Source organism: Coregonus lavaretus (assembly GCF_964263955.1).
Source record: "Coregonus lavaretus genome assembly, chromosome: 19".
NCBI lineage: Eukaryota > Metazoa > Chordata > Actinopteri > Salmoniformes > Salmonidae > Coregonus > Coregonus lavaretus.
This window is the reverse complement of record NC_140006.1, coordinates 7,276,914-7,380,141: the sequence shown is the minus strand read 5'-3', so window position 1 is coordinate 7,380,141 and position 103,228 is coordinate 7,276,914. Positions and strand designations below refer to the sequence as shown.

Here is a 103,228-nt window from a genome sequence, read left to right as displayed (position 1 = left end):
GTTACTAATAAGCTGCACCCATTAAGAAAATGACTGTAAAAACGGTTAAATCCCTGTGGATTGATGAGGAATTTAAAAATTGTATGGTTGAGAGGGATGAGGCAAAAGGAATGGCAAATAAGTCTGGCTGCACAACCGATTGGCAAACGTATTGCAAATTGAGAAAGCATGTGACTAAACTGAATAAAAAGAAGAAGAAACTACACTATGAAACAAAGATAAATGACATAAAGAATGATAGTAAAACGCTTTGGAGCACCTTAAATGAAATTTTGGGGGAAAAGGCAAACTCAGCTCCATCATTCATTGAATCAGATGGCTCATTCATCACAAAACCAACTGATATTGCCAACTACTTTAATGATTTTTTCATTGGCAAGTTAAGCAAACTTAGGCATGACATGCTTGCAACAATTGCTGACACTACACCTCCAAGTATATCTGACCAAATTATGAAAGACAAGCATTGCAATTTTGAATTCCATAAAGTGAGTGTGGAAGAGGTGAAAAAAGTATTGTTGTCTATCAACAATGACAAGCCACCGGGGTCTGACAACTTGGATGGAAAATTACTGAGGATAATAGCGGACGGTATTGGCACTCCTATTTGAAAATATTTTCAATTTAAGTCTACTAGAATGTGTGTGCCCCCAGGCATGGAGGGAAGCAAAAATCAAATCCTGCTACCAAAGAATAGTAAAGCTTCCTTTACTGGCTCAAATAGCCGACCAATTAGCCTGTTAGCAACCCTTAGTAAACTATTGGAAAAAATGGTGTTTGACCAGATACAATGCTATTTTACAGTAAACAAATTGACAACAAATGTTCAGCATTTGGGGCTCCCGAGTGGCGCAGTGGTCTAAGGCACTGCATCTCAGTGCTTGAGGCGTCACTACAGACCACCTGGTTCGATTCCAGGCTGTATCACAACCGGCCGTGATTGGGAGTCCCATAGGGCGGATCCAACCACAAAGACCAGGTAGGTTTTCAAATGCCTCGCAAAGAAAGGTACCTATTGGTTATTAATTACACTTTGGATGGTGTATCAATACACACAGTCACTACAAAGATACAGGCGTCTTTCCTAACTCAGTTGTCGGAGAGGAAGGAAACCACTCAGGGATTTCACCATGAGGCCAAACAGTTATAGAGTTTAATGGCTGTGATAGGAGAAAACTGAGGATGGATCAACAACATTGTAGTTAATCCACAATACTAACCTAATTGACAGAGTGAAAAGAAGGAAACCTATACAGAATAAAAATAATCCAAAACATGCATCCTGTTTGCAACAAGGCACTAAAGTAATACTGCAAAATAATTGGCAAAGAAATGAACTTTTTGTCCTCAATATAAAGTGTTATGTTTCGGGCAAATCCAATACAAAACATTACTGAGTACCACACTCCATATTTTCAAGCATTGTGGTGGCTGCATCATGTTATGGGTATATTTGTAATTGTTAAGGACTGGGGAGTTTTTCAGGATAAAAAATAAACGGAATGGAGCTAAGCACAGCCAAAATCTGAGCGGAAAACCTGGTTCAGTCTGCTTTCCACCAGACACTGGGAGATGAATTCACCTTTCAGCAGGACAATCACCAAATATACACTGGAGTTGCTTACCAATAAGATAGTGAATGAGTGGCCGAGTTACAGTTTTGACTTAAATCTGCTTGAAAATCTATGGCAAGACCTGAAAATGGTTGTCTAGAAATGATCAACAACCAATATGACAGAGCTTGAAGAATTTTGAAAAGACTAATGGGCAAATGTTGCACAATCCGTGTGTGGAAAGCTCTTAGAGACGTACCGAGAAAGACTCACAGCTGTAATCGCTGCCAAAAGGTTATTCTACAAAGTAATGACTCAGGGGTGTGAATACTTATGTAAATAAGATATTCCATTATTTCATTTTCAATAAATTAGCAAACATTTCTAAAAACTTATTTTCACTTTATCATTATGGGGTATTGTGTGTAGATGGGTGAATAATCATTATTTTTAATCCATTTTGAATTCAGGCTGTAACACAACAAAATGTGAAATACGTCAAGGGGTATGAGTACTTTCTGAAGGCACTGTAAATATAGCATCAAAAATGTTGAAAATCTCACTTCTACCTAGCTGATCATTGTCTGCAGCCGGCCCTGATCGTAGTGTAGGTCTAAAGAAACAGGCAGGGAGAGCTGTTAGCTCATCCGTGGTGGTCGGCGAACCCTCAACCTTCTGGCCCGTAGCCCTGCGCGTCATCGACTGTGCCACAAAAACATGCTGAAGTGGCAAAGTTGATATCCACGTTTATAAACACAGCGTCACGACAGTTATTGTTATTTGTGGTTGTAAAGATTATTTTGAGTGAATTATATGAAGGGGGAGGGTGTACAATTTTCTTTACAGTACAAGGGGAGGGACTTGTGAAAATATTTTTTTACGTTAGGGGGGGTGCTTTTTTTTAATGACACCTCCAGTTGAGTGCATCTCAAATGGAACCCTATGTCCTATATGGTACACTACCTTTGACCGGAGCCGAATGGGTTTCCCTATGGGACCTGGTCAAAATTAGTGCACTATATAGGAAAAAGGGTGCCATTTAAGACACACATTGAAGACTCTTTAGCCTATACACTACCACCTCAGCCAACAGCTCTGTGTTGTTCAACTCCTAATGAACAATCAGCGCAGGTCATGTTATTGCATGTATGAGATTAATTTGCTCCAAGCAGCAGCACACAGTGATGTTATTACAGGGAAATCAATGTCTTCCTGCTTGTGCTTTGCGGATGGACTGGAAGAGAGAGTGTGTCCCCCAAATGACACCATTCCCATATAGTGACCTACTTTTGACCAGGGCCCATAGGGACACAGGGTGGATGCTACGCAACTTCGGCTAAACGCTGCTGCTCTGCTCTTCTCTCACAATATAACTGCTGACTTTGCTGTCGTAAGAGAGCCAGCCAGGAAGCCACATGCAGCCAAATGGTGGTGGCTGGGGTTGTTTATCAAACCTTTATCATGCTGCTCACACACACACACGCACGCAGACACACAAACACACGCGCACACACACACACACACTAACGTAGATACATGCACACACACACAAACATAGACAGATGCACACACACAAAAAAACATACTTGCACACACACACTCACACGCATCAGACAGTGACACCAGTGTGGGTCAGACAGACAGACATTTCGTAACCTCTCTCTCCCAGCCACCGCCTGATGACCTATACATGACAAGTCTCTGGCTGAGTCCCAAATAGCACCCTATTCCCTATACATTTTACATTTTAGCATAGTGATAACACATTGGAAATTCAACTAACTTTTGGCTGTCCTTTTGAGTAGGTGAATATAGCTTGTAATCTCATTGATCAACGTCTCAACCAAATATTACCCAATTATATATGTTGAAATGACGTAGTATGCCCAGTGGGAAGACTTTGTGGAATTCAGCTCTGACTACATCGATTCGCCCCAAGGTCAATACTTCCAAAAATGTAAATTAGGAAACGCTTACCTTGTGCCTATGTTTGTCCTTCATAGTTGCGTGCCTTTTTTGTTTGGTGAAATCCAAACTTTTTAAATAAATGTTAATCAAATACAACCACCGACTGTTTCCTTGTTGAGATTCAGTTGGCACATGTGCATTTCCACTGAGTTGCCATTTTAGAGCAACAGCAATGAGCGAACAGTAGGTGGTTGTATTTGATTGAAGTTTATTGAAAAAGTATGGAAGTAACGACCTTGGGCGAATTGATGTAGTCAGAGCTGAATTCCACAAAGCATGGTCTCTACTCCACTCCGTTTGTGGAATTCATTAGTAATACCTTTACCATGGAGTGGAGTTTAGTCAGCTAAAGTAGCCATTAACCTCAAATTGTTTTATGGTCAGTTATGACTAAATATACATTTTCATCATGTATTTTTGTCCAAGCAATTGAAGATCTTCCGGACATGTCCAAACACCTTTTCTCCAAAATGGAACCTAACCCATTTCTCCTCCTGCTGCCCCAGGCGAGAGAGAGAGTGTGTCCCAAATGGCACCCTATTCCCTACATGGTGCACTACTTTTGGGGCCCTGGTCAAAGGTAGTGCACTGTATAGGGAATAGGGTGCTATTTGGGACTCAGCCAGAGACTTGTCATGTATAGGTCATCAGGCGGTGGCTGGGAGAGAGAGGATACGATACATGCTCCCTCGCTGTCTGTCTGTCTGACCCACACTGGTGTCACTGTCTGATGCGTGTGTGTGTGAGTGTGTGTGTGCAAGTATGTTTCTTTGTGTGTGTGCATGTGTCTATGTTTGTGTGTGTGTGTGTGCATGTATCTATGTTTGTGTGTGCGTGTGTGTGTGTGTGTGCGTGTGTTTGTGTGTGTGTGTGTGCGTGCGTGTGTGTGTGTGAGCAGCATGATAAAGGTTTGATAAACAACCCCAGCCACCACCATTTGGCTGCATGTGGCTTCCTGGCTGGCTCTCTTACGACAGCAAAGTCAGCAGTTATATTGTGAGAGAAGAGCAGAGCAGCAGCGTTTAGCCGAAGTTGCGTAGCATCCACCCTGTGTCCCTATGGGCCCTGGTCAAAAGTAGGTCACTATATGGGGATGGTGTCATTTGGGGGACACACTCTCTCTTCCAGTCCATCCGCAAAGCACAAGCAGGAAGACATTGATTTCCCTGTAATAACATCACTGTGTGCTGCTGCTTGGAGTAAATTAATCTCATACATGCAATAACATGACCTGCGCTGATTGTTCATTAGGAGTTGAACAACACAGAGCTGTTGGCTGAGGTGGTAGTGTATAGGCTAAAGAGTCTTCAATGTGTGTCTTAAATGGCACCCTTTTTCCTATATAGTGCACTAATTTTGACCAGGTCCCATAGGGAAACCCATTCGGCTCCGGTCAAAGGTAGTGTACCATATAGGACATAGGGTTCCATTTGAGATGCACTCAACTGGAGGTGTCATTAAAAAAAAGCACCCCCCCTAACGTAAAAAAATATTTTCACAAGTCCCTCCCCTTGTACTGTAAAGAAAATTGCACACCCTCCCCCTTCATATAATTCACTCAAAATAATCTTTACAACCACAAATAACAATAACTGTCGTGACCCTGTGTTTATAAACGTGGATATCAACTTTGCCACTTCAGCATGTTTTTGTGGCACAGTCGATGACGCGCAGGGCTACGGGCCAGAAGGTTGAGGGTTCGCCGACCACCACGGATGAGCTAACAGCTCTCCCTGCCTGTTTCTTTAGACCTACACTACGATCAGGGCCGGCTGCAGACAATGATCAGCTAGGTGGAAGTGAGATTTTCAACATTTTTGATGCTATATTTACAGTGCCTTCAGAAAGTACTCATACCCCTTGACGTATTTCACATTTTGTTGTGTTACAGCCTGAATTCAAAATGGATTAAAAATAATGATTTCTCACCCATCTACACACAATACCCCATAATGACAAAGTGAAAATATGTTTTTAGAAATGTTTGCTAATTTATTGAAAATGAAATAAAGGAATATCTTATTTACATAAGTATTCACACCCCTGAGTCATTACTTTGTAGAATAACCTTTTGGCAGCGATTACAGCTGTGAGTCTTTCTGGGTACGTCTCTAAGAGCTTTCCACACCTGGATTGTTCAACATCTGCCCATTAGTCTTTTCAAAATTCTTCAAGCTCTGTCATATTGGTTGTTGATCATTTCTAGACAACCATTTTCAGGTCTTGCCATAGATTTTCAAGCAGATTTAAGTCAAAACTGTAACTCGGCCACTCATTCACTGTCTTCTTGGTAAGCAACTCCAGTGTATATTTGGTGATTGTCCTGCTGAAAGGTGAATTCATCTCCCAGTGTCTGGTGGAAAGCAGACTGAACCAGGTTTTCCGCTCAGATTTTGACTGTGCTTAGCTCCATTCCGTTTATTTTTTATCCTGAAAAACTCCCCAGTCCTTAACAATTACAAGTATACCCATAACATGATGCAGCCACCACTATGCTTGAAAATATGGAGTGTGGTACTCAGTAATGTGTTGTATTGGATTTGCCCGAAACATAACACTTTATATTCAGGACAAAAAGTTCTTCTTTGCCAATTATTTTGCAGTATTACTATAGTACCTTGTTGCAAACAGGATGCATGTTTTGGATTATTTTTATTCTGTATAGGTTTCCTTCTTTTCACTCTGTCAATTAGGTTAGTATTGTGGATTAACTACAATGTTGTTGATCCATCCTCAGTTTTCTCCTATCACAGCCATTAAACTCTGTAACTGTTTTAAAGTCACCGTTGGCTCATGGTGAAATCCCTGAGTGGTTTCCTTCCTCTCCGACAACTGAGTTAGGAAAGACGCCTGTATCTTTGTAGTGACTGGGTGTATTGATACACCATCCAAAGTGTAATTAATAACCAATAGGTACCTTTCTTTGCGAGGCATTTGAAAACCTACCTGGTCTTTGTGGTTGGATCTGTGTTTGCAATTCACTGCTCAACTGAAAGACCTTACAGATAATTGTATGTATGTGGTACAGAGATAAGGCAGTCATTCAAAAATCATGTTAAACACTATTATTGCACACAGAGTGAAATATTTACTCCTGAACTTATTTAGGCTTGCCATAACAAAGGGGTTGAATACTGACTCAAGACATTTCAGCTTTTCATTTTTAATCAATTTGTAAAAATAATAATTAAAAACATAATTCCACATTGACATTATGGGGTATTTTGTGTAGGCCAGTGACAAAAAGTGAAAATGTAATACAATTTTTATTCAGGCTGTAAGACAACAAAATGTGGAAAAAGTCAAGGGGTGTGAATACTTTCTTAAGCCACTGTATAATTATATAAAATATATGCAACAATTTTTCCACCAACAGGTTTCTGTGCCAATGCACCACCAATAAGCAAAGCATACCGACTTCGGGCTCTTCAGCATCATGGTTTGCATTTTCAACAGCACAATCTACACAGTTTGGATGCTAGAATTATATTTTGGACGAACGTGCGCAGGTAGCCTAATCAGATTAAAACATTGTGACTGGTTGTGTTTATGCTACACATAAAAGTTAAAACATTTTAAAAGTTAAATGAGAAATATTTAGGCAATAGGCTATTGAAGTATTATGAGTTCTAGGTGCGCGAGGAATCGTCACTCTGATCAGAGAGGAGGCAGAGCCGCTTTGAGCTTTCCTGAATCAGTGGTGTATATTCATGGATGCCAAGGGAAGCCGGGCTTCCCCAAAAAATTTACCAAGAAAAAAAGATAAAGCATGTAAAATAATGTATATTTCGTTTCTCTGTGTTTTCATAATTGTCCTTCTATTGGCAAGAGGCTGAATGTATCTCACCGGAGAAAGCATCCGAGCGAGCGAAACAGCGCCCCTCTGTCTCTGTATGTGTACGCCATCTATCTAATGCTGTCTGGTCATAAAGAGTATGACATTGTTGCCGCCCGTAGCATTGAATGCAAGGGAAGCCATCGAGTATAATAATAATAGACAATCAGCGTTGAGCTAAACTGAGTGAGCTCAACTGTGAATGGTCCTGAAACACCAAAAAAAAGTGTGAAGGGAAGCCAGTTTGGATTTGGCTTCACTCCTATCACATCGCATCAAGAGAAGTACGTCATTGACAGAAACAACTTGAATTGTTGCATCTTGTTGTGTTGTTGTCCTCCAATGACTAGCTAGCTCAAATTGTCCCTTTCCTAAATTAGCCATTTTGGACTTGTGGCTTTACTTAATTCTCCGTACTGGCCAATGATTATAACAGTGATTCTGATCCAACCATACATTTATACATTGTGCCCCTGGACTGAGAGGATGGAAGTTCAATATGTTGCTAGATGTAGAAGGCTAATGTTAACTAGCTAACATTGCCCATGAAAGGAAGTTAAGCTAACGAGGAAGCATTTTAGCCAGGTAGCGTAGGACAACAAAAAAAGTGTGTACTGTATGACAGTCATATACTGTTTCGTCAACATGAAAGAGAGAAGGATGGCATTGGCTTTTCTCTGCAAGTAGGGTGAGTCAACATGTTTTTTCTACTTGCTTGCACGCACGCACGCACGCACGCACGCATACGCATACGCATACACACACACACACACACACACACACACACACACACACACACACAATCAGAACCACGGACAGCCACATCATATTTAGCTTACGTTGATTGGACTAAATTGTTTTTGGTATATTTTAGCTGTTATTGTATTAGACTAAGCATAGATGATTTGATGATATTGAAATGTTGAAGTTGAAATGATGCTGGAATAGTGGAGGCAGCTCCTGTTTTCTTTGCGACTTGCGGTAACTCTGTGGTTCTAAATCAATAGTTGTTTAGTAGTCCGAAAATGTCAGAAACATTAACTTGCTTGACCATGCTGTAGGTCATGTAACTGTTTGTTACATACAAAAGCTTTGTGGACTTCACCGGACAGAGGTTGCTCTCCGGTTTTGTGATGAAACAAAGGTGTTGTTGAATTTATTCTGCCACTGTGTCTTCTTATTGTCTCAGCCTTAGGCCTATATACTGTATCATGGTGGCAAGGCATATGAACTAACAGGTATAGAGCAAACAACACAATTATCACAACACATCGTTTATAATATGACTTTTTTTTCTGGCTTCCCCAGTGATTTTACCCACGCACCGCTACTGCTAAATAGTGCACTTATTTTGACTAGAATCCTATAGTCAAAAGTAGGGATTATATATAGGGAATAGGGTGCCATCAGGGTAGGGGAGGGAATGGCCGGCAGGGGATGTAGCTCAGTTGGTAGAGCATGGCGTTTGCAACGCCAGGGTTGTGGGTTCGATAAAATAATGTATGTGATAACTGTAAGTCGCTCTGGATAAGAGCGTCTGCTAAATGACTAAAATGTAAAATGTAAAATGTAATTTGAGATGTAAACACTGATTATGATAATAATAATCTAGTGCATACTAGATTATTCTAATTGGTAGGTGTATTGGATTTGGCCTTTACTACTATAGTCCATAGAAACACTGAATAACATATTGATAAATGGCAAAAAAGACAGTCCAAAAATTTATCATAAGAAATAAGGTTTTGAATTGTTTGTCCTATATCTAGGAGATATAAGAAAGCTCAGGAAATATTTTATTTTATTTGACACATATTTAACATCTTATTTTAGTTGGCACAAAACACCTCCATACTTCCATTTGTTTGTATGGGATGGAGAACACTATCTTGTTCCTGAGAGTCTCTCTTTTCCATAGTGGGGTTGGAAGCTACAGACAGAAGTTGCCACATCAGCGTTACCGACTTCAGACGAGTCAGTGACACTTTGTATTTATTATGGATCACCATTAGCTTCTGCCAAGGCAGCAGCTACTCTTTCTGGGGTACAGCAACATTAAGGCAGTTCATACAATTTTTAAAACATTGCAATACATTCACAGATTTCACAACACACTGTGTGCCTTCAGGCCCCTATTCCACCACTACCACATATCTACAGTACAAAATCAATGTGTACATGTGTGTATAGTGTGTATGTTATCATGTGTCTGTGCCTATGTTTGTGTTGCTTCACAGTCCCCGCTGTTCCATAAGGTGTTTTTTAATCTGTTTTTTAAACCTCATTTTACTACTTGCATCAGTTATTTGATATGGAATAGAGTTCTGTGTAGTCATGGCTATATGTAGTACTGTGCGCCTCCCATACTCTGTTCTGGACTTGGGGACTGTGAAGAGACCTCTGGTGGCATGTCTTGTGGGGTATGTATGGGTGTCTGAGCTGTGCGCCTGTAGTTCAAACAGACAGCTCAGTGCATTCAACATGTCAATACCTCTCATAAATACAAGTAGTGACAAAGTCAATCTCTCCTCCACTTTGAGCCAGGATAGATTGACATGCATATTGTTAATATTAGCTCTAAGTGTACATCCAAGGGCCAGCCATGCTGCCCTATTCTGAGACAATTGCAATTTTCCTAAGTCCATTTTTGTGGCACCTGACCACACGACTGAACAGTAGTCCAGGTGTGACAAAACTAGGGCCTGTAGGACCTGCCTTGTTGATAGTGCTGTTAAAAAGGTAGAGCAGTGCTTTATTATGGACATACTTCTCCCCATCTTAGCTACTGTTGTATCAATATGTTTTGACCATGACAGTTTACAATCCAGGGTTAATCCAAGCAGTTTAGTCACCTCAACTTGCTCAATTTCCACTTTATTTATTACAGGATTTAGTTGAGGTTTAGGGTTTAGTGAATGATTTGTCCCAAATACAATGCTTTTAGTTTTAGAAATATTTAGGACTAACTTATTCCTTGCCACCCACTCTGAAACTAACTACAACTCTTTGTTAAGTGTTGCAGTCATTTCAGTTGCTGTAGTAGCTGACATGTATAGTGTTGAGTCATCCGCATACATAGACACTCTGGCTTTACTCAAAGCCAGTGGCATGTCATTAGTAAAGATTGAAAAAAGTAATGGGCCTAGACAGCTGCCCTGGGGAATTTCTGATTCTACCTGGATTATGTTGGAGAGGCTTCCATTAAAGAACACCCCCTTTTCAGTATGAAAAAATAAAAATTAAAAAAATTAAAATAATGAATGAATGCACTCACTAACTGTAAGTCGCTCTGGATAAGAGTGTCTGCTAAATGACTAAAATGTAAATGTAAATGTAAATAGAAGGTGGAGTAAAGCCATAACACATACGTTTTTCCAGCAGCAGACTACTATCGATAATGTCAAAAGCCGCACTGAAGTCTAACAAAACAGCCCTCACAATCTTTTTATCATCAATTTCTCTCAGCCAATCATCAGTCATTTGTGTAAGTGCTGTGCTTGTTGAATGTCCTTCTCTATAAGCATGCTGAACATTTGTTGTCAATTTGTTTAGTGTAAAATAGCATTGTATCTGGTCAAACACCATTTTTTCCAATAGTTTACTAAGGGTTGGTAACAGGCTAATTGGTTGGCTATTTGAGCCAGTAAATGGGGCATTACTATTTTTAGGTAGCAGGATTTGATTTTTGCTTCCCTCCATGCCTGGTGGCACACACATTCTAGTAGGCTTAAATTGAAAATATTTTCAAATAGGAGTGCCAATACCGTCCGCTATTATCCTCAGTAATTTTCCATCCAAGTTGTCAGACCCCGGTGGCTTGTCATTGTTGATGGACAACAATACTTTTTTCACCTCTTCCACACTCACTTTATGGAATTCAAAATTGCAATGCTTGTCTTTCATAGTTTGGTCAGATATACTTGGAGGTGTAGTGTCAGCAATTGTTGCAAGCATGTCATGCCTAAGTTCGCTTATCTTGCCAATGAAAAAATCATTAAAGTAGTTGGCAATATCAGTTGGTTTTGTGATGAATGAGCCATCTCATTCAATGAATGATGGAACTGAGTTTGCCTTTTTCCCCAAAATGTCATTTAAGGTGCTCCAAAGCGTTTTACTATCATTCTTTATGTCATTTATCTTTGTTTCATAGTGTAGTTTCTTCTTCTTTTTATTCAGTTTAGTCACATGCTTTCTCAATTTGCAAAACGTTTGCCAATCGGTTGTGCAGCCAGACTTATTTGCTATTCCTTTTGCCTCATCCCTCTCAACCATACAATTTTTAAATTCCTCATCAATCCACAGGGATTTAACCGTTTTTACAGTCATTTTCTTAATGGGTGCAGTTTATTAGTAACGGGAATAAGCAATTTCACAAATGTGTCAAGTGCAGTGTCTGTTTGCTCCTCATTACACACCACGGACCAACATACACTACCGTTCAAAAGTTTGGGGTCACTTAGAAATGTCCTTGTCTTCAAAAGAAAAGCCCTTTTTTTGTCCATTAAAATAACATCAAATTGATCAGAAATCCAGTGTAGACATTGTTAATGTTGTAAATGGCTATTGTAGCTGGAAACGGCTGATTTGTTATGGAATATCTACAAAGGTGTACAGAGGCCCATTATCAGCAACCATCAGTCCTGTGTTCCAATGGCACGTTGTGTTTGCTAATCCAAGTTTATCATTTTAAAAGGCTAATTGATCATTAGAAACCCCTTTTGCAATTATGTTAGCACAGCTGAAAACTGTTGTGCTGATTAAATAAAAAATAAAACTGGCCTTCTTGAGACTAGTTGAGTATCTGGAGCATCAGCATTTGTGGGTTCAATTACAGGCTCAAAATGGCCAGAAACAAAGAACTTTCTTCTGAAACTCGTCAGTCTATTCTTGTTCTGAGAAATGAAGGCTATTCCATGCGAGAAATTGCCAAGAAACTGAAGATCTCGTACAACGCTGTGTACTACTCCCTTCACAGAACAGCGCAAACTGTCTCTAACCAGAATAGAAAGAGGAGTGGGAGGCGCCGGTGCACAACTGAGCAAGAGGACAAATACATTAGAGTGTCTAGTTTGAGAAACAGACGCCTCACAGGTCCTCAACTGGCAGCTTCATTAAATAATACCTGCAAAACACCAGTCTCAACGTCAACAGTGAAGAGGCGACTCCGGGATGCTGACCTTCTAGGCAGAGTTGCAAAGAAAAGGCCATATCTCAGACTGGCCAATAAGAATAAAATATTAAGATAGGCAAAAGAACACAGACACTGGACAGAGAAAGATTGGAAAAAAATTTTATGGACAGATGAATCAAAGTTTGAGGTGTTCGGATCACAAAGAAGAACATTTGTGAGACGCAGACCAAATGAAAAGATGCTGGAGGAGTGCTTGATGCCATCTGTCAAGCATGGTGGAGGCAATGTGATGGTCTGGGGGTGCCTTGGTGGTGCTAAAGTGGCAGATTTGTACATGGTAAAAGGGATCTTGAAGAAGGAAGGCTATCACTCCATTTTGCAACGCCATGCCATACCCTGTGGACGGCGCTTGATTGGAGCCAATTTCCTCCTACAACAGGACAATGACCCAAAGCACAGCTCCAAACTATGCAAAAACTATTTTTGCAAATGGAGGATTCTTTGACGAAAGCAAAGTTTGAAGGACACAATTATTATTTCAATTAAAAATCATTATTTCTAACCTTGTCATTGACTACATTCCCTATTCATTTTGCAATATTTCCTATTCAAACTCATTTCATGTATGTTTTCATGGAAAACAAGGACATTTCTAAGTGACCCCAAACTTTTGAATGGTAGTGTATATTCTTTACATCAACAACATAGGAATCACTACAAAACGTATTGTATGACCTCTCATACACAATATTAGGCCCAGCCTTTGGAACTTTGGTTTTCCTAGATATGGCTACTATATTGTGATCTCTTCATCCAATGGATTTGGATACTTCATTCAAACAAATCTCTGCAGCATTAATAAAGATATGATCAATACATGTTGATTATTTTAATTCCTGTACTGTTTGTAACTACCCTGGTATGTTGACTGATAACCTGAACCAGGTTGCAGGCACTGGTTACAATTTGAAGCTTTCTCTTGAGTGGGCAGCCTGATGAAAGCCAGTCAATATTTAAATCACCCAGAAAGTATACCTCTCTATTGATATCACATACATTATCAAGCATTTCACACGTTATCCAGATACTGACTGTTAGCACTTGGTGGTCTATAGCAGCTTCCCACCAGAATGGGCTTTAGATGAGGCAGATGAACCTGTAGCCATATTACTTCAACAGTATTTAACATGAGATCCTCTCTAATCTTCACAGGAATGTGGTTCTGAATATAAACAGCAACACCTCCACCATTGGCATTTCTGTATTTTCTGTAAATGTTACTTGTGGGGGTTGTAGAGCAAAACGGAGAACATCATTGGAAATGGTCATAATAGTTTGCAGTGAAAATTACAGTAGTTTTAGCAGGAGCGGACTGGGACAAGAATTCGGCTATGGCATTATATCCACACCAGCCCACATCACTATGCACCGCCAACTCACCCCCAGCCATACACACACACCCTATCACCACACATACAACCATGACCCTACACACCATACTTAGACACAGGCAGTAGTGCTGACACATAACATTAGCAGTACAGTAGTGTTTCTCAACCATTTCTGTACCACTGACTTGACTGGCCAGACATGTTCCTCCTCCTCTTTTTTAACCAGCTCATGTTTAAAAAAATACAATATGTAAAAACACCACTTAGATACAACTCACCACTATAACTGTACCTCTGCTCTAGCCATTTTTTTTGCCTCCCTGTTGTGCTGTCTATCTGTCTCAGCATCTTCTCTGCTGTCACTGTGCTTCTTCTTGTTCTCTGTCTGTCTGCCTGCCTGTCTCCCTAAGTGTGAATTACTATTGCAGGGCTCCAGACTAACATTTTCCCCAGGTGTCACCGGTGCCACTAACTTTTACAGTTATAAAGTCACTTTTACATCTCATAAAGTCATTCATAGTGCTTTATTAAGAAGTATAATAAATAGACTACTAAGGAATTCAATAAATAAGTTGTTTCATCTAACACGTCCAAGCAGGAATGCATGATTAAATATATTTTGATGTGCAACCTAATCCAGTTATTGTCATGAATTGGGTTGACAATTAGACTATAGTTTAATGTCAAAATAGGACATTAATTAAAATTCCAGAATTTCACTTTTTCCCTCAGAACAGCCTCAATTTGTTGGGGCACGGACTCTACAAGGTGTCGATCGCGTTCCAAAGGGATGCTGGCCCATGTTGACTCCAATGCTTCCCACAGTTGTGTGAAGTTGGTTGAATGTCCTTTGGGTGGTGGACCATTCTTGATACACACAGGAAACTGTAGAGTGTGAAAAACCCAGCAGCGTTGCAGTTCTTGACACAAACCGGTGCACCTGGCACCTACTACCTATGCTACCCTCCAGTCCCTCGACTTCTTGGCGCTGTCGGAAACATGGATTACCACTGAAAACACTGCTACTCCTACTGCTCTCTCCTCGTCGGACCATGTGTTCTCGCATACCCCGAGAGCATCTGGTCAGCGGGGTGGTGGCACAGGAATCCTCATCTCTCCCAAGTGGACAGTCTCAATTTTTCCCCTGACCCATCTGTCTATCTCCTCATTTGAATTCCATGCTGTCACAGTCACTAGCCCATTTAAGCTTAACATCCTTGTCATTTATCGCCCTCCAGGTTCCCTTGGAGAGTTCATCAATGAGCTTGATGCCTTGATAAGTTCCTTTCCTGAGGATGGCTCACCCCTCACAGTTCTGGGGGACTTCAACCTCCCTACATCTACCTTTGACTCATTTCTCTCTGCCTCCTTCTTTCCACTCCTCTCCTCTTTTGACCTCACCCTCTCACCGTCCCCCCCTACTCACAAGGCAGGCAATACGCTTGACTTCATCTTTACTAGATGTTGCTCTTCTACTAATCTCACTGCAACTCCCCTCCATGTCTCCGACCACTACTTTGTATCCTTTTCTCTCTCGCTCTCCTCCAACACTACTCACTCTGCCCCTACACAGATGGTAATGCGCCGCCGCAACCTTCGCTCTCTCTCTCCCACTACTCTCTCCTCTTCCATCCTATCATCTCTTCCCTCTGCTCAATCCTTCTCCCTCCAATCTCCTGATTCTGCCTCCTCAACCCTCCTCTCCTCCCTTTCTGCATCCTTTGACTCTCTGTGTCCCCTATCCTCCCGGCCGGCTCGGTCCTCCCCTCCAGCTCCGGGGCTTGATGACTCATTGCGAGCTCACAGAACAGGGCTCCGGGCAGCCGACCGGAAATGGAGGAAAACTAGACTCCCTGCGGACCTGGCATCTTTTCACTCCCTCCTCTCTACATTTTCTTCATCTGTTTCTGCTGCTAAGGCCACTTTCTACCACTCTAAATTCCAAGCATCTGCCTCTAACTCTAGGAAGCTCTTTGCCACCTTCTCCTCCCTGCTGAATCCTCCTCCCCCTCCCCCCTCCTCCCTCTCTGTGGATGACTTCGTCAACCATTTTGAAAAGAAGGTTGACGACATCCGATCCTCATTTGTTAAGTCAAATGACACTGCTGGTCCTGCTCACACTGCCCTACCCTATGCTTTGACTTCTTTCTCCCCTCTCTCTCCAGATAAAATCTTGCGACTTGTGACGGCCGGCCGCCCAACAACCTGCCCGCTTGACCCTATCCCCTCCTCTCTTCTCCAGACCATCTCCGGTGACCTTCTCCCTTACCTCACCTCGCTGATCAACTCATCCTTGACCGCTGGCTATGTCCCTTCCGTCTTCAAGAGAGCGAGAGTTGCACCCCTTCTCAAAAAACCAACACTCGATCCCTCTGATGTCAACAAGTACAGACCAGTATCCCTTCTTTCTTTTCTCTCCAAAACTCTTGAGCGTGCCGTCTTTAGCCAACTCTCTTGCTATCTCTCTCAGAATTACCTTCTTGATCCAAACCAGTCAGGTTTCAAGACTGGTCATTCAACTGAGACTGCTCTTCTCTGTGTCACGGAGGCTCTCCGCACTGCTAAAGCTAACTCTCTCTCCTCTGCTCTTGTCCTTCTAGACCTGTCTGCTGCCTTTGATACTGTGAACCATCAGATCCTCCTCTCCACCCTCTCCGAGCTGGGCATCTCCGGCACGGCTCACTCTTGGATTGCGTCCTACCTGACCGGTCGCTCCTACCAAGTGGCGTGGCGAGAATCTGTCTCCGCACCACGTGCTCTCACCACTGGTGTCCCCCAGGGCTCAGTTCTAGGCCCTCTCCTATTCTCGCTATACACCAAGTCACTTGGCTCTGTCATATCCTCACATGGCCTCTCCTATCATTGCTACGCAGACGACACACAACTAATCTTCTCCTTTCCCCCTTCTGATAACCAGGTGGCGAATCGCATCTCTGCATGTCTGGCAGACATATCAGTGTGGATGACGGATCACCACCTCAAGCTGAACCTTGGCAAGACGGAGCTGCTCTTCCTCCCGGGGAAGGACTGCCCGTTCCATGATCTCGCCATCATGGTTGACAACTCCGTTGTGTCCTCCTCCCAGAGTGCGAAGAGCCTTGGCGTGACCCTGGACAACACCCTGTCGTTCTCCGCTAACATCAAGGCGGTGACCCGATCCTGTAGGTTCATGCTCTACAACATTCGAAGAGTACGACCCTGCCTTACACAGGAAGCGGCACAGGTCCTAATCCAGGCACTTGTCATCTCCCGTCTGGATTACTGCAACTCGCTGTTGGCTGGGCTCCCTGCCTGTGCCATGAAACCCCTACAACTCATCCAGAATGCCGCAGCCCGTCTGGTGTTCAACCTTCCCAAGTTCTCTCACGTCACCCCGCTCCTCCGCACACTCCACTGGCTTCCAGTTGAAGCTCGCATCTGCTACAAGACCATAGTGCTTGCCTACGGAGCTGTGAGGGGAACGGAACCTCCGTACCTTCAGGCTCTGATCAGTCCCTACACCCAAACGAGGGCATTGCGTTCATCCACCTCTGGCCTGCTGGCTCCCCTACCTCTGCGGAAGCACAGTTCCCGCTCAGCCCAGTCAAAACTGTTCGCTGCTCTGGCACCCCAATGGTGGAACAAGCTCCCTCACGACGCCAGGACAGTGGAGTCACTCACCACCTTCCGGAGACATTTGAAACCCCACCTCTTTAAGGAATACCTGGGATAGGATAAAGTAATCCTTCTACCCCCCCCCCCCCCCCCCCCAAAAAAAAAAAAAACATTGTAAAGTGGTTATCCCACTGGCTATAAGGTGAATGCACCAATTTGTAAGTCGCTCTGGATAAGAGCGTCTGCTAAATGGCGTAAATGTAAATGTACTACCAAATCCTGTTCAAAGGCACTTAAATATTTTGTCTTGCCCGTTCACCCTCTGAATGGCATACATACACAATCCATGTCTCAATTGGCTCAAGGCTTAAAAATCCTTCTTTAATATGTCTCCCCCCTTCATCTACACTGATTGAAGTGGATTTAACAAGTGACATCAATAAGGTATCATGAAAAGAGCCGGTGTTCTTAATGTTTTGTACACTCAGTGTATATCTTAATGTTCACTAACTAATATCAGAGGCTAATTAATTTTTGTTTTAACACCTGAGGAAGTGGAAACTCTAAACACATTAACTAGATAGATAACTTTAAATATAATACCCACTGCATGTAGCCATGTATTCATCCAACAGTAAATGTAATGTCCCCAAAAAAACATTGCAGTTGTAGGCTACTACCCATGAGACACAGGCCTATGCCCTCGCAATGGCCGGCGTGCATTTAGGGCGCACACCGCTCCATATCAAATATCTTGGTTGAAAAAGAGTTGCTATTGAGCTGTATACCTACAGAAAGCTGAGACCCTCCTCTCTTTGACAAGGACAAGGGGACGAAACTTTCAAAGCTGTGTTTTTCCCGTAGTTGCGTTTTTAAATGTTGTATGATCAGAACACATTTTTATCTCGGACGCATGGGGGGAGAGGAGAGTGGCTCGCTCATCACAGCAGCAGGCTGCAGCGAGGGCACAGGTACAGAGGTAGGGCAGACACTTTCATTACAGGAATCATGAGGATAATGCACTTTACTGTATGACCAAAATATTTGAAGTTTTGAGTGAGGTAACAATGTAGAATGTGTTCTTTCTATGTTTATAGGCACCCTTTCCGTTTTTTACAATCCATGATCTTGGCTGTCTAACTGAGCAGGTCTCTTTGCTGATGCCCCATTTGACTTTGAAAGTGAGTTTGTGTAACCTCAGCTCAGCCTATCAGAAAACCGTTGCCCACTGATCAGCCAAAGGCTAATTAGAGATGAGTATAACAGAGAAATATTTAAATGCTTTATTCTAACAGGCCCATGGACCTCACCTTTTTCATTGTTTTATTTTTACCTCAATTTTTTGGGCAAGTGTGTGTCCATTTCGACCAGCCCACCCAACTAAAAAATGGTCCAGCCTTTTTGGCATTTGCCAGAATTTCCAGATAGCCAATCTGCGGTTGCGTTTTAGCTTACCTTTGACTGAAATATGTCAACCAGCTTGTTGGCCTTTTTCTCTCCCCTTGCATCTGGCTATCAGGGGAATTTCGGAAGGTTGTGGCTGTTTTTACTTTATGACAAGCCGATTATTGTGGTCACAGGGAACATCTCCGCTAAACAAACAGACAAGCAAATAGGTCTAGTAGTGGAGATTCAGCACCATGGATAGCGGCGTGATCAAATCCCGGCGTATCTGACTAGTCAAGCCTGTGCACTCGCTTTTGTTATAGTAACATCATGGAACAATGTTGCAGATGTCTATTTCCTCGATCCTGTTTGTGGACAGAATGTACCAGACATGTTGTTTACAGTGAGCCTCTGCCAGTACCACAAAGCTAGTTTGGAGATGTGTTAATGTGAGATGGAGATTGCCTTCAATAACTGAGTGGAGAGGTCACTTGTAGCCTAGCCTACACATGAGTCAGAAATGCAATTTATAGAAGTCATGCAAGTAGTTGATGTTTTCTATTGGGGACTTTACGTTGAGTAGGCTAAATATGGTAGGCGTTGTGATAACTGGTCTAATGTATGAATGAAGCCAGAGAGTTGATATGTCAGTTTCATGCAGATATTCGCAAGTGCATATTTTGTATTTTTGCATTAGTGCAGCATAAAAATGTTAGGCTATATTATTGGTCCACGGGACCATCATTATTTTTCTCAGGAAAGGGGGAAGAGCTTGGTTGGGAAGTCCTGGGATACCAGTCACCGGTATTAAACCCTAAATAGCATATGTGAAATGTATTTATTAGACTGTTAGAATGCATTGGCTCAGAACTGGATCGCTAGATGACCAGCCTTTCTAGTGTTAATACACGATGTTGTATGACTCAGGGTCAAAATTCTACAAAGATCCTGCAAAAAAAGGATCATATGCATTTCCGATAAAATATCAACCGAATGTTCATCTTATCTCCCAGGACAAATTAGCTAGCAATGTGCTTTATCAATTTACCAGATTTTGCTAACCGTTACTATGGACAAAATCAAGACGTCAATATTCTTGTAATGCTTCTTATATAATTAAATAACAACCGAATGTGTGGTTAATCACAGCAAATCCTACAATTAGCACGATAACATTTTTCTATCATTCCATACAATTGTATAGGATATATTCTATATAGGATATTGATAAACCTCTGTGTCTATGGGGAAGACGTCTATGGATAACAATACAGTCGTGGTCAAAAGTTTTGAGAATGACACAAATACTCATTTTCACGAAGTCTGCTGCCTCAGTTTTGATGATGGCAATTTGCATATACTCCAGAATGTCATGAAGAGTGATCAGATGAATTGCAATTAATTGCAATGTCCCTCTTTGCCATGAAAATGAACATAATCCCCCAAAAACATTTCCACTGCATTTCAGCCCTGCCACAAAAGGACCAGCTGCCATCATGTCAGTGATTCTCTCGTTAACACAGGTGAGAGTGTTGAAGAGGACAAGACTGGAGATCACTCTCTCATGCTGATTAGAATAACAGACTGGAAGCTTTAAAAGGAGGGTGGTGCTTGAAATCATTGTTCTTCCTCTGTTAACCATGGTTGTGCAAGGAAACACGTGCCATCATCATTGCTTTGCACAAAAAGGGCTTCACAGGCAAGGATATTGCTGCTAGTAAGATTGCACCTAAGTCAACCATTTATCGGATCATCAAGAACTTCAAGGAGAGAGGTTCAATTGTTGTGAAGAAGGCGTCAGGGCGCCCAATAATGTCCAGCAAGCGCCAGGACCGTCTCCTAAAGTTGATTCAGCTGCGGGATCGGGGCACCACCAGTGCAGAACTTGCTCAGGAATGGCAGCAGGCAGGTGTGAGTGCATCTGCACGGACAGTGAGGCGAAGACTTTTGGAGGATGGCCTGGTGTCAAGAAAGGCAGCAAAGAAGCCACTTCTCTCCAGGAAAAACATCAGGGACAGACTGATATTCTGCAAAAGGTACAGGGATTGGACTGCTGAGGACTGGGGTAGAGTCATTTTCTCTGATGAATCCCCTTTCCGATTGTTTGGGGCATCCGGAAAACACCTTGTCCGGAGAAGACAAGGTGAGCCCTACCATCAGTCCTGTGTCATGCCAACAGTAAAGCATCCTGAGATCATTCATGTGTGGGGTTGCTTCTCAGCCAAGGGAGTGGGCTCACTCACAATTTTGCCTAAGAACACAGCCATGAATAAAGAATGGTACCAACACATCCTCCGAGAGCAACTTCTCCCAACCATCCAAGAACAGTTTGGTGACGACCAATGCCTTTTCCAGCATGATGGAGCACCTTGCCATAAGGCAAAAGTGATAACTAAGTGGCTCGGGGAACAAAACATCGACATTTTGGGTCCATAGCCAGGAAACTCCCCAGACCTTAATCCCATTGAGAACTTGTGGTCGATCCTCAAGAGGCGGGTGGACAAACAAAAACCCACAAATTCTGACAAACTCCAAGCAGTGATTATGCAAGAATGGGCTGCCATCAGTCAGGATGTGGCCCAGAAGTGAATTGACAGCATGCCAGGGCGGATTGCAGAGGTCTTGAAAAAGAAGGGGCAACACTGCAAATATTGACTCTTTGCATAAACGTAATGTAATTGTCAATAAAAGCCTTTGACACTTATGGAATGCTTGTAATTATACTTCAGTATACCATAGTAACATCGGACAACAATATCTCATAACACTGAAGCAGCGAACTTTGTGAAGACCAATACTTGTGTCATTCTCAAAACTTTTGACCACGACTGTACACTCTATGACACCTATGCTTATTCTATTGCAATTTGCTGCCCAGCTATCATACCCATGTGCTTTATGAACTAAGGAAATTAAACCAATAGACTACAGACTAAATGAATTCACCCCATGTCTTCTCTTTTAACCCCCACTCCCAGTGGACCTCACCTTGTCTTGATACTGTTTTATATCAACTGATTGGTTATTCATCTGTGTGTGTTTTGAGAGGAAGAGAAAGATGGATCTGGAAAAGAGCTGTACTGTGTTTGCTTGGCTGTATGATTCAACTTGAGTATGAAGGTAAGAATAGTGTATCCCAGGTAGGTGTGTTTAAACTAAAATGGCAATATTAATAACCATTTCAGATGCAGTGTCGGTAAATTGAATGACACTCACAATATTCTACTGGAGATGAGATGCTGTTACTATATCATTACAATTACTGCAGCAGCACACTATTACTGAATCCAAGCTGTGCATCTCACAGCTCTATGTGGTGTGGGGGATGTGACGAGAATTACTCATTGTTGATCCATTTACAAAGGTTAATCACATACACTGATTTAACTGAGTTATATAATTAAGAGTGCTATTGGTTATAACAGTGTTGCCTAGACTGTGTTTAGCATGTAGTATGCAGCTGCCACGGCGTCAGTGTAATGCGGTAGACGAAGTCATGCGCAGGACACAGAACTCAATGAAAACGTAACTTTACTGAACACGTAAAGAAACAAGAAAACCTCCACGCAGGGAGGAACAAACCCGCTAACAAACGACACCCGAAACAACAAACAAACACGCACAGAGCACAATGGGAGCCACAGGGTTAAATGGGGACGGAGTAATTACAAGATGGGAAACAGGTGTGAAACAATCAGACAACAACAGGTAAAACATAGAAACATAGATCGGCAGCAGCTAGTACTCCGGTGATGACGAACGCTGAAGCCTGCCCGAGCAAGGAGGGGCAGCCTCGGCAGAATCCGTGACAGCAGCACCTTGAAGTACATACACAGCGCATCCCAAATGGCATCCTATTCCCTATATAGTGCAATACGTTTGACCAGAGCCCTATGGTGCACTATATAGGGAATAGAATGTGAGTTTTACTAAAGGGGTTCTAGTAGAACACTATGAGATGGATTTAATTCAGCAATAAAGGAATCTCTCTAGGAACAGGGGAGAATAGTAGACGAGCAATTAAAGCAGGATGTTTTTCAGATCCTCCAAAGCAATGCGGCCAGTTCGTCAAATTTCTGCCCTGCTAGAGCTGCCCCGGTCAATTGTAAGTGCTGTTATTGTGAAGTGGAAACGTCTAGGAGCAACAATAGCTCAGCCACGAAGTGGTAGGCCACACAAGATCACAGAACGGGACCGCAGAGTGCTGAAGCGCGTAACGCATAAGAATCGTCTGTCCTCGGTTGCAACACACACTATCGAGTTCCAAACTGCCTCTGGAAGCAAAGTCAGCACAAGAACTGTTCGTCAGGAGCTTCATGAAATGGGTGTCCATGGCAGAGCAGCCGACACACAAGCCTAAGATCATCACGTGCAATGCAAAGCGTTGGCTAGAGTGGTGTAAAGCTCAGCGCCATTGGACTCGGGAGCAGTGGAAACGCGTTCTCTGGAGTGATGAATCACTATTCACCACCAGGCAGTCCGATGGACGAATCTGGGTTTGGCAGATGCCAGGAGAACGCTACCTGGCCAAATAATAGTGCCAACTGTAAAGTTTGGCGGAGGAGTTATAATGGTTCGGGCTAGGCCCCTAGTTCCAGTGAAGGGAAATCTTAATGCTACAGCATTCAATGACATTCTAGATTATTCTGTGCTTCCAACATTGTGGCAACAGTTTGGGGAAGGCCCTTTCCTGTTTCAGCATGACAATGACCCTTTGCACAAAGCGAGGTCCATACAAAAATGGTTTGTCGAGATCGGTGTGGAAGAACTTGACTGGCCTGCACAGAGCCCTGACCTCAACCCCATCGAACACCTTTGGGATGAATTGGCACACCGACTGTGAGCCAGGCCTATCGCCCAACATCAGTGCCCGACCTCACTAATGCTTGTGGCTGAATGGAAGCAAGTCGCCGCAGCAATGTTCCAACATCTAATGGAAAGCCTTCCCAGAAGAGTGGAGGCTGCTATAGCAGCAAAGGGGGGACCAACTCCATATTAATGCCCATGATTTTGGAATGAGATGTTAGACAAGCAGCTGTCCACATACTTTTGGTCATGTAGTGGATTTTCCAACCAGGCTTTTTAGATTGGTAGACAAGGGGTGTTGATGAAACCGTTGATACTGTATAATAACAAACCGTTAAAAGAGAGGGACAGAGGATGGAGAGAGAGGAGGGCAAAGGAGGAGAGGAGAGAGGGTAGATGAGAGTTGAGAGAGGACAGTAGAGGTGAGTGAAGAGGGAAAAAGAGATGGGGCAGAGGAGAGAGAGGGTAGAGAAAATAAGAGTTTTTTTTAATTTATTTTTTATGTCATTTAGCAGACGCTCTTATCCAGAGCGACTTACAGGAGCAATTAGGGTTAAGTGCCTTGCTCAAGGGCACATCGACAGATTGTTCACCTAGTCGGCTCGGGGATTAGAACCAGCGACCTTTCGGTTACTGGCACAACGCTCTTAACCACTAAGCTACCTGCCGCCATGGCAGTGAGTATTTCAATTGGTTATATTCGACTCCTCTCAAATCAAAGTTTGAGTTAAGTCTCCTTTTTCCGGGGGAGGCTGTAGGAGCCAAACAGGTGCCTACATCACATGACCACAGAAGACAAGCTGCAGCAAGTACTCAACAAAACAGAATCCTGAACTGCGATAACCCCCTCAGGTTCATTGCAAGATAAAATAGGTTTAGAAACAGACAGACGAACAGAGACAGAGACGGACTAACACAGGCAGACGGAAGAACAGACAGATGGGAAGATAGCGAGACGAAGGGAAATAAAATGTTTATTTTGCGAAATCTGGGTTTTTACATCCTGTTACAGTTCAGTAGGCTTCTCTGGATGAAATCACACATACTCATCATCATCCAAGTGTTTTCATACAGTTTTCACCCAATAACAATATTACCAATCAATGTAGAGATCAATCATTAGTTACAGCAAATTCAATTAAAAAAAAGTAACAAAACAAAAGAATATAAAGTAGCATGGTAAACATTCTGAAGTGTGTTTGTTCCTCCAAATCAGTCACAACATGGCCCCGCTAAAAACACTCTGGATGCAACTCCAATGGCACCCTATTCCCCATGTAGATGTAGTGCTACTTTTCAGGGCCCATAGAGCTCTAGTCAAAAGTAGTGCTCAATATAGGGAATAGGATGCCATTTGGGCCACATTCTCTATACTCTTAATGTTAGTTAAATTCTTCAGCTACATCTCAACAGGAGAAATGGTATATGTCCTAAATGGCACCATATTCCCTACATAGTGCACTACTTTTGACTGCACTATGTAGGGAATAGGGTGCCATTTAGGACATTTCCTTTAAATAAACTATTCGGGAATATAATTTTTTTGCTGTTAAATGCTTTGTATTGATAGTGTTTGTAATTACTCAGATTTTAAGAAAATCTCATTCAAGAAATGTATCTTTAGTGTTGTCAGAAATGGCCCAAGAATCAGTGATGGTCCATTGTTTGTATACTGTAGCAATCAGATTTAGACTGACACACAGACATGGAATAGAGAAAACAGTAGAAAAAAAAATACAGTGAAAACAGAAATAAGACTTTCAGAAAGGCATTGTATAGTTAAAAAAAATATATATATTCATACGTAATTTCTATGACTAATATTAGAAAAGCACATCTTCCTACTGTATATACAGTGAGGGGAAAAAAGTATTTGATCCCCTGCTGATTTGGTACGTTTGCCCACTGACAAAGAAATTATCAGTCTAATTTTAATGGTAGGTTTATTTGAACAGTGAGAGACAGAATAACAACAAAAAGATCAAGAAAAACACGTCAAAAACGTTATAAATTTATTTGCATTTTAATGAGGGAAATAAGTATTTGACCCCCTCTCAATCAGAAAGATTTCTGGCTCCCAGGTGTCTTTTATACAGGTAACGAGCTGAGATTAGGAGCACACTCTTAAAGGGAGTGCTCCTAATCTCAGTTTGTTACCTGTATAAAAGACACCTGTCCACAGAAGCAATCAATCAATCAGATTCCAAACTCTCCACCATGGCCAAGACCAAAGAGCTCTCCAAGGATGTCAGGGACAAGATTGTAGACTTACACAAGGCTGGAATGGGCTACAAAACCATCGCCAAGCAGCTTGGTGAGAAGGTGACAACAGTTGGTGCGATTATTCGCAAATGGAAGAAATACAAAATAACTGTCAATCTCCCTCGACCTGGGGCTCCATGAAAGATCTCACCTCGTGGAGTTGCAATGATCATGAGAACGGTGAGGAATCAGCCCAGAACTACACAGGAGGACCTTGTCAATGATCTCAAGGCAGCTGGGACCATAGTCACCAAGAAAACAATTGGTAACACACTACACCGTGAAGGACTGAAATCCTGCAGCGCCCGCAAGGTCCCCCTGCTCAAGAAAGCACATATACATGCCCTTCTGAAGTCTGCCAATGAACATCTAAATGATTCAGAGGAGAACTGGGTGAAAGTGTTGTGGTCAGATGAGACCAAAATTGAGTTCTTTGGCATCAACTCAACTCGCCGTGTTTGGAGGAGGAGGAATGCTGCCTATGACCCCAAGAACACCATCCCCACTGTCAAGGGGGGGAACATGTGCTTTGGGGGTGTTTTTCTGCTAAGGGGACAGGACAACTTCACCGCATCAAAGGGACGATGGACGGGGCCATGTACCGTCAAATCTTGGCTGAGAACCTCCTTCCCTCAGCCAGGGCATTGAAAATGGGTCGTGGATGGGTATTCCAGCATGACAATGACCCAAAACACACGGCCAAGGCAACAAAGGAGTGGCTCAAGAAGAAGCACATTACGTTCCTGGAGTGGCCTAGGCAGTCTCCAGACCTTAATCCCATAGAAAATCTGTGGAGGGAGCTGAAGGTTCGAGTTGCCAAACGTCAGCCTCGAAACCTTAATGACTTGGAGAAGATCTGCAAAGAGGAGTGGAACAAAATCCCTCCTGAGATGTGTGCAAACCTGGTGGCCAACTACAAGAAACCTCTGTGATTGCCAACAAGGGTTTTGCCACCAAGTACTAAGTCACGTTTTGCAGAGGGGTCAAATACTTATTTCCCTCATTAAAATGCAAATCAATTTATAACATTTTTGACATTAGTTTTTCTGGATTTTGTTGTTGTTATTCTGTCTCTCACAGTTCAAATAAACCTACCATTAAAATTACAGACTGATCATGTCTTTGTCAGTGGGCAAACATACAAAATCAGCAGGGGATCAAATACTTTTTTCCCTCACTGTATACTGTACCTTTTTCAACGTACCACCAAGACATCATTAACATCTTCTCTTAAAACTTCTAGAAAATATTTGTTGGTCCTGTGTGAACGATAGATTGCATGGATGGTCTAATGTCTGCATAGACTAATAGGTCCTGTCCCAAATGGCACCCTATTCCTTATATAGTGCGCTACTTTTGACCAGGGCCCATAGGCATCCTTAGACTTAGCTAGTGCTCCAGCCCTACCCTTGTCCTACTTGCCACACAGTCAATTATTCTATTCACAGTTTGGTTGCATCCAAAATGGAACCATATTCCCTTAATAGTGCACTTTTCGTAGTGTAGTATACTTTTGTAGTGCACTTGATAAGACATAGGGTGCCATTTCAGATGTACACTTTGTCAGTATCTACGTTAGTGTTGGTTGGCTGCTGAGGTTCCAGTCAGTCACTACATCCTGTAGCTGTCTCTGTACCAGAGGTTGCCATGACAACTACTGTAAACGTAAACAATAGTGGGCCAACCTATGTGGTTCTGACAGGACACCAGGCTTGAAGATGACGTAACACTTTAGGACATTGGCCATCATACATAGAGAACAGCTATTTCATTAAATAAAATGAGAAAAATATATAGATTAGTGTTTTGTTTTTAAAAGGCTAGTGTTGTCTTTTTCTTCCTTCCTCTACAAACATGGTGCTGCAACAAAGCTAATAATACAGTGGACATAAATCATTAAATTGTTTTCAACCATGTCCCCCTGGTAATCTGGCTTGGAGCTAAAAGGTCTTGTTGGGAACCACTGGTCTAAACATATATCCATCCTTAATGATTTTTTATATGTACAAATAAAATATCCATCATACACCACCAAGTAGAGAAGAAGAGGAGGGTTAGTTAGTTCTCTGTAGACTGTGTGTCCCTCTTTCCCCTGCCCCTTTGTGTCAAGTAACCTAGGTACCCAACCACCTCCAAGCCTCATTGGTTACTGAGAGCAGGCTCCCTGATGACCAACGAGGAAATCAGTGTGGATTTGATACATGATCCAAAAATAATTAAAGAGAGAAGGTAGATTTTAAGGACTAGTGGTTATACATGGCAGTGTGGCTTCCGTCCAAAATGGCCTCCTATTCCCAAATGCACTACGTAGGGTATAGGGTGCCAATTGGAACGCGGCCACACTATGGGAGATTGGTTTGGCAAGTTAGCATCTAATGTCTGAGAGTCCCGGCGGCTCTCTCTCTCTCCAACAGCAGGGTGCCCGATGGTGATGTCATCGCTGGGTTGTCTGGTAACCATGCAGAGTTAACTAGCAACGTCGTCGTCAAGGAGACACGGCGTGCATCGTCCACTCACGCACTCCTCAGACACACTCCTCAGCTGACATCAGGAGAGGGTTGATGTACTCAAACCCTTCGAACTCCGACTGATCGATCTTCTTCACTGCATCACTGCAACACAGACAGGAAACAGTTATAGGGGGGGCCATATGACTATATTGATCAGTAAGTAAATCTATTTTCATACCACCACTAACTAATCTAGTAACCTGAACAGGCATCATAAAGCATTGATTTAAAATGATCCATGAAGAATGATGGACAGACGGACAGACAGAACGACAGACTGTATGGGCCCAGGTAAAACTTACACTGAACAAAAATATAAACGCAACATGCAACAATTTCAAAGATGAGTTACAGTTCATATAAGGAAAGCACTTATTAGGCCCTAATCTATGGATTTGACATGACTGGGAATACAGATATGCATCTGTTGGTCACAGATACCTTAAAGAAAAAAGTTAGGGGCGTGAATCAGAAAACCAGTCAGTATGTGGTGTGACCACCATTTGCCCTCATGCAACGCGACACATCTCCTTCGCATAGAGTTGATCAGGCGATTGATTGTGGCCTGTGGAAAGTTGTCCCACTCCTCTTCAATGGCTGAGATTAGTTGCTAGATATTGGCAGGAACTGGAACACGCTGTCGTACAGGTCGATCCAGAGCATCCCAAACATGCTCAATTGGTGACATGTCTGGTGAGTATGCAGGCCATGGAAGAACTGGGACATTTTCAGCTTCCAGGAATTGTGTACAGATCCTTGCGACATGGGGCCGTGCATTATCATGCTGAAACACGTGGTCCTCTGTAGCTCAATTGGTAGAGCATGGCGCTTGTAACGCTAGGGTATTAGGTTCGATCCCCGGGACCACCCATACGTAAAAATGTATGCACACATGACTGTAAGTCGCTTTGGATAAAAGCGTCTGCTAAATGGCATATTATATTATATTAAATATTATTATATTATATTATGTGATAGTGGCGGATAAATGGCACGTTAATGGGCCTCAGGATCTCGTCACAGTATCTCTGTGCATTCAAATTGCCATCACTAAAATGCAATTGTGTTCACTGTCCGTAGCTTATGCCTGCCCATACCAAACCCCACGGCCACCATGGGGCACTCCATTCACAATGTTGACATCAGCAAACCGCTTGCCCACACAACTCCATACACACAGTCTGCCATCTGCCCGGTACAGTTGAAACCGGGATTCATCCGTGAAGAGCACACTTCTCCAAGTGCCAGTGGCCATCAAAGTTGAGCATTTGCCCACTGAAGTCGATTACGACGCCAACCTGCAGTCAGGTCAAGACCCTGGTGAGGACGATGAGCTTCCCTGAGACGGTTTCTGACAGTTTGTGCAGAAATTCTTCCGTTGTGCAAACCCACAGTTTCATCAGCTGTCCAGGTGGCTGGTCTCAGACGACCCTGCAGGAGAAGAAGCTGGATGAGGAGGTCCTGGGCTGGATGTGGAGGTCTGCGGTTGTGAGGCCGGTTGGATGTACTGCCAAATTCTCTAAAACGACATTGGAGGCGGCTTATGGTAGAGAAATTAACATTACATTCTTTATCAACAGCTCTGGTGGACATTCTTGCAGTCAGTATGCCAATTGCAAGCTCCCTCAAAACTTGAGACATCTGTGGCATTGTGTTGTGTGACAAAACTGCACATTTTAGAGAGGCCTTTTATTGTCCCCAGCACAAGGTGCACCTGTGTAATGATCATGCTGTTTAATCAGCTTCTTGATATGCCACACCTGTCAGGTAGATGGATTATCATGGCAAAGGAGAAATGCTCACATACAGTGAAGTAAACAAATTTGGGCACAACATTTAAAAAAAATTCTGGGATCTTTTATTTCAGCTCATGAAACATGGGCCCAACACTATACATGTTTTGTTTCTATTTTTTGTTCAGTATAGTTCGCTATATATGGTGCATTTTGGGACGCATCCTGAGACAGACAGATACTCACTCATCATCAGGCGTGAGCTGGATAGGCTCGTTGGTGAATTGGGCATCAAAGTTGTCTAGTCCAAACTCTCCTGAGATGTTGGGTTTGAACGGAGGAACCACCTGCTTCTGCTCCATCTGAAACAACACAATGCAACAAGGTCAGACACACACACACAGGATTGAGGTCAAAGAGACATCCACACATTCAGAAAGTAATCAGACTCCTTGACTTTTTCCACATTTTGTTACATTAGAGCCTTATTCTAAAATTGATTAAATATTTTTTTCCCCCTCATCAATCTACACACAATACCCCATAATGACAAAGCGAAAACAGGTTTTTAGAGATTTTTGCTAATTTATTCAAAATAAATATTCAGACCCTGCTATGAGACTCGAAATTGAGATCAGGTGCATCCTGTTTCCATTTATCATTCTTGAGATGTATCTACAAATTGATTGGAGTCCACCTGTGGTAATTTATTGGACATTATTTGGAAAGGCACACACCTGTCTATTTAAGGTCCCACAGTTGACAATGCATGTCAGAGCAAAAACCAAGCCATGAGGTCGAAGGAATTGTCCGTAGAGCTCCGAGACAGGCACAGATCTGGAGAAGGGTACCAAAAAATACTACAGCCTTGAAGGTCCCCAAGAACACTGTGGCCTCCATCATTCTTGAAATGGAATAAGATTGGAACCACCAAGACTCTTCCTAGAGCTGGCCGCCCAGCCAAACTGAGCAATCGGGGGAGAAGGGCCTTGGTAAGGGAGGTGACCAAGAACCCGATGGTCACTCTGACAGAGCTCCTCTGTGGAGATGGGAGAACCTTCCAGAAGGACAACCATCTCTGCAGCACTCCACAAATCAGGCCTTTATGGTAGAGTGGCCAGACGGAAGCCACTCCTCAGTAAAAGGCACATGACAGCCAGCTTGGAGTTTGCCAAAAGGCACCTAAAGGACTCAGACCATGAGAAACAAGATTCTCTGGACTGATGAAACCAAGATTGAACTCTTTGGCCTTAATGCCAAGCGTCACGTCTGGAGGAAACCTGGCACCATCCCTACGGTGAAGCATGGTGGTGGCAGCATCATGCTGTGGGGATGTTTTTCAGCGGCAGGGACTGGGAGACTAGTCAGGATCGAGGGAAAGATGAACGGAGCAAAGTATAGTGAGATCCTTGATGAAAACCTGCTCCAGAGCGCTCAGGACCTCAGACTGGGGCGAAGTTTCACCTTCCAACAGGACAACGGCCCTAAGCACACAGCCAAGACAACGCAGGAGTGGCTTCGGGACAAGTCTATGAATGTTCTTGAGTGGCCCAGCCAGAGCCCGGACTTGAACTCGATCGAACATCTCTGGAGAGACCTGAAAATAGCTGTGCAGCGACGCTCCCCATCCAATCTGACAGAGCTTGAGAGGATCTGCAGAGAAGAATGGGAGAAACTCCCCAAATACGACTTACAGTCAACCTAGTCCAGCAAGAACCATGTTTCAATGAAATGATCCTTATTTACAAACAAGAATTAACGTACAAATTCCCCTGAAAATAGTTTACAACCATTTTAAACCACAGAAAAAAATATTCCATGTGGTCTCTCTCTCTCTCTCTCTCTCTCTCTACTATCACCATGGCGATATTGACCATCATTCTGCTTGTCAGCATGGCTTTTGCTTTGGGAGGTAAGAGAGACATACTTCACACTCAGACTTACAAACATTTATAAAGAAATTAAACATTGCTGGGAGCTTATCTGTCTTGTTTCGCACATGTGTATTAGTCCCTCTCTCCCTCTCTCCCTCCCTCCCTGTGACTCAGTGGAAACTCCATTGTTAACTCAGACCCCAAACAGACAGGCAGCCTGCAGGGTATTGACCCAGCACTGCCACCCCTGGAGGTAGGGTAGTGCAGGGCAAGGCTGCCTGTTACGTGTGAGGTGAGACTGATGGGAGCGGGAGCCAGCTCAGCAGGGTAACATGATCCCTCCAGACAGCCAGTCAGCAGACAGGGCACACCAAACTGGGAAAAGAGGTCAGGCTGGTCTGGGACTAGATGCCTGTCTGGAGGCCAGCCTGTCTGTGTCAGGTTGGAGTCAATTCCTTTTCAATTTGCCCAGCAATAGGACAATAACACGTTTCTGAATTTGAACATTGAGGTTAGCCAAATGCTGCTTATTCTCTGGTTGTGACCCTCTGACTACAACAGAACCACTGTGACCCTGGCCACTTAGTGCTGGCTTGTATAGTCCAGGAATAGGCTTAATCTGGGTCTGGAAAACCTGCCCTTAGAGAACCGATACATCCATGGTTAAATCAAATTGGCCCGTCTGGCTGCCTGGTGGGAAAGGACACTTTCTGGGCTTGTCTAAGGTGATGACCCGCAACTCTGACAGACTGTCTGGAGGAGAGATTCACTGTGATCCGCTCTGATTGACCTTCCCTTGTTTACTAGCTTTTTGCTGTTTTCTATTAAACTATGTGGAAAGACAGTATGTGAGTAGATTTGTCTCAAGGTCCGTCGTTCACAGTGTTTAAGTTCATTTTCATTGGTGAGAATTCTGCTTCTGCTGCTATGTTTGAATGAAAACAATGATCCCCCTGTCTCTGTATATATTGGTCATGATGCTCACCTAAAGACTAGATACAGTAGGAGAGAGATCGACAGAGAGAGTTGCATTAAAGAGAGAGATAGAAGAGAGAGAGAGAGGGCAGCAAGAGATAATAGACAATGACTCACAAGGTCCCAGTCTACGTTTCGGAAGAAGGGATGACCCATGATGTCAGCAAAGCCCGTCTGGGGATGACAGCCTAGCCGCTCCTTAGGTTCCTGGGAAGAGAGAGAGAGGGAGGGAGGAGAGAGAGAGGGGAGAGGGAGGGAGGAGAGAGAGAGGGAGAGAGGGAGGGATGGAGGGAGGGGGAGAGAGAGGGAGGGAGGGAGGGGGAGAGAGAGGGAGGGGGAGAGAGGGAGAGAGAGGGAGGGGGAGAGAGGGAGGGAGGGAGGGAGGGAGGGAGGGGGAGAGAGAGGGACGGGGAGAGGGGGAGGGAGGGGGAGAGGGAGGGAGGGAGGGAGGGAGGGGGAGAGGGAGGGAGGGAGGGAGGGAGGGGGAGAGGGAGGGAGGGAGGGAGGGGGAGAGGGAGGGAGGGAGGGGGAGAGGGAGGGAGGGAGGGAGGGGGAGAGGGAGGGAGGGGGAGAGGGAGGGAGGGAGGGAGGGAGGGAGGGAGGGAGGGAGGGAGGGAGGGAGGGATAGACAATGAGTTCAAGAGCATAGATATGAGACAGACGAGGAGAGAATGAGGGAGAGAGCATTGATAAGGGAGAGGGAGAGAAGGAGGGAAAATAAAGGTTCATTACATCATGGTCACAGGGCAGTGTGACATGACCTTGTTAGGATTGATCTTCCTGTGTGTGTGTGTGTTTGTGTCTGGTAGTTACCTTGTTGAGGAAGCCCTTGAGAACGCTGGCAGCTTTGACTGACAACGACCGAGGAATCCTGATCTGTTTTTCCAATATTACTACAGAGAGGAGACAGAGGAGATTAGACTTTTTACTTTTCTGAAACGTTGCTCTTTATTGAAACAGCTACTTAGTTAGGACCTAACTAACAAGGAAACAAAGTCATATTTACACACACACACATTATCATCCCAGAGCACTCCCAGGAGGTGAACGAGTGCAAACTTGTTAGAGAGTAGGGTCCTAGAGAATAGGACCCAGCCATCCAGTGTGTCAGCTGATATACAGAGATATGTGTGACTTACTTTGGAAGAGGTAGTTTTAAGTATTGTGTGTGTGTTACCTTGGAAGAGGTAGTCTTCAGTGTTCTGGTCTGGGTTGTCGGAGCTCCCTACGATGTCGAAGGGCGACCGTCCAGCCATCATCTCAAACATCAGCACCCCCAGCGCCCACCAGTCCACACTGAAACCTGAACCCACACAATTGACAGAAAGTCATCTAAATGACTTTACATTTCAATATAAATACACATAAGAGAACATGCTTGTGCAAACAATGATGTGCATGGATATCTATAATGATGTGCATGTAATATGATTGTCTTCTGCTTCTGAATCTGAGGCAAATGTGCATTATTTGTAGCAGACAGTCTTACCGTAGTCCTCTCCTCTTAGTATCTCAGGGGCGATGTAGTTGGGGGTTCCACAGAATGTACTGGTGGTGTCTCCCGGCCTCAAGCCCTCCTAGAGAGCACAGCAGTCAGCACACACGTCTCACAACGTAGAGGCATTAACACACACAAACACCTCAGAGCTTACATGTATGCGCATGCAGAACTGCATAAACACACACACACACACACGTCAGCACACAAACACAAAAAGATACACACACACAGTACACAGACAGACAGAAACACACAGGCATAAGCACACCCAGGGTCAGACCCCGACACCCACCTTGCACATGCCATAGTCAGTGAGTTTGATGTGTCCTTCAGACTCCAGCAGCACGTTGTCCAGTTTGAGGTCTCTGTAGATGATGCCTCTCTCATGGAGGTAGTTCAATGCCAAGCTGATTTCTGCTGAGTAAAACCTGACAGAGAAAGAGATGGAAAATTATCGGTCAAGACTCAAGTCACACACCCAGATACATCACCGTCTAAGAGCTACACAACTAATCACCAAGCTCTTCATTAGTTGAATCAGGGTCGTGTTCATTAGACACCAAACGGAAGAAAATGTGCCGAAAGGAAGGGACTACCAGGACTTGTCCAATAAGAAACGCTCATTTTCAATAGCAAAAGGTTCTGTTGCGTACCCTAGTGAACATAACCCAAGTGTAGCTATGACATCATTGTTCAAACCTGGCGTGTTCCTCGGGTAGCTTCCTCTGTCTCTGCATGTGGAACATCAGGTCTCCTCCGTTAACATACTCTATGACAAAGAACAGTCTGCTCTCAGTCTGGAAACAGGAGTGTAGCCCCACTAGGAAGGGGTGGTTGGACGCCTGCTCAAACACGTGCTTCTCTGTCTGGACCCAGTCAATGTCCTACAACACAGGGAATAACACACACAGGATGCATTTGGAAATCCAGCACACTTGAAATCATATCAAACACTTGCTAAATAAGCAGACATAACCAGTCAGCCATCTGATGAGGACAGACAGACGGACAGAGTGAAAGAGTGGATGTGACAGATCTCTATTGACGGACAGATAGAAATAGGTCTGGACAGAGCAGCCTTAGACAGACAGACAAAAATGGACGTGAGGAGAGTGAAAATGTCTGAAAACACAGTGAGTGGTTCTGTTGACAGGCTTCTATTGACGAACAGGTAACAATAGGTCAAGACAGAGCAGCCTCTCAGACAGACAGAGGAGAGATGGCACAGATGATTGATCAGGTAGTGTCTGTCAACGTGTCAGACCAAGTGTGTGTGTTTCTTGAGTGTGTGTGTGTGTGTGTGTGTGTGTGTGAGTGCATCTGTGTACGTTTACCTCATCGTCGTTGACCAGCTCCTTCTTGACGACCTTCATGGCGTAGATCCTCTCAGTCTTCTTGAGTCGGACAAGCAGGACCTTAGCATAACTGCCCCGCCCGATCACCCTCAGCAGGTCAAAGTCCACCAGACCCAGACTGGACGCTGACTTCCCTGTGTCTCTGCTGCTGCGCGCCTAGAGGACAGAGAGGTGGACAGAAATAGGAATGAGACAAAAAGACAGGTTGCCATCACTCTCCCTCGCCACAACTTTGGCAACAAACACACTTCTCTCACTCATACACAATCTCAGTCCATCTTCCTCACCTCTTTCTCTTCTCCATTGTAGTTTAGACTCTCACTGGAATCTTTGTTCTGAGGACCTGAGAGAGAGAGTGACAGAGAGAGAGATAGATAGGGAGAGAAAGAAAGCAAGAGCAGTCACATATCCTCCTAGACACTAGAGGGCAGACCTGCCAACATTGAATAACTTTTATGAGTACCACTTCAGCGGTAGCCCCGGCCCCGACGACTGTGCGCGACATCCACACCGCACCTTTTATAGCCTAATGATGTTGGCAGAAAACTGCCTCAGTAGGAATGGTAGGCTATAGACTTATGGGTATTTGGTAATTGGCTGCTCTTCAATTTAAATGTAGAAATCAGGGCTCTCCCTAGGATTTTCTGACAAGGTGGTGCTGATGTAGGCCTAAGGTTGGGTAGGGGAAGATCTGGAGGGGGTCAGTCAACTTTCCCCTAAGGAAGTTGGAGCATTTTTCATTTTAGAAAAACCTGTAACTGCCATTTCCTGAAACCAAGAGTCTTAAATTATATCAAACAATGTAGCCAACACAGAAGTCTTGTTTGATCCAAAATGAAATTGAGGTGGTCTCAATGACACTTTCAAAATGTTCTAGGTTCAATTTGGAGTAATGATTATTCTAATTATTAAGTGTCTTTATGTGGATAGTCTAGTGTTTGTTTCTGAATATTTCAATTACTGGATGCCATGTCGTAGTAGTCTAGCTTACTGTAGGCTATTTGGATTATGAAACTGAACTAGGCCTATATGAGCTGACTACTAGACAACCTTAGCAGAAAGCGGATGTTGCCGGTTTTCAGGGATACAGTATTTTCATCCCCACTTCCGTTTCCCCCTGAAAAACGGAAGTGGAGACTCCGCTCTGGCGTCCATCTACGCCTGCTACGTTAGGTTAACTACTAGGCTACCATTCATTCAACATGCCTTGTCATTGGTGAACTGACGATTATCAAATCATTAGCAGCCTACTGTTGACACAGCTATATGAATAACTGATTAATTAACATACGCCTACTAATCTTTAACAGTCTAACATAACTTTCTGTGAACGACTGTATTAGCGGAACAGCTCTCTCTGCCATGTCTGTTTCCATCCACGCAGTAACACGCACTGAACTACTGCAACACCGTACATGTTTCCTTGTTCGTCAATGTGCTCGTGCTTACTACCGTTGCGGAGATCAAAGCACGTGTGGGCAAGAAAGTGTTATTTCTTAGTTGACTAAACGCTGTAGCTACAGTGGCTTCAGAAAGTATTTGCATCCCTTGACTTTTTACACATTTTGTTGTGTTACAGCCTGACATTTTAATGGATTCAATTGATATTTGTAATCACTGGCCTACACACAATACCCCATAATGTCAGTGGAATTATGTTTTTAGATCAATTTTTTTATGAATAAAAAATTAATGTAAAACTGAAATGTCTTTAGTCAATTAGCCCTTTGTTATGGCGAGCCTAAATACAGTGGGGAGAACAAGTATTTGATACACTGCCGATTTTGCAGGTTTTCCTACTTACAAAGCATGTAGAGGTCTGTAATTTTTATCATAGGTACACTTCAACTGTGAGAGACGGAATCTAAAGAAAATCACATTGTATGATTTTTAAGTAATTTAAGTAAACTGCACGTTCTGCCCTTATTCACAGATTCATTTTTTTTTCAGCTGAGACAGCTTTATATATTAATGATACAAAGTAAACAACCTACAAATATGTCTGACGACTAAATACTTGCGAGTGATTTGAGGCAAATTGAGCTTCAGATAGCCACCGCCACTCTAGCCATCCCCAGGATCAACACAGACTGGTGGTGCAGTTGTGGCAATTGCGCTCCAATGCCGCAAAAGAGAACGAGGAGCAGTTCGTTTGATTTTGCGACCACAGGGATTTTGCTGCCCACATAAACTCAGGTGTCCCAAAAATATATATATATCCTAAACAAAATTGGAGACGCACCCGTTCCAGCTGGGCCAAATGGACAGTTATCTAACTAGAAAGTAGCTACTTTACTTTATTGAATGATCGCTTGTCATAAACCTCTATGAGTGGGACAGTTAGTGGGTTTACATACACATTAACCCAAAACACTACATAGCATACAGTGGGGGAAAAAAGTATTTAGTCAGCCACCAATTGTGCAAGTTCTCCCACTTAAAAAGATGAGAGAGGCCTGTAATTTTCATCATAGGTACACGTCAACTATGACAGACACAATGAGGGAAAGAAAATCCAGAAAATCACATTGTAGGATTTTTTATGAATTTATTTGCAAATTATGGTGGAAAATAAGTATTTGGTCAATAACAAAAGTTTCTCAATACTTTGTTATATACCCTTTGTTGGCAATGACACAGGTCAAACGTTTTCTGTAAGTCTTCACAAGGTTTTCACACACTGTTGCTGGTATTTTGGCCCATTTCTCCATGCAGATCTCCTCTAGAGCAGTGATGTTTTGGGGCTGTCGCTGGGCAACACAGACTTTCAACTCCCTCCAAAGATTTTCTATGGGGTTGAGATCTGGAGACTGGCTAGGCCACTCCAGGACCTTGAAATGCTTAGTACGAAGCCACTCCTTCGTTGCCCGGGCGGTGTGTTTGGGATCATTGTCATGCTGAAAGACCCAGCCACGTTTCATCTTCAATGCCCTTGCTGATGGAAGGAGGTTTTCACTCAAAATCTCACGATACATGGCCCCATTCATTCTTTCCTTTACACAGATCAGTCGTCCTGGTCCCTTTGCAGAAAAACAGCCCCAACACTGCAGGATTTGAGTCCCTGGCGGCGTAGTGTGTTACTGATGGTAGGCTTTGTTACTTTGGTCCCAGCTCTCCGCAGGTCATTCACTAGGTCCCCCCGTGTGGTTCTGGGATTTTTGTGATCATTTTGACCCCACGGGGTGAGATCTTGCGTGGAGCCCCAGATCGAGGGAGATTATCAGTGGTCTTGTATGTCTTCCATTTCCTAATAATTGCTCCCACAGTTGATTTCTTCAAACCAAGCTGCTTACCTATTACAGATTCAGTCTTCCCAGCCTGGTGCAGGTCTACAATTTTGTTTCTGGTGTCCTTTGACAGCTCTTTGGTCTTGGCCATCGTGGAGTTTGGAGTGTGACTGTTTGAGGTTGTGGACAGGTGTCTTTTATACTGATAGCAAGTTCAAACAGGTGCCATTAATACAGGTAACGAGTGGAGGACAGAGGAGCCTCTTAAAGAAGAAGTTACAGGTCTGTGAGAGCCAGAAATCTTGCTTGTTTGTAGGTGAACAAATACTTATTTTCCACCATAATTTGCAAATAAATTCATTAAAAATCCTACAATGTGATTTTCTGGAGAAAAAAAATCTCAATTTGTCTGTCATAGTTGACGTGTACCTATGATGAAAATTACAGGCCTCTCTCATCTTTTTAAGTGGGAGAACTTGCACAATTGGTGGCTGACTAAATACTTTTTTCCCCCACTGTATGTTTACTTATCACAATGTTTTGGGGATATTCTATTTTGCAATGTAAGGTGAGAAAGTCTACTGTCTCTCAACCTCCCCATCATAAATACATATGGCACATATGCTAACCCAGGGGTTCCCACGACCCCATTTGATATATGAAAAATTTCGTGACCCCACCCATGTGAAAACAGCCAATGTTTACTTTTTTATTTGGGGCTATGGGATTCAATTGAAAGACATTTTAACAGTATTTCTGATTGTCTTCAACTCACCATCACATACTTTGAATGTGGGGCAGTCAATTGCAAATTAGTTTCACAATGTCTTATCTCACCACCACTAATGAATGGGGGTGCTTGATGCATGTCGTGTAGTAGCTTCTCAAAGTCAATATATTTTCAACACTCCCCCCTCGATAACCACCAAGCCTCTGTATGAAATAGAACATTGTGATGCTCTGATACCACATCTCCACATAGTTTTGCGAACAGGCGTGCACGCAGTGGATGTGGTTTGATGTAGTTCACAATCGAAGTTACCTGCTGCAGTATATCTCAGAGTTCTGTACTCAGCTCTTTTGCCACCAGTTGCTCTCGGTGTATCATACAATGCGTCCATATGGCAGAGGGAGACACATTCATAACTAGAGCGCAGAGGCCTGCCCTCCGTCCCGTGATAGATAGAGCCCCATCTGTGCAAAAGCCCACCATTCGATCCCATATGGAATCTGTTTTTTGTCAATATAGCCACGCAGCACACTGAACATCCCATATGTTGTTTCATGCTCGGGAATCGTGAGACAGAACAATATGTCCTCGTGAATAGCATCCCCCGACATGTATAGCTTAACAAAAGTCAATGCATGGGCATCTCTGCCCTCACAGCTAAAGTCCATTTGGAGAGCATAAGCTGAGGAATTTAAGTCAGTTTCCGCTTGTTTGCTAGCAATAGCATTAATTATTTGTTTGACAGTGTTGTCTGACAAAGGTATTGATGTGAGTTTGTACCCCTGCTTTCCTACACATTGTTTTCACCGGTTGGCCGGTAATATCAAAGTCTCTGCAATAGTGTATGGTTTCATAGCGTAGCAGGTCTAGCCATTCACCGTGGGAGTTCAGCGGTCAAATGAGGCCTTTTCCCATGATCTAAGGGCACTCTCTGGTTGAATTTAATATTTTAGATTTGAATCACTTTCAGTTAGATTTTTAAGTTTAACCACATTATACAAAGACGATATTATAATATACATTATTTTTTTGTATATACAGACCCGTGTCAAAAGTTTGGACACACCTACTCATTCCAGGGTTCTTCTTTATTTTTACTATTTTCTACATTGTAGAGCAATAGTGAAGACATCAAAACTATGAAATAACACATCTGGAATCATGTAGTAAACAAAAAAGTGTTCAACAAATCAAAATATATTTTATATATTTGAGATTCTTCAAATAGCCACCCTTTGCCTTGATGACAGCTTTGCACACTCTTGGCATTCTCTCAACCAGCTCCATGAGGTAGTCACCTGGAATGCATTTCAATTAACAGGTGTGCATTGTTAAAAGTTAATTTGTGGAATTTCTTTCCTTCTTAATGCGTTTGAGCCAATCAGTTGTGTTGTGACGAGGTAGGGGGGTATACAGAAGATAGCCCTATTTGGTAAAAGACCAAGTCCATATTATGGCAAGAACAGCTCAAATAAGCAAAGAGAAACGACAGTCCATCATTACTTTAAGACATGAAGGTCAGTCAATACAGAACATTTCAAGAACTTTTAAAGTTTCTTCAAGTGCAGTCACAAAAACCATCAAGTGCTATGATGAAACGTAACTCTGCTGCAGAGGATAAGTTCATTAGAGTTACCAGCCTCAGAAATTGCAGCCCAAATAACTGCTTTACAGAGTTCAAGTAACAGACACATCTCAACATCAACTGTTCAGAGGGGACAGTGTGAATCAGGCCTTCATGGTTGAATTGCTGCAAAGAAACCACTACTAAAGGACACCAATAAGAAGAAGAGACCTGCTTGGGCCAAGAAACACAAGAAATTGACATTAGACCGGTGGAAATTTGTCCTTTGGTCTGGAGTCCAAATTGGAGATTTTTGGTTCCAACTGCCGTGTCTTTGTGAGACATGGTGTGGGTGAACGGATGATCTCTGCATGTGTATTTCCCACCGTAAAGCATGGAGGAGGAGGTGTTATGGTGTGGGGGTGCTTTGCTGGTGACACTGTCTGTGATTTATTTAGAATTCAAGGCACACTTAACCAGCATAGTTACCACAGCATTCTACAGCGATACGCCATCCCATCTGGTTTGGGCTTAATGGGACTATCATTTGTCTTTCAACAGGACAATGACCCAACACACCTCCAGGCTGTGTAAGGGCTATTTTAACAAGAAGGAGAGTGATGGAGTGGTGCATCAGATGACCTGGCCTCCACAATCCCCCGACCTCAACCCAATTGAGATGGTTTGGGATGAGTCGGACCGCAGAGTGAAGGAAAAGCAGCCAACAAGTGCTCAGCATATGTGGGAACTCCTTCAAGACTGTTGGAAAAGCATTCCAGGTGAAGCTGGTTGAGAGAATGCCAAGCGTGCGCAAAGCTGTCATCAAGACAAAGGGTGGCTATTTGAAGATACTCAAATATAAAATATACTTTGATTTGTTTAACACTTTTTTGTTTGCTACATGTGTGCTATTTCATAGTTTTGATGTCTTCACTATTATTCTACAATGTAAAAATAAAGAAAAACCCTAGAATGAGTAGGTGTGTCCAACCTTTTGACTGGAAGTGTATATTTTGTCTTTCTCTCAGGATTTTAGAAATTCTCCCGCGACCCAATTTCATATCAGGCAACCCCACATGGGGTCTCGACCCCTAGTTTGGGAACCGCTGTGCTAACCTGTAGAGCACCTAGGCCTATATGGTGTAATGGTAACACAATAAGAACACCTCGAACGTCAAGAATCAGGCTAGGCTACATACCTCCACGCGCTTGCTTTGTCGCGTTCTCTTCTTAAACGCGCCTTTGCATTTTGGCACTGCGCCAGATCCAGCCAACAGCTGTATCTTTAAGTATCCTTTCTGTCCCCAAAATGTCCTTGTTCATACGTATCGTCGCATGCTACACACACGCAGCTATGAAAAGTTGGCTGTTGTAGTATTTACAGTGAAAACAATGAAATTCCTAGCAACTTAACGAGTCACATGATCTGTTTTTGCAGCCGTTTCAGTACAGCACTATAGGGAGAGAGGGGGGGAGATGGCAAACTCCACTGAACTAGTTTCAATGTATGGAATCAATTGAGAATTTCTGGATTTTGGGTAAACTTCTCCTTTAAACCTTCTTATTCAGTCAGCCACCAGTAGAGCACCTGACAGGACTTAAGGCTGTCTTAGTCCTACTGGATCCAGCTTAGTGACGGAGGTCTGGGGACACGGTCTAAAGAAATAATTAATTTCGTCAAAATGACTGATTGTTTATGAGGATCCATCTTAGCCCACCAGGGCTAGTTTTCCTTAAAAAGGCAGTGTGTGTGTGTGTGTGAGAGAGAGTGTGAGCGTATGTGTTACCTGGCTGTTCAGATTGGTCTAATGGAGTGATGGAGGCCCCCCTATCAGGCCCCATGATAGGCTCCTAGAAAGAGAGCGAGATGGAGAGCGAGAGAGAGAAAGAGGACATGTTGAGAAATATTGTGTGTCAGTCCTTTCTTAATGAAAATACAATGTGTAGGGCCAGGAGTTTTTCCGGGTCAGGTCATGTGAAAAGAGCAGGGTAAAACTCTGGGCACTAAGTATAAGAGGCGGCACTGACCGCTCCCTGTTCCTCACCTGTATCATCTGTCGGCCACACTCCACGGTGACCAGTTTGTGACACTTCTTGTGGACCAGCAGTTTGCAGTTGATGCATTTGTAACCCTGTCGCCCCAGACCCCAGATACGGTCTGTGCAGATGGCGCAGTGAGCTCTCTGGAAGACAAAGAAAACACACCTTTAGAGAGAAAGAGAGAGGTGACGAAAGAGAGAGGAATAGAGAGAGGGATAGAGGGAAACAGAGGTAAAAAGTGAGGAAGAGAAAGAGCGAAGGATAGAGAAGAAGAGAGAGAAAGAGGTGAAGGAAGAGAGGAAATGTAAAATAGATGGATACAGTGCACTCTAAAAATGAGGGGTTCAACAAGGGTCCTTCTAAGATCCTCAAAGTTCTTTGACGAACCTTATGGTTCTTGGAACTGAAAATGGCCCCCAAAAGGTTCTTCCAAGAACCCCATAGGAGGTGGGATTCATCGAGGAACCTCCTTAGTTGGTGGGAGTTCTTGCAGGAACCTAACTGCCCAACTGAAACATTTGAATTTGAAAGAACAGCAGGTGCAGGCACTTAACTGAAAAATGTTAAGAGCTCCTTAATTTAAGGTAAGGTTTGTCCCATGTATGATCTAAATTCATTTTGTTTTATGATACCATCTATCTTTTCATATTTGCGCAAATCTTTCTAAAACAGAAAATGGACACAATTCAATGGATATCAATCAACAAAGAGGTAAGAATATGTAGGCTATAAAAATATGTTGAAGGCTAGCTGTATTGGATGCAGATGACTGAACTGCTCACTTTTGTGTCTGTAGGTATACAGACGAGGAGGCATACAAAGGGTATGTCAATTGGTATTGGTATGTTATGCAGATCACATTTACCATCCTCCTCCCTTACCTCTTCAATGAATTCCCATAGCCCTCTACATTATGGACAAGGTATGTGTATAAAAACCATTATCAAAACAGTTTATTTTTTCATTCACATTCACCACAAAAACCAAGATATGAATTCTGTCGTGTGCATGTGTTGTTAATTATCTGTATAATGACATTTTTTTGGATTCACAGACTTTACCCTCCCTACACCTCTGATGAATATAACAAAAAAAGAAACAACGCCAAGAATTAAGATGTAAAAAAAACAAATAAATGTACTAAAACAATAACTTCAAAAACAGTCCCATTCATCACTGGATTTCTTTGCTGTGCGGGAAAAGGATGTCATCCACCGTGCCTGGTCGCAAGCTCGCAGCTGGCTTCTCTCTGAAACCACATATCCATCTGAAGGTGATGCTTTATCCTTTGGAACCACACAATTACCAGGTGGACAGTAGGCCTCTTGAAGCGATAGAGGAAATCAACTAGATCCACAAGTATTCTTTCACAATAGCTGGCCTTATGTTATCTGCAGTGTTGAGCTGCACTGTCCCACTCCGTGGTGGATAACATCCACTCTTTGTTTATGCAATGGGCTGTAAGGCACAAGTATCATATTTTTCAAAAATCATCAGTCCACGTCAAGTGTAATTGAGCCATTGTATTTACCCAAGTTCTCTCTCAAATTGTTTTTTGCCTGATGCAGGACTCTAGTGCGATAGGAGAGACTGACAAACATTCACACCTCCCTTAATTTACAAAAGGATAGTCTAATAGCCTGGCTAGGTGTGAAAAATCCCCCAATTTGTACCACAGTTTAGACTACAGATAGATGCTGCGGTCAGTCAGAGTTGAGTCCTATTGTAAAGTGTAGCCTAATGGCCAAAAAAGGGCAAACTTGCAATGTATTCGAGGCTTAAGTACTCTAAAGTTTTACATTTCTAACTCAATATCACAGACCAGATTTGCCCTAACGAAAAATGCATCAACCTCTACATACATATTAATTTACTATAATCCACCTAATTCAAATGAAATTAGCTGTAGTACGAGGAGAGACTGCATGCTAAAGACAATCAGAAAGAATGTGTCTTTAACCCTGCATTATAATATAACTTATTTTGAACGAAAGCCAGGAATGAGTGACTCACTCAGCACTATGCTGTTCCTGCTTCTGTTGTCTCTGAGTGTTTGCTTAATATCCTACTCATTCTGTGATCACCATGCCTCATGCAACTGCAAAATGTTGGATAAAGCAATTTCACAAATCTGGCTGTTTTTAAAAACTTTGCTATGCTGTATTAAAGGCTTTACTTTTTTTCTTCTTCATTAGAACAGACTCTCTGGTATTACTTTATTCAGTATTGTTAACACTGTTAGAAACTGGCAGATAAAATATATTGTAATCTAACAGCACCTGTTTGTCATGCAACAGTATCTCCTCTTGCACTTTTGACAATTATTTTACATGAGGCCTAATTCACATGTTATCCCTAAAACACTAGGCTAATAAATAATATCATTTTTCCATTCGATTGTTTAATTAACCTATATCATGTTATTTCAAGTTATCCATTTGGAGCAAAAGCGATTTGGAGTTATTGAACGGGAGTGGCAAAATGTATTACAATTGAATTTGAATGAACTGAATGATGAGGATGAAGAAGAGAGTGATTGAATTTAGATCAATAGTGTACGAATTGCTCTTCCTCTGTCCCACGTGCACAATCAAAAAGAGAGACTTTTTTTTGTTTCTACTTTGTCAGAAGCTGTAACTGAACTGTTGTTACTGTAAGAGTTTTATTCTAAGAAACGAAAATGGTCTGTTATATTCCATTATATTCTTAAAACATATGTGTTGACTGCTAAATTAACAAGTTGATGGCGAAGGTTTAGACATTTTTGCAAATGTATTAAAAATAAAAAACTGAAATATCTTATTTAGATAAGTATTCAGACCCTTTGCTAAGAGACTATAAATTGAGCTCAGGTGCATCCTGTTTCCATTGATCATCCTTGAGATGTGTATACATCTTGATTAGAGTCCACCTGTGGTAAATTCAACTGATTGGACATGATTTGGAAAGGCACACACCTGTCTATATAAGGTCCCACAGTTGACAGTGCATGTCAGAGCAAAAACCAAGCCACGAGGTTGAAGGAATTGTCCATAGAGCTCAGAGACAGGATTGTGTCAAGAAACAGATCTAGGGAAGGGTACCAAAAAATGTCTGAAGCATTGAAGGTCCCCAAGAACACAGTGGCCTCCATCATTCTTAAATGGAAGAAGTTTGGAACCACCAAGACTCTTCCTAGAGCTGGCCGCCCGGCCAAACTGAGCAATCGGGGGAGAAGAGCCTTGGTCAGGGAGGTGATCAAGAACCCGATGGTCACTCTGACAGCGCTCCAGCGTTCCTCTGTGGAGATAGGAGAACCTTCCAGAAGGACAACCATCTCAGCAGCACTCCACCAATCAGGCCTTTATGGTAGAGTGTCCAGACGGAAGCCACTCCTCAGTAAAAAGGCACATGACAGCCTGCTTAGAGTTTGCCAAAAGGCACCTAAAGACTCTCAGACCATGAAAAACAAGATTCTCTGGTCTGATGAAACCAAGACTGAACTCTTTGGCCTGAATGCCAAGCGTCACGTCTGGAGGAAATCTGGCACCATCCCTACGGTGAAGCATGGTGGTGGCAGCATCATGCTGTGTGGATGTTTTTCAGTGGCAGGGACTGGGAGACTAGTCAGGATCAAGGGAAAGATGAACGGAGCAAAGTATAGAGAGATCCTTGATGAAAACCTGCTCCAGAGTGCTCAGGACCTCAGACTGGGGCGAAGGTTCACCTTCCAACAGGACAACGACCCTAAACACACAGCCAAGACAATGCAGAAGTGGCTTCGGGACAAGTCTTAGAATGTCCTTGATTGGCCCAGCCAGAGCCCGGACTTAAACCCAATCGAACATCTCTGGAGAGACCTGAAAATAGCTGTGCAGCGACGCACCCCATCCAACCTGACAGAGCTTGAGAGGATCTGCAGAGAAGAATGAGAGAAACTCCACAAATACATGTGTGCCAAGCTTGTAGCGTCATACCCAAGAAGAATTGAGGTTGTAATCGCTGCCAAAGGTACTTCAACAAAGTACTGGATGAAGGGTCTGAATACTTATGTAAATGTCATATTTCCATTTTTAATAAATTTGCAAAAATGTCTAAACCTGTTTTGGCTTTGTTATTATGGGGTGTTGTGTGTAGATTGAGGGGGAAAAAAACAATATAATCAATTTTAGAATAAGGCTGTAACGTAACAAAATGTGAAAAAAGTTGTTCTAACAAAAAAAGGTTTTAAAGTCTCTAATACAGCCAATATTAAAAACAGTCAAATGCATATGTGAATTCAATCGCTTTAGCCAACATTGTTATTTCGTTTTGTAACTAAAATGCTTGACTGTATTTAAAGACATGGATGGCTTGTATGCTGTGTGATGACATGAACAAATGAATGAATGATTGATTTATATACTGTATATTGAAGTAGGCCTTAATGTCAATAAGTAAGTTACGCTAAAACAGCTACAGTAAACAGGACTCTTAGGCCTACAGCTCCATGTCATTTCAATAACTTAGCTTCTCAAACATGCCCTCTGGTGGTCGAACTAGCATTAATGGCAACAATGGCTGACAGTAAAATACTATGACGTCATGCACTCCAACATGCCATTCCATTCCGCAAGCTGTGCTGTGGTATGACACAACTTTTAAAGGAAGAACCACTGTATATATAGAGAGAGGGGGAGATAGAGAGAAAGAAAGAGGAAGGAAGAGCAGAATATAGAGAAAGAGAGATGGATAGAAAGAAAGAGATGGATAGAGAGGTAGCTCACCCTGTTGAAGCGTTTTGCCTGGAAGGCATGGCCACTTGCGTAGTAGAGCTTCCTCCAACGTCTCGCCCCACGACGATATATAGACTCTGAATAGGAGCAAGAAACGGGGGTTACAGGATCAAGTGTGTGTGTGTGTCAGAGAGAAACTCCCCAGCTTCAGAAAACAATGATATGGATATAAGAGAAAAAGGGACAAGTAGTTGTAGACTTACTGTCCTCTCCTGGACAGGGCATGCCAGGCTTCTCTGGGACACAAGGAAACACTGAGAGGAGAGGGAAATAACACCATTATGCCTACAACATTGCAGTCCCTACATCACACAAGTGCGTGCGTGTGCCAGAGGTGAGTGGTGGATGCTCTCTCATTAACTAGCATACTTGGCGCCCCACTGTGCCCTTCCCCCTATCCTCCACCTCGTTTCATCTCCCCCCTCATCCCCCTCTAGTCTCCTCCACTTCCACTACTGTGACCTTCACCTTGCCCTTAACCTGTGACCCTCCCTTCTATCCAGTGTTGATCCAGTGCACACGTGCACAGACACACAGACTACTCAGTAAACCCATTCCATCTCCTAGCGAGGCGAGGATCAGTGTAGCAGACAGAGTGAGTCATGTTTGTTATGTATCCATTATGTTGTCTGCCGTTTTATCCTTGTCTGCAATGTCAGCCCAGCAGCCAACATTCATATTTATTCAATTAATAAGTTGAATTGAATGTAATGGAACGTGAATGTTCTTAAGTTGTCTGATGTTGAATGTGTGTCTACACTGAGGATAAATTAAGTTTATTGAATTGAACGCAAGGCCAATGTATGCATTATGTTGTCTGCATTGTCACTGCACTGTCAGTCAAGGAATGATTTCCCCTTGGGTATAAATAAAGTTTATTGAATATAATTGAAGGTCGTGTTACCATGGATGATGAGTTCAGAGTCTTTATTGAGTTCATAGAGCCTCAGGGCTTCCTCCAGCTCCAGCTGAGATGATACTGTACACGGGTCACCTGGGAGGACAGTGGACACAGCAACACAACCGGTCAGTACAGCAACTGCATCTCACATGACACCCTATTCCCCATATAGCGGAGTTCTGTAATCATTCACCACCACCTTCTGTCGGTCACAAAAGCTGCTGTGTTCCTCAAGATCTCTCTTAGCTGATACATTTAGCTGTTCCCAGTTTAGAACAGGTGTCTATGAGGGAGTGTATGTGTGTGTTGGTGAGTTATGTGAAGGCAGCGGCTCAGTCTTGGCTGAGTTCATTATGAACAGTTGCAGTGTGTTTTGCAGAGCCTGTGACGAGGCTATTGAAGTATGGCTGGCTGGTGAGTGGTGATACATTAATTACTTAGGGCAGCCTGACCTTTCACTGAGTCCAACAACCTGACATCTTCATCTATACTGTGACACACACAAGCATTACTGTGGTACGACCAGCCCGATACTGAGGCAGGGCCAGCTAGCTGGATACCGCATGACTAGCTGGACAGATACTGAGGAAGTACAAAGTCTAGCACAGCTAGCTTTCTCGCATATCATAATTTTTTATTTATTTAACCTTTCTTTAACTAGGCAAGTCAGTTAAGAACAAATTCTAATTTACAATGACGGCCTACACCGGCCAAACCCGGACGACGCTGGACCAATTGTGCGCTGCCCTATGGGACTCCCAATCACGACCGGTTGTGATACAGCCTGGAATCGAACCAGGGGGTTAGTAGTGACGCCTCAAGCACTGAGACAGTGCCTTAGACCGCTGCGCCACTCGGGAGCTGCACAGCTATTTTCAGGTCTCTACAGAGATGTTCGATCGGGTTCAAGTCCGGGCCATTCAAGGACATTCAGAGACTTGTCCCGAAGCTACACGTGCAACACAGCATTCCTAACCTAGCCCACAATGTCTGCTGTGTGGATCTATTTTGAAGTTTCAAAGGAAGGTAACAAAAAGGCCATATGCAATGTTTGCGCAGCTATTATTTCCCAAGGAGGGGAGAAAGTGAAATCTTTCAATACCACAAACCTAATTACTCATTTGAAAGTGCATCACCCCCAGACGTTCAGTGACTACTTCCAACAACTAAACAAGTTCAAGTCCAGCAGTCATTTGAAAGAGTAAGAACATTTTGGTGAAACTCAAAGGCGAAATCCATTAACGCCAAGATAATGGAATTCATTGCCCTTGACATTCTACCGTTCTCTGTCGTGGATGATGTTGGCTTTTTCGCCGACTGGTCGAGCACCGGTACACTCTACCAAGCAGGCGCTATTTTTCAGATGTTGCCCTACCGGAGTTACGCAGTATTGTTTTACATTTTTCAGTCATTTAGCAGACGCTCTTATCCAGAGCGACTTACAGTTAGTGAGTGCATACATTTTCATACTGGCCTCCAGTGGGAAACGAACCCACAACCCTGGCGTTGCAAGCGACATGCTCTACCAACTGAGCTACAGGGGATTGTTGAAACGTACATCCGTGAGCTACTTGCTATGGGGGTCACTGCTATTAGCTTCACGACTGACATTTGGACCAGCGATGTCAGCCCCATGAGCATGCTGAGTCTGACAGCACAGTGGTTCGAAGAGGATTTCGTACTGAGGAAAGCCGTATTGCATGCTCAAGAATGTGTTGGTTCTCATACCGCTGCTGCCATTTCAATGGCATTTGAGAACATGTTTGAAACTTGGAAAATCCCCAAGAACAAAGTACACGCTGTGCTATGTGATAAAGCACATAACATGACAAAGGCTTTGGAAGAATGCGGAGTTGCCAGTTTGCCATGCATGCCACACACGCCATTGGCAACAGGTAGGAAGATAGTGGGTCATTTTAAACACTCACAGCTAGCATACAGCCGCCTGCAAGCAATACATAAGCAGTACTGTTTACATGAAAGAGAGCCTGCTGGAACAAAAACGAGTGCTTGGCGTGTACGCAGCCGACTGAGTTACCTGCAATAATCAGTACTTTTTATTTTGTTTTATTTCACCTTTATTTAACCAGGTAAGCCAGTTGAGAACAAGTTCTCATTTACAACTACGATCTGGCCAAGATAAAGCAAAGCAGTGCGATAAAAACAACAACACAGAGTTACATATGGAATAAACAAAAATGTACAGTCAATAACACAATAGAAAATAGAAAATCTATATACAGTGTGTGCAAATGTAGTAGGTTATGGAGGTAAGGCAATAAATAGGCCATAGTGCAAAATAATTACAATTTAGTATTAACACTGGAGTGATAGATGTGCAGAAGATGATGTGCAAATAGAGATACTGGGGTGCAAATTAGCAAAATAAATAATGTAAATAACAATATGGGGATGAGGTAGTTGGGTGGGCTAATTACAGATGGGCTGTGTACAGGTACAGTGATCGGTAAGCTGCTCTAACAACTGATGCTTAAAGTTAATGAGGGAGATAAGTGTCTCCAGCTTCAGAGATTTTTGTAGTTCGTTCCAGTCATTTGCAGCAGAGAACTGGAAGGAATGGCAGCCAAAGGAGGTATTGGCTTTGGGGTTGACCAGTGAGATATACCTGCTGGAGCACATACTACGGGTGGGTGTTGCTATGGTGACCAATGAGCTAAGATAAGGCGGGGATTTGCCTAGCAGTGATTTATAGATGGCCTGGAGCCAGTGGGTTTGGCGACGAATATGTACTGAGGGCCAGCCAACGAGAGCGTACAGGTCACAATGGTGGGTAGTATATGGGGCTTCGGTGACAAAACGGATGGCACTGTGATAGACTACATCCAATTTGCTGAGTAGAGTGTAGGAGGCAATTTTGTAAATGACATTGCCGAAGTCAAGGATCGGTAGGATAGTCAGTTTTACGAGGGCATGTTTAGCAGCATGAGTGAAGGAGGCTTTGTTGCGAAACAGGAAGCCGATTCTAGATTTAACTTTGGATTGGAGATGCTTAATGTGAGTCTGGAAGGATTTAAGCTCGTTTGGAGGTTTGTTAACACAGTGTCCAATGAAGGGCCAGATGTATACAAAATGGTGTCGTCTGCGAAGAGGTGGATCTGAGAGTCACCAGCAGCAAGAGCGACATCATTGATATACACAGAGAATAGAGTCGGCCCGAGAATTGAACCCTGTGGCACCCCCATAGAGACTGCCAGAGGTCCAGACAACAGGCCCTCTGATTTGACACATTTAACTCTATCTGAGAAGTAGTTGGTGAACCAGGTGAGGCAGTCAGTTGAGAAACCAAGGCTATTTAGTCTGCCAATAAGAATGCGGTGATTGACAGAGTCAAAAGCCTTGGCCAGGTCGATGAAGACGGCTGCACAGTACTGTCTTTTATCAATCGCGGTTATTATATCGTTTAGGACCTTGAGCGTGGCTGAGGTGCACCCATGACCAGCTCGCAAACCAGATTGCATAGCGGAGAAGGTACGGTGGGATTCGAAGTGGTCGGTGATCTGTTTGTTAACTTGGCTTTCAAATACTTTCGAAAGGCAGGGTAGGATGGATATAGGTCTGTAACAGTTTGGATCTAGAGTGTCACCCCCTTTGAATAGGGGGATGACCGCAGCAGCTTTCCAATCTCTGGCGATCTCAGATGATACGAAAGAGGTTGAACAGGCTAGTAATAGGGGTTGAGACAATTTCGGCGGCTAATCTTAGAAAGAAAGTGTCCAGATTGTCTAGCCCAGCTGATTTGTAGGGTCCAGATTTTGCAGCTCTTTCAGGACATCAGCTAACTGAATTTGGGTGAAGGAGAAGCGGGGGGGGGCATGGGCAAGTTGAGGCGGAGGGTGCAGAGCTGGTGGCCGGGGTAGGGGTAGCCAGGTGGAAAGCATGGCAAGCTGTAGCAAAATGAAATTCTCGATTATTGTAGACTTATCGGTGGTGACAGTGTTTCCTAGCCTCAGTGTAGTGGGTAGCTGGGACGAGGTGCTCTTATTCTCCATGGACTTTACAGTGTCCCAAAACGTTTTGATGTTTTCTGTTTGAAAAAGCTAGCCTTTGCTTTCCTAACTGCTTGTGTATATTGGTTCCTGACTTCCCTGAAAATTTGCATATCGCGGGGTCTGTTCGATGCTAATGCAGTACACCACAGGATGTTTTTGTGCTGGTCAAGGGCAGCCAAGTCTGGGGTGAACCAGGGGCTATATCTGTTCTTAGATCAACTTTTTTTGAATGGGGCATGCTTATTTAAGATGGAGAGGAAAGCACTTTTGAAGAACATCCAGGCATCCTCTACTGACTGAATGAGGTCAATATCCATCCAGGATACCCGGGCCAGGTCAATTAGAAAGGCCTGCTCGCTGAAGTGTTTTAGGGAACGTTTGACAGTGATGAGGGATGGTCGTTTGACCGCGGACCCATTATGGACTCAGGCAATGAGGCAGTGATCGCTGAGATCCTGGTTGAAGACAGCGGAGATGTATTTAGAGGGTAAATTAGTCAGGATGATATCTATGAGGGTGCCCATGTTTACGGATTTAGGGTTGTACCTGGTAGGTTCCTTGATAATTTGTGTGAGATTGAGGGCATCTAGTTTAGATTGTAGGACGGCCGGGGTGTTAAGCATATCCCAGTTTAGGTCACCAAGCAGTACGAACTCTGGAGATAGATGGGGGGCAAGCAATTCACATATGGTGTCCAGGGCACAACTGGGGGCTGAGGGGGGTCTGTAGCAAGCGGCAACAGTGAGATACTTATTTCTGGAAAGGTGGATTTTTAGAAGTAGAAGCTCAAACTGTTTGGGCACAGACCTGAATATCATGATAGAGCTCTGCAGGCTCTCTCTACAGTAGATTGCAACTCCGCCCCCTTTGGCAGTTCTATCTAGACGGAAAATGTTGTAGATGGGGAAAGGAATTTCTGAATTTATGGTGGCCTTCCTAAGCCAGGATTCAGACACTGCTAGAACATCAGGCAGAGTGTGCTAACGCAGTGAATATCTCAAACTTGGGGAGGAGGCTTCTGATGTTAACATGCAAGAAACCAAGGCTTTTACGGTTACAGAAGTCAACAAATGATAGCGCCTGGTGAGTAGGAGTGATACTGGGGGCTACAGGGCCTGGGTTAACCTCTACATCACCAGAGGAACAGAGGAGGAATATAATAAGTATACGGCTAAAGGCTTTAAGAACTGGTCTTCTAGTGCGTTGGTACAGAGAATAAACGGGGCAGATTTCCGGGCGTTGTGGAATAGATTCAGGGCATTATGTACAGACAAGGATATGGAAGGATATGAGTACAGTGGAGGTACACCTAGGCATTGGGTAACGATGAAAGAGATAGCATCACTGGAGGTACCGATTGAGCCGGTCTCCGCGTGTATGGGGGGTGGGACAAAGAAGCTATCTGAGGCAGGTTGAGCGGGACTGTGGGGCTTTACAGTGAAATAGTACAATAACAACTAACCCAAACAGCAATAGGCTAGGCATATTGACATGGGAGAGAGGCATAACGCAATCACAGGTGTTATTCAAGAGGGCTAAGACAACAACTGGTAATGGTGACGAAAGTTTGGGCTGAGGCTAAACAGACAAACAGGATGGGGTACCGTGTAAGGGAACAGTCCAGCGGGCATCAGATGTGTAGCTGAGTGATCATAAGGTCCAGTGAACAGCAATAGGTAAGTCCGGGAGCAGTTCGTGTCAACACTAGGAGGTCCCATCCGGTTGACAGAGAGGTGGATAGCCGGGAGATGGGCCTGGCTCGAGGCTAGCTCAAGTATAACTGGTGCTAGCTTTGGGACAAGTAGTGATTAGTGGTGATTAGCCAACAACAACATAAATTCGGTTGCAGCTAGCTAGTTGTGATGATCTGGTGTTAAGGTCCAGTGATTCAGTGATTCCGGCAGAAAATCCGAAATGCTCTGGGTCGATAATTGTCCAGGCTAGAGCTGGCTGGTAGGTAGTGCAGGCCACGGACAGTGGTGAAGACCGCTAACAGTGGCTAATAGCAATAGCTAATAGCAAGTAGCTGGCTAGTTTCAGCCGTGTGTTCTTGATAAAAGGTATGAAGAAATAATAGAATCCGTTCCACATTGGGTGAGGCGGGTTGCAGGAAAGTATATTTAGTTAAGGATGGAAAGTGAGAGAGAAATATATACGAAAAAAAAGTATATTTACACAAGGACGCACTGCTATGCCATCTTGGACTCTCATTGAAAACATGAACACACTTCTAGCTCCATTCGAACAACTGACTTGAGAAATAATCTCATCAACTGCGTCTGCAGCAGACGTGATACCCTCTGTCATGGCATTGAAACGCCTGCTCAACAAAACTGCCGACACAGACCGTGGGGTTAAAACTTGCGAAAGTACTCTACTAGAGGCTGTGAACAAGCGATTCGGTGGCATTCTCTCTGAGCCTCTTTACTGTGTCGCCACCATGCTCGATGCTAGGTACAAGGACCACTACTTTGATGCAGACAAGAAACAGTGTTTACGTGAAATGTTACAGTCACAGCTGGACAAGATGGAAACGGACACAGTGACAGTGCACACCAAGGAAGAGGACCCACGACAGAAGAGGCCACGGACAGACAGAGCTGAAACTTCACTGCTTGACATGTATGATGAAATTCTGGTTGAGAATGGAACGACTGAACAAATGAACAATGAAACAGCACAGCAAGTAAGTGAAATAAATAAGTTTTGATTATGTTTTACTGGTAATGGGGACATACGTAAATGCCAACAAAATAATTTTTGGGTCAGTGTGTGTGTACAGTGGGGGAAAAAAGTATTTAGTCAGCCACCAATTGTGCAAGTTCTCCCACTTAATAAGATGAGAGAGGCCTGTAATTTTCATCATAGGTACACGTCAATTATGACAGACAAATTGAGAAGAAAAAAATCCAGAAAATCACATTGTAGGATTTTTAATGAATTTATTTGCAAATTATGGTGGAAAATAAGTATTTGGTCACCTACAAACAAGCAAGATTTCTGGCTCTCACAGACCTGTAACAACTTCTTTAAGAGACTCCTCTGTCCTCCACTCGTTACCTGTATTAATGGCACCTGTTTGAACTTGTTATCAGTATAAAAGACACCTGTCCACAACCTCAAACAGTCACACTCCAAACTCCACTATGGCCAAGACCAAAGAGCTGTCAAAGGACACCAGAAACAAAATTGTAGACCTGCACCAGGCTGGGAAGACTGAATCTGCAATAGGTAAGCAGCTTGGTTTGAAGAAATCAACTGTGGGAGCAATTATTAGGAAATGGAAGACATACAAGACCACTGATAATCTCCCTCGATCTGGGGCTCCACGCAAGATCTCACCCCGTGGGGTCAAAATGATCACAAGCAAAAATCCCAGAACCACACGGGGGGACCTAGTGAATGACCTGCAGAGAGCTGGGACCAAAGTAACAAAGCCTACCATCAGTAACACACTACGCCGCCAGGGACTCAAATCCTGCAGTGCAAGACGTGTCCCCCTGCTTAAGCCAGTACATGTCCAGGCCCGTCTGACGTTTGCTAGAGTGCATTTGGATGATCCAGAAGAGGATTGGGAGAATGTCATATGGTCAGATGAAACCAAAATAAAACTTTTTGGTAAAAACTCAACTCGTCGTGTTTGGAGGACAAAGAATGCCGAGTTGCATCCAAAGAACACCATACCTACTGTGAAGCATGGGGGTGGAAGCATCATGCTTTGGGGCTGTTTTTCTGCAAAGGGACCAGGACGACTGATCCGTGTAAAGGAAAGAATGAATAGGGCCATGTATCGTGAGATTTTGAGTGAAAACCTCCTTCCATCAGCAAGGGCATTGAAGATGAAACGTGGCTGGGTCTTTCAGCATGACAATGATCCCAAACACACCGCCCGGGCAACGAAGGAGTGGCTTCGTAAGAAGCATTTCAAGGTCCTGGTGTGGCCTAGCCAGTCTCCAGATCTCAACCCCATAGAAAATCTTTGGAGGGAGTTGAAAGTCTGTGTTGCCCAGCGACAGCCCCAAAACATCACTGCTCTAGAGGAGATCTGCATGGAGGAATGGGCCAATATACCAGCAACAGTGTGTGAAAACCTTGTGAAGACTTACAGAAAACGTTTGACCTGTGTCATTGCCAACAAAGCGTATATAACAAAGTATTGCAATATGTTATAATGCAATATGTTGTATTACATTTTAATTTCCTAAATGAAAGATGAGATGTGTTGTGTTGTAAATTTGCTCGCATTTTACTAGTCAAGTCAGTTGAGCACATTTGAAAAGTTTAAGTTGTGCCATTCTTAGCAGTTTATGACATAGCCACGAGCCAGTAATTTTTTCAAGCAGTTAAAGCTAAAATGATTAACTGCATTTTAGTTTAAACCAATATTTATTTCTAAGCATTTTTAAGTTTCTCCATACAGTCAATATTGGATAGTAAGAAGAGCCAACCAACAACCATCTTTGTAATGTGGGGCAGCTAAAATATTTGTGTCATGAATATATGTTGTGCGATAAAATACATTCATGGATTTGTCATTTTTCTCATTTCTCATTCTCAAGTTATTAAACAATCTGTTCCTAACTGAACAAATGAACATATGACACTTTATTTCAACAATTTAACTGTACTAGAATGCTTAAAAAGGCCGCTAAAATGTTAAGTGGTCCTCTGTAGCTCAACTGGTAGAGCACGGCGCTTGTAACGCCAAGGTAGTGGGTTCGATCCCCGGGACCACCCATACACAAAAATGTATGCACGCATGACTGTAAGTCGCTTTGGATAAAAGTGTCTGCTAAATGGCATATTATATTATTATTTATTAAATATCGGTTATCAGCATTTTTTTTTTTTGGCAAAGAAAATATTGGATATCGGTATCGGACAAAAATGCTAGCTAAGTGAAAAATATACTACGAATGATAGCTTTCTCACTTCTCCTTAATTTTGGAATAAATTAATTTGTTGAAATATAAATAGGGCTATGAACAATGAGTCCTAGGTTTTGTATTGAAGTCAATGTACCCAGAGGAGGACAGAAGCTAGCTGTCCTCCGGCTACACCATGATGCTACCCCACACAGTGCTAGAGGCTACTGTAGACCTTTTATTGCAAAACAGTGTTATTTGGTGACGTGAATATATTAGTATAGTTTTATATAAAAAGGATAACTTTTATGAATGTTCCACTATTTTTATTTGTATGAAATTCACCAAGGAGGACGGTCCTCCCCCTCCTCCTCTGAGGAACCTCCACTGTTTGGGATGCTCTGGATCAAAGTGTACGACAGCGTGTTCCAGTTCCCGCCAATATCCAGCAACTTCGCACAGTCATTGAAGAGGAGTGGGACAACATTCCACAATCAACAGCCTGATCAACTCTATGCGAAGGAGATGTGTCACTCAACGTATTTTTGTTCAGTGTACGTTTTTTCCTCATTGGACCTGTGTTTACAATGCATCCAATTTCAGTTTGTGTAGTTGTTGGTTTAGCTTTCTGTAACTGTATTGCAGTTCTGTAAACGGACATGCAGTACGGTCTGCATGTGTAGCAACATATTGCGTCATGATTGCAAGGTGTTCCAATATCTTTTCCAACTGTCCCGTTATCTGGTTTTAATATCCATTCTAGAATTCCCATTCTAGAATGCCCTTCTAGAAAATCAGAACCAAGTATTCAACAATGCTGTGGTATAATTTTTTATAGTATAATCTTTGAGAACTAACAATCACCAAAATAAAAGCTAGACAGTCAGGGAGAATTGAAAATTCCAAAAACAATGAATTTAGCAGTATTTGTTATTATGTTTGAACAAAAGAATAGCATTAGCCATGGCAAAATGCATATAATTGCAGGAAATTAGCTTAGATGGAGAGATGGATGAGAGATTGCTACATGGATGGAGGATAATAAAAACTTTAAAAAACCTTCTTCGTCGATCCACTTCATGGTGAAGAGCTGGTCATTGTCCATGGAGCACATGTCTTTGACCTCCCCGTACAGACCCTCGTAGGAGATGGATGGCTCAAAGTGTGTGATCATGATGTCCCTGGGAGAAGACCGGAGAGAGGGGGGGCGACAGTCAGGGACAATACACTAAGTACACACACTTATTTACAGAATTGTTATTCTGTCAGACTTGGGCCCTGACAGTGAATCTCAGTAAGACAAAAATAAAGGTGTTCCAACAAATGTCCAGTTGCCAGGACAACAAATACTAATTATATCTAGACACTGTTGTCCTAGAGAACACTAATAATTATACCTACCTCAGCCTAAACATCAACACCACAGGTAACTTCCACAAGGCTGTGAACGATCTAATAGACAAGGCAAGAAGGGCGTTCTATGCCATCAAAAAGACCATAAAACTCCACATCCGAATTAGGATCCGGCTAAAAACTCATTGCCCTCTATGGTTGTGAGGTCTGGGGTCCACTCACCAATCAAGAATTCACAAAAAAATTGGACAAACACACAATGGAGGCAGCGCGCAGAATTCTGCAAAAATATACTGTGTGTACAACACAAAATCCCAAACAGAGCAGAAATAGGACTATACCCGCTAGTTACCAAAATCCAGAAAAGAGCTGTTAAATTCTACAACAACTTAAAGAGGGCGATGCCCACATATTCCACCACAAAGCCCAAACCTACAGAGAGATTAACCTAGAGAACAGGACCCTCAGCCAGCTGGTTCTGGGGCTCTGTTCACATACCCAAACAGACCCCACCGAGCCCCAGGACAGCAACACAACTAGACCCAACCAAACTATGACACGGCAAAAAGATAACTATTTGACACACTGGAAAGAATCAACCAAAGAAACTGAGCAAATTTGGAATGCTATCTGGCCCTAAACAGAGAGTAGACATTTGACATTTTAGTCATTTAGCAGAAGCTCTTATCCACAGCGACTTACAGTTAGTGCATTCATCTTAAGATAGCTTGGTGGGACAACCACATATCACAGTAAGTACATTTTTGCTCAAAGTAGCTAATAGCAAGGTCAGAGCTAGTAAGAAGAAGAGAAAGTTGAAAATTAAGGTGCAAGTCTTAATTCACAAAAGGCATTATTTTTTAAATGTTAGTCTTTTTTTGTTTTGTTTTTTTGACCACTGACTGACCCAAAATTAGGGAAGTCCTTATGTACAGACTCCGTGAGCATAGCCTTGCTATACTGCTGCACCACAGAGCATCTTTACTGGTTGCATCACCGCTTGGTATGGCAACTACTTGGCATCAGACCGCAAGGCCCTACAGAGGGTAGAGCGTACAGCCCAGTATATCACTGGGGCCGAGCTCCTTACCATCCAGGACGTCTATACCGGGCGGTGTAAGAGGAAGGCCCTAACAATTGTCAAAGACTCCAGCCACCCAAGTCAGACTGTTCTCTCTGCTACCGCACGGCAAGCAGTACCGATGCACCAAGTCTGGAACCAACAGGACCCTGAACAGCGTCTACCCACAAGCCATAAGACATCTAAATAGTTAGTGTTAGATTAATTTGTATTTTAAGAATAATGACTAAAGGATTTCACCCCAAATACAGTATAAATGTGTGAACTGTGTTAGAATTATAATGTATTGTCAACCTACTAACAGAGGGGGGCGGGACTAAACATTCCAGGGTGAAGGGGACTGAGAAAATGGGTTACAGGGGGCCTCCTAGAGGTGGGCGGAGCAGGGTGCCTTTGTGTGGAAGGAGTATAAAACAGTATGTATGTGTTTTGGGCGGGAGAGCTCTCCATGAATAAAGATACAGATAATCCTTGTGGGTTGTGGACCTTGAATCATTTATGATTAAAACCAGAGCCTTACAACCTCTGGTAATGATTCAAGCTTAGGTTGAATTAGAGATAGAAATTCTCGTAACAGTTAGTTACATAGCAAAATAGCTACCCGGACTATATGCATTCACCCTTTTTGCAACAACTCCTGACTTATCACATACGCTGCTGCTACTGTTTATTGTCCATCCTGTTGCCAAGTCACTTTCTCCCTACCTACAGTGCATTCGGAAAGTATTCAGACGCCTTGACTATTTCCACATTTTGTTACGTTACAGCCTTATTCTAAAATTGATTAAAATGACAAAGTGAAGAGGTTTAGACATTTTTGCTGATTTATTAAAAATAAAACAGAAATACCTTATTTACATAAGTATTCAGACCCTTTGATATGAGACTCGAAATTGAGCTCAGGTGCATCCCGTTTCCATTGATCATCCTTGAGATGTTTCTACAACTTGATTGGAATCCACCTGTTGTAAATTCAATTGATTGGACATGATTTGGAAAGGCACACACGTGTGTGTGTGTGTGTGTGTGTGTGTGTGTGTGTGTGTGTGTGTGTGTGTGTACAAATACAAATTTATATATACACATACATACATATATACACACACACCACACACTACCGTTCAAAAGTTTGGGGTCACTTAGAAATGTCCTTGTTTTCGAAAGAAAAGCAATCTTTTTGTCCATTAAAATAACATCAAATTGATCAGAAATACATTGTAGACATTGTTAATGTTGTAAATGGCTATTGTAGCTGGAAACGGCTGATTTTTAATGGAATATCTACATAGGCGTACAGAGGCCCATTATCAGCAACCATCAGTCCTGTGTTCCAATGGCACGTTGTGTTTGCTAATCCAAGTTTATCATTTTAAAAGGCTAATTGATCATTAGAAACCCCTTTTGCAATTATGTTAGCACAGCTGAAAACTGTTGTGCTGATTAAAGAAGCGATAAAACTGGCCTTCTTGAGACTAGTTGAGTATCTGGAGCATCAGAAATTGTGAGTTCAATTACAGGCTCAAAATGGCCAGAAACAAATAACTTTCTTCTGAAACTCGTCAGTCTATTCTTGTTCTGTGAAATGAAGGCTTTTCCATGCGAGAAAATGCCAAGAAACTGAAGATCTCGTACAACGCTGTGTACTACTCCCTTCACAGAACAGCGCAAACTGGCTCTAACCAGAATAGAAAGAGGAGTGGGAGGCCCCGGTGCACAACTGAGCAAGAGGACAAATACATTAGTGTCTAGTTTGAGAAACAGACGCCTCACAGGTCCTCAACTGGCAGCTTCATTAAAATAGTACCCGCAAAACACCAGTATCAACGTCAACAGTGAAGAGGCGACTTCGGGATGCTGACCTTCTAGGCAGAGTAGCAAAGAAAAAGCCATATCTCAGACTGGCCAATAAAAATAAAAGATTAAGATGGGCAAAAGAGCACAGATACTGGACAGAGGAAGATTGGAAAAAAGTGTTATGGACAGACAAATCAAAGTTTGAGGTGTTCGGATCACAAAGAAGAACATTTGTGAGACGCAGACCAAATGAAAAGATGCTGGAGGAGTACTTGATGCCATCTGTCAAGCATGGTGGAGGCAATGTGATGGTCTGGGGGTGCTTTGGTGGTGGTAAAGTGGGATATTTGTACAGGGTAAAAGGGATCTTGAAGAAGGAAGGCTATCACTCCATTTTGCAAGGCCATGCCATATCCTGTGGACGGCGCTTGATTGGAGCCAATTTCCTCCTACAACAGGACAATGAACCAAACCACAGCTCCGAACTATGCAATAACTATTTAGGGAAGAAGCAGTCAGCTGGTATTCTGTCTATAATGGAGTGGCCAGCACAGTCACCGGATCTCAACCCTATTGAGCTGTTGTGGGAGCAGCTTGACCGTAAGAAGTGCCCATCAAGCCAATCCAACTTGTGGGAGGTGCTTCAGGAAGCATGGGGTGAAATCTCTTCAGATTACCTCAACAAATTGACAACTAGAATGCCAAAGGTCTGCAAGGCTGTAATTGCTGCAAATGGAGGATTCTTTGACGATAGCAAAGTTTTAAGGACACAATTATTATTTCAATTAAAAAAATGTATTTCTAACCTTGTCAATGACTACATTTCCTATTCATTTTGCTATATTTCCTATTCAAACTCATTTCATGTATGTTGTCATGGAAATCAAGGAAATGTCTAAGTGACCCCAAACTTTTGAACGATAGTGTATATATACATACAGTGCGTTCGGAAAGTATTCAGACTCCTTGACTTTTTCCACATTTTGTTACATTACAGCCTTGTTCTAAAATTGATTAAAATTGTCGTCCCCCCCTCATCAATCTACACAATACTCCATAATGACAAAGTAAAAACAGGTTGACATTTTTGCAAATTTATTTAAAATAAAAAACGGAAATATCACATTTACGTAAGTATTCAGACCCTTTATTCAGTACTTTGTTGAAGCACCTTTGGCAGCGATTACAGCCTCGAATCTTCTAGGGTGTGACGCTACAGGTTGGTACGTGTGATTAGGGTCATTGTCCTGTTGGAAGGTGAACCTAAGCCTCAGTCTGAGGTCCTGAGCACTCTGGAGCAGGTTTTCATTAAGGATCTCTCTGTACTTTGCTCCATTCATCTTTCCCTCGATCCTGACTCTCAGACCCTGGCGCTGAAAAACAGCATGATGCTGCCACCCCATGCTTCACCGTAGGGATGGTGCCAAGTTTCCTCCAGACGTGACGCTTGGCATTCAGGCCAAAGAGTTCAATCTTGGTTTCATCAGACCAGAGAATCTTGTTTCTCGTGGTCTGAGAGTCTTTAGGTGCCTTTTGGCAAACTCCAAGCGGGCTGTCATGTGCCTTTTACTGAGGAGTGTGTTCCGTCTGGCCACTCTACCATAAAGGCCTGATTGGTGGAGTGCTGCAGAGATGGTTGTCCTTCTGGAAGATTCTCCCATCTCCACAGAGGAACTCTGGAGCTCGGTCAGAGTGACAATCGGGTTCTTGGTCACCTCCCTGACCAAGGCCCTTCTCCCCCGATTGCTCAGTTTGGCCGGGCGGCCAGCTCTAGGAAGAGTCTAGGTGGTTCCAAACATCTTCCATTTAAGAATGATGGGGACCTTCAATGCTGCAGACATTTTTTGGTACCCTTCCCCAGATCTGTGCCTCGACACAATCCTGTCTCGGAGCTCTACGGACAATTCCTTCAACCTCATGATTGGTTTTTGCTCTGACATGCACTGTCAACTGTGCCTTTCCAAATCATGCCCAATCAATTGAATTCACCACAGGTGGACTCCAATCAAGATGTAGAAACATCAAGGATGATCAATGGAAACAGGATGCACCTGAGCTCAATTTCAAGTCGCATAGCAAAGGGTCTGAATACTTATGTAAATAAGGTATTTGTTTCTTATTTTTAATACCTTTGCAAAAATGTCTAAAAACCTGTTTTCCCTTTGTCATTATGGGGTATTGTGTGTAGATGTGGAAAAATCATCAAATGTGAATACTTTTCCCGAATGCACTGTAGGTGCGAAGATGCATTCAAAATCCAAGTCCAGGCACTCGTGTGGGTTTGAAAGTTAAAAAGCCTTTAATGTGTGGCCAATAACCAATTGGCTTACACCTTCATCCTTATGCTTTCAATATATTACTGTGTGTTCTATTACATTCTGATGGAGTGTGAGCCCATAGTACTTTCAAATAGAGCTGGGACGATAAACTGAAAATTACCCACACTGCCCTCTTCCCCAAGCAATTTTGCTAACGTTGGTCATTTCGGAGATTAGGCAACAATGTTTTTTGGCTCTAAAACCAATTTTTGGTCAACAGTACTGTGCATGAACATGCCATGAAATAATCCCATAGAAAATCTGTGGAGGGAGCTGAAGGTTCGAGTTGCCAAACGTCAGCTTCGAAACCTTAATGACTTGGAGAAGATCTGCAAAGAGGAGTGGGACAAAATCCCTCCTGAGATGTGTGCAAACCTGGTGGCCAACTACAAGAAACGTCTGACCTATGTGATTGCCAACAAGGGTTTTGCCACCAAGTACTAAGTCATGTTTTGCAGAGGGGTCAAATACTTATTTCCCTCATTAAAATGCAAATTAATTTATAACATTTTTGACATGCGTTTTTTCTGGATCTTTTTGTTGTTATTCTGTCTCTCACTGTTCAAATAAACCTACCATTAAAATTAGACTGATCATGTCTTTGTCAGTGGGCAAACGTAGAAAATCAGCAGGGGATCAAATACTTTTTTCCCCTCACTGTATCTGGGCCTACAAATGGAACGTTTTTGAATGACATTACATTTACTGTAAGTCCAATAGCATGGCCATCTAGCAACAATATCACATTTACAGTTCGCAATCTAGCTAATGTGTTTTGAGTTCCCACTTCCTTAGATGGTAAATCTAGCATATAGCCTAGGCCAGGGTTGCCCAACTGGTGAGCTCATCATGTTTTTTGTTTGTTATCGTTTTTATAAAATGGAAATACCAGTCGATGTAAATACATTTGACTGGTAATGTTTATCGGTCTAATTTGCATAATTTCGTGGAATTAGCGTGTATACAGTATATACGTTATGTATCTTATTTACCACACTTTTTTTATGTAGCCTACTGGTTGTATGAATTTGGGATCTATCGTCCCACAACTGTCCCAGAATCTGTTTGGAATAGGCTATTTCTTTCACGATAAACTGACCAATAGAATAGGTCAACTTTTCTACTAAGGGGGATAGTAGATTGACATAGGATAGTGATTTTGCTGTTCGTTACTCATCTTGTTGGCTGACGAAAAGTAAACGTGGACAGTTATTCTAAAATCACATTTACATAAAATCTTCAAAGTGCACATCTGAATTCATTGTTACATCCTCAACCTGCATGTTCTGTTAACATGAATTACCATAATCTATGATTTCTGTCATTCTGAGCACCGTGAGTGGACACCATAATCAGGTTAAGTACCAAATGCATATGGGTCCGGTAAATTAAAACGCTGCCGGTGAAATTTCCGGCGCCACATTTTCCTAATGGAAACCCTATTCTTGCAGTCAATTTGCAGTCAAAAATTATTTGTAATTATGCACGCAGCTGAATATAGTTGATGATCCCTGGCCTAGGCCAATATGCACAAAAACATGCAGGCAATTTAATTTCTAAAGAGACAAATTAAGATATGATTATTCTGGATCCTATTTTGACATGTTGCACATAAAAATATCCATCATGCATTCCCTGGACATGTTAGATGAACTAGCTAACTTCTTTCACGTCTTATTTGGCACTGGAAAAAGTCAGTCTAGAGCCCTCCGGCTAATGGAAAGGAACTGTGCTTAATTGCATTTTTTTATTTTTTTATTGTTGCATTTATCGTTAGAGCAAAATTCGTCCATTTATTTTACGATATGACTTTTTGTCCATATTGTCCAGCTCTACTTTCACATCACATGTCAGTCAGGTAAGCAGGAGCTGAAGGTAGTAGAAGTAGGTCTATCTGAACACTGCATGCTACTGCCATATGTGTGGCAATAAAGAATATGGCAGTGTACAACAGCGTGTGCAGATATTTCTACTCTTTAAATTGTTGTATAGGCCTACATTACTTTGAAGTTCATAGGCTACTGTAAGTGAGCATCATTCTAGCCTTGGAATGACAGAGGTTCTGAGCTGGCAGAAAATTGGCTGGTATAGGCCGTCTCATAATCCCTCCCCCGCCTCCCTCTCTCGCTTCCTCCTTCATATTCTCTCCTTCTGCCTCCCTCTCTTGATTCCCTCTCTTTTTCTCTTCCTTAGTCACATTTTCGCTCCTCTCGCTTCCTCCCTCGCACTCTCTTCTACCTCTTCCTCCCCCTCCATACAGTTTGTGTTAATTAGTGACAGCACAGGAGGAGTGTTGACCCTCATTCTGGTAGCTACACTCCCACCTCTACAGGCCCCCACGTCCTTCTTAGCACCATGGCTGGTAGGAGCAGGAACAGACACAGACAAAGACACGTGTTTTCTCTCAAATGACACCCCATTCATTCAGCCACACAGTACTGTTACTACACTAGCAGAGCCAGTATCAATGCCAGTGCACTGCTCCATCTACGTGACGTCCAGCCAGGTAACTGGGCCTGGGCAGTAGCTGTTCATTAAAGTCGAACTGACCGTGTTTTAGCAACATGAAATCTTATTATAATCTGTTCATATACACCCCCAGAATGACACTTTTTAAAACATTTTCTGACAAGCAAGCACTTAGATATGGTCATTTTCACGTTTTCATAAATTAATAGAACGTTTGGGAATAACGTATAGTATGGCATTTGTGATAATTCTATAGCGGGCGTGCATTTGGACAACTAATAGAGACACTGAAGTAAATAAAACCTAATAAAAACATGTCATTACCACGACCGGAGTCTACGCAGACCGGTGCGCCATAGCCAATCAGAGCTACAGTAGGCCTATATGCAAATAAGCCATTTGCCACACGGGTCTGCCATCATTCACTTTGAACTGGGCACTTTGAACTGGACATCTTTAGAACGCATTCACCAAAAGCCACAAAATACACCTGAATGGATTTTTGCAAATATGTAAATACCACGGGAGGCCTCTTACATTTGGGAACTTCACAGTCCTATTGATCAAACAACCATGAAAAGGTAGGCTCTCTCTCCCTCAGTTGCGTATGCACACCTACAAGATCAACAACTAATGCTAGCCAGAGAGAGATAAGCTAAAACCTAACGAGGGAACATTAGATAAACCCTCAAGAAAGTTGGCTGTCAAAATTGCACTGAAACGATGGGAAATAGTAGCCTGCTTGTCCCTCTATAGCTTGCCTGCCTATGCATGCTTGTCCCAACCCACGTTTTGACAACTGAATGGGAACTTGCCTGCCCGCCCTTTTGATCGATGCCAAATACATTAGATTGACAATGAAGCGATATGCTAACTGTGGCTAACAGTTGTTCAAGTTCAGCATAGCTAGCTAGCAAAGTGATTCACATTTCTTGCTAGCTAACCAAATGACACCTGCATCACTAGCTGTAGCTACGAAAAACGGATATCAGGGGGAAAGGTTTGTCCCCCACTGCGCTAACGACATGACATCCTCCCAGTAGCTAGCTAACGTTAGGCTCCGTGTTTTTAGCTTGCTAAATAAATAACTACATAAATAGATACGATAGCCCAGGGGTGTCAAACTCCAAAATCAGCCCCCAGGCCATATAAAAAATAACAATATAATAAATGAGGGCCAGACATAGCCTATTTGTTTTTACAAAAAAACGTGTAACTGCGATCCAAACTGGCCATTCTTGTATTACAAAAAATATGGTCCTTTATAACTTTTGTACACTTATGTACAAAGGATGCTGTATAGTATTTTAAGATATTAAAACCAAATATAAATAATATATTTGTCCAGCCTTTGCTGCTATGCTTGCAGATGTGCATAATATGCTGTGAACCTAATCAAAAAGTGTTTAATAACTCCAAATAACAAAAACTTAGCTATAGGTTTGTTGTAACATTTAACATTTTTTTTGCACTGCATGGATCACCGGTGCAGTTGAATGCAGCATTGCTGTATGGCACACTCAAAATGTATTGGAGTAGCCAGCTTTGTCTACTGCTCAAATGTTGCTGTAATAGGCCTACATGTTTCTCATTTGCATGGTGTTTTGTTGCAGGTTTTGCTTTGGTTATTCATTGTCAAGCTTTAAAAACCGAAGCCAGACTGCAAAATTTTAGTAGCCTAGCTAGGACTGTAAACATTACACACGAAAGCAGCGCAATTGAAGTTGAATTCGCCAATGAGAGCGCATCAGGCTGTAATTTCATAAAGTATTTGACTCAACTGTTTATACTCGCTTGTGGGTCCTATTCAGCCCGCGGGCCTTGTGTTTGACACATGCGCTAGCCTATTAGCCACGTTATGATTGACTTGTGATCATTGCCCTTGCTAGTTTGATTGTATTGGCATTCCCAGCCTCAGCTCCAGTCGTCCATTTTTGTTCAAAATATTAAGTCATTGAAACTGAAACAGTGCATACCGAATGGGTGGAGGCAGAAAACAATGTACCAGGCCAGCTATAATTTACAATCTAATAGCAATATTTTTGGGACTATCAAGAAATGAATTGGTAAATTATATTAATCATGCGTTAAACTGCATCCATCTAGTCTGCCAACAATGCCTGGAATTTTTTGTCAAATAGAACCCATTTTTAAATCCTCTTATAAAGGCGGTTTTGAAGTATAAACTGGACATTTTATATTTTTGACTGTTCCATATCGGCAAAGTAGTTCAAACGATGTCAGTTCCACTTTAAACACCTAGCTACTACACTGTGGTTAAAGTTTACCCAGCTAGCAGAAGCACTCTAACAAAGAAACTGCTGTTACTCCCCTACACAGAGCAGGTCTGTAGGCGCTAAAGTCTCACAAAACTAATGGATATTGACATGGATGGACAGTAAAGAAACTAAAACAACCTCTAAGCCTAAATGAAACTGTTGACCTGCCTTGGGGCTGTGCCTGTGCTGTGGGGATAGCTACATTACAGTGACAATCACAGATTGTGTAATAGTTGCTCATCACTGGTGAGTAACAGAAGAAATGCCATTCTACAGTGAGGGAAAAAAGTATTTTATCCCCTGCTGATTTTGTACGTTTGCTATAATTTTAATGGTAGGTTTATTTGAACAGTGACAGACAGAATAACAACAACAAAAATCCAGAAAAACGCATGTCAAAAATGTTATAAATTGATTAGCATTTTAATTAGGGAAATAAGTATTTGACCCCCTCTCAATCAGAAAGATTTCTGGCTCCCAGGTGTCTTTTATACAGGTAACGAGCTGAGATTAGGAGCACACTCTTAAAGGGAGTGCTCCTAATCTCAGTTTGTTAACTGTATAAAAGACACGTGTCAACAGAAGGAATAAATAAATTAGATTCCAAACTCTCCACCATGGCCAAGACCAAAGAGCTCTCCAAGGATGTCAGGGACAAGATTGTAGACCTACACAAGGCTGGAATGGGCTACAAGACCATCGCCAAGCAGCTTGGTGAGAAGGTGACAACAGAACTGTCAATCTCCCTCGGCCTGGGGCTCCATGCAAGATCTCACCTCGTGGAGTTGCAATGATCATGAGAACGGTGAGGAATCAGCCCAGAACTACACGGGAGGATCTTGTCAATGATCTCAAGGCAGCTGGGACCATAGTCACCAAGAAAACAATTGGTAACACACTACGCCGTGAAGGACTGACATCCTGCAGCGCCCGCAAGGTCCCCCTGCTCAAGAAAGCACATATACAGGGCTGTCTGAAGTTTGCCAATGAACATCTGAATGATTCAGAGGAGAACTGGGTGAAAGTGTTGTGGTCAGATGAGACCAAAATCGAGCTCTTTGGCATCAACTCAACTCGCCGTGTTTGGAGGAGGAGGAATGCTGCCTATGACCCCAAGAACACCATCCCCACCGTCAAACATGGAGGTGGAAACATTATGCTTTGGGGGTGTTTTTCTGCTAAGGGGACAGGACAACTTCACCGCATCAAAGGGACGATGGACGGGGCCATGTACCGTCAAATCTTGGGTGAGAACCTCCTTCCCTCAGCCAGGGCATTGAAAATGGGTCGTGGATGGGTATTCCAGCATGACAATGACCCAAAACACACGGCCAAGGCAACAAAGGAGTAGCTCAAGAAGAAGCACATTAAGGTCCTGGAGTGGCCTAGCCAGTCTCCAGACCTTAATCCCATAGAAAATCTGTGGAGGGAGCTGAAAGTTCGAGTTGCCAAACGTCAGCCTCGAAACCTTAATGACTTGGAGAAGATCTGCAAAGTGGATTGGAACAAAATCCCTCCTGAGATGTGTGCAAACCTGCTGGCCAACTACAAGAAACGTCTGACCTCTGATTGCCAACAAGGGTTTTGCCACCAAGTACTAAGTCATGTTTTGCAGAGGGGTCAAATACTTATTTCCCTCATTAAAATGCAAATCAATTTATACAATTTTTGACATGCGTTTTTCTGGATTTTTTTGTTGTTATTCTGTCTCTCACCTACCATTAAAATGATAGGCTGATCATGTCTTTGTCAGTGGGCAAATGTACAAAATCAGCAGGGGATCAAATACTTTTTTCCCCTCACTGTATGATTCCACTCCACTCTTCTTGTGCAAAGGAAGTTGGTATAGGCCTACTACTACTACTGTCGCCTTGTAACAGTCAGTCCAACCAAGCTGTATGAACAAAATAAGACTATACACAGTGTACAAAACATTAGGAACACTTTCCTAATATTGAGTTTCCCCCCCTCCTTTTGCCCTCAATTCATCGGTGCATGGACTCTACAAGGTGTCGAAAGCATTCCACAGGGATGCTGGCACATGTTGACTCCAATGCTTCTCTCGTGTCAAATTGGCTGAATGTTCTTTGGGTTGTGGACCATTCTTGATACACACGTGAAATGGTTGAGCGTGAAAAACCCCAGCAGCGTTGCAGTTCTTCACACAAACCGGTGCACCTTGTACCTACTACCATAACCCGTTCAAAGGCACTTAAATATTTTCTCTTGCCCATTCAACCTCTGAATGAATACACAATCCATGTCTCAATTGTCTCAAGGCTTAAATCCTTCTTTAATATGTCTCCCCCCTTCATCTACACGGATTGAAGTGGATTTAACAGGTGACATCAATAAGGGATCATAGCTTTCACCTGGTCAGTCTATGTCATGGAAAGAGCGAGTGTTTCTAATGTTTTGTACACTCAGTGTACATGTGAGAGGTATAATATTCAGACACTCTTGGAGAAGGACATTGAGAGAATGTATTTTCTTTGTAGTTTCTGAGCAGTGTTTCTGCATTAGCCTTCATAGGGGTACTTCATTAGTTACCTATGACAAAAGTCATTACTAGGAAGAGTGGGATTCAGCCCCTTGCCCCTGTCGCCACCACCCTCTAAAACCCCAGCGGCAGCCCCATCTGCTGCTGAGCAGGTAGGTCATCGGTCACTGGTGAGCACCCAAGCAGGGAGACTGTTGATCAGTGTGCCCCTCTCCCCAGGCATCCATCTCTCTGTCACCACTGGGGGCATGTACCCTCAATCTCCATTGCAGCTATAACCACCCTGCTCTTCTGCACCTCTACAGTCCCTGTAGAGGTACTCCACCCACACCCACCAGTTTCACCTATATGTATTTAGCAGTGATGCACCGCAAAAAAACAAAATATTTTAAAATAACAATTTTAAACATAAGAATGTAGAACATATCATATATTCTTTAATAAGAGCATCTTTGAGAACTAACAATCACCACAATAAAAACTAGGCAGTCAGGGAAAATCAAAAATTCATTATGAGATTATTATGGATAAGAGCGAGAAGATTTATTGGAAAGGAGCATCAAGCTCATAACCCTGCACTTTTACCACCCTGTGAAGTTCATCATAACTTCTCATCTGTAGCCTAATTAACTGCATGCTTTCCCGACGAGTCGTAGTAGGAGGACCACAACACATGTCTTCGCGTGACTCCACGTTTACTTCCATATGATAGTTATTATATCAACATTTGCACATAAGTGTTTCCACCGACGTTTCTCACAATTAATTTAACATACAAAAAGATCTAGCGTATTTTGTTTTGTCGACATTTGGAAATGTTACTGATAAATGTTCTGTTTCCATCAGACCTGTCATGACATTTTTTTTATCCAACATGTACTTTATGCACATAGAAAGGTCAGATGGAAACCTGGTTAATGTTAGAAAAAGGTTCGGTCCAAATCCGATGTTAGGTACTATATTTATTGAATATTAAAAATTGACAATTTGGGTGCAATCAATTAACTTAATTTCTCAGAGATCAAATTATATTTCAAAAATAATGTTGCAGGAATGCTAATGTTATGTTTCTAACAGAAACAATTTCAGAACAAATCAGATGGTTGGTGTCAAAAACCTCTTTCTTGTGCTTTTTGAGGTGGAACGACCCAGCTGCTGTAAATCTCAATTTGCCTACTCAGGAGCCTAGTGTTTCATTAACTATCTCTGTCAGTGATTTCAATTTTACAATCATGTTTTGGCATGATTATATGTCTCATTTCAAGTAACTAGCTGCAGGATTAAAGAAACATTCAATCATATAGCCTACTTCACATAGAAACCCAAATAGTATATAGATAGAAAGATGTGTGAGTGTCATGTATGCTAGAATGGAGGTTTAAAAATTACAGCTGCATATGCATATTAGCCGAGACAGCATATCCTACACATGACATACATTGCAATACAATTTTCTCTAAAAACAGCTGGGCAAAATGTATACGATGTGCTCTGCAATAAGATGACCAGAGTTTGATTTCTAAACAAGATGAGTTCTCAAAATGTCAGCAGCTGCCTAATACCCTGGTGGTCATGCATAATGAATATAAGGTATGGAGAACGATAGAGTCAGCAGGATTATAGAACAAGTTCAGAAATGAATGTTTGAGTTTCAAATACTAAATGTTCAGTGAACGTGAATACATTTAGGTGGTTTAAATGATTAGCCTCACCTAAAAGTTGACGGTGCCAAATTCTTGGCAATCCATTATTCTACTACTAACCATGACTGAGTGAGGCTTTCCATAATGTACATTTCATTCATTCGAACAAAGAACACCCATCACATTTAGTGTTTCACCATTTATTGAGTACGGAGACAAATAGCAAAAGGTGTCTCAGGCAGTATTTTAAGTATCTAAATATAGCGTAAACTACCAATCAATGCATATAGAAAGAGAAGTGCTGTGGAGGGCATAATCTTACAATGTTGTAGTCCAGAAATGAGAGCTTTACCATCTATGCCAAAAGCCTGAGCCTCTGACGGAGACAGTAGAACTGACAAAACTTGGAAAGATAGTAAATTCATGTTGAGCTTCCTTGACATCTTAGCTGCCGCACATTTAGAATTTGCCGGAACGAGTCGTTTCTATGCGACACGGCAACGTGTAGAAGCAGATAACAGCGCGTCATACAGTGCTACCAAAACAAAGATCTCCACACATGCAAGAGGCATATCTCACTCGATACAAAACACTGAGTTTTCAGATTTCTCTCTGGGGTTTGTAGAACCACCTGCAACTGGACACCGACATTTATAAAGATAGCTGTTTTCCAGAATCGAAAACGAAGAGATTCTCGCCAATACCAGGTTAGTTGAAGAATCTATCGTGCCGTTTTGTATAGGTGAACCTGTAACATCCAGTAATGGATACCAAAAAACGTTGGTTACATCACATTATCTGTTGTATAATCTGTAGCTAAGTCCAACTAGGCCTATTGACAGGGATAATTTGGCATTTCTTGTTTGTCAGTATGAATGAAATTAGTGAGTCCTGCCTTAATGACTGTGTTAGCTTCATAATACTTGTCCTATAGATTTTTGTAGTTTTAAAGTATTACTTGGAGTTGAAATAATGATAGCTAGAGCTCCCTGTCCCGGAATGACATGCTAGTGATAAAGCCATCTGCTCCTGCTAGCTAGTAACAGGTCTGTTCCTTGTAGCTGGCTATTTAAATTGCTACGGTTGCTGCGTTCTAAGTAAAGTTGGGAGTTATTTTACAGCTTGCATTGATAGTATTATGTTTCTATAGCTAAATAGCTAGATTACAAATATAAAAAAAGACTTTACCCATGGCAGTGGTCGAACGGAGGTCTCTCTCCAGCTGTCACACGCTGTGTTTAGTACCTTAGCTACGGAGAACGTGATTGGTAGACGTGATCAGCAGAGTTGGTACCTGGATAGTTTTGATTGGTTTGCTGTTTTGACACTGCCAACAAACGGAAATGTGTTCAGAATAAATATACACCTTAAACATTAAGAACACCTGCTCTTTCCATGACGGACTGACCAGGTGAATACAAGTGAAAGCTATATGATCCCTTATTTACATTTTAGTCATTTAGCAGACGCTCTTATCCAGAGCGACTTACAGTTATAATAATAATAATAATAATAAGCCATTTAGCAGACGCTTTTATCCAAAGCGACTTACAGTCATGCGTACATAAATGTTTTGTGTATGGGTGGTCCCGGGGATCGAACCCACTACCCTGGCGTTACAAGCGCCGTGCTCTACCAGCTGAGCTACAGAGGACCACAGTTAGTGAATACATTCTTTTTTATACTGGCCCCCCGTGGGAATCGAACCCACAACCCTGGCATTGCAAACGCCATGCTCTATCAACTGAGCTACATCCCTGCCGGCCATTCCCTCCCCTACCCTGGACGACGCTGGGCCAATTGTGCGCTGCCCATGAGTCTCCCGGTCGCGGCCGGCTGCGACAGAGCCTGGATTCGAACCAGGATCTCTAGTGGCACAGTTAGCACTGCGATGCAGTGCCTTAGACCACTGCGCCACTCAGGAGACAAACCCACTTCAAATCAGTGTAGATGAAGGGGAGGAGACAGGTTAAAGAATGATTTTAAGCCTTGAGACATGGATTGGGTATGTGTGCCAACTCAATACTAGGAAGGTGTTCCTAATGTTTGGTATACTCCGTGTATATGAATGTCATTCTCTTTATGGTGATGTATCCTAAATAGGTACACAAAGGCAGAAATATGCAATATCCTCCTTTGCATATTTGGATATTGTTTTAATGAGCAAACAAGACCAAATTTGGTTGGTCCGGACCAAAACTGAACCAATCACAGACATCTATGTTTAACAACATTAGACATCAACGCACAGCAAACTCAGTAGAATTACAGTGTACTAAACTGTAGTGTGCTCTACTGTGGACTGTACTATACTTTTCTTTACCGTACTCTACAGAAGAACCGGACAGGGGAAGGAAAGAAAGAAAAAAGATACCAAGAAAAAAAAGACAGCAATAGAGTCCAGACTTCACACACTCTTGCTTTGACCACCAGACGACAGAAAGAAAACAGTTATCAGCTGAAAATAACAGTATGCCAGTGGAAGGGAGGACAGTAGCAGGTGACCAAACTGTGATTTCTGACTACTATGATTAAGGCTTTTGCTGGTAGATGTTTTCTAAGACCTTTCAGGTTATGTCATTATAGGACTCGTTTTACTGTGGCTATAGATACGTTTGTACCGGATTCCTCCAGCATCTTCACAAGGTCCTTTGCTGTTGTTCTGGGATTGATTTGCACTTTTCGCACCAAAGTACATTTATCTCTAGGAGACAGAACGTGTCTCCTTCCTGAGCGGTATGACGGCTGCGTGGTCCCATAGTGTTTATACTTGCGTACTATTGTATGTACAGATGAACGTGGTACATTCAGGCGTTTGGAAATTGCTCTCAAGGATGAACCAGACTTGTGGAGGTCTACAATTTTTTTTCTGAGGTCTTGGCTGATTTCTTTTGATTTTCCCATGATGTCAAGCAAAGAGGCACTGAGTTTGAAGGTAGGCCTTGAAATACATCCACATTTCCAATTTACTCAAATTATGTCAATTAGCCTATCAGAAGCTTCTAAAGCCGTGACATCATTTTCTGGTATTTTCCAAGCTGTTTAAAAGGCACAGTCAACTTAGTGTATGTAAACTTGTGACCCACTGGAATTGTGATACAGTGAATTATAAGTGAAATAATCTGTCTGTAAACAATTGTTGGAAAAATTACTTGTGTCATGCACAAAATAGGTGTCCTAACCGACTTGCCAAAACTATAGTTTGTTAACAAGACATTTGTGGAGTGGTTTAAAAACAAGTTTTAATAACTCCAACCTAAGTGTATGTAAACTTCCGACTTCAACTGTATATGTATGTATGTATGTATGTATGTATGTATATATATATATATATATATGACTTAGCTCCTATGAACTTCACGTTGGTGCTCATGGGTCCTTTTACATGGAAATTACCTTAGGATTCTACGGTACATTTGTATACTTTTCAGCCAGTAGTTCTGAAAGTAGCACTCACGAGCCAAAAGTGGTTCCTCAAAATTGCGTACTACATCACATACGTATATATAGTGTATGTGGACACCCCTTCAAATTAGTGGATTCGGCCATTTCAGCCACACCCGTTGCTGACAATCTCCATAGAGAAACATTTGCAGTAGAATGGCACAGTCATAGGATGCCACCTTTCCAATAAGTCAGTTCGTCAAATGTCTGCCCTGCTAGAGCTGCCACGGTCAACTGTAAATGCTGTTATTATGAAGTGGAAACGTCTAGGAGCAACAACGGCTCACACAAGCTCACAGAACGGGAACGCCGAGTGCTGTAGAGCGTAGCACTCACAACCGAGTTCCAAACTGCCTCTGGAAGCAACGTCAGCACAAGAACTGTTAGTCGGGAGCTTCATGAAATGGGTTTCCATCGTCGAGCATCCACACAAGCCTATGATCACCATGCGCAATGCCAAGCGACGGCTGGAGTGGTGTAAAGCCTGCTGCCATTTGACTCTGGAGCAGTGGAAACGCATTCTCTGGAGTGATGAATCACGCTTCACCATCTAGCAGTCCGACGGACGAATCTGGGTTTGGCGGATGCCAGGAGAACGCTACCTGCCCCAGTGCCAACTGTAAAGTTTGGTGGAGGAGAAATAATGGTCTGGGGCTGTTTTTCATGGTTTGGCAAGGCCCCTTAGTTCCAGTGAAGGGAAATCTTAACGCAATAGCATACAATGACATTCTAGACGATTATGTGCTTCCAACTTTGGGGAAGGCCCTTTCCTGTTACTCCCCCATGCAACAAGTGAGGTCCATACAGAAATGGTTTGTCAATATCGGTGTGGAAAAACTTGACTGGCCTGCACAGAGCCCTTACCTCAACCTCCTTCGGGATGAATTGGACTGCGAGCCAGGCCGAATCGCCCAACATCAGTGCCCAACCTCACTAATGCGCTTGTGGCTGAATGAAGCAAGTCCCCGCAGCAATGTTCCAACATCTAGTGGAAAGCCTTCCCAGAAGAGTGGAGGCTGTTATAGCAGCAAAGGGGGGTCCAACTCCATATTAATGCCCATGATTTTGGTATGAGATGTCCGACGAGCAGGTGTCCACATACTTTTGGTAATGTAGTGTATGTGCAGAGATGTGCACCACGTCATTGCTCTCCCTCTACTGTGTTTGCATCTTGCTAGCAGTCACTCAAATGGCGAGGGGCTGAAACTCATTGGTTGGAACTCGAATTGCAAGGGGGCTAGCCAACATGGGGGAATATGGAAGGGAAAATGGCGCTGCACAGATACCAGTAAACAGTCTCTTTCAAACAAGGGATTTTGTGGATAATTGCATATGCACGTATGAACTACACATTGACACATCCAGCCCTAAGCACGAGGTAAAAAATAAAATAATCCTAGTCGCCAAATATCAGGAGCATGTCTTTAACCCTTTACACTTGTGGGAATTGGCCTATATGGATAGGGCTAAATTGAAATGTTTCTAACAGAAGAAATATGAAAAGCATGGTAGTAATAGAAAGCGAACAGTTTGGAGATCATGTGAAAATCATTAGACCAAAGTTGAGGACACCAGAGTTCACCTGACAAGACTGAATCCAAACATTACACTGTTGATTTTATGTGCATTTTACATTTACGGTACTTTGCGCCACATTTGTTGATAACGAAATCTGAAAATAACCTGGATACATTCAGTAGCATAAGAATATTCCTGGAAAATGCTGGGTAGGGGCACCATAAGACAAAATTATCAAGGGCTTGAGTGAGAGGACTAACTAGTGTCTCCAAGTGGCCACACACCTCTCCAAAGTGTGCAGAGTTCCTAAGTCATTTCCATGCACTTTTATGACTCAAAGAAGAGACTTCAACTATACTGACCAAAAACTATAAATGTAACATGTAAAGTGTTGGTCCCATGTTTCATGAGCTAAAATAAAAGATCCCATGTGTAACCACGCCAGCCCAGGACCTCCACATCCGGCTCCTTCACTTGCGGGATTGTCTGAGACCACTGTAAAACATTTTGACCAATCGATTGGTCGAAAGAAAAGACTCTCAGTGCGTTCAAGTGCGTGTTCCGCTGCAAATTTTCTCACAATAGACAAACACAAAGGCTCATTCTGTTCAGAACCACCCAGGGTATGACGCCATGTCATCTTGCAACTGTGCATCAAACATTATAAACTTTGACACTGTATTTGACATGAGTTTTATGATATGGAAATGTGAAGTGCACATGTGGACGGGTGTTTGGCTTGCTTGTATGATATCAAAGTGGTATTTATTAGAATCCTCAACGTCTCATCTTTCAAAATCCATCGAGTCCTCTTAAATTTACAACAATTCCCTCACTCAGACTACAAAATGTTTTCAGGGAGGTATGGGGGTAACTTCTAGTTGCGTATGGTGCACAAGTTCAGAACAGCTGTCAGTCAAAACCAATACAGCACTATGAATCGCAAAGCCTGAGCTATGACGTAATTTACGGCATGTTACTGTACAGTCACTGCGTTCCAATTTAGACGCTTATCAGTGTCCAAATCTGCCATTTTCAACCCTTATATGGGTAAGAGTTTTATATGCTGCATCAGTTGGGCTACAGGTGATAATGCTTATTGCTAATAGCATACATGATAATATAGACCATGCATGGTCCAATATGGTAAATTGTACCAATATGTTTTTGGCATCATTTCTGGAGGTGTACATTATAAATTTTAGATGGGGAGGGGAGGGTGGGGGTGGGGGCCCCCCGCCCCGGCTAAACATGGTCGAAATGTTTTTACTTGTATTTTTCCATATATAGACAAACCCAATGCGTTTTAATAAAATCAACTACATGCTTGTCTGATGAAATAATACACAAATGACTCAAGAGGAAGCCAGAGATCAAGATAACCAGAAGACAAAAACCTTAACCTAACCATCCTCCTCCCACACCTGCTGGCTTTCGTAGATTCTGCCATTACTCTCCTGAAGTTGCCGGTAATAGGCTACACGAGGAGTTGGCAACCTTTCTCATGTGGAATGCCAACTTATCTTACCATTTCTACCGATCTGCGTGCCAGTTATAGTTTTCATATGCACATTTTCGTGGAACAGTTTCATTTAATTTATAATAACGTCTTCGTATCTCAATCATTGTCATGTGGTTAATCAAAATTCTATCCAAATGATACAAACCTAAAAAGTAACTTTTTTGCCCACGGGATAAGAGCTCATCAGGTAGGCCTATTTTATGACATTGTTTTCACTTTACCGGTGAGTGGTTATCGAAAGGGAGAGCTGGAAAGATTTTTCAAATAGGCTACACTGAGGAACTACTGTCATTCTCAATGGATGTAAAAACAGACTTCATTTACTTGCCGTTTGAAGTGAAGAAAAAATTACTTAGTGGTGGTGAGTTAAGACAATCAGAAATACTATCAGATCACCAAATGGGCACAATTATAGGCCTACATTTGCACGCAGGTCAGGTATCCTAGGCCTACTTCTATGCGTAATCAGGTGTGGGTCCTTCCTCAACATTGACAGGAGCGCTCCAAACAAAAGACAATAAATAAATTGACAAAACTCGTAAATGGAATGAAATAAACCAAAACTTGTTTCTCACAAGTGTAGCATAGACACCCTATGCTACACTTGTGAGAAACAAGTTTTGGTTTATTTCATTCCATTTACGAGTTTTGTCAATTTATTTATTGTCTCCAAAGTGTGCAAACAATGTGACCACTCCAACAATGAGAATGGTAAAAGACTGTAATAATAATAATAATAATAATAATAATAATAATAATATATTGAATGCATTAACAGAAATTACCGTAACCAAACAAACATTGCTGATTAGAAATTATGGGAATTAACAGTAAATGTACTACTGGTGTGCCATCCCCACGGCCTCCGGAATGGATTAGTCCTCTGAAACAGGCGCAAATCAGACAGGTGTCTCATGTGCCATAAAAAATATATATATATATTTGCGACTGCTCGACAAAAAGATCTTGGTCGACCAACAGCCTATTGACAAAACAATCAGTCGACTAAATGGGGTCAGCCCTAGTGCAGTGTTTCCCCTACATGCATCTAGCAGAGGTGCACCGCCGCTGCTAAATTGTGGCCGCCAAATATTCAACATTTTAAAATGTTTGTGTGTGTTTTTTATAAACCTTTGGGATGGTACAATGTTTTCAGTGTAAACTTAAAACGACTAAAATCTGATATAAAGTATGAAGAAAAGATAGTGGAGCAATATATAATTAAATAAGATCATCTTTGAGAACTAACAATCACCTAAATAAAAAAAATAGACAGTCAAGGATAATCAAGAATTCCAAAAATGTCATGTCATGGGGCCCCCATTGATTTTGTTATAATGTTTGAGTCACTCAGACAGCATAAGAACACAGCATAAGGCATGGCAAAATGTGTAGAATTGCAGGAAACTAGCTTTAAAACTGTAAAATGTTCTCTCAGCCCCACGGCAAAATGTGTTGAATTGTGTAGAATCCCCCCCCCCCAACTTTGCCACTGCTGCTGAATAAAATCCTAAAGGAATTCATTGCTCATGCTTCATAATGTTTACTTTACAAAGAGGAAGTTGATAACAGCTGATGTTTGGTGGTGACATTGAAACACCTGAAACAAATTGATGTTGCGTTAAAACTAAGACAGCAGACAGGCTTACAAATAGGCCCAGAGACTGAAAAATATTTTTAAAAGCATTAAAACCAGAAACTTGATGAGTGATGTCTATGAACATTCCACTGTCAGTGTCGGTCAGGTGACTTAAAATAATTGGAAAAAGGTTGTTGTATCATTACTCAAATGTACTATACATTAATAGTTACTAAGCTTATTGTATCATCATTGCATCCAGTATCCGTTCCCAGCCGCCATGCCTCTCTATTCTAACCACTACTCCCTCTATAGCAGTGTTAATGAAGAGTAATGACAGTGACAAGCAGAGCCTGCCACAGCCTGACACCACATATCACCAGACCAGACCCTGCCTGCTGCTGGCCTTGACTGGAAGGCTGGCTGACAGCAGTGTGTGTCTGTTTGAATGAGACTATGAAAGTGAATGGAGATAGAGGGCAGTGCTTGTTATTGCCATCTCTCTTCTGTCAAACTGGCCATTATTATACTGCAGCGTTTCCCAAACTCTTTCTTCAGGACCCCAAGGGGTACACGTTTAGTTTTTTGCCCTAACACTAAACAGCTGATTCAAATTATAAAAGCTTGATGATTTGTTGATTATTTGAGTCAGCTTTGTAGTGCTAGTGCAAAAAAATAAACGTGCACCCCTAGGGGTCCCGAGGACTGAGTTTGGGAAACCTACTGTGTAGTCAAAGCAGAGCCATGAATACATTATATGACTCTGATACAAAGTGCAGCAGATATAAAGGACCAGGCTTGATGGTTAGAATCAAAAATGAGTTTCGGATGAGAGCCAACTAGTGTATGATGTAAGCCTGGATCCAATCTGAATTGTTCTGTTTTATTCATGACTGAAACAGTAAAATTCTGATTGGATCTAGGCTAACAGAGATTAGCTTTTCCACTCAAATTCCCTTTACCCCTATCCTTCGCAAATGTATATGTACAACTGCCAATGCTGATTTAGGCCTTGCCTGGCTGGCTTGATGATGTGTGACCTATCACTGCACTTGACCAACCAATGAAATGTTTCATCCCAGATTCCCCACATACTCGACCTTCCAAGGCATTGTTCTCAGAAATAGTTAGGATGCTTTTATTTTTTTTTACCTTCATTTAACCAGGTAAGCCAGTTGAGAACAAGTTCTCATTTACAACTGCGACCTGGCCAAGTTAAAGCAAAAAACGTTATCTGTTTCCAGAAAAAAAATACGTTTTAGTATCCAGGGACAATACAGTGCTGGCAGGGCAGTAACTACAGTGCTGGCAGGGCAGTAACTAGAGTGAGTGGGAAATACAACAGGTCTGGCAGAAGTTACTGGTAATACACGTTTGGTCAGTCTCTCTCTGGGAAAAACAACAATCACAGACTCCATCACACAACGAGGAGTGTCATGGCAACTCCTGTGTGTGACAAATGATTTCCATCTCTGAATACAATTACTAGGTCCACTATTCACCGACTATAAATAACTAGCTACAGCCCAAATAGTAGCATAATCATGTAATCATGAACATTAGGTTTATCTAATTGTTGTAGGCTCTCACCTATCTATGTCAAAGAAAATAAAACAAATCCGAGATTACATCCAATAATAATAATAATCTCACAGGATGCTGTCAACGTTTGTTTTACATCAATGATTGAAATACTGTAATTTCAGCTGTGACAACAATAACTCACCAGGTTCAGTACAGTAAAGTTAGCTGGCTATGAGGACACATGATGAGTATCAAACATCCAGCTAACTAGGCTAACTTCATCGTCAAAAACATCAGCTAGCTGGTTAACGTTAGCCACTTAGCTAGCTAGCTAAGTAAATTCAATGTAGCTTAGTCATGTCTCAGAACCTGTAGCTAGCTACCAAGCCATAAACAATGGAAGCTTCACTTGCTAAAAATAGATTCATATTGAGAACGTGCATAAATTATACTGGCCAACATTAAGTAGCTAGTTAAGTTAGCAACAGCTAGCCAACTACATTTCTTGACAGTTTCACTTGTCTGTCAAGTTTATAACGTTATCTATTGCTAGCGAGCTAACTTAGCTAAAAAGCTAACTGACTGGCTAATAAAGCCTAGCCCAACTTCCTAACGAGTCAAATAACGAAGTGCTTTATTCCGATACAAATTACACAAACCGTAACAGTCTACTTACCCTTTGTAGTAAGCTTTTACCCGGACTTGGTGAGGGTTTTCGCCGGGGTGAGACATGGTGCTGTCCCGCAACGTCGGCATCATAAACTCTCGGATTCCGAACTCCGCTCGCAGAAGCTGCTTTCCTTCTGGCTGCGACTAACTTAGCTGTGTACCACGCCCAAAACGATCTCCTCTGTAACTTGCCTAGATAGACAAAACAATTAGATAGCTGACTAGCTATGGAAACGAACAATTCGAGTTTTCTTAATTTTACAAAATCCAGACAAAGTAATGTACAACTTCAGGAGTCCGCCAAACAACATTCCCTACTGCAAAAAGGCCTCACGACGGACGAATCCATTAGCGGAATGTAGGAGGGGCCAAAAACTACTTGAATCAACAAACTAAACAAGAAGATACACTGTCTGATCGTAGATAATATTCGGTAAATGGAACATATAAATACAAGGCGAATCATATGAATGTCATATATTGTAATGATAGACAAGGAGTAAATGTTATTTTTAACACAATGCTGTAAATGTGAATGTGTTCAGCATTCCGATTGTACCAACTGAAATGAAAGGGGGGGGGGGGTCAATGGGAAAAATTGTACATGGCCATTTATACATATAATTTATTTTCTATAAAAATATAATGTGGTAGTTGGAAATGTAGTTCTTGAAATAAAATTCATATTTTGGAAATACAATTGGGTCGTTTTGGCTACATTTGCCATACAAAACTAAACCACTTTACAGTCATAGAAGACTGTAAAGTATGCACTCACTACCTGTAAGTCGCTCTGGATAAGAGCGTCTGCTAAATGACTAAAATTTAAAATGTAAAATGTAATACATGAGCATGACACATACCAGCATTTCTCTGTTTGATCATCATGGACTAATCATTATTTATGTATGGTCATTATATATGTAAAAACAAGACATTTGCACCAATCTGTACCTATCCGGTGTATGTGACAATAAAACACACACATACATACATATATGTATTTGTGTATATATATATATAGGCTAATGAAGCTGAGGACTGAGGAAAAGCTGGGGCCTCTTTTCCCGAGTCTTGTGCCCCCTAGTGGTGATAGTGTTACAGTAGATACTGCCAGTAACATAATTAATGTGTAGGAATAGGTCCCCAGACTCCACAAGGCTACCTTTATACTGCGTTTCGTGACACAGCTTGAACTTGACTTGATATTTGTTGTTTGTTGCATGTTGAATAAAACCTTGACTGAGTCTCCAAAATGAGAAATGAGCTTTTCACACTAACCCATCTTGCTCTACTGTGTAAGGTCCTCCCGCACTGCAAGTGGTGCTGTGTCTGGGTTTTCATTCCGTCCGGCCTATTTGTTTTTCTCTCCATTTTAGCAGTACAGGCTTGACGCATTAGAACATGACTGGGATTGTGACAGTCTGAACCGGTGGGTTTTCGTTCGGTCACTTCGCCATGGGTCAGGTCTAATAACAAATCCAGCCAGGTAACGCTAATGATAGGTGAACGATTGTGCATGGTGCATATATAAGGCTCTTATAGGTGGCTATAGAATTGGCCGAGGAAATAGAGGATGATGCCCAAACAGAATATATTTTATGTAGAATTATTATACGATTTTGATTTAGAATAATGAATAAATAAATTATCGTATAGGTAGGTTACTGCAGCCTATAGTTGCCAGCACTGTACATCCAGCGAGAAAAGGCCAAAAGGGGTGCCTGTAGCCCAATGCATGAATTGCCCAATTAAATACATTCCGCACATGATTTAACGACAATTGTTCAAAGATTTTAAATTGCATAACGGATTTGATGCATTGCTATTGCTGAATGAAAATGTTTGTAAAATTCAGCAGTCTGCTTGTCAGTGCATGTTTGTGGCTATAGGGTTTGGAATATTTTCTCGGTCGAGCGTTAGGTGTGTGTTGCACAAAAACTACATACATGTTTGAAAATGAAATAGTATAGCATCAGGAATTGGAACATAATCAATATCAGCAATCTATTCTGTCTCAAATGGTCCCTTTTTACCAAAATGTTTTGAGCAAATTAAAGTAGGCTATACTTTATTTACGCAAATTAGGCTACATGTAAAACATGTGGACAAAATAGCCTATTTCAAACTAGGCCACTTCATTTTGAAGGTTTGTGTAATTTTCTTTAAATTTCATTCAACAATTCAAATGCTGGATACATTTAATTTGATATAGCCTGTTTTTCAGATTCTTCCAGTATTTTTAAGTGTAGGCTATATAAACCTGATGAGTAGGCTATACTAATCAACATGACATCCAAGCGCAGAGGCTTTATCAAAATAAATTTCTGATCTGATTGCAATGTATATTGATTGCAAGGCCTATATATATATATTAGGCTATAGGCTATTGAATTTCGATCATTTCAAACATGGAAAAACTTGGAAAATGTCAAGGTCATATGGGGAGAAATTCAAAAACAGAAATGTACTACCATTATGACAAGGAAATTAACAAAACTGAATGATTTCGTTGAAAACGCAGCAGATCAAAGGAAAAAACCCAACGAACAATTGCTCGATAAGAACTTAATGTCGACCTGATTTTAGTACAATTCCTTGTTTAGGCGTACAAGACCCGGTTTCTGATTTGCTATTTCTGGGCTGATCATGAGCTTCTTTCAATAAATTGAATAGGTCAGTTGAAAACCTAAAAACATGCAATTAATACAGCTCGGGTCTTATTAAACAAACTTCATTAAAATATATTACACTTTTGCAAATAATTCTTTATGACTAAGACAAATAGCCTACTCTAGTGACCAGGGTCCAGGGACATAACTTGGGGGCCTTCATATCTATAGATCTTTAAAGGATTCTTTTTTTTTCTGAGGTCATTGGCCCCAATGTCTCGTTTGTGAATTTAAGACCTATGAATGTAAAATAATACTTTTCTTCGATTTAAGGTTGTAAGAAATGAGCAGAATGTGCACACAGAGCATGGAAACTCTTCACTTCTATCAACCTCTAGATTTATAGCCACGTGAGGAGCACTCTGTCTTGGTCCAGTCAAGCGATCTTCATCACATCCCTTTGATCCAGTGGGCCCCATTTCTCAAGTGTATTCAAATGCACCCAGCACGAAATTGTCATTGACATTGTTATAGATAGGCCTATGCATCTATGATTAGATTTATTTTATGATGGGACAATTTATCAGAAAAATTACATCCCAACAAATATTATCTTAGGGATGTAGAAGGTGGGATTTTTATTTTTTATTTTTTATGAACAAAGTAGGCCACCAGATATAAATGTTATTTTCCAAAAAATACATCCAGCATCCCATATGTCAAATCAAATCAAATATGTTTAGGCTATTTACAAACTTTAAGAGAGCTGTTTTCTGTGTGTCCTTTCCAGTTGGCCCAGTGATACAGACAGTAGCCTAATTTTACCAGTAGAATGATGGACAGGCAGAGCCCTGAAAAGACAGAGGGAGGAGGAGAGCGTGAGACCAATGGAACTGCTGCTACTGTCACTGTCACCTCTAACACCAAAGCAATTACAGCGGTTGCCAACAACAACGCCATGACGACAACAGCCAGCACCACGCCCCCACGCAGTCAGGCCCCTTCCACCTCTCTGGGCACCGCCCCTATAGAGAGCCAGGCGGTTCAGGTGAGATAGGGGACAGGGAGGGAGACAGAGGGGACAGTGTCAGTGTGTGTGGTGAACTTCAAATAATGAAGCCACTAGTCTGGGTTTCAGTTTTAGCTAACATTCCATTCCTTCTCAACGTTGAAAATGTAGCCGAATTTACTGCAGTTGCTGATTGGTAGTTGAAAACAACACTCATATTTTCCATAACAATGTTATGGAACATGGGGTGCGCGCAAATTTGCCGCAATAAGAACACCAACAAACAATATCGTTATGACCTGCTGCGATCATTCTCTTGTGAGAAGGCAGTGTCAATGAAGATCATGTTGTTCAAAGTGTCTAGAGGACTCCATAATGAGAGAGATAAATAATGATATGGAAAATATTAGCCTACAAGATTCAATCGAGCCAAGTTTGCTTCAGTTGCATGCCATTAATGAGAGGAAAGAAACGCAAACCTGCCACCTGTCGTCATTCCTCGCACATATGCTAATCATCATGACTTGCTTAGGCCTACATGTGTAAAACGTTGTAATGCTCATTTCAGTTATATTATTTGTCCCTCCTCTCTTGTTAAGAGATGGAGTCCAGACAGGCTGCTTTAGGAAGTACACACACACCCTGAAAGGACCAACCCAGCAAATTGGTCAGTGTTGATTTTTCAGTGTAACATTTCTAGTGTTGATTCAGGAGTTACATTCACTCTGTAAGAGTGAAATTAACACTCAGTGGTCTAAAATAACCCCTAGTGTTGGTGTTAATAACCAGAGTTATTGTTTTACATTTTGGAGAGTAAAACAGCCCATCAAAACCACGCCCATCATTATCATATTTCCCAGCATGCACTATAGCAAGTAGATATTTTAATTCTTGTTTTTAATATCTGTGTTTTTGCATGTACATTGATTGATTAATCATATGCTACACAAAGATAAATAACATATATATTTCTAAACTAATCCAATCAGTTAGTTAGAGTTTTTGCACCCGTTACTGAAATTGTTTTTCCAGGTTTAATGGTTAGGTAGTCTTCTTATCAACTATCCTAACTCTGACAGTCATTCTGAATGCAGGCTGCGGGTGAATAAAAATGCCAACTTTTGGATATCCTAACGGTGTCTCATATTGAACTGCATATTAAACGTTGAGATTGCTGAAAGACCCGTCTCTTTGGCAAATGACAGGACTGGCAAGGAGTAGAATGTTAGCTAAAAAGACTGTCTTCATTTGAACACCACTTTGCAAGCCAACATAATTTGACTTTGAGGCCTGATGTGGCCTGTAAACCAGGAGTTTCCTAACACCACTGGGTTATGGTAAAACTAGGCCATCAAAGTAAGGCCTTATGACAGGGCTGCCCAACCCTCTTTAGGGAGATCTACTGTCCTGTAGGTTTTCAGTCCAACCATTATTTAGCATATCTGATTCAGCTAGTTAAGGTCTTGTTGAGCAGCTAGCTAATAAGTAGAATCAGGTGTGTTAAATTAGGGTTGGACTGAAAACCCACAGGACCGTAGATCTCCAGGAAAAGGGTTGGGCAGCCCTGCCTTATGATATACAGTATGTATGGTATTGTCATAGTTTAATTTGAATGGTAGCATTCGCCTAGGTACTCACTTGGTGAAAGTCACAAGCCTTTATAAGGAAATAATTCAATAACCATGTCTCTGTCACAAAAAAGTACAGTCATGGGTGGTAACTCAAAACATTCCCTAGAAAAGAAAAGGCAAATTAGGCTTTACACCATACAGTTTTAAAACAACACCCAAAAATGATTTACTGTAACACTACAGGTGTTCATTTCTTGCACTGAGAAAGTTTAACAGCGTCAGCACTAAGCAAAGTGTGTCCAGTTTACTCTAAATGAAGTGTTGTGTTTTACACTGTAGTAGAGCTACGCAAACATCACAATCGAGTTAATTTGAACACTTTAAGAGTTGAATGGGGAACACTGCAACAGAGTTAAATCTTTAACACTTTCAAACGTGTTATGTTAGTAGGCCTACAGTGGGACGCATATGTTCACTGAAAATAGTGTACATTTTACACTTTCCGAGTTAAATGGGGGACAATGCAACAGAGTTAAATCTTTAACACTTTCAAACGTGTTATTAACACTGGTACAGTGGGACTTATATGTTCACTGAGACAGCTATAGTATTACTAGAGACGTTGGTTATGTAATTATTATCCCAGATTGTACCTTATTCCAGAGGAAGATTTGTTTTTAGTTTTTCCAAACAGCCCCCTGTAATAATTGTTTTATTCAATTGAGTCTAAGACGGAAGCCTGGTGGTTTTTATTCTAGGTGTGAAGATATTTAATCATCATGACGATAAAAGGCTTCAGTGATCACTCGTGCTTGGCTGCAAAATGTATACAGTGGCTGTCCCTATAGGTCTTATTTATAAATTGAGGAAATGTGATTGATCATAATCATTATTTTAGCGATCCACGTTAGACGTCCCTCGTAATGAAAAGGCCCCCCATTCTGCTGATGTGAGCTGCTGGGCTCCAACGCTGGACAGCGCAGTTGGTCACTAACGTTATGGATGAGAAAGTGAACTTGCCATTTCCAAAAAGGAGCTCAGTGGGAAATTGGGGAAGTCTTGCTTTGTGATCTGTTGCCTACGCCAACAGCACTAGGGTTTCATTAAATAGGCCTAGGCACTATACTTTTTTTATTGCACAATTCATTAAACTGACGCATTTGGCAATGGTCAAAATCAAATCAAATTGTATTTGTCACAAGCGCCGAATACAACGGGTGTAGACTTTACCGTGAAATGCTTGCTTACGAGCCCTTCCCAACGATGCAGAGTAAAAATATATATATATTTTTTAAAGTAATGAAAGATGAATAAAAACACAAGAAGGAAGCTATATACAGGGAGTACCAGCACCAGATCAATGTGAAGGGGTACGAGGTATTTGTGGTAGATATGCCCATAAAGGCAGAGTAAAGTGACTAGGCATCAGGATAGATAATCATAAGAGTATGAATAAAGAACAGAGTAGCAGCAGCATATGATGAGTGTGAAAGTGTGTGTGTGTGTGTGTGTCCATGTATTTGTGTGTGTTGTGTCAGTATGCGTGTGTGTGTTATGCGTGTGTGTGTGCATATGTAGTGTATGTGTGTGTGTGTGAGTGAGTGGGTATATAGTGTGTATACTGTATATAGTCTTGTGAGTGTTCATAGAGGGTCAATGCAGATAGTCCGGGTAACCATTTAATTAACTATTTAGCAGTCTTATGGCTATTGAGCAGTCTTATGGCTTGGGGGTAGAAGCTGTCTTGGAGAGCCGAAGCTCCGGTACTGTTTGCTGGACGGTAGCAGAGTGAACAGTCTATGGCCATTTTTGGTGCCTTCCTCTGACCAGCATGATATAGAGGTCCTGGATGGCAGGTATCTCGGCCCCAGTGATGTACTGGGCCGTCCACACCACCCTCTGTAACACTTTGCGATCGAGGGAAGTGCATTTCCCATACCAAGCAGTGATGCAGCCAGCCAAGATGTGCAACCAGAGGCGTCTTGCCCATAGGGGACACAAAGGCATGTGGCCCCTCAGATCTGTCCTGTAAAAAAAAAAAAAATGTTTGGTTGTTCATTCTCTGTAATACTACTAGCCACCTAGCAATTTTATGAAATTGGCTTTAGCTAGCCCAGATAGGTTCCCAATCTCATAACTAGCTACCAAGTTAGAGTAGCTAGCTTGCTAACTATCTTAGCTGGTATGCCTGCTGGCAAGGTTGGTAGACTTTAGAAAAGCAAGCAATTACTAAATGTACTGAATAATACTCACATTCCTTTGAATCTTTTACACAGATTTTAGCAGAGATGCAAATTTAGTTTCTTTAAAAAATAAACACCTGTCAGGAGGATACAGACAGCTCAAGAGGTATGCTTAGATATGCAGAAAAATAAACATATTAACATAGAATTAAGCATAATGATTATGGCTCTACATTACAGGAAAAATCTGTTTTAGGTGTTTAAAAAAATGCCAATATGCATGACGCCCCTGTGTGCAACTATAGAACCTTTTGAGGATCCGATGGCCCATGCCAAATCTTTTCAGCCTCCTGAAGGGGAAGAGGCGCTGTCGTGCCCTCTTCACGACTGTGTGGGTGTGGGTGGACCATGTTAAGTCCTTAGTGATGAGGACGCCAAGGAACTTAAAGCTCTTAACCCGCTCCACTACAGTCCTGTTGATGTGGATTGGGCGTGCTCTCCCCTCTTTCTCCTGTAGTCAACAATCAGCTCCTTGGTCTTACTGTTAAGGGAGAGGTTGTTGTCCTGGCGCCACACTGTCTCATTGCCGTCGGTGAAAAGGCCTACCAGCGTCGTGTCGTCAGCAGACTTGATGATGGCGTTGGAGTCGTGCATGGCGACGCAGTCGTGGGTGAACAGGGAGTAAAAGAGGGGACTAAGTACCTGGGCCCCCGTGTTGAGGGTCAGTGTGGCAGAGGTGTTATTGTCTACCATCACCACCTGGGGCTGGCCCATCAGGAAGTCCAGGATCCAGTTGCGGAGGGAGGTGTTCAGTCCCAGGGTCCCGAGCTTGGTGATGAGTTTGGAGGGGAGTATGGTGTTGAACGCTGAGCTGTAGTCTATGAACAGCATTCTCACATAGTTATTTCCCCTCTTGTCCAGGTGGGAGAGGGCAGTGTGAAGTGCAATTGAGATTGTGGATCTGTTGAGGTGGTATGCGAATTGGAGTGGGTCCAGGGTGTCTGGGATGATGGTGTTGATGTGTGTCATGACCAGCCTTTCAAAGTACTTCATAATTACAGATGTAAGTGTTACAGGGTGATAGTCATTTAGGCAGGTTACCTTGGAGTTCTTGGGAACAGGGACAATGTGGGTCAGCTTGAAACATGTTGGGATTACAGACTGGGACAAGGAGAGATTGAAATTGTGTGTCCCAGAAGTAGCAATATAGTTTGGTCACTTATTTTGAGCAAATAAAAAATAAATATATATTTGAGGAAAGAAGCACCTTGCTTGCTGCATATAAAATAGGCTACAGCGTTCACAATGAACTGGCGGGGAAGTTTTAAGGGCAAGAGCTTCTCTGGTGCGATGTGATCACATTGGCTGGTGGTAAAAATGCAATAAATGGGAATCCTGTGTTCTCCCAGCGCCCAATGGTTATGTTTACAATGAAATGTATTACGTCAGAATGCCCAACATTTTCCTATCAGTCTAATTTGCATAAACATTGGATGATAGCTGTGAGGGTTATCGAATCAGGATCAAATCCTCTGATCTCCTCAAGTTCATAAATTATATTTGGCAAATGACAGGAGTGGCAAGGAGTGGCATCAAATGTAGCTATGAAGCCATATCTGTATGTAAAGCAAAGGCTAGTCTTCTAAGCATAACCAAGCTAGCACATACAGTAACGTTCTGAGAACCATATGTTTCTTAGAGCTTGGTGAGAGCGTGGTTGTCCTATGGTTCTTTTGCATACAACCTTCCCACAAAGTTCTGGGAATGGTGCAGAATACCCAGCTAGCGCATAACATTCTGAGAACCATATGTTTCTTAGGTAGGAATTTCAGTACTTCAGCATAACGTTTTCTGCAGGTTTCCTCATTGTTCTATTTAAAGTCATGTTCTCAGAACATTAAGAAAATGTTCCATTAAAACCACAAGAAAACATTACTAATGTTCAAAGAACGTTATTTAAAAACATAAACATTCTCTCTATCCTCTATCTTGTTAAGTGTGTTCAGGTGTGTTGGCCATGCCCACTCATTGGCCACACCTGATCTTAATGAGTTATTGTTTCCTTTGAAATGGGGTCTGTTTGAATAGACTAAAATGAACGTTTCGAACGGACCCGAGGACAACTAATCCCGTTCCGTATAGACCTGGTTGGATCCAGACCCGGTCCGATCCGAGTGAGGGAAGCAGCAGAAAAGTCATTTTTTAAGCTACTTTATTAGACAGAGCTGGGAGAGTGATGCAGCCAGCTCTAGCAGGCGGGGGTGGGGCAATACTGTGATTGAGTGACACAGGGAGCATGGAGGATTCGATATCTCCTAACTTAGCCTATTGCCGCTATGATGACTTATGTAGCCTATTGCCACTATAATGACTTATGATTGGCTAACAACAAGCTACACGCTCCACTCTCGTGAAAAGCACGAGCAGCCGCATAAATTATAACATTTCTCTCTCTCTCTATTGCAGCTGTCACGTTCGGATCTATACGGATCCTTCCGGAAAAGTCAGTTAAAATTACACATACCCAAGACCCGTGACAATAATATCAGATCCGACCCAGACGTGTGACATTATTTTGAATTCTGGATCCGGACCTGCTCAGGTCTCGGGTATTCGGGTGTAGGTGGATCCGTAAAGACCTCTAATGCTAGCTCCATCCTGGTGGCTCAGTGGACTAATTCCATAGATAGAGAACAGAAGGTAATAGGTTAGAATCTCACTGACGCTGTGCCACAATAAAAAAGAAATGTGTTTGCATGATTAATGCCTAAGCAAATGAATTTCCATGTGTCCTATCTGTGCTTCAAAACTGTAAACCCAAACTAAGCTAGCAGTGTTATTAAAAGTCTTATTGAAACATGTTCTCAGAACGTTATTTAATTACCTTCAAATGATTTATATTCTCAGAACATTAATAAAACCTCCCAGGAGAACATTCTCAGAACCTTCCTACAACCTAAAAATGTATGTTCCCAGAACAGGCAAGATATTCACTTCCGTTCTCAGAACGTAAAAAAATAACATTCAGTTTTACCAGTCAGAAAACGTATGGCTTCGTTCCCTGAACCAATGGGAAACCAAAAAAAGACATTCCCACAACTTCCAAGGAACCAAATGTGCTAGCTGGGAAGAGTGTTATCTTGACCAAACCTGGGTCGTTCAGCATGCCTGGTATCGAACCCTGATCATGCACGTGCTGAGCTAAAGCTGAGGCATTAGTTCTGGGAGCTAACATGAGTCATCAGCTCTGGTGAGCGTAGTAGTCACCGAAACATTCCCAGCGACACAATATGAGTATTGTTTCTCTGCTGTCTCTCTCTCTAGCCCATCCACAGCAGGTCCCAGACCATGGCAGCTCAGTACCTGCAGCAGATGTACGCGGCCCAGCAGCAACACATCATCCTGCAGACAGCTGCGCTGCAGCAGCAACAGCCACCCAGTAACAGGCAGTCCCCTTCCTTACCCCCTGCTGCCAACACCACGGTGCCCCAGTCAACTGGTACCTCTGTAAGTTGAGCACTCTGGTATCATGACTACCAAGACTACCAATGCCTAGTAAGATCACTCCAATTCTGTCTGTCCCCAGATCACCCTCCCAGCCTCTCCAGTAACAGGCCAGCTGATTGGTTGTTCTCAGAGTTCCAGCTCCACCACAGGCACGATTACCCAGCAGGCCATGCTCCTGGGGAATTGCTCTGCTTCCTGTAACCAAGCCCAGATGTACCTTCGCACCCAGATGGTACCTACCTTCTCTCTCTTATTGTAACAGCTTTGTAGCGCATGATAAACTATCTACTTGCCCAAAGATCATGGGAAGTAAAAATAAGTAAGCATGTCTCCTTTTCCACTGATGTTTTCCAACATTTTTTCTTTCCCGTTGGGTCTTTCCACTAACTTTTTCCTGCTCTATTCTCTTTTCTCTTTCTTCTTTGTCTTTTCCCTTGCTTCTGTCTTCTCTCTCTCTCTTCTGTCTCTGTAAGTTGATTCTGACCCCTGCGGTCACGGTGGCAGCAGTTCAGTCTGACCTCCCTTCTGTCTGCTGCAGCTCCTCTCAACTCTCCGCTTCACAGGTCAGCAACCGCCACCAGGGGCAAGGGTCAAAGGTGAAAGGTTAAGCATTGCTAGGTTTTACATGCCTGGCAAGCGAACTAGGCTGTCATCCGAGGACAGCACAGCAGGAGTTTACATCTCAATGCTGCTGACATGTTATTTATACAAAAAATGTAAGCCTATGCACTCACTGCACTGTAAGTCGCTTTGGATAAAGGTGTTTGCTAAGTGGAATGTATCTGACTTGACATGTCATTGCTCGACATGATTAAGTTGCAATTACCTGAATATACAGTGAGGGAAATAAGTATTTGATCCCCTGCTGATTTTGTACGTTTGCCCACTGACAAAGACATGATCAGTCTATAATTTTAATGGTAGGTTTATTTGAACAGTGAGAGACAGAATAACAACAAAAAAATCCAGAAAAACGCATGTCAAAAATGTTATAAATTTATTTGCATTTTAATGAGGGAAATAAGTATTTGACCTCTCTGCAAAACATGACTTAGTACTTGGTGGCAAAACCCTTGTTGGCAATCACATAGGTCAGACGTTTCTTGTAGTTGGCCACCAGGTTTGCACACATCTCAGGAGGGATTTTGTTCCACTCCTCTTTGCAGATCTTCTCCAAGTCATTAAGGTTTCGAGGCTGACGTTTGGCAACTCGAACCTTCAGCTCCCTCCACAGATTTTCTATGGGATTAAGGTCTGGAGACTGGCTAGGCCACTCCAGGAACTTAATGTGCTTCTTCTTGAGCCACTCCTTTGTTGCCTTGGCCGTGTGTTTTGGGTCATTGTCATGCTGGAATACCCATCCACGACCCATTTTCAATGCCCTGGCTGAGGGAAGGAGGTTCTCACCCAAGATTTGACGGTACATGGCCCCGTCCATCGTCCCTTTGATGCGGTGAAGTTGTCCTGTCCCCTTAGCAGAAAAACACCCCCAAAGCACATGTTCCCCCCCTTGACAGTGGGGATGGTGTTCTTGGGGTCATAGGCAGCATTCCTCCTCCTCCAAACACGGCGAGTTGAGTTGATGCCAAAGAGCTCGATTTTGGTCTCATCTGACCACAACACTTTCACCCAGTTATCCTCTGAATCATTCAGATGTTCATTGGCAAACTTCAGACGGCCCTGTATATGTGCTTTCTTGAGCAGGGGGACCTTGCTGGCGTTGCGGGCGCTGCAGAATTTCAGTCCCTCATGGTGTAGTGTGTTACCAATTGTTTTCTTGGTGACTATGGTCCCAGCTGATCATTGCAACTCCACGAGGTGAGATCTTGCATGGAGCCCCAGGCCAAGGGAGATTGACAGTTATTTTGTGTTTCTTCCATTTGCAAATAATCGCACCAACTGTTGTCACCTTCTCACCAAGCTGCTTGGCGATGGTCTTGTAGCCCATTCCAGGCTTGTGTAGGTCTACAATCTTGTCCCTGACATCCTTGGAGTGCTCTTTGGAATCTGATTGATTGATTGCTTCTGTGGACAGGTGTCTTTTATACAGGTAACAAGCTGAGATTAGGAGCACTCCCTTTAAGACTGTGCTCCTAATCTCAGCTCGTTACCTGTATAAAAGACACGTGGGAGCCAGAAATCTTTCTGATTGAGAGGGGGTCAAATACTTATTTCCCTCATTAAAATGCAAATCAATTTATAACATTTTTGACATGCGTTTTTCTGGATTTTTTTGTTGTTATTCTGTCTCTCACTGTTCAAATAAACCTACCATTAAAATTATAGCCTGATCATTTCTTTGTCAGTGGGCAAACGTACAAAATCAGCAGGGGATCAAATACTTTTTTCCCTCACTGTATATCAGGTACAGTAGTGCCCCAGTATGGAACCCTGTGGGACACCACATGATATCCACATGATATGTTTTTATATCAAGCACTTTCTCAGAGACATTTAGATTTACGTATATAATAATACTGCGTTTCCTCTCTCAGGTCCACAGCCTCGCTGTGCAGGCCCATCTCCCAGGGGCTTTGGCCACTGCCCAGAGTGTCCTGTTGAAGCCGTTCTCCACCCAGCCCCAGACGTTGGTCTCCTCTCTGCCCAAGATGTCCATCTGTCCCCTGAGGTCCAGTCAGCAGTATGACCCCTCCACAGAAACCTCTGGAGCTGAGCCTCGACTGGCTGACGTCACCAGGCTAACATCAGCAAACCAGCTTATCGCGCCAGGTAAGTCAGTCACCATGGCAGGGTCACAACTTTTGTGCTCTGTTGGTTTCGTATCAGTGTTCTTAAATAATACTGGTCCTGAGGCAGGCTTTTGTTCCAGCCCAGAGGAGGTTTACAACACATATTAATGTCTCAATCACTTTCGTCTGTTAACATGGTTTTATTTCAACTCCAGCGTCGTACATTTTGTTCCAACCTAGTGCAGGTTTAGACCACCTTCAGGTATAATCATGTGGTTCTATTTCAGCGTCGTACACTCCTGTCCAATCCCATGCTGTGGTTAGGCACCAGCTGCACTGTCCTCCGAGCCATAAGGGGGCACCCCACCAGCACCAACACCAGCTCATCATCCAGCAGACCATAGCAGGATCCCACCGGCAGCTGCACCCTATCGCCCTGCGCCTTGCACCCCAAGACACTTCCCCCTCTCTCTTCCCTCTTACCCTCCAGCCCCTGGCCACTCCCACCCACACCACCACCACTGTCCAATCCCAACCTGGGGATGGCCTTCCAGTCCTCTCCTCTTCCTGTGAGCCGCCCACCCCTCCCCCTACCCAGCAGACAGTGGTAGTATCCTCATCATCAGCCCCTCCACCTCTTCTGTGTCCCAGCCTGCTCCAGCCCCAGCCCCAGCTCCACCGCCAGCCCCAGCTCCAGCCCCCCACCCTGCGTCTTGGCCCCATCTCCCAGGCCTCTCTCCCCAGGCTGCTCCAGTCTCCACCGGCCTCCCTCCAGAGGTTGTCCCTGCGCACAGTCCAAGCCCTGGCAGTGCAGTCCACTGGGGTTCTGGTGTCGGAAGAGCTGCCTGTGGCAGAGGCGCTGGTCCAGATGCCTTTCCAGAACCATCACCCTCCACAAACTTTCCAGAATCTATCACAGACGTTCCAGAACCCTCCCCAGACGTTCCATAATCTCTCCCCGCCCCAGACTGTAGCTGTGGACCTGAAGGTGAAGCCAGCCACACTACGCACCCAGAACCCAGAGGAGAGGACAGAGGAGATGAGAGAGGAGATGAGAGAGGAGAGGACGACCCCTCCACCCACACTCTCTCCATCGGCTGGTTCAGACAGACTCTGTAAAGACATACAGCCCGCCCATACAGAGAACTGCACAGGTACACGGCACAATAGCATTTACTTTTTTTATTACTTAACTTTACCTTTTGCACTATTTACTATTTGTATACTAAATCGATAAAGCACACTGACATACATTAACTGCCTCTCTCTATCTATGCTCGGCTCCATCTACCAGGCAGGTTGGATTTCCCCTGCGTCCCTCCGTCCAGCCGCTCCGTTATCCACTCGTCCCAAGACTCCTCCTCTTACACCAGCTGCTCCCCCCCTCCCCTCCTGCCCTCGGCCGCGGTAAGAAGCCCCGGCCAATCCCCCTCAGCCTCAGCCACCCTACCAGGGAGCCCTGAGAGAGCTAGACCTCTCATCCTCACTCACATCATAGAGGGGTTCGTCGTCAGAGAGGCCCTGCAGCCGTTCCTCCCGGTACCGTTCCCGGTATCGTTCATCCCGGTATGTCCACTGGTGGGTGTGTTAACCAAGCTCCACAGTGTACACAGGCACTGGCCTGGTTCATTGTCACCAAAGGCACTGAGGCCAGTGCCAGCTCTAGCCTTTTGGGGGCCCTAAGCGAGATTTGGTTGCCCCCCCCCCCCCCCCCCCAACAAGCGGGCAAAATCGTATAGTGGTCCCCCTCTTGACGGCGGAGAGAGATTGATTTCCTGCAATTCTACACATTCTGGCATGGGGTGTAGAGAAAATGTTGCAGTTTTAAACCAAGTTTTCTGCAGTTCCACACATTTTGCCAAGACTTATGACATGTTAATTATATCTGAGTGAGAGTGACTAACATACACCTTGTGTATTCTACTATTCTAACTCTCAACAGCAAGTTGAGACCCCGACTGAGTTCCTTTTTTGGGGTCGGGGCCCCCTAGCGGCCGCTTATGTCGCTTATGCCTGGAGTCGGCCCTGCGACTGAGCCCAGCTAGCACATAACGTTCTGAGAACCATTTGTTTCTTAGAGCTTGGTGAGAGCGTGGTTGTCCCATGGTTATTTTGCATGTTCTTAAATTGTTCCGAGAACGTTAAGAACATTTTCCATAAAAACTTTAGTAACGTTCTAAGAATGTTATTTAAAAACATATACATTCCGTTCTTAGCATCAACAAAACTCTCTCTATCCTCTATCTTGTTAAGTGTGTTCAGATCAGATAGGTAGGACTGGTGGAGTTATGTCGCACATGCAGCTAACAAAAATATATGGAAATGTTTGCTCTAACCAAAATTACAACCAAATAATTGCAGCATTACCGCAAAAATGGAAGAAGAAAATGGAAGGGGGAAAAAGTAAGGAACTGAAGATCTCGTACAACGCTGTGTACTACTCCCTTCACAGAACAGCGCAAACTGGCTCTAACCAGAATAGAAAGAGGAATGGGAGGCCCCGGTGCACAACTGAGCAGGAGGACAAATACATTAGTGTCTAGTTTGAGAAACAGGTGCCTCACAGGTCCTCAACTAGCAGCTTCATTAAATAGTACCTTCAAAACACCAGTCTCAACGTCAACAGTGAAGAGGCGACTCAGGGATGCTGACCTTCTAGGCAGAGTTGCAAAGAAAAAGCCATATCTCAGACTGGCCAATAAAAATAAAAGATTAAGATGGGCAGTCTGAGATATGGCTTTTTCTTTGCAACTCTGCCTAGAAGGTCAGCATCCAAAATGTCCACTTCCATTCTCAGAACGTTTAAAAAAACGTTCAGTTTTACCGGTCAAGAAATGCATCTCCCGAGTGTCGCAGTGGTCTAAGGCACTGCATCGCAGTGCTAGCTGTGCCATTAGAGATCCTGGTTCGAATCCAGGCTCTGTCGTAGCCGGCCGCGACCGGGAGACCCATGGGGCGGCGCACAATTGGCACAGCGTCGTCCAGGGTAGGGGAGGGAATGGCCGGCAGGGATGTAGCTCAGTTGGTAGAGCATGGCGTTTGCAACGCCAGGGTTGTGGGTTCGATTCCCACGGGGGGGGGCAGTATGAAAAAAAAAATATATATATATAAAAAAAGAATAAAAAAAAAGAAAAAAAAAAAAGAATGTATGCACTCACTAACTGTAAGTCGCTCTGGATAAGAGCGTCTGCTAAATGACTAAAATGTAAAAATGTAATGTAAAATGTATTGCTTCGTTCCCAGAACCAATGGGAAACCAAAAACATACATTCCCACATCTTCCAAGAAACCAAATAAGCTAGCTAGTAGCTTAGTCCCAGTCACACCTCATGCGTCACTCTCCCTCACTGTGAGAGCACTGCATCAAGAACCCCCAACCTCCCAGATATAAAATGTCCGCTTGAACAAGCAGTCTCCCACTGGTAGTGGATTAGTAAGCATTATGTTCAGCCCTCTATAGTGGTATATGTTGTGTATGTGATCCAGTGGTGTGTTCCTGCTTCAGATGGGCCGTTCCTCTTTGGGGGCGGACCAGCAGGCCACGCTTCCTGAAGCCCGGGAGGTGAGAACCAATGGGGATCCAACGCCTGAGATGAGATCCAATAAGGATTCGGCTCCTGAAATGAGAACCAATGGGGATCGAGTGTCTGAGATGAGAACCAATGGGGGTCTAGGGCCAGAGGAGAGCCTGATGGATGCTGAGCAGCCAGACAATGACTCAGACATGGATGATACCCCTACCCAGGACGGTCAGTACCGGTGTGTGTGTGTGTGTGTCTGTGTCCGTCCATCTGTCTGTGTGTCTGTCTAACAGCTTATCATCTCCTGCTGTACTATAGAGCCTACTGCTGAGAGCCTGGTAGATGTGCTGCAGTGTGAGTTCTGTGGGAAGAGAGGCTACGTTCACACCTTCCTCCGATCCAAACGATTCTGCTCCATGACCTGTGTCAGGAGGTGAGTCCTGTTTCCCCTATAGGGTTGCAGAATTCCTGGGTTTTCCAGATATCCCAGTTGGAAGATTCCTGTAGTTCCTGGTTATTCACTCCTGATTCCAGGAATCTGCCTATCTGTTTTCTTGAAAAATCTGAATTTTGGTAACGTTACCAGAATTTTGCAACATTATTCCCGACCCAGATTAAGCCCCTGAAGCCGAGATGTGGACTTGTATTTAAAAACCATATGTAACTGTTCTCTTCCAGGATCAAGGGGAATCTAGACACCCCAACTAGAATTTTTGGGATGTTATGGTGTTCTGTGGAATATCTCCCCTGGATGGCTAAACTCCAGAAACCTTATCTACAGATCTCATCTCTCTCTCTCTCTCTCTCTCTCTCTCTGTCCCCTCCCCCCTCCTGTCAGGTTCAATGTGAGCTGTACGAAGCGTCTGAGCGTGTTGAAGGTGGACAAGGCCAGTCGTTGGGGCCACAGGCCGATGGGCCGAAGAGGACGACCCCCAGGGAGGGTCAACGGGGGCACCAGAGAACACTTCCTCCTCAGACAGGTCAGATGTCATAGCCTGGTCCCAGATTTAGCATATCTAGCCAGCTATCCTATGGTCATTGTCAACGCCAGTCATGACAAGACAGTTTGCAAAACAACACAAACAAGGCAACAGTAAAAATGTCATCCCCCACGAATGATGCAGCCTTGGGCCAATTGAGATATCGCGTGTAACTAAGACATTTCTGTTAATAACTATAGCTCCCGTCTTGGGGCAATCAGTGTAATTTTGTAAATGCCGGATCTCTATGGCAAGATGCATAATTCACCCAAGTTTAGTCAAAATCGGGCCAGTGCTGTCTGAGATATCGCGTGTGACTAACGCACAAATGAATGGCCGCACAGAGACAGATCTACAGTCCCCTCCCCAATTTCATCCTGGGGGACAACAAATCTGAAACCAGGCTAGGTCAATCGGACAGACAGAATGGATAAACAACTTTGCAATTCTCTGGTCTACTTACAGTATGAAACCCCAAACTGTTATCACTCAGAGTGTTACATAGGTAAACGTCTGATCATGGTCATGTTGGGTTTTCCACTGCAGGTGCAGGGGCCCTACGGCTCTGAGGAGACACAGAGAACATTGAGGGGAGAAGGGGAAGAGGAAGATGAGCCCCCTGTCCCCATGATCACCAGGCTGCGCCGGCAGGAAGAGAGGGAGAGAGAGAGGGAGCAGGGAAGACAGAGAAAAGATACGTTCATATCCTCTGGTGAACAGACCGCAGGAGGAAGACAAGAATGTAGTGACAATCCAACACAGTGGAGCGTGGAACAAGTCTGCTCCTACATCAACTCTCTACCAGGTATCATGAATATGTCATACCAGGGGGGACTTAAAGCTGCTGTAGCCAATACTGTAATGGATGTACATATCATATCTTATACAATATCACTGGGGCCAGGAGTTTTTCTTGCTCAGGTCACATCTCCTGGCCCTAAACTCCTCTCTTTCCACCTTCCTCTTCCTCTCACCCCAATTTCTTCTTTCTTCCCCCTCTCTCTCCACCCTCTTCCTCCTCTCTCTCCACCCTCTTCCTCCTCCTCCTCTAGGTGGGCGGGACATATCAGAGGAGTTCCGTTCCCACGAGATTGACGGCCAGGCCCTCCTATTGCTGACAGAGGATCACCTGATGACAGCCATGAACATCAAACTAGGACCCGCCCTCAAACTCTGTGCCCACATCAACTCTCTGAAGGAACCATGAACACAGGACAGGGCCCATCTGGTCAAAGGTAGTGCACTATATAGGAGATACGGTGCCATTTGGGATGCGAACGAGAGGAGCACCCTTATCAGACTTAGAGGATATGGGATTCTAGGAAGAAATAACACACACACACACACATACACTTGCTCTCTGCCTTTTAACTCTGTGAGAAGCAGCGAGTTGTAAACTGTTCATCTGTGTGCCAGTCATCATTCAACACATTAACAACCGTGTATCACTGTAGTGATTGTAGCAATAAGGCTCAAGGTGGCCTTCTTTCTGTGTGT

The 103,228-nt window shown here is 42.9% G+C and overlaps 2 protein-coding genes across 2 annotated transcripts; one reads left to right on the top strand and one right to left on the bottom strand.

The window, feature by feature from the left end:
• Nucleotides 1–24,620: 24,620 nt before the first annotated feature.
• LOC311147139 (protein kinase C iota type) lies at nt 24,621–83,990 on the bottom strand. The gene is made up of 17 exons (XM_084183766.1): nt 83,666–83,990; nt 59,025–59,146; nt 49,094–49,183; nt 48,393–48,443; nt 48,181–48,266; nt 43,441–43,578; nt 43,183–43,246; nt 36,162–36,217; nt 35,854–36,030; nt 35,219–35,403; nt 34,812–34,947; nt 34,508–34,595; nt 34,196–34,321; nt 33,832–33,911; nt 33,136–33,225; nt 30,416–30,531; nt 24,621–28,538 (listed from the first exon to the last, which is right to left on the bottom strand). The coding sequence occupies exons 1-17, from the start codon at nt 83,746–83,748 to the stop codon at nt 28,451–28,453; spliced, it is 1,776 nt and encodes a 591-aa protein (XP_084039892.1). The 5' UTR covers nt 83,749–83,990; the 3' UTR covers nt 24,621–28,450.
• A 3,112-nt stretch (nt 83,991–87,102) lies between these two features.
• Nucleotides 87,103–102,938, top strand: LOC311146719 (polyhomeotic-like protein 3; the record flags this gene model as incomplete). The annotated part of the gene is made up of 12 exons (XM_084183277.1): nt 87,103–87,318; nt 94,358–94,540; nt 94,620–94,772; nt 95,014–95,103; nt 97,036–97,270; nt 97,518–98,384; nt 98,525–98,808; nt 100,736–100,979; nt 101,070–101,184; nt 101,590–101,731; nt 102,278–102,536; nt 102,784–102,938. 12 exons carry the CDS (start codon nt 87,103–87,105, stop codon nt 102,936–102,938), a joined length of 2,943 nt encoding a protein of 980 aa, XP_084039403.1.
• Nucleotides 102,939–103,228: the final 290 nt, after the last annotated feature.

What these genes read in the sequence shown, in the direction of transcription:
- LOC311147139 (XM_084183766.1), bottom strand. Translation starts at nt 83,748, where the DNA reads ATGATGCCGACGTTGCGGGACAGCACCATGTCTCACCCCGGCGAAAAC. An exon ending in AGGCAAAACGCTTCAACAGG is followed by an intron (nt 43,579 to 48,180) that starts GTGAGCTACCTC and finishes TTTGTCTTCCAG; the next exon opens with AGAGCTCACTGCGCCATCTG. An exon ending in GTGGCCGACAGATGATACAG is followed by an intron (nt 43,247 to 43,440) that starts GTGAGGAACAGG and finishes CTCTCTTTCTAG; the next exon opens with GAGCCTATCATGGGGCCTGA.